Consider the following 144179-nt stretch of genomic DNA (forward strand, 5'->3'; position numbering starts at 1 on the left):
TGCTTAAATCTCAAATATATGATTAGTTATGGTAAACATTGTTTGCTGCTGTTAACCTGGAGTTCTGTGCTAGCTGGGTAGGTGTTCCCACCAAAGCAAAGGTTGTAGTAAAGGTCAGGAGACCTGCAGGTTTGCCTGAGCTTTCATTATGCCCTATACACCAGTTTTATTCTCAGCCATCTGATCCAAATATCAATATCGAGAACACTTGGTTAGCTGCAAGATGACATCCTTCTGAAAGAGCTCTTATTGGATCACTTAGAGTGGACTATTGCCAAAGTAAACCGTACATGAATGACCTCAAGTCCCTGTTCCCTCAGCACAGTGTTGCAACTGACAGCGAGGATATGACGCAGATTCCAGTAGATGAGGATGTGAAGACTCTCCCTCAGCAAACTGAGAATGCAATGTGCCTCAACTTATGTTTGCATAATCTATCCCTTAGGTAGTGAGAGCCTGAATAATGCGTGAGGTTTTACCCCCAGTACCCCATATAAAACACACTTCAGTCAAGATGTTCCAATTCCACACAATAATTTATTGAAACAGCATTAGTTTGAACACACACATATATTACTCTGTTTAAGTTATGAGCAATAAGTTATAGAGTCCATTCATAGTTTCCATGCATTCAGCGAGTCCAATAGACATGACGATGTCTTGTAATACTGGCCTCCTTCTTGCAGTCACATAAAGCAGTTGCAGTCCACAGCTGGTATTAAGTCCAAACACATGAGCGATTTGTCGCGTGCACTATTGTCACAAGAGTTCGGCCCCACGAGTCAGCGAGTGACCTACAAAGACACACAGCAGACTCGCTTCTACAGTCGTGCCACGCCGTTTCTCGGTTTTCTTTCCTCGGCGAAACCGAGCACCCCCGCGTGCGGCTCCAACACGGCGCGCGCTCGCTGCGCCACGGCTTTTCCTCCCCCTCCTTTTCCTCCTCCACCACTACCTCCCTCACGCGGAGGACGGAATCAGGGCTGCGGAGTGGAGCACACTTTTCCTCCCTCTCTCTCTCTCGTCACCCTCGTCGCCGTTGGCTGATGCAGAGCGGTGACCAAAAACACAAAGAGCCCCTTTTGCATTCTAGGGTTTGCAATGGCGGTTGATCGCTCATTTCTTTTGAAATCTTCCTTTTCCCACGCGCCGACCGGTCAGCGTTCAGCGCTCGCGCAGGGACAGGCACGGCACCCACTGGTTCCTGCAGCGGCTCTCGTCGCAGTAGTTGCCCACCTCCTGGAGCGCCTGGCACTTGAGAGGCTGACATTGGGGGTTCTGTAAGAAAAAGAACGAAATTAAGTCAACCTGTTCTTGGAACTGGTACCATCATAGCGAAAGTGTATGCAAATAGCGGCTAACAGCTAAAAGCTACCGCATAAGCTCAGGCGGGGGAGACCTGCATGATTCACCGGGCTAAGAGCTAGAACATGCGAAAGGTCACTGCTGTTCCATGTATTACGGTACGCAATTTTAAGGGGGCCAAGCACTTCTCGTCTGTTACAGTCAAGCAGTTTAGCTTCAAATATTGCCAATAAACAAAGGTGAAAGTCGATGCTTACCGTCACTAAGATGCAGTGGAAGTCTCTAGGCTCGCCGTTGTTGTTGCTATTGCTGCTGCTGCCGCCGGTGCTGCCGCTCACGTCCACGGCGCTTGGTTCGCCCAGGACCTGCGCAAGGCGCCGCAAGCCGGACACGCGCAAGATATTGATGTCGTTCTCGCAGCAGAAAGCCTGCAGAAGCGTGAAGTGGATCTGCAGCGCGATATCGTCCTCGTCCTCCTCGTCAGTGGCCAGCAAGCACAATACCACACTATCTGGATCCCTGAGAAGGAGAAATTAACAAGGCGAATTAGTTTTAGCGCCCATAGTGCACACTCTAGAAAAGGCATAGAGGAAAAATTGGTTTATTCAAATAAGGTTCTAGCTCAGTATACTTACACATTCATCAGCTTTGCAGACTCGTAAACCCCTACAGTCAGGCAGTCTTGTCTCTGCGCTGCAACCAGCAGCTCTTCTAAGGCTTGGCTCACGGTCTCCATTCTAGAAGAAAAAGGCAAACTCGATAAGCAACTTGCATCTGGCTTAATGCACTAAGCACAATGATACTCAGTCGGGATGAGCAGAGTCGCCTCGACTTCGGTGGCTGCTCCTAATGCATGCAATAGCCTACATAAGACTTTGCAAAGTCAAAGCAACTTACTTTTTGTCAGCCATATCGCATCCAACAACTTCTTCCAGAGTCATGATGTGTGGAGGTAATAATCCAAACGTCTCAAGAAGGACTCCAAAATCACAAAATCCAGTACGAACGAATGGACGAAAAGGCAAGATAGTAATCCAAACGCGTCTCCTTTGAGCTCGAATTTATCCTGTTCGTTAGTCTCGCTCCTTGTGCTCAACAAGCGTCTTCTGCCGGGTATCAGCGAAACTCGGTGCATTTATCTGTTCTGGATGAGGAGGCGTGGCCCGTTTCCACGCGCTTCTCCTATTGGCTACACGGCGTCAGCAAACCACTCCGACTCTCCGGCTATTGGCTGTTTGTAGAGACTGCTGTTTAGAGCCCACGTGGGCAAATTGTCCCCCCCCCCTCCACCATTCTCGGTGTCTGGTTGTTTGTGTCACTATAGAGTCCCGTGGAATTTCCTAAGTTTCTCTTCTACACTGGTTGCAGGCATTGCCGAAAATTTAAAACATTGCATCATGCACATTTTACTGGACTATATTTTAAGACATGATCCTATATATTCTTCTCATGCATATTATGTACTGGGTCAGAAATTCATCTGTAGGTTTATTCTGCATGTATATAGTTTTTTAGATGCCTCCATGTGGGCCATATCGAAGGAATACAATGTAAATAATAGAGTGAAACGGTACAGATCACTTTTGCACAAGATTGTAAGATTGAGATTACAATAAAAACAGAGCTTTTCCTCATGAAATAGCATGTTGAGTAAACAGCAAGTAGCTCAGATTTGACTGTTCATCTCAAAATAAAGTGTCGTTTGGGTGTCACATTCAATACGGGGTTATTGGCCGTACAGTCATATTGCACGAGTGTCTGCACGGCGCGCAGAGGCTCTGGAAGGTGGCGGAGTTTATCCGTGTTACCTGGAACTTTCATCACTCGCTGTTCTGGTTCCAGCAGCTCTAATTATAGGCGCCTGCTCCCGATGTTGATGGTGCAGATTGTTGTTGTTGTCCTCTCGGTCTGACCCCACGTAAACACACTCGGGAAGGTCAGTTTATTAATGAGGACGGCGTCTTAATTTTTACAACCTTAATTAATTATGCAGAATGAGGCTGCTTGATAAAAGTCCCCAAGTACTTTGAGTTTCATGGAATCAAATCACAGACTCCTGACGCCCCCTAGTGGATGCCACATGTTGCTTTGCGTATATCATTATGGGAAAAATCATAGAAACCATGAGAAGTGTCTGGTGTTGTCCAATAACGAGTAAAGGTATTTTGTGTCTTCCTGATGTGTTGATATTACAGTGTAGATGACTTTACCACGCATTCTGGGATTAATTCCAGATGCATTTGATGGTTTCCTATTGGGACCTAAATATGTCCTACAGGAAATTAGTAGTATCTAATTGTAAGCATTAAGCCAGTTCCCATTAGAAAGCAAAACCATCAGGGTTAAATCCTGATGGTCTTTTTTTCAACAGAGAGTACTTTTCGAAATATAAATAAATAAATAAATAAACATACAAATAAATACATGCTAAGAGTAATGCCTATCTAGGCTATGAGTAAGAGTGTTGTTTTCCAAGAATTAGTCAGCGGTTCTAATAAGGCATGGAGATTTCTGGTCAGATAGTGCCACCTGGCGGCAACAAAAACATTACACCAATACACGAATGCAATCAGATTTCTATATATTTTGCTTTGGAAAACATTCTTAATGTCTTGAAATGGAATTAAAGAGCACTGTGCTGCTTTTGCGTGCGTACGTTATGCTGAATTTGTATTGCGAACGTTTCTTGTTCGTGTGAAAGCGCAGAAAACGGGCTGTCGGAATGACCCCACACACATCTGCTGCAGACTGCCTTCTATACGCGCAGGTCAAGAGGATTACACAAGTGAGCAATGGTCATCTCACAACAAAAAGGTCAGGGAACTAAATAAAAATAGGCCAAGACTAGTCCCACTATTGTCCTCTATGAGACCCCCTGCAGTACCCATTTATCTGGAATCCACACCATTAGACCCCTCTAGAGGCTGTCTAGAGCTTCAGCGTGACACCTCAGCTCGCCCCTGAGAAACACTTTGCTCCTGAAGTGGCTCTGTTAGGTTTGATTAATGACTTAGCAAGAATGGAAACGACCGGGCTCTTCTCATAAAAGAAGCTATTTTTGAAATAACAACAACAACAATAATAATATGTAACAACAACAATAATAATAATAATTGTTATTATTATTATTTTATTATGGTTGTTGTTGTTGCGTCATGTGTTTATGGTGGTTTATGGTAATTTTTAGCAACGCCGTTTTATTCGCGAGCGTTTATGACGTAGCCCAGTAGGCGCGAGCGTTCAATTGTGGCGGGTGCACGTTTAAAATCAACGTTCGAATGAGCTTCAGCTGGGCTCGTGCGGCGACGCAGGGAGACCCGCCGGTGGGAGGCTCCAGGTTGGCAAACTTCGCAATGGCTGTTTCGACAGCACTAATATTTCGCCCTGTGTTGTAACTTGGGCCTCTTTTGTCTGTTCCTCAGCTGAAGAGCTGTATTATGTCTGAAGAAACTCTCTGTCCTCAGTATGTCTTCGCCCACTTTCACGGACATCTTCCACTGCGAGGACGGTGCTCACTCGAAAGACCCGTTCTCATACGCTGACGATGGGCTGAATGATAGTTTGGACGGGTAAGATTTAAGCTGGACCTAAACAGCATTGGTGATTTTAACGGATTCGGACTGTAATCCCTGTTGATGAAAACAGCATGAATTCCATGCTGGTCTGGTGCTGATTTAGCTGGTCACCCTGCGCCGTCATGCTGATAGACTAGCATAATTACCAACACAACATAATGCGGGTTTGTGCTGTGTTTGTCTGTTCATGTACAAATGAACATTTGGCTTTCAGAAGTTCAACAGAGTTGACTGACGTGTTTGAAGAAGAAGTTTGTGAGGTTGGGGCCTGGACTCCACCACCAAGTGAGCTGAGGCAGAAAATAGCTGCCCAGCTTGAGTGCTACCTTTCTGATGAGAACCTGGAGAATGATGCCTTCCTGCTAAAACACATCCAGAGGAACAAGATGGGTTATGTCAGTCTGAAGTTGATGACCTCGTTCAAAAAGGTTGGAATTTGTAAGATTAACAGTGAAAATTGACCTTATTTGCAGCAATGTGTTATCCATGTTTTGATATGCTGTACCCTTTCAAGGGACATAATGTTGGACGCTGTCTTTTACTAGATCAGAGAGCTCACGCGCGACTGGCGCACAACGCTGGCTGCAGCGCGTACCTCTCAGCATCTTGAAGTGAATGAGGCAGGCACCAAGGTTCGACGGAGAACCCCTATTCCTGACTGGCTGCTGTGCATCCCTACAACTAAACTGCTACTGGCATGGAACTTCCTGGACAACACCAATTCTGCAGAGGTAGAGGATGGTGGGTCATGTGGAGCAGAGCAGCAGCAGGGCTTCATGGAGACCACCATGTCTGTGTTTGGTTCATATGGCACAATCACTTCCCTTCGCATCCTTCGCCCAGGTAAGGAGATACCCTCTGGGCTCAAATGCTATGCCAAGAAGCACACTGAGCTTGGGCGCAAACTGTGTGCGGTGGTGGAGTACGAATATTTGGATGGAGCTCGCAAAGCCTATGAAGCTCTTAAAGCTGGGGAACAGCTGCATGGAGGGAAGAGCATTCGAGTGGTTCTCCTTGGTAGCCGTGGCACACGGAAGCCAGGAACCAGTCAGAGCCGCACAGAAGAGGAGTCAGAGGACGGCATTGAGGATGATGGTTCCAAAAAGGTGAATCGGAAAGCCAAGAGGAATCCTTGCACTCTGGAAGATTCAGCTCTTTGCAGCTCCTCTGAGTCAGACTTCGCCCCAGCCTCACCTCGACCTAACCGGAGAGTCTCCCGCCCACAGGCCATGTACGGCAGCCCCTTGTCCATCCCTCGGGTGTCTACTTTCCGTTGTGATCCTTACAGGAACCCTCTGGGCAGTCCAGGTATGAGCCCTCTCCTGCCACGCAAGCTGTTCCCTGGAGGCCATGCTACCTCCCCACTGGCCACACCAGTGTTGAGCAGCACTCCTACCTCAGCCATCAATTCAATTTGCAAGAGAAGCAAATCCTCAGGGGATTACTCCCAGGACAGCGCAGGGTACGCGGGGAGTCCATGGGTCCAGCGGCGTAAAAATGCTGCCCAAGCCTTCAACCCAGAGAAAAGCTGTTCCATGTCACCCAGTCAGATGAATAGGCCGCTTGGAGTGCTGGTTGTGCGCCAGCCAATGGGACCTGATGGCACCAAAGGCTTCCACAACTGCATTGGGAGAGGAAAGATGCTGCTGCCAAAGGCACTGATGCCTTGATGACTTGCTGCAGTTGGCTTGTGAATCTATAAGGTATCTAAATTGAAGCACTTTTTTTTTTTTTTTTCCTTTTTTCTTTTATTTAATGTTTCACTACCGACCCCAACATCCATTGCTTATGCTCAAGTGAAGAATATGTTCCTTTATTCGATGAACAAATATTTTGTATCTGATGAATAAATAAAGATGACCATGTAATCAATATGGTGGTGTTTGCACTATCTTTGTAGCCACCATAGTTAATGAACGTCTTTGTATTGTGCGCTACTGGAGTGTTTGTACTTCACAATACGGTTGTAAATGCAGAATGAGCGTTGAAGCATTCCCACTCTTATGTTCAAAATATCAGTCATATCAACAACCCTTAACATTGTTTACATCTTTCATGATAAAATGGGTCCAAAATTGGGTGGGAAAAAGAAAATGTCTTCTGCTATAGAGTTATTACTTTAAGGATACAATGTTGCTGGGTTTTTTTTTTCCCCATTGCTTTTGACATCAATGATCTGCAAGATGTTAGAAGTTGAAAATGCTTCCACCAGTAAGCTGCTTTACATCTAGGCATACAATGATGTGGGAATTGTGGGCCAGTGCCAGTATTTGATATTTTTCGTGTGCAGAGGCTGATCCACAAAAAAAAAAAAAAAAAAAAACATCTACCTGGATTGGTATTACAGAGAAATCCAACATATTTCTAGGAAGTCACAAGTGCAATAAAATGAATTAAAATGCAGACATTTTAGCATTGTAGCTTAGCATTGCCTGAATGTTCTGCTCTTCTAAAGAATAAATACATCAAGTATCAATCAAATGCCTTTTTTTTTTTTTTTTTTTTTTTTTTAAGCAATTCTGATATCAATGTGCATCTCTACTTGCCTCATCAAGGCTAGACTTACCGAATTGCATTCTGGAAGCTGAACAGTGTGGAAAACTATACAAAGAAACTATGTAAATTAAAGTATGGATAGTTTTCCAAAGTCTTAATAAAAAATGGAAGTAAAAAAAACAATTATCAACATTTAACTTTACTAGAGTATGTTTTATCAAATAAATTTTAATTTTTATGGTATATTGTCTAATACTTCTAATTTTACACTGAAAATTTGGATGGATGTTTTCATTAATTTCATAAACTAAAATGTTTGAATTTAACTGATTGGCTGATTTTATTTTTCAAGGTTTAACAGTAAAACATTGAGTAAAAAAATGCAGCTATTCAATTTTAACAGTACTCAAGTACAAATCTTCTGAAATAATGCTTAATTATAATAAGTACAATAACTTTTCCCCCACTGACACTGAAGGTACTTAACATTTTGAAAAATGTACTTTTCACCTCCAAACAGAAAATTGTAATACTAAACATCCATCATCACAGAATAACAAAATAGTTTATTAGATATAATCAGAATAAATAGTTCCATAGACCAACTGACCATGTTTTTGAGGCACCAATTAACTCCGTAGAAAATAAAAGGTAGCATACGTACACTCTTATACTGGGCAATAACAAGACACACATGCCCTGATAACACAAGTACTGTGCCATGATGCAGTAGCACATTTTACCTTTGCATAACTTGCAAAACCAAGAAGATATTGAACAGATATTTTTTCTAGTTGTAATGTTCAAAATAGGACGATTGAGACACTATCAGAATATGTGCAACAGTTACCAACTTGAATGAGTCTTTCTGAAGGACTAATGCAACAAAACAATTCAAAAGTCTGACCAGATGACCATAATCACTGCTTTTTCCAAATGATACCCACAGACACATAAAAAATATATTTAAACTTGCATAGACTTGATTTCAAAAGTACTAAATTAAATATGCAACTGAAAATAAAACTGATTTTGCGACTGAGAAATCACTGCCACATCCAGGCACACAGGACTTACACATCCTGTTTTGACATCAAAGGAAGAGAAATAATATCACAATTGCACAAAGCTGCAGGGACGTGATCATTATTTGCAATCAGATTTCTTTCCAGACACATTACGGTTTACCTTCATAACACCACAAACTGGCAGATAGACTGATGTGGCCTAGTAACAGTAACCTTTGATATTCATACTAAACACTGTAACCATTTATCTGACATTTACTTGACCTGATCAATGATGTACTAATGAAAAGAGTGCAAAAGGGTTTACTGAATGAAACAGCTGATGAGACACCAAAGGGATGTTCATTCAAGACCACAGAGCTGCAGCTTCAAATGCTGTTGCCCTTCCCAAGGCGACCTTGGTTGTACCTTTGAGCAAGGCACTTGGAGCCACGCTCTAGCTTATTTACAACCCAGTCTCTATCTGCTGCATCTGTAGCATGCCGCCGATTGCCATGGACAACAATTTTGACAGCAAAAGAAATGAAAAGGAGAAAAAAACCTAGACCATCGAAACCAATGCGGCAAGTGCCCCATTAGCTTCTGTTATATGGCCATTTTTGACACAAGTGATTTTTACCAGGTCTGCGGCTGTGTGCCCCTGGAGTGTGTGGAACATCTGGCGGACTGTGAAAGCTGTTTTTGCCCAGGAGCAGTCCAGAAAGCTCTGATCCCCCTGAAAATGGTAGTCTGGGGTACACTTTATGTGAGCCCTAATGCAGCCCTTTTCACATCTGAAAGCAATCTGCTCCTGGTGCTAAATGTCGAGTCTTTTGATCAGTTAACTTTGTCTTGTTACTCCCTGTTTTGAGTATTGCAATGGCGGGGAAGGAGATGTATAGTGGTGAAGCCCAACAACTAAATCTAAACATCTAATCCTTGGCTCCTTGTTTGCAGGTTCCTGCATGAGAACATTCCACACATCTAGTAGCTGCTGCTCATCATGGTTTGAGTGTTGTTAGCTGACGAATACGAGCCTATTGTTAGTTGGCATCCCTGGACAAACTTGCTAATTACCATTTTGTAAAAAACAGGCGCATAAAGGTGACATATGGAATTGAGCGATTAAGCCGTGGTTCAGAACAAATTCTCTGTTCTACTAAAACCTGTGATTATTAAACCCTTGCCCTAGAATCAGTCCCGGGGGCTGACTCAAACATTCAGAACAAGTATGAAAATACCTTATGTGTGTTAATACAACAGGTTTTGTTTGTTTTAAGTGCCTGAAAACATCAAAACTGTGGTTTGTGGTGATCGATTTCATGCTGCAGATGTGGCAGACACAGACTAAGTTGAAAACACTGAAATATTCCTTTCTGAGGAGCAAAATGGGCTCCTTGAGCTTCCTTCTTTTTTAGCAAATTATGGCAGCCTGGAAAAGAAAAGGACTTTAAAGGCCTTGCTAGGCGAACCTTATACCAAAATTTAAAAATTAGTTGACTTTTCCAGAAAAACTTTATGAAATAAAAGTAAATAGGCTGTGATGCACCCATTCAGAAAATAAAACTTTACATCACTTTGCACATAGTTCTAGGCCATCTTGGTTAATCACGTTCTCTCAGCACAGCTTTGTTAACAGCTCTGATCTTGGCTTGGGAACAGCTTGCTGAATCACACCCATGCTACTGTAATGAAGGGTAGATGTACAGTATGGATACACTGCAGTATGGAAATATACCGAATCAAATGCAGGCTAACCCTCAGCATACCCAGTCTTTCTCTTGGTCTCTTTAAATCTGCACTGTCCAAAACACAAAATTGTGAAGTCACAAAAGTTCCTTTCTCCTTTTCATACAGTAGTTCCAAAGACTACGCCATCCAACTCCTGATCATCCACGTCATCCTCACTGAGTGAAAAGTCTTTGTGATTGGAGAGGCCACTAGGGCTGCAGTTGGACTCTCCATCTGTGAGTGATGTGTCTGCTATAGGCTTGCACAAGTCAATAATGGGCCCCATTCTTTCCGCCTCTGCCATTTGGGCCAGCATGCTGTCTAATAAGGGACGGCTTTTACAGATGTTGTCCAGCAGCTGACAGCGGTGCTGCAACTGGCCAATTAGGGAATCCTTCTCCTTGACCATATGCTGGAGTTTCTGAATGGATTCCTCTGATTGACAAAGCTTTTCATGGAGGTAGGAAATCTCCCTTGAAAAAGAAGAAAACACACAATTAGATGCCTTGCTCCAATAAAGGGAAACATGAGAACACAGACGAGCAGACTAAAATTCATTGAAAAAAAAGCAAGCATGTTAACGAGGGATGCACTAATACAGAAACTGTGGGCTGATGCCGATTTCCAATATTTTTCATGCACATATATGCTGATGCAGACACACTCATAAAATAAATAAACTGGAGCTTGAGCCACCTGGATTAGCATTACAGAGAAACGTAACATGTAAGTGAATCATTAAATATCAATGTCAAATCTAAACATCTGTCTTATGCCACTTCTGTCACAAGGGAATCATCTGCTGTTACCAATAAAATTCCAATATTATTGTGAATCAGTCATTTTGACCACATATACCAAGCACAGCGGTTGTGCACTGAATTCATAAAGAGATATGCCATAACTACTGCTCTATCAAACACTGTACAACTTGCTCATGATCAAAACTCAAATCCTGGAGGGCCACAGGCCTGCTAGAATTACACCCTAAAACTGAATTCAGCTTATTAAGCCCTGATGAGTTGAATAGGGTGGAATGCTAAACTCTGCAGCGTTGTGGTCCTCAATATCCTTTCTTTTACCTGTCCTTGTTCTCTGTTATTTCTTGCGTAGCAGCCCTCAGCTGTTCGTCTTTCCGAATCAGGCTCTCCGCTTGCTCCCTCACAGTCTTCTCTGCTGCCTCCAGTTTTTGCTCAAGGTCCGCGACTCGCCTGTGCAAAGCAGCCAAATGCGCATTCGCCTCCCTGATCTGCACCGGCGATGGAGACGACATATCACAGAACCTACTGAGCAGTATTCAGAAACCCAGAAGGCAGTCGGTTAATAATTATTACTACTTTGCCCGGCAGCCGAGAGGCTGCGCGTCATTTCTGCTGCTCTTGGGACTGCACGACAGCTAGCAGGGTTAACTAAGTAACCTCTCTCTCAACATATATCCCATTACGTCGACGCAGCTTACCCTCCTGGTCCCGATTTCCAGCCCGCAGTTAACGTTAGCTGAGTCACGGGCGCAGGGAAAAGCTGAATTTACCTCAGTTTCATTGACAGGAACTTTAGCTAGCGTAGCGAGCTAGCCAGCTAGCTAGCTAACTAGCTCAATGTTTTGCCTTTGCCAGCCTCGCCTTTAAGCGCTGAGCCCAGCAACGTACCAAGGAAGGCTTCGACTGCTCTCTAGCCACACGTCTTAGGCGCGAAAAGGCGACTCTAACATGATATATGAAATTTCCCCGCTACTATCTGCGCACAAATAACAGCCCTGTTACTCTTCACTCCGCTGACGTGTTCGTGTCGCTACGGCTCCTTGGCAACAAGCGAGCAACCTGTGGCTACTGCGGCCCGGAAGTGAAGCTCCGCTGAAGAACCGAGCAAAGTCACACAGACAGAGCTGGTTCTCTGACACGGAGTCAGCACGACTTGGAAAAAAGTGTGAGAAGTAAAACGAACACAGTGATAATAAAGAAGATAGTTTATAATGAATAATCGATATCTAATAATACGTTATTTCCTATAGTTCACTCACAAGTACACCCTAAACATCCCATATGAAAATGTGGTGTAAAATGTAGGGTTAGCTGGGCAGGTTAACATTGTTCTGGGGAGAAATAATCAGTATTAGTTTCAGAGCTTTTTCTTCTTTTGAAGTGAAAACGTAAACTTAGACCATGGCGAAATGTTCCCCGCCCCCACCAGACAAGAGACCCCTGTAGCATGCTGCTCAAGTAATATTGTTTGCATTTTATTTTATTTTATTTTATTGTTCACTTATAAAATGTATTTTATGAAAATGCTGCTTTCTTCATTCTCTTCTTATTTATTCTGAATGTCATTTTTTATTTTACTTTTTTAATACCCTGTAAAGTACTTTGAACTGAATGAAAGGTGCTCTATTATTATTATTATTATTATTTATCATTATTATTATAGAGATTTCATTAGAAAGACACAAACGTTTTTACTGGAGTTAGCATTATATGCTAGCTACAACGATCGTGGACTGAGTTTTGCTGCTCTGTAGAGTTACATCCACACCTAACCTGTTTTGTAATGCGCACTATATCCAAATTTAAACCTAAGCCAGATATCATATGATCAGTCAGTTATTTTTTAAGCTCTTGTCATTCCTAATATCTTTTATATTGAAAAATATGTACTAATCTCTAGAACAATGTCCATTTATTAGAAGGTTTCCTCGCTGCCAATATCCTCACTGAGCAACAGAGTGGAAAGTAACTGGGACTTTTAAGCAAATATACAAAACGTGGTTTCTAGCATCTATGCTAATGACATGAGGACCCAGCACAAACTGATGGTTTACTTCGAAATATTTTCCTAAATTAATTTACTTTAATCTATCATTTGTAAAGAACTTAAACTTTCAAAATGATCTACAACATCAACTTTGTAATAATAGAACAGCCATGTTTGGTGCTATATAGAACCCTTTTCAAAAAGGTGTAGAACCTTACACAATACATTCTCCATCAATCTGAAGAATTTTTCACCATGCAAAGAACCCTTTAAGCATGCAAATGGTTCTATACTGAGCCATCCTCTTTACTAAAGAACCACTGGCGAATCATCTTTCTCAAGAGGGTTCAATCCGTAAAAAAGGAACATGTTTAGAATACATCTTGATAAGACAGCAGGTTTTTAATTCTTCATATTAAGACTACATTGAAAATAATTCTTAATATGTTTAATAAAATATCTGCTTATCATTGGAATGAAGTTCTGGAGTTTTTAACATTAAGAATTTATTCAGGCTTTAGCAGGAACTTCTGTGTGTGTAAAGAAGCCATTTGTTGGGTCCTTCTTTAGAGTGTAATGAATAACACCATTTGTGTTTTAAAAGATAGCAGATAAGAAGTGTAACGATGATTTTATTAGGAAGCTATTATCTCATAAATCTACTGCTTTAGTAACCTTTAAGTGGCCAGCTCAACAAAGGAAAAACAGTCGTTTAAGTTGGACTTTTCCTTGCAAATATGTTCTCAATAACAAAATAAAAGAGATGCTCTATAAAATTTTGCATAGGTGCTACCCAGTTAATGCTATTTTGAGTAAATGTTTTGATATAAGTGATGCTTGTGCTTTTTGTAAAGGAGCTACTGAATCCATGGAACACTTCTTTTTTTATTGTGTATCTTCCTGGTTCTTTTTGGATTGATCTTTTGATCTTGAAGAGAAGACTTTGTAAGGAAATTCCTCTCCAAGGCCAATATGCATTATATATTTTTAATTACCCTTTATTTAATCCTAAAGAGAAACATTTATAACTAGAAATGTGCCTTTCCTGAAGGAAGCGCGGGATAGTTGCGCAGCGGATACTATGGAAGTCAATACAAGGAAGGAGAGATGATAAAACTACACATGGTCAAATGTGGATGGCTGTTGGGTAAAGACGTAATAGAGTTTGAGTGGTGGCGAAAATGAGTGGGACTCAATAGGAAGAACAAGGGATGGAAAAACGACAAATAGAAGAGTGTGGGTCAGTATGGTTGTGGCTAAGAGAATATTTTTGGCTGCTGTTCGGAATCCGTGCATCCGATCAAAAAGCTGTGTACAAGCACGCATCACGCAATCGGGCCGGACAATCTGGAGTTCGAAATTGTGTTTTAAAATAATTGATTAATAAGCATGATTTATTTAGTGTTTCTTTTAATGTATGATGTATGTTCAGTATTCATCTAAACATATAAAAGGTGTGTTCTGAATGCTGCCTTTACAAAATGTAACTTGGACTGAATACTCCTGAATTTCTGATGATTGGTTTCTGGGCTCTGAATAGGTTTTTTACCAATGCTTGTATTCCACTCTATCCCAACCGTGACCGTTTACATCACCATGAAGGAAAACTCCGCACGAGGTCAGACTCCCAGCCGATAAGCGGCAGTATGTGCTGCTTATAAGCGACAGCGGTCAACACGCATAGATGAAGTCTCGCGAGAATTACCAGTGTCCTTGTTCTCTCCAAGATGGGTTACTGGGACCTCGAAGAGGGTAAAGACTGTGTGCAGAAAACATGGATCACCACCAAGCTGGGCACTGCCCTCGGTGAGCAAGCTGCATATTTCTGACGCTGAGTCTCTGTTTTGCTGGCGTGTGTGTGAACAGACCGGTCTCTCTCTGAGCTCTGGAGCCTGTTCAGTGTAAAGGTTTGCTGTTAGCGCCGAGCTAACTAGCCACATTAACATTAACTCTCCGCTGCACAAATGACAGAAATGACACTTGCGGGTTAAAAGGTGAACTTCGTCGTCCTCGTCGTCGTGGTCACACACTGAGGAAGAAAACCTAAGCAGTTATTTTAACGTAAGCTGACAATGACAGTATCAAACCTTGTGGTTGCACGGTTGATAACCTAAACATTTCCTCAGAGCCCTAACGTTAGTCTTTCCCACACAATTTACCTGTTCTAGAGAAACTTACTGAATTGTTCATAGTGCAAGTTTAACGCCTCTAAAAGCTTGCTTACAGAAAGTAATTACACAAAATGATTATCAATATATAAAAAGAAATTGTACAATAGCTTTTTGTAAGTTTTGCCTATAACGTCTTGTTAAGCCATTTATTTTAATACATTCATGGCAGAGAGGTACATGCTGGGCATTGTAAGGCAAAAATAGTTCCTGAAAAATTTATTTCTTTCAGATTTTGTGCCATTTTATCATCACAAACATTATATGCAAAATCTTAGAAGATATGTTTAGATTGACTGGTGGGTTTGGATAGTAAATAAAATTGCTATATTTATGTTGTAGACGTCATGTGTCCTGGTTCCTGTCACCGCCACTGTAAAGAAACTTGATTCTGTAACTTTCTCTACAACCAGACATTTTACATAAAACCACTCCAAAGGACTTTCATCGCAACAATCGCATTATGCAGAATATTTATAAATTGGTGGAATTCCCCTGTAATGTTAAATATTCTAAATGGCTTTGCAGGTTAATGTCAAGTTTTCTGTCCTGTGTCTGGTGTAAGGTAACACCAACAGCAATAAGACCGAAGATCAGTGCCTCAATTTGCATTTTTATTGTGTGACTTGATGATCATTTGTGGCCGAATGATCATCCTCCCTGAAATTCTCTACATTCACAGGTTACAACGTCCACTAGAATCAAGGGTGCATTTATGTTTTTGAGGATTAATATACAATAAGAGAAAAATCAACTTTTCCAGCACATTGTTACAGGTAGTTTTTCTTACTGGTATATGTAAATGACCCCTGTTTTGATTGAATGTACTCAGTACTATACCTAATTCAAAAAGCAGCCCAGACTTCAGCATGAATGGGTGGGGTTAAACTGCTGTAGGCTGAATAGGTGGATAAACATAAATGTGTTGGTTTTTGTTACATGATAAATAATGAATTCACAATGGCCATTTTAAAGCTTAATTTCCATATACAGATGGTATGGACTGGGGAGTGAATAGTATGTTAAGTAATGTTATGAAGTATCTCTCACAGGTTATACTTGGGTGGTGCACAAGTTCATGTTTATGCCAGCCACCTAAGTTTACTGCACAGCTAAAAGTATGTGGACACCCCTCCCCTATTGAGGTCAGGTGTTTCAGCCATGCCCATCGCTAACAAAAGGATAAAGCCAGGCAATCTCTATAGACAAACATTGGCAGTAGTTTTACTGAAGAGCTCAGTGGCCTTAAATGTGGCACTGTCATAGGATGTCACCTCTGTCTAGTCAGCGTATTAAATTTCTGTCCTGCTAGATCTGCCCCAGTCAGCTGGAAGTGTTATTATTGTGAAATGGAAGTGTCTAGGAGCAACAACAGCTCAACCACCTAGAGGTAGACCACACAGACTCACAGAGTGGGGCTGCCAAGTGCTAAAGTGTATCTCTCACCTCAGCAAGCAACATCAGCAAAAGAAATACTCATTGGGAGCTTAATAAAATGGGTTTCCACAGCTGCACACAAGCCTAAGCCCACAAGTCTTTTTCTTTTTAAATTCCAGATGATACATTTGATTTGAATAGCTGTTGGATATCTGTGTATAACTTATTTTTTTTCTGTTCAGGGCTTGTTGGCTCAGCGTACCATATTGTGGCTTTCCAGCCTGAGACAGCAGTTGAAGCTCTGGCAAGGGCAGCAAATGGCACAGTCACAATGGGTATGTAAATAATATTGATAACATTAATTTGGAGCAAAATTGCCATGCCTTCAATTCCATCTCGTATTTACTGTTTTTGCTTTGTTGTTTGTTCAAACGGTTTCTATTTGACTGCATTTCATTTAAGAGTCTGTTTCCTACCAAAGGGGAGTAGTGGGACAACATTGCTTTGTCCATTACACGATTATAGTAACCTTTGCTGGTTTAACTTTTCATATCAGCCAAGCTGTGTTACCCAACACACATACAAAGCGTATGTCAATATTGTGCTGTGTCGCAATTTATAGACTAGCTAGTATGAAAAACCACTACAGTGGTGTAGATACAAAGCAGCAATCTGTGAGTAATACAAACCTCCAAAGTACCAGTTAAAAAGATTTAGTACAAGGCTAATAAAAACAGAAAGCAGTGATTAGTACATTCTGTTAGAGCTGTATTACGTTAAAAACAATAGATATCCAATGTTTTTTTGTTGTTGTTTTTTATATTTCATGGATATTTTTTGCTCATTCCAAGTATGATGCCTGCACCACATTCCTAAAAAGTTGGGACAAGAGCATTTTTACCATTGTGTTACATCACTTTTCCTTTGATCATGACTTATTAATCATTTGGGGACTAAAGACACCAATTTATCCAGTTTTGAAAGTGAAATTATTTTGACATTCTTCAGCTGTGCAGGGCCCTTATTGTCATATTTTCAACTTCATCATGAGCTACATATTGTCAATGGGAGACAGGCCTCGACTTCAGGCTGGCCAGTCTAGTATCTGCAGTCTCTGATTATGGAGCCATGCTGCTCTGTAATACATACAGAGTGTGGCTCGGTGTCATCATGTTGAAACAAGCATGGACTTCCCTGCCAAAGACGCTGTCTAAAAGGCAGCATATGTTGCTCCAAATAGTGTATATATTTTTCAGCATAATTTGTGCTTTCACAAATGTGCAAATTACCCATGTTGTGGGCACTATGTGACACACCATGACAAATTCTGGCTTCTGCAGTTTATGCTGATAACAATCTGGATCTTTCTTTCATTCCTTGGCCCAGAGAACTAGACCACAGCGTGCTTTTCTACTGAGTATCAGTCCATTTCAGATCAGCTTAAGCCCAAAGAACTCGGAATCATTTCTGGATATTGTAGATGACATATGACTTCCACTGTACAGTCTTAATTTGCATTTGTGGATGCAGCAACAAACAGTGGTCATTGTCAGTTGTTTGTGAAAGTATCCCCAAGCCTACATGATGATATCCATCACAGAAGGATGATGGCTTTTAGTGCAGTCCAATCTGAGGGACTGAGGTTCACAGGCAGTTGTGGATTTTTTTGCACTTTACACAGATTTCTCCTTACTCCCTGAATCATCTGATGATATTATGCAGAGTAGAAGGTGAAATACCTAAAATCCTTGTAGCTGCTGAAGAATTTAAGAAAAAACATGGTCTTAACTTTTTTTTTGGCACAGCGACAAGCCTTGACCTATTCTTGCTCATGACCAGGCCTGTTGTGTTCAAAGTATGATTGTATCTATAAGTCTTAATTTGCCCTTGTCCTAACATTTTTGGTATGAGTTACAGGCAAAAAAACAAAGTTGATAAGGTAAATCTTGTCTTTGTACTGTTTTTGTTTAAACACAGGCCAAACTGGATTTACAAATCACTGCTTTCTGCTTTTTATTTGTATTTCACAAATTGTCCCAAGTTTTTTGGAACTGAGGTTTGTATGAAGAGTGCATGAAGTCCTGGTGCTGAGGGGTGTTAAAAAAAAAAAAAAAAAAAAAGGGTGTTTGACTTCAAAACGATTCAGATCAAATTCAGAATTAGTTTCTTTAGGAAATGTAATGGATCATTACATTACATAATCACAGCGCACACACACACACACACACCTTCTAAACCGCTTCTCCTCCTGGGTCGCAGGGGGTGCTGGAACCTATCCCAGCGGTCATAGTGCAGATAATCACAACAGTTCCATTCAAATAAAGTTCTTGTAGTTGTTATTCAAAATTATTTTCAACAAATGTGAATAGATTAGATGAACTACTTAATTAGTAGTAGAATACACAAACAATAAAACCAGTATATCACAATGAATCAGAAGTTTTTTTTAATTTTTTTTACACCCATTCCTGGCAGTGGTACTGCACCACTGTCAGCAGATATTGCCATAAAATTGCACTATTGAGTTTTGATTGATAATATAAAATATCAATAAAAATGTGTTATTGGATCCACATTCATGCATGTTTTAATCTTCTCTCCATTTACTGAGATATAAAAATGTTATTATTACTCCTGTCCAAAGACATGCTTCTTCATTGACTTCATCTTTTCACTGAAAAGAAAAATCTTTTTCAAGAAAATCACTGTACAAATTAAACAAAAATATATATAAGTTATGCTGAACTAGAAATAAGAGCTATTTAACTGTGCCGTTTTCAGCGTCTTTGGGGGCAATATTTGGAATGGCCACTTGTCTGAGCGCCCAGGCTAGGGATGCTCCTGATGACCCCACAAATTACTTCATTGGTGGATGCGCATCTGGTGCATTTCTTGGAGCTCGAAGTAAGTATTTAAAAGACTTTTGCAGCCCGTTGTTTTTGCCTTGCACTGCAGGCTCCTCTCTTGCCTCCTACACTGTCTTGCACAGCTCCTGAAATGGAAACATAGTCGTGTAGCACTTGCATCAAAGCTGTCATAGCTGTCGGCAAGGATTGTGCTTATACTTCGGATAAAACAGTCTGCCAAATTAATAAATCATGGGCTTAGGATTGTAAGGTTCTGTGCTCAGTGCAGTTTTGAGATACTAAGGATCCAAGATTTCACTTTGAAAATAGCAACAGCCTTATGTAGTTCAAATTACTTTCATGCCTTACCAAAGCCATTGCCTTGAACACAGACATCCTTTGACTTCTCAATGATAAACTCCTGGGATATTTTAAAATATCCTTTTTCAGGGCCAGACGCTAATAGGAAATTTTTATTCTAAGAGCTTTCATTGTGACCAGGATTATGATGTTCTATCTGCAAATAAACTCAACCCAAAATAGAAACTTCACCAGGCTGTTCAAGATTCATTCTCAGGTGTCATAAATACTTAAAATGTTGTTAAATATAAAGGCACCTGTTTCAGTTTCATTTTATTACATTCATTTCATTCTCAGGTATTTGCACAGATTTTGAGTTCTGTTGATATTGTCAATATCTTAGTTAAAAGGGGAATTTGATTGTGAGATGTAAACAAAGTCATCCAGAGTGTTTTGATGTGAAATGATTCATTGTAGTGAAGAAGTATTATCTCAGATTTCTTCACAGTGGTGGTAACTCAAATATAGCCATTTACTTTACCATCTGAAACCATGTATGTAATGTTGATGATGGTAAAACGGCGGTAAAACTGGAAATATGTTTATTTTGGGACTGTTTGGTCAGCCTACATATGACTTTAGACAATGAATACCTCTGATCTGCCCACTGGGAGACCAGATCATTTATACAGTATCAAAAGAGATGCTCCAGTATGGTTTCAAGCTTAATTATTTGACAGAAGATAGAACACCAACTTAACAAGGAATTGTCTGGAAGGCACCTTTCACTTTTAAAAAAATATAGACTCTATGATTTACTTGTTTTCTATAAGAAATGTCAGTGAATCGTTAACTGTGTGTGCATAATTCAGTTATGACAAAAAGGCCAGAAAATTCTAGTCTAGTCCAGTAATTCTAAGGTCACAGAATGTAAATATATTATTTGTACATCAGAAATCTCTAATGTGCTTTGTTCTTTTCCCTTACCCCCCCCCCCCCCCCAAATGTAGCTCATAGTGCTGTAACTGGTACAGCAGCGTGTCTTGGTCTGGGGACACTGGCCATGCTCACTAAAGTTGGGAAGATGGAAGGCTGGAGGATTACTGGGCCACCCAGGCTGTAAAAACTTGATCTCATAGTTTTGTGTTGATATTGTACATTGCTTAAATAAATCTTTTCAAAAGTGTATTCAGTTCAATTTTCTTGCTTGACCAGTTTTGCAGATTCGAAAAAAGTTCTAAATTGGAATAATTTGAAGCATTTATATACATATATTATTCCTTTCGCTGTCTATACATTGCAGTATTGCCACCATAGCAAAAAAAGTCAACTACGAAAAAAGGCTCATTACGGTGATCATTACATGTTTTAAATAGACCCATATCATGGAAAACCAAACATGCTGTCCTCATATTGTTTAGTGTTAATTTCAACACATTTTTCATTTCATTCCTCAGTGAGTCAGTCGTTCATTCTAGTCAAACCAGCCCCTTTTGAATTCAACACTAAATTCAAGAACACATTTAGACGTGATCGCACATTCAGGCTACAGCAGCTTAACCTTCTGATTCATCCTGAAGTGGCAACTGTTGTTAATGCAGACAGTGTGTAAGTGTAAGATGTGAGGGGAGGATTAAACGTTGTGCTGTTCCTGGCTGTCAGGAAGCAAATGCAACACTGCAGCTTTCCAAAGACCCAGATATCCGGAAGTAGTGGCTGAAATAGATTTTTTTTTCATTGTCCTTAAGAATTTCACTCAAGACTTAATGTCTTGTTCACTTGAACAAAACAAGAAGACAGGGCAGGGAATCCGAATGGAGGTCATGCATATCGCTGCATATCAGTGTGACCAGACTTTTTCCAATGAATTTTGGGTTGTTTATTAAAGACCATCATGATGTAAAGGAAAACAGGCATTTTCAAATTGTCAAACACTGAAAAATGCCAAAAATGGAGATGAGATTTTGGTCTGACTGTGGTAATATATTGGTCTTAAAGTCACAGTAATAACGTTTAATTCCGAAAGAGAGGTTTGAAATGGTTCTGACCTGTAAAAATTAATTATGGTTGTTTAAAAGCTCAGATCTCATACATGAATGTGTTTGAAGATTCCAAGACTGAATTTTGGAGGTTTGCAAAACATCCCTGCAGATTTCTTTGAAGTGTGGACACATTAAATAGAGAAAAAGTTGGTGTTATATTTGGTTGTTCATCTGTGTGATTTTCCGTTTTCCTTCAGTGAATGAAAACTGGTATTTAATGGCCATTTTGACGGGAAAAAACATGACTGGTGGCCTTGTTTATTTGTTTGTTTAAAATTGTTGACTTTCGCACAGTACTGTAAGTGTGATTAGCATAGGTGTGTGCACAAAGGGGAAGTTTTTACCTTTTAATGAGACATTTTAGTAGAGTTACACAGACTGTATTATTGGTGGTATGAGCGGAATTTCGCTTGCGAAACTGAGGTAATTTGAGGTAATTTCTGGTCTTTGCCACAAGATGGAGATGTTGATCAACACTGAATTACCTTCTTTTACTACACTCACCTCAGCACATAAAAGAGCAACACATGTTAAAAGCACATTTTAAAATAATTGCATTTACCTTTTTAGTAATTCCAGATATTTGTGGCTCCCTTTTGATAGAGTTTAATAGGGTAGAGTTTTCACCGCTGTCTTTGATGATGGCATTGTGTTTTAGGACTGTGTTACTTAGATTCTCTAATTGGGTTATTAAGATGAATCTAATTTTATATAGATGTTTTTACAGACACCATATTGCAAAATTAAGGAAACAAATTCCCCTATTTATTTAATTAATTCAGCTTATGGAAGAACTATGTGAGAGCAGTTCCACTCATGGAATGACCTCAGAGGTCATTCCACTCATATGCACACATGACTTTCAGGGTGGTCTGGCACACGCAGGGTCTTGAGTTTGGAGTCGTTCACAGTCTCAAAGCAGTTTCTTTAGATCTTCCATTTGTAGTTGGTTTACCTCAGCTCTATTATCAGTTGGTTAGAGAAGTTTCCAAGGTGTTAGGTTTTTATTGAAGCACCATTGAGCTCACTGGACCCTATTTATAGGCAATTACTAAAGCATTTATAGACAGGCTTTTAAAACTGAATTAATGAATTCAAGAAACAGCTGCACACATTTTATATCGTTTCATCAGGTGGAAAGGCGGGACAAATTTGTAGAGATTTTGATTTGTGTCTTTTGGCTTTCCACATAAACCGCCCAGTGATCGTTGAGTGGCGGGTGGACAAAACCTGGCAAAACCTGAAGTCAAAAGATCCATTTATCTTTAATGCTACATTTTAGTGAAAACTAAGTGCCTAGACCACAGGCTAGACGCTGATTTGTAGAACATACCTGCAAAACAACTTACAGCTTTACAGCTTAAGAACTCTGTTTTTATCAGGACAGTTTCTTTCAGTATTTTTTGTGGTTCCAGAACTCCTTTTGGAGTCACTTACAAGGAACCTATGACTTTTTCAGCATAGTCTTTGGCGTCCTCCATCATTGTTAATCCATTTCCAAGTATTTCATTTCTTGGAATGTGGGGAACGTAGCAACACTGCTGAAAGGGTGAAGTCTTGTCATCGCTCCTTTCAAGAGGTGATTTTTGAAATGTTGACATTTTCAAGGTGATTCCCACCTTTCCAAGCCAGGGATTTACATTGTTTCATTATATCATCTCTTGGTTAATTTTCCCTCATCATGACATGATTGTGCTTTCCATTTTTCACTGGACATTCAAGTCCAGGTGCACCTGGACCATGGAGAATTCCCTTCAGTGCTGTAAATTCAAACACCTTTACAAAATGAGATCTGAAGTGTTGGCATGAGTTAAAAATAAACAGCTCACTTGTGTATAATACTGCAATCCTGTAGTTTGACTCCCATCTTCTCCCATTCTAATGAGTTTGCAGGAATAAATGGGCTGATGTGAGCTTTCTCCTTGCTTTCCATTCGTTATTGATTAACTCTCTCTGGCTTGATTTTCCTTTCACAATGAAGCACAAACAGCCATGGAGCAAAACACTGCCTCATTATTTATTATTATCAATGGTGCCATTGTCATTGTTTAAATTACAAGCAGGTTGGATGGATAGCCGGTCTGTGTGGACATGGAATAGAACTCGCTGCCCATTTATGGCTGCATTATGTTGTTGGCCAGAAATGGTGGGAGATCAGCAAGCTCAGCCTGTTTGCCCAAACCGTTTAATCTAGAGAGGCCCCATTCCTCGCTGGAAGCCTAAACGCAGTTAGCATCGACCCAGAATGTGCGTCAGGATGGCTTGACGCAAGGGCATCATTCTTCTTTGTCAGAGGTCAGCCTCTGCAGTTTTTTTAGTGTTACTAGATGTTGGGAATTACAACGTGTACATCAAGGGAAAGCATGAAGCTAACTCCAAGTGCTCTTCATCACTTGAAAGTCTGTGGGCTATATTCTCTCCTAATGGAGCAAATGCTTAGACACTTCATGAATATCTTTGATACCAGTGTATGTTAAAAGGTTCCCTGCATAATGGACAGTGTGCTGATAATACACTCAGCAGCCTTCAAGACAGCAGCCTTTAGTGGAATACACATGCAGCACATGCTCAAAAAGGTCACCTTTCTCTCAAGACATCACAGTAACAAAGTATCTGTAGTCTTCTCTTATGACATCACAACAATAAAGTATCTGTAGTTTTCTCTCATGACATCAGTAATAAAGTATATGTAGCATTCTCTTGTGACCTCACAATAAGTCAGCATCTGTAGTCCTTTCTTATGACATCACAGTATTAAAGTATATGTAGCCTTCTCTTATGACATCACAGTAATAAAGTATCTGTAGTCTTCATGTTTATCATCACTGTAACTCAGCATCTTTAGCCTGCTCTTATGACATAACAATAATAAAATATTTGCAGCCTCCTCTTATTACATCACAACAACAAAGCGTGTAGCAGTACATACTTTCTTTTAGAATTGTTTACATTAGCAAACATATTGGTAAAAATACTATGATGGCCATTACTATGATGGCCATTAGCCAATGAGTGTGATTAGCTTGGTTCTTTAGGATGCATTTATAATGATCTTACAAAAATTGTAGCCAATTTGTAGAAGAATAATAATAAGACTGACAAATAATAATATCACAAATACAACTGACAAAAACAGCTAATTATAATTTTAGTGGAGCTGTGCAAATAATGAATGAGACTTATCCAGTATAGTAATGATCTAGTGTAACATCTTCCCTTCAGTGTAGCTCAGTGGAAGATTAAATACACTATATCAGGTTTGTTTATGCACATTAAACATTTACATAAGAGTTTTCATCTATTTACGATTTCAGTAGTAATCCATATAATACTCACATATGCAAGAGTGTAGCTTTTCATATGTGTCAATGTTAATAAGTTTGAAAGCTTAAGTAAAGCTTACTGGAGATATTTTTTTCCATAAGCAGTGGCAAATGAAAGGGACCGATATCCCCCCACATGCAGTGCGGCTTAAACTAATAAACTTCCAAACCAAGAAAATCCCACTGCTGAATAATTTACACAGTGCTGAGTGTAGGGAATCCAATACACTCCAGCCAAACTTCTCAAATTTGTCGGCTCGCACATACACACGAACCCACACACATCTGAGCACAGTCATACACACACACACACACACATCCTGTCACACATACACAAGCACCCTGAGATGCAAAGTCAGCAAAAAAAAGAGCTGAAAGTAGACAGCATGCAGGCCTCATGGGTGATAATATGCTTTCTGAAAGGTTCTTCGCACAGGAGATGGAATATTTTGTAGACGTGCAGGAAGACTCCCTTTATGGCGCCGCGTCCCCACGGCAGCATGTCATTTGAAGAAGGGAGATGACAGAGTTACGCACTTTCAGGCCTTCATTTTCCTTAATTGATTTATGAGTACCCTTAGAGTGAAGCCTAGGAGTTGTAGTGCAGGAATCTTTCCTATGCTAATTCTCATGTTAAAGAAAAGATATCTCAGTTCAGTATTTCAAAAACAAACAAAAAAAGGATGTTTTTCTTATCTCGAGAGCATTCAGTAGGAAAAGACTAGCAATGCATTCCCAGAACAGGCCTCAGCTTTGAATCCTAATATAATCACTGTCTGTGAATCTGGCAGCATTAGTGAGTGCTTACTTTGAAAATGCCAAATTGAGCCTTGCCGCATAGATAAATATTAGGCTACTATGAATGTAGCAACAAAACATAAATCGCACAATATTTGTCAACTAACAAGAGATTGGATATGGTAAAAAATTGTCCCTAAGCGTAGCAGATGGTCGCTTTCAGTTTATCTTCACCCTCTACAGTATTTAGATTATTTCCACATTTTTCTGTCTTATAAAGGCTCACTAAAGATTCATTAGGTTTCAGCTGATGTACGATTTTGAAAAGCATTTGTAAAGCTAACTTGGCTTCTTGTGATGACTTTATGCTCCAGCCAATTTAGGAGCATCTATTACTCGCTTTATTTTGCAGAATTCCCATCTGTTTTCCAACTTGTTTGTTCTTTAGACTGGTATGTCTTTCAATCTCAATATTTTTGAAAAAGAAGGGTTTTGTGTTTTGTTTTTGTTTGGGGCCATTCCATAAAGAATTGGAGAGAAAGTAATCCTCTCCAGCTGTGCTTCTCTCCCTTTCTTTTTTTCCATTAGGTCACATGCATGATGAAGCCCCTTCGATCATGTTTTTGGTCAACATTGTGAGCTTTATCAACAATTTATAGTTCACTGTTCTTGTGAAATTGTAAGGCTTTGATTTATTCTAGGCTTTACAGAGGCAGGCCTCACAAGCTCTAAAGACCCAATACAATATTGGGTAAATAATGCACCCAATAAAATATTTTAGAATTTAGAGGACTTTATCTTGAACATGACCTAAATATAACTAAATTCAGATTATTGTAGTATTATTAGCAGTAAACTATTTTTACATAGACTTGGCCACTATACAAACCCGGAATTCATACAAAGCTTCTTTCTTCCACAAACATTCAGTACTCTCTTGACATTTAGGGGTGTGGTCTGTAGAAAGTGCAGATTTAAGGTCTATTTTAGGCCAATCGCTGTAAAATACACCACCAGTTTAGAATGTTTTTAAATGACATAAAACCAATTTGGTTGAAAGAAAAGTGTATAAAATGATTCTAATATTCTAGTAATAAATTCATCATAGTAGAGATCAAATTTCAAGGCAGATAAATTGTATAAAATTAACAGAATGTGTTAATACAGTTAGAGATTACAAACTCTTCCAGATCTGTCGGTAGCATCCAAAGTCATGGCCAAACATGACTTGGAAAGAGAACAGTAACATCTTTATTTTGAATCCAGATTGGTTTATTTCATTGGCTGTGATTCACACACAGGCTTGTACTGGGTTTGCCCACCAATATTTTGAAACTGAAACAAAAATAGACTCATCAACAGATGCTTACAAGTTCACAATGCAACTTTGTGCTTTGGCTCTCTTGTTGACATGAAGAACAGAACATTATAGGTACCAGTCCCAGAGCTTCATCTTTGTGGTGAAGGTGATTAGAGAGGCCGAGATGAAGCTTGAGATGATATTTGACTGTTGAAGGTGACAGTCTACTTGCTAGGTTTTGTTAAGTAATTGCATGTGATGTTTATTTTTAAAGAAAAAGCTTAATTACTTCCAGTCACACACTGGGGTGGGCAACATGGTGAAATAATGACCTTCTCCTGTGGCATCAGAATAACAGTGTATCTGTAACTTTCTCTTATGACATCACAATAACTCAGTAGCAAAAAAAGTAGCCTTATGACATCACAATAAAATATCTGTAGCCTTTTATAATGACATCACAATAACAAAATATCTATAGTCTTTTCCAATGAAATCACATTTAGAAAATATCTGTAGCCTTCACTTACGACATCACAATAACAAAAAAATATATAGCCTTGCTTTATGACATCACAAAAACAAAATATATATAGCCGTCCTTTATGACATTGCATTAATATATTTTGCCTTCACTTCCCTTATAACATCACAATAACAAAATACATTTAGCCTTCCCTTATGACATCACAACAACAAATTATATATAGCCTTCCCTTATGACATCACAACAACAAATTATATATAGCCTTCCCTTACGACATCACAATAACAAAACACATGTAGCCTTTTCTAATGACATTACAAAAATATGTCTGCAGAAGTACATATCTTTTCTAATCATTTTCATTAAATATTCTAGTAAACAGATTATTTGATGTCATTTATGTATATAGCTAATATACATGAGTTTGTGTTCACAAAAATAAAAATTTAAAAATACCAACAAGAACAAGGCTAATCAGAATGGGTGAGCACCAGATGCATGCAGGTTCACAATGCAATGCTCTGCTTTGGTTCTTCTGTTGAAACTGAGAGCAGTGCATTATGATTAGATTTCCAAAACTTCGCCTTTGTGGTGAAGGTGATTACAGTGCCCAAAAAGAAGTTTGGGATTATATTTGACAGTTGAAGGTGATGATCTACATCCTAGGTTGTTGTTTTGTTAAGCAATTGCATGTTATTTTTCTGGATTTTTTGTTTTTTTAGGGGGGGGGGGAATCTGAGAGAAAAAAATGAATGCAGATCACACACAGAGATGAGTGATATGGCAAAAATATAACATCAGGATACTTCAAGACTATTTCAAAACACAATGAGAATGATATTTAGTTATTTCTGAGGCTTGATAATCAGAGCAGAGAATGTGCAGGCACATTTAACCCTTTACAAGTAGGCTCTGATTGTCTCCAACAGACGGACATGGTGAGTTCTTTTAGCACACAGGTAGCTGCAGTTCTGGACAGTGACTGTTATGTCATAGAAATATGCAAACTCAAAGAACTCTATGCATAACTAAAGGGTTCTTTGCTTCATTAAGGGGTTCTTCAGATTGAAAGTGCAGATTGTTATATATAGAACCTTATTGAAAAGTATTCTATCTAGCACCAAAAAGGGTTCTGTTGTTATAGGCTTGACATCATAACCATAGTGGATTTTTTTAGGTTTCAAAAAGGTTCTATATAAACCCATATAGCACATTTTCCATCATTCTGAAGAAGCCTTTCATGATGCAAACGGTTCTTGGAGTGTTAATGAGTTTATGAAGAACATTTTCTGTTTTAAAGAACCCTAAAATAACCATCTTTTTTAAGAATGTATCATTACTGAAAAAAAATGCATTAACTATGGTCTAAGTTGCTGGTAGTCGCCCTGTGAAGTCTAAAATCATTAAATGTTAGAGGCGTTGTGTCTGTTTTTGTGGGAGTTTTTATAACCACGAAATATATCTTTTTTTATACATTTTAGTGACACATGCAGTCTTCAACAGAACGTCCAGCTTGATGTTTAGGTCTCGAATACTAAATCAACAGTATACTGACATCATCTCAGCGAGTTTTGGCTGAGTTCTCTTTGAATATTCTTTCAACACATTTGCGGTCATTGGATTCATCTCTGAGTCTGAAACACAATCCTCATTACAAAATGCATTGTACTTTGCATGCAATTACACATTTCCACAGGGGGCAGGGGGATTGTCTCCAAATTACAACATCTTACATAGTACTGCTTTAATAATGCCTACTTAGGCAGCATTAACATAACATATAGAGTTCAAAGTTAGCCCACTGCATGCTGTATATCTGTGGCACACCACAGACCATAAAATACCAACAGGGTAAATTAGGTAAACTTAATTTAAGCCTGGAGTGTTCAGCACAGCTGATGAAGCAACATGTTTTCCCAACACTTTTATCCCACACGTTGTGTATTTAGTTCAGGCATCTGAAATATACTCGCAGCATAAATGCTTGAGTGGCTGGTGAAGATCAGTGGCAAGTTTGACTCAATATTGATTATCACAAACAAATTTTGATCACAATGTTTTGGCTGTTTTTTGGGGTATTTTCCATATGTTGTGGGACAGATTTGATAAACTGGCGGAAGTAAAGTTGGTTGCACCTTATTCTCACTACTTCTTGTCCAGAATGAGTGCTGTGTCAGTGCTGCACTGTCCTGTCTGTTTACTGTGTCTAATTTTTTATTTGCACACAATGTCTGCACATTCACACTTTGTACTTTTTGTTCCTTGTTGCACCGTGTTGTTCCTGGAGGAATGTAATTTCACTCCACTGTGTACTTCTACATAGATGGAATGACAAAAAAAGCCTCTTGACTTGACTTGTTGTGTTCACATCCCACCCGAGGGACTGTATTTGCAGAAAATATCATAAACTGTGAGAACAATGATTTTTATTCATTTTTATTCAGTGTTTTGCCAAAATCTACTTAACCAGGCATACTTCTGCTCTCTTTGTAATGAGACATGCATTACTCAGTGATTTTTAAGTACTGATGAGATCCACTATGCACTCAAAAAAACACATTGTGTTTCAAAAATTGTAAAAAGTGCATCATAATTTCTCACAATAACAATAAATATCCTTGCATCCACCTAGTAAAAAGAACCCATAGATATAATCTAATGTTAAATTTGGGGTAAATCCAGAAGAACCTAATGGGAAACTTTTCTCTTTTGATCTCTGTGTGAGCCTCTGCGTGATCATGGTTGTATGTGCCCGTGAATGACTTCACATCCTTATTTGTCCTCTCAGAATAATTCCACCAGAATTATTCAGCTGTGCTGGTGAGTGCTATCTCAGTAGCACACCAAATCCAACACCCTGCAGATGTAAAGCTTCAGTTTCCCAGCCAAGCACAGCTGCAGAGCCTTGCTCTTAGAACTGTTTATAGTCACCGTGATTTGAGGGCAACAGTTTGCTATACAACCCCTTACCTGATCCTACATTTTTTGGCTAGAACCCCATTCAGACTGTGCATAGGGAACAGTTTGTCCTCATTCAGTCTCTTGACCTTAATAATGAATGTATAAACTAAAAAGGGGCTGTTTTCATCCATCATGTTACAAAGCTTTCACATTCGCAGAAAATAAGTAAAGCCTTCAGTGTTGGACGCTGTGCCGGGAGAGATGTTTTAGCCTGGGTGCTGGGTTTATGTTTGGTGTGTGCTGAAGCAGACCACACAAAATGAGAATTTTCATAGCACCCCAGCGAGGCTAAATTAGATCCTTGTTAACACAGGCTTGCAAAGCAGCCAGAGACAACGGATTTGTTGGGCCTTACTGCTGTCTTCTTGCTTGCACGAGCATAAAATTAGCTTTTGCCAGCTTTTAAATGTAACAAAACCAGTCAGCACTACCGCCTGCTTAATTGTATTATAAGGCCTTATTTGAACATATGTTCAGGTTATAGGATCTCCCTTTAACCTATGGTACACTCTCAGAAATAAAGGTACTAAACTGTCACTGGGGCAGTACTCCTCGTCACTGGGGTGGTACCCTCAAAGGTACATGTCAGTACCCTTTAATCAAGGAACATAATTGTTCCATAATCTATTGAAATGATATTTTCTAACTGTACTGACTCCACACACCCCGTCTCGTCTCCAGGCTATTATTTCATTGCTCTGTTCTGTTTTAACACATTAGGATATGAAAAGGTACTTTTGCCTGAAAAACATTTAAGGTTTACAATCGGACTTTAAAACCACTGTTGTGCCTTTTAGGGTACATTTATATTGTTTGTGCCTTGATGAATGAAAACTGTACCTCCCCTGTACCTTTATTTGTGTAGATCACACAGACTCAGGAGCTCTCACAGCTGTCAAACAGCTGAAGCCTTGCTTTCAATGTCATTATTACAAGAAGAAAAAAATCAAACCATATACCTGGCTCAAAGCCATGCCCCCGTGTTTTGCCATCCTCTTGACTTAATCTCTATGGAAACCAAACAAATATGTTGTCCCGTTATAGAATGAGGATGGATGACAAAGATCCAGACTTGTTTGGTCAAGGTTGGCCAATAGTTAACAATTACTTCCCTTTCACATGCATTCACCTTAAAACAACCTTTGAAAAAAGAGCTGAACACATCAGTTTATATTGATTTGAATGATCTTGAACATTTCAGCTCAGGCCACAGTATGCAAATCTTCTTAGATAAAATATGTATTTTGATCGAATTCCAGATTGGCACTACAGCCCACTACTGATTCAAGAAGCTCTAAATTAACTTAAAAAGATGTTTTGTTTTTTTTCACTTTGGGATTGCCAGCATAAAGGAATGTTACTTTTTGTAGTGACGTTAGGTCATTTAACTTGCATGTCAGTTAAAAATACTGCATTCTCAGCAATAAAAAAAAGAAAATACAAGCTACTTTAGCTTTTTCAGTTCAGTGTCCTTCTGTAAATTATCATTTAACATCTGTGTACAGCTTCTGACACTCTATTTAACACATACGCAAACATGATCCTCAAGCTTTTAAAAACCACTCCACTAACTCCACCTTGAAGAGTGAACTTATATACTTTGCTAATGCTTTAATGCTTCTCACTGTTGAACCATGTTAAATGATGAACAGCACACAGAACAATAACATGTTATATCATTTGGGTCTTGAGCTTAATTTTTTAACAGCCAGGCAAACAGTTTTTGAATAGTATTACTGTTACAGATATCTGACAGATATAGAACAGAGCTCAACCATGTTTTCAGCTATCAATTTCAGTGTTAATGAGCTCTGCGTAGCTCTGTCTGAGTAGACTGATAAATCAATGTGATGATCAGTTATTAATCTCAGTGTTACTGAGCCCTACTAAAGCCTGAGTAGACTGATAAATCAATGTGATGATCAGTTATTAATATCAGTGGTACTGAGCTCTGCTAAAGCCTGAGTAGACTGATAAATCAATGTGATGATCAGTTATTAATCTCAGTGTTACTGAGTTCTACTAAAGCCTGAGTAGACTGATAAATCAATGTGATGATCAGTTATTAATCTCAGTGTTACTGAGCCCTACTAAAGCCTGAGTAGACTGATAAATCAATGTGACGATCACTTATAAATATCAGTGTTACTGAACTCTTTTAAAGGAATAAAAGTAATTATCTCCTCAGTAGTGGACATGTTTGTGAGTGGTTAGCATCTGTGTTGTAGTGGATTTTTGGGGGATTGTAGAAGCAACAGTGGACTAAAGCTTGTAAATTTTTTACTTAATGATTTTTTTATATGATAAGGAATTTTTTTGTTAAATAAAAATTACCAGAATAATTGCATAAAGAAGACCATCAACCAGGAACACCCCTTATACATGTAGGGTGATTCAAAAGTTTATTACTTTTTTTATTGAAACTGCTGGCACCAATGGCAATTTACTGTCATACTGCCAGTCAGAAACTCTATGACCCCCTCTTTCAATTGGTATGTGATTGGTTCCTAGCTGCCTCACGGTTAAAAAATATGGCACTTTGAAATTGGATTAATATTTTAAAAAATATTAAAAAAAAAAAAAAAAAAATATATATATATATATATATATATATATATATATATATATACAAAACTTTCTTGGACTTTCTGCTTAATGTTAAGCTATATTGATATACAACCTCAATTCCAAAAAAAGTTGGGCCAGTATGTGAAGTGCCTGCTTTCAATTGAAAACAGTACAAAAAAACAATATTTGATATTTTACCCTGTGAACTTCATTGTTTTTTGTAAATATATACTCATTCTAAATTTGATGTTTGCATCACATTGCAAAAAAGGAGCATGTTTACCACTATGTAACATGACCTTTCCTTTTAACAACCCCTTACCAATAAACATTGGTAGATGGATTCAGTTTTGAAAGCAAATTTCTTTTCTGTTATACAAATATTCAGCTGTGCTGCTGTACAGGGCCTTAGCTGTCATATTTTGGGCTTAATAAGACACATTTTCACTGGGAGGCAGGTCTGGACTGCAGATACCGGCACTCTCTGATTTTGCAGCTATGTTGTTGTAACACGCCAAGTGTGGTTTGGTGTTGTCATACTGAAATAACAATGAGTGTCTCTGAAAAAGACAACTTCCAAAAGCCAGTATATGTTGCAGTGTTCAGCATTAATAGTGCTTTCAGACATTAATCACTAATGTAAATTATTTGCATAATTTGAAAATTTGGCTCATCAGACTGTAAAACATGTTTCCACTGCGCATCAGTCCATTTCAGATGCTTGAGCCCAGAGAAGTTGGCAGCATTTAAGGGCATTTAAGAAGCGGTGGCTAAATAGCATTGTGTGATTGAGGGAGTCCTAACTAGTGGGTGGAATTGGAGATAACTAAATTGGGGAGGAAACTGGGTAAAAAACAAAATGTGTATAACACTTTTCAATTTTTTTATTCATTTTTTTCTTTGGAAAGGTGTTTTTATTTGAGTCTTTGAAGTAACAATAATTGAGTTACATGAGTTTAATCTACTCTAACCATTTCTGCCCTTATTGTAGTCTTTCAGTCTTTCAGAGTTTTTAGTTCTTTTAAAATTGTATCTGTAGGAGTTACACAATGTGTATATAAGTAGGGACTGATACGCACTGAATTTAAATTTTTGAAAATTTTCAACAATGTCAGTATCAAGAATTTGAAAAGTGAAGGAGCTGATTGATTTTGTTTGCTAACAGTGGCTCAGCATTTCAAAAGGGTATGTGTAAAGTAAAATTTATGCATCAAGGGTAGTTCACTGTCACATTTCCCTATGAAAGCCTATTGATTATCGAGCTTTGGGCATACAGCCCGGGTCAGTGAAGACTGCCAATGCTATATTCAGCACAATGCAGTGCAGAGTGGATGACGTACAAGCACATGAGACAAGAAGACGCTTTACTTCATTTTATTCCTGAATAGGGTCTTGATATAGTAATGATCATTATATATAAAAATATATGTAAAAATATGGGGATAAAATGCATTTTATAAATACATATTAATTATTATTTTTCCTTTGGCTAGACTACTGTCATGCAATCTTGTAATTCCATAATTAATTGCATAGTGAGTTGCACAATTAATTATCTTTGCAAATTGATTTACACAGTAATTTAAGGTTATTACTGAACCATTATGTTGTCTAAGATGCTCGAGTGAGAGACAAAAACAAATTACAGCTTAACCATGTTTCAAAAAGAATTTACACACCTGGAGCCAAGAAAAAAGAATAGAACATGAGGAGAAAAAGCTAAAAGATGAAAATCATTGATTGATTGATTGACTGATTGCAGTGTTATCATTAATGCCATTTGTTTTGGTTTGGCTTAGACAACAAATGTACTCAGCTTGGATGAAGACAGCTCAGATGTTTTAAATGTAGTTTAAATTTTTACTTGGAAGTCCAAACATGCATTCATTACCGTCCAGTCACCAGTGAAAAACAAATTAGCCAGTTATAAATTGAATGTAGACAGCTTTGGGTAGTCACTGTCATTAGTTAACCTCTAATTTTATAGTACATCAGCTTTTTTATGTTACATAATAAGAGTTGTTTAAAAAAAATCTCCACTATTCTTTTTAAACTATTTTATGATGTGTAGGTTGTGGGAAGTACCTAGGCAAATGGCGGGGGGGAGGGCTGCATTGCACTGTTTGTATACAGACAATTCACTTTTCATCAAATTCAGATCATAAAGTATCTCCTCTTCTGAAAAAAGCACTCCTGGGGTCTCCTGAAGTATAAAGACAGGTGCTCCTAGGGCACGGGCACAGCAAACTCAAAATAACGATTTCATGCTGGGAGTGGTAGCAACAAGATAATCCATCTGCATCCACAAGGCGTGTACAAAATGAATCCGAAACAAAGAATGTCCTGGCACACCGGCTTAAGAAAAGTACAAAAAAGCTTTTATTGACACTTGGCCATATGCATAAAAATGTATCGACATGTTACAGCCTCTTCAGGCCTTTGTCACAAAAAATGGCACATCAATGGGATTGCTCCTCTTCTGTTCTACACTGCAGCTTTTGCCAAATTTCTCAACAAACTACAAATGTTAATAACTAACTCATTCATGTCCAACAACTAATTTTGTATGATGCCACAGAGCTTGTTCTGATTGGTTGAAGTATCTAGTTCATTTTTTTTGATTACCTATTTTTGTACTTTTATCCACATTCAAATTTCCATTGTTCTTTTAAAAATTTGTAGTCAGGCAACCACATTTAATATGACTTTATAAGTAATAAAAACTCACTAATTAGCCATATAGTCAAGACTTATTTGAAACTGTTCTTTGGACTTGTGCCCAGGCAAGCTCAGAGAACATGCAGAGCAAAGAACATTTGTTTCAGATACAGACATTAACCCCTTGTGCTAACCCCTTAAAAGTGCGCCCAAGGTTTTATTACACACTACTATAACCTAAGAATAGCTCAAACAGTTTGTATTGAGGTCCCTGTAGTAACTGAATAATAATCCTTGGTATGTAACAAGTCTGGGATTTTAAGGGGTTTATATTGAGTCACATGTTTTGTGATCAGCTGTGTTTTCTAAGGGTTAATATAATAATGGGACAATTTTAGAATCACAGAAAATGACTTACTAGAAATCCTAGCAAGATATTAAGACATTAAGTGAAAAGCAGGTACATGCAATTAGACATTTCCAACCCTTTTCTTATCCACTTGTCTGGAGGTGGGGCTTATCAGTCCTGCATATGTGTGTGAAGGAGGAGGGAGGAAAGGAAGAGTAAAGTGCAGCGATCTCTCTCACAACACTCCCCATAGCCCCCCTCCTTCCATCTCTCCTCCTCAACCATCCCTCTGCACCAGCACTTCAGCGCTAAGCCAGCTGGAGACTCAGTTTTGCGCACCAGTTCCATTCACCCTGAGAGAAACTGGTCTGGTCTTGCTGTAGACGGAAATGACTACGAACTGTTGTGGAAAGTGTTTTGTTTGTTGGGCACCAAGTAGCAGCAGCTTAATCCACTGAGCAGACGGGATCAAAAGGAGAAGGTAACATTCGGGTCCCAGCCCATAGAAGACGCTCTGAGCTTTGCTTGTGTAATCAAGCCTGGGATCACGTACCTGATGACTTGTCTCTGAGGGACTCCTTCAGAAAGTGCTGAAGAACTCATTCCTGGTTGTATCCAAGAAGAGGAATCTTGGGGTCCAATGAGAAGGTTGCTAACTTAGGAATTCCTCGTTAGAGATCTGTGGAAGAGACACAAGTGTGCTGCCATCAGCTTTCCCTCACTTTAGTGAATCACTGCAGAGGAATTTTCGTGGAATAAACAACTTTCCCAAGCCACATTGCCATCTCTCCGCATTACATTTCAGAGGACAGAGCAGACTGGTGAGAAATGACAAGCTGTAGAGCTTTAAAACTAATTTAAATTACTTTTTCTCTAATGGCTGCCAGACATTTAGCTCGATTTGAGTACTGGGCTGTCAAAATAGTTGCTCTTATCACTTCTTAACTTTCGGGAATCCCTATTTCTGACTTCTTAAAAGCAAAACATCTATTTTTTTATTAGTATTTTTCAGAGGAAGACGCTGTTGATGTAAATGCTTGCTTGACTTATTGCACAACTCCCTAACAGCAAGATGGGGATTTGGGGAGCTTTCTTACACATCCTAAGTCCCTGGACATCTGATGGTCCTCTGAAGCTAAAAGAATGCGGCACTTTCGGGGGCTAGTCTCGCTCCATAGACTGCTGGACGCAACCGTGAAAAGATAACAGGAAGCCAAACGTGCTCTCTTTCGCCTGTCCCCGAGTGAAAGGGCTGGAGTATCGATCAATGCCATTTTTACCCAGAGGTCAACTGAAAAGATAGACACGCTGACAAGTCTGGATAAGCCGGGCAAACGGTAAGGACACATCCGCTTTTGTCATGTAAGCTGCGGCTTAAGTGCCAATATGTCGCTCCAAGATGGGCATGTGCTGAAAATCATCAGATCATGGGTACAATGGGAATATTATTAGAAAGTCTAAAAATAAAGGTGAGAAAAAAAGGTTCTTTGCACTTTTAGGTTCCTAAAGAACCTTTCTTGGTTCTTTACACTCTCAGAAAAAAGGTATAAATCTGTCACTGGGGCAGTATCCCTCATCACTGGGGTGGTACCCTCAAGGGTATATCTCAGTACCTTTGGTCAGGGAAGATATTGGTACCATAATCCATTGAAATGGTACTGTCTAAGATGTTTTGATTCCATACACCCCGCCTCGTCTCCAGGCTTTTTATTTGAATGTTCTGTTCTGAAACATTAGATTATTAAAGCTGCAAATATAACACAACTGGACCTTAAAACCACTGCTGTACATTTGAAGGAACATTTACATTGTACCTTCATCTGTGAAAAATGTAATTGCTCAGAACCTTTATTTCTAACAGTGTACAATAGCTTTTTTGTAAATTAGATGTTTTTACAGTTTAAAGGAAGAGAAATTTAAACTTTAAAATGTTCTTCACAAATCTCTTGGCACTTTAGAGAATCAAAAGTGGTCCAAAGCATCATCTGTGGGCACCTTTTTTAAGAGTATATACTAAAAATGTGTACAGTTAGAACTGATGAGAGTTGTTGGATTTGCACCGTATTTCATAACAATGCATAACAATTACCATTTTTTTAATCTGATAAAAGGAAATGCATGTGAATTTCAGGAAAAAAAAGATCTTAATCTGTTCTTTGGAAGAACTTCCTTATGACCCTTTATCGCTAACCTTGTCATCATTTCATTTAAAATGTATATTCACAAATAAACATATTAATCAGGAATCAAACTTGCTCAATATGTCGGAATAAAACATTTAACTTTCAAAACCAAGATTTCATGATTGTGGATTTCAGCAACTGACATATGGGGAAGCAATCTTATCCTATGAATTCGATCACAAACATGAAGCCTAGTGTTGTAATTTGGTATATGATTCCTAAAGACTGAAATATGCCTGATAAAGCATTATAAATATCATGCTGGATATCCATCTGTTCTCAGTTCTGGAGCAGTGCTGTTCTGTAAGTGCTGTTATCTAAATAACAGTAGATAAAGGATATCAGCAGCGCTGCCGTGCTCTCTCACACAGTCTATTTCTGTTGAAGGCGAGAGGAACATGCGGTGTATAGGAAGCATAACTGAAGTCCACCCATGCGAAACCTGCTGGGAATAGTCAAGTCTCTGTTCAGGCAATTACAAAAAATGTGTTTTGAGCATTTTAACTGCTCCAGCAAGACTATTTACAAGTATATAAACTATATAGGAGAGATCATTTTTTTTGTATTGGTACATTTTTCTGTTATAATAATGTAATAATGTAATAATGTAATAATGTAATTTTCTGGTAACAACATAGTTATGTAACATTACATACACTTTTCCCCATTCAAATGTATTGATTAGGTGTGGCATAAGAAAATATTATGTGACTATGCAGCAACTTGAGGAAATTATGATTTCTGGTACTCTGGTAATACGATTATGCCACAAGTTGCACAATAAAGGCAACTGTTGTGTTGAACATTATAACTGCCCCAGCAAGATTATTAACAAGTATATATACTATCTACATAAATAGGAGAATTAATGATTATTTATATGGTTATTGATGGATTTTGGCATTAATGGACATGTTTCTGTTGTGAAAATGTAATAATATGGTAACAACATAGTTATGTAACATTAGATACATTTTGCTCCATCAAAATGTATTGATTTGGTGCAATGTAAGAAGATATGATGTGATTATGCAGTAACTTGAGGAAATTATTGTTACTGCTACTCTAATATAGGATTAAAATACAAATTGCACAATAAAGGCAACTAAAATAAAGCACAATAAAAAGAAAAATTCAGAAAACAGTGTAAAATCAGCATGAATAGAAGTGGACAGTGCCTCACTTTATTATTATTTACATTTATAACAAACAGAATTCCTTATAATGGATGTTTAAGGACAGAGCCCTGGCCTTAAAGAACTTTAAGTGAGTGCTGGAACATTCAGCGCGGATATCCCATTAGAAAAGAGCAGCTTAAGGCCTCCTCCGCTCTTTCAGGAGGGAAGAGTTATGGTGCTATTCAGTTAAGGAGAATGAATAAAGGCTACACAGGCACTATGGCCAAGTTCTGAGCGGTTCCTCCTGGCAGAACAAAGACTTTTGATGGAGGCATTGGGAGCTGAGACCGAGTTCACTTTCTCTCCTTTGAAACCTCCCCACCTCACCGATGTCAGCATGATGAACATCTGCAGCAAGATATACATCTGCTCACCAAAAGAATATGCTCTATTGGTGCATCAACAAAAGGTTTTTAAAACAACTGGGCTGCATATGCTGCCAACTGTAAGGTTAATTACTAAAATACAATATGAGTCATAGCATGTAAGATAAAACAACATAATGTGCTGTCTAGTAGTAGCAACGTGTACTTGTTAAGACATTCTCGTGCAACTATTTATGAGGTTAGATTGTGATTGGCACTCTATAATGCTCTTATAAACAGTTAAAACCTCAACACAGTGGTCAGACACGCTATTTGGAACACTGGATCTCTTAAAAATAAAGGTGTGAGTGATTCCTTAGAAGGAAAACTTTTGGTTCCTTTAAAAATCAGAATGATTTTTTAAACGTTTCTGCGTAATTCAACTGTTGAGATGTAAACAAAGTCACTTATGAGAAATGTATTAACTTGGATTTCTCTACAGTGGTGGTTAGAGTTCACAATTCAAACATATTCATCACATATATATATATATATATATATATATATATATATATATAAGCAAATTTTTTAACAGTTTACATCAGCAGTGAGTTTGTCATAATGTACATTAGAATAAAGTCATATTCATAATTCAAATAATCATAAAAACAATAAAAAGTAACAAGAAATTATTGGGTCCATATTTTTCCTTGACACCTTCACAGCCACCACAGAGACTTGTTAATATCATCAATTACATCATGAGTACAATTTACTGAAGCACTGATTGGTCAAACCAGGAGGTGCTTTTTAACTACATATAATACTGGGCTTCCTTGAGGAGAGGTTTGAATGGTTAAACACACTAACATCCAGAAAATCACTATCTAATTATTTATACACACACACACACACACACACACACACACACACACACACACACACTCATATATATATATATATATATATATATATATATTTTTTTTTTTTTTTTTTTTTTTTTTTTAAATGTGTCTTGGGTACCTAAGACTTTTTCACAGTACTGTATATATATATATATATATATATATATATATATATATATATATACATTACCAAAAATTGCCATTATTTTTTGCACTTTGCATGTACCTTTCCACCATAAGTTGGTTTAAAAATAAACAATATGTTGTAGCCCAAAATTTTCAACCAATATCTCAGGCATCAGACATTTTATTTATAACCATTTTATGTAACAGCTTTATGTGTTGGAGCTTTCAGAGGCATTAGAGGTAACTTTCGGTCGTCTGGCTCCTATCACCACTGCTGTGAACAATTCTGTCTTGATCAGTTTCTCTTGACGAGCGCGTTTCACAACAAACCTCTCTGAATTATTGTGCTTACATCTTAACAATTAAATTTCGTAGAACATTTTTTAAAGTGGTGGAATTCCCCTTTAAAGTTTAAACACCTGCACATAAACTAAAGGTTCTATACCAATTCATTTTCCCCCTACAAGGTCTCCAAGCCAAGAACATTTAAAAACCTTTATTTTTACATGTATTTTGCCCCATGTTGTTATCAGAGCACTTAAAATTACAAACTATCCCTTTAGTACATCATTCAAGTTAACAGTAAAAAATATAGCACTTAACACGTCATTCGCGTGGAGTTGAATACATCAAATAAAGGCATATGGCGCACAGCATGCCATCTATGTGTGGCCCATAAAAATTTAATATATTTGCAGTATGTGATGAAGACACTTCCCATTTAACCTGAATGTGCAGAAGCAGATGCCCTGACAAAAAGCTAGACATAAACATATAATATAGTAATTGGAAAGGCACAAAAAAATAAACAAAGTTCTGAACAGAACCATTCATCATATGGCCCATAAACACTGGGAGTGGCGCCTTTCATTTGGAAGACATCTGTGTTTTTTCAGCCAGTTCTATACAGTCGTCGGTTAGTAATAGACACAGAACAGCATGATGAACAGCTGCCTGCTGGAACACAGCGCCAGCGCTGGCTAAGATACACTGATTACACACCTAGAAAAGATGGTTCTTCAAGGGTTCTTTAGAAAAGGGAATGGTTCTATTTAGTTCTATATGGAACTATTTTGTGCTTAAATGGTTCTCTACATGGTGAAATGGTTCTTCAGATTGATGGAGAAATTGTTATATTGGGTTTTTTGAAAATGGTTCCATATAGCACCAAAAAGGGTTCTGTTATTGTTACAATGTCAAGCTTGTAACAGTAGAGGAGCCCTTTCTGGTGCTATATGGAACCCTCATATACACTCTTAAAAAAATATGTTAGTTCAAGGGTCCTTGATTAAAGAAAATGGTACTATACAGCACCATGAACATTCAAAGAACCCTTCAAAGGATTAAAGGGTTCTTTGCATAGTGAAAATGTTCAGATTGATGGAGAACATGCTGTAGATGGTTCTGTATAGAATCTTTCTAAAAATGGTTTTATATGGCACCAAAAATGGTTCTTTTTTCATTACATGCTTGACCCTTGAACCCTTTTGGTGCCATATAGAACCATTTTCGGTTCTATGTTGAACCATCTATAGCACTGTTCAATCTGAAAAACCATTTCATGGTGCAAAGAACCCTTAAATCATGCAAAGGGTTCTTTGAGTGTGTACAACACATTCTTCATGAATCTGGAGAACAACTTCCCCAAGCAAAGAACTCTTTAAGCATGCAAAAGGTTCTATATGGAACCACTGTCATTACTAAAGAACCCTTGAAGGACCATCTTTTTTAAGAGTGCAACAACAGAAAAACTCTTTTTGTGCTATAAAGAACCCTCTAATAATGCAAAGGGTTCTTTAGTGTTCATAGTTTTAAACCATTTTCTTTAATAAAGAACACTCGAAGAACTGTCCTTTTTAAGAGTGTATATGAGGGTTCTATATAGCACCAAAAATTGTTCTTCCATTGTTACAAACTTGACATTGTAACAATAGTATGACCCTTTTTGGTGCTATAGAGAACCATTTTCAAATAGCCATTTTCCATCAATCTGGGGAACCATTTCACCATGCAAAGAATACTTTAAGCATGAAACAGTTCTATATAGAACTCATGGTTCTAAATAGAACCATTCCCTTTACTAAAGAACCCTTGAAGAACCGTCTTTTTTAAGTGTATAGGCTTTGTATAAAAGGGTCTTTTGGAGTGTCTCAATATGGATAACATTAGTTTCAGCTTGCAGAGAAATTAGCACAGAGGCTGACCGAAAGCTGCAGGAATTCTCATAAGTGTTACCTTGAGACCATAATTCCTTCCCCATTCTTGCCAAAACTGTTTGTAGAGAAATTATTATCTATTCCCACATGAGCATTTAATAGAATAACTCAGTAGTTGATCAGCCAAGACATGTTTTGCACTGGAGCTACGTGGCTAATATAGCTAACAAGCAATGGAAGCAATTAGCACTGAGGGAACTGCATTCACTTACCTCAAACCACACCAAGTTATCGAGTTAGGAGATCTTAAATAGACTTGCTTATGCAGTTATGTTATGATTTCTGACAAGGTATGACAGTGTTATCTCTAAAAATGGGCAAAAGTATGAACCAAACTCTGGTTTCAAGATGGCTGCTGCTACCAATTTTAGCTATTCCACACACTTTTGTCCATTTTTATAGGTAGCAACATGTCCTACAGTGCCAGAAACCACATAAGCAAGTCTATTTGAGATTACTTAACACGTCAATGCGGTTTGAGGCAAGCCATGCACTTTTGCACTTTCTTCAATGCTAATTGCTTTCATGGCTTGTTAGCTACATTAGCCTTGTAATTTCAGTGTAAAACTAATGAAGCAAACCTCAGACAGCAAACATGTCTGGACTAATCTACAGTTTGGGGGAAAGGAAACTGTCATCAAAATAATTTACTACATCATCAAACTATTTCATTAAGAGAACTTTTTTGAGCTTTGAAAGAAGTTTCTTCTCCAGCAGTGCCTATTGCTCAATAGTGGAGATGAGAACTGAAGATTATGAGTCTTGAGGAAGCTTTAGAAGAGTAAGCAGGATATTATTCACCTTTTACACTGATTACTTCGTATGGGGCGGACCCTGATAGCTGGCTGTCAAATGAAAGGATTATGCTGTCACTCAAGCTAAGCATTTCAACATGTTAGCCTGAGCACAGGATCTCTGAAAATGCACTGTGATGGTTTGACCCGTGGTGACGTTTATTATTCACGATTGAAGGTGAGGTAGTATCAGAGGAACGTTTTGAGTGTAATCATTTGTCTGTGAGTAATAAGACATCATCAAAGTTAAAAGCTTGACAAGCTCTGGGATAGCATAACTGCTCACGAATACTGACAGAACAATGAGATGTAGGCCTACTTCATTTTTTCTGGATATAGTGGCATGCATGAGATCATTGCTGGTCTTTATTGAGGAAAAGAGATAAGAATACACAGCATATTTAGAATTTGTTGATATTCCACCCATTTTAAAAATTTTTTTGCATAATTCATCAGTTGTTGAGATCTAAACAAAGTGAATAGAGCAAGCAAAGAGCTGCTTGATGTAAATTAGTTAACTGTAGTGAAGCTTACTGACACATTTCTTTACAGTAGGGGTGAAAGGAGCCAGGGGTTGCCATATCTATAACACAAATATAGCCATTTTATATACTACTCAACATGAACAGTAAACCTAGATGTGTTTTTTAAAGTAATGTAATGGTAAATGTGGTAATAATAATGGTAAAATATTTGTAAATCTTTAATATACATTTTCTTCAGGGACTATGTTGCCTAACATAGTCCTTCCCTGGGGCAGTTGTGGGCTGGATGTTAAGGATCCACCCTCGTGACTGGAAGGTCGCCGGTTCGATCCCCCGAGCCGACAGCACATGACTGAGGTGTCCTTGAGCAAGACACCTAACCCCCAACTGCTCCCCGGGCGCTGCGGATTGGGCTGCCCACCGCTCCGGGCAAGTGTGCTCACTGCCCCCTTGTGTGTATGTGGTGTTTCACTTCATGGATGGGTTAAATGTGGAGGTGAAATTTCCCCATTGTGGGACTAATAAGGGTCACTTAATCTTAATCTTAACAACATCCGGTACCCATACACCATGAATTAATTAAAACCATAGGCATTTAAGGCCAAATCCTTCTCTCAAAACTATTACACATTGTTTATGTTGTGGTAGCTTCTAAAGGCATTAAATGCTTCAGATGTCTGGTTCCTATCAGCACCTATGTGAACAGTTATGTTTAGTTAAGTTTCTCTACAACCACTTTGAATAATTTTGTTTATATATTGACATATATGATACATGATATATTAAGCCCTTAAATAGCCAGGACCCATTGGCAGGTCCAGCTTTGGGCTCAGCCAGTTTGCATTAAAGTCCTTGTGGTTCCTGAATCAGCCTTAGTATGTAATAAGCGTGGGATTTTAAGGAGTTAACCATATTTTATGCAAGTTTTTTAAATTGGTGGAATTCCAATGGTAAACCTGCACCATGTTTGCTCATTGTGGGTTGTGTGGTGTTTGTATATAATACAGTCATATACAAACATTTGGGCACTACGGTCAAATAATTGATTTTGTAAGTGAAAGTAAGTGAACACATCCTCTATAGAGAACAAATTCTGTACATTTTAATAGACAGTTAGTGTTTATTTGCTGAATTTAACATATTTTAAAATAAAACATTCAATGTGGTGTGCTGAAGTTATGGCACTGTTCTTTTGTGAATCAGGGGGCAGTATGTAACTGCATTGTAGTCAATCTAGACATCAAAATCAAATGCTACTGCTTTGTACCTCAAAATTGGAGTTTTTCAGAAGATGCAAAACTTGCTTAACTTTTGATTTTATTTATTATTAGAAGTCTTATTTCTATTAGCCCATTCATCATGAAAATTTCACACAATATAAAGGATAGCTAGCATTTTCAAATGATGAAAAAAAGAAAATCCACCAATAATAAAAATCTGTGGTTTTCTGAGTCTATATATATTACATATATGTACTATATATTATATATAGTACACCTCATGATATGTTTCTTTTTGACATATGTTTATATTTAAATAACAATTTTAGATCTTCAGTTTAAACAATATGTATATGAAAATATTATGTAACAGAGCAAAAAACATTGCAAATTGACTTTGCAATATTTTATTAAAAAAAACATAACTGAGATAGAGTGGCATGGACAAGTGGGCAGTAGTTTTAAATCTCCTTCTCTTGTAGATGATCTTCCAGACAGTGGAATGACTGATCTTCTTAAACCTGTTCCAGACTCACAGGCATCTACAGCCTTCTTTCTGAAGGCCTCAGAGAGCTTTACTGATCTGGGCATGATGATACCATACACTCCAAGAACAAAGCGCAAACCAGATATCTGATCAAATAAGTTCCTTCAAGATTTTCTCTAATGGTGTCCTAATCATTAGCTCCTGAGCTATATAATAATAATAACTATATATATAGTTATTAAAACTGTGCTGGACCGGTTGCACCATTTGACATATCTGGTTGCGCCACCTGACTTTTCAGACAAATTTCAACTTAAGCAGGTATCTACTTAGGATGTCCATAGAAATGTTGGCTTGTCTTGAAATTGAGTTTATACTTGCATTTTTTTTACATTATTATAATAATTACTGATTTTCATGGCTTGCCTGGGGATAGGCAACACACCTGGGGATCACCTGACATGATAAACTGAACCATTCTAACCATGGCTCAAAAATCACACTTGTGAAAGGGTTACTGAGCTTGGCATTGCACCATGAAAGTCACTTGTGGTCTTCTTTATGATGTAATATGCTTGCAAGTTTTCAGTAAAAGCATGTAAAAATAAAAGTCCTTTGTTTTTCATTGAGCTGCCTGACATTTAAGAAAGAGGATGCGAGCCTTACTTTGCAACATGGTTTTCAGACATAAAATCATGCCAAACTATTTTATTTAGAATTTTATATAATTAAGTGACCTTTTTGATACTTCACTTAATCAATATACATAGTCAGATGGTTGCACCACCTGACATTTTTGATTTTGGAGGCAGAAAGTTACTAAAATGAATTTCATATGGATGCAGTGAAAATTGTTCCACATAAAAGGGGTATTGTTAAAAATTTGAATCACTTCTAGTGGCCTCTGCCTCATAACCTTGCTGTGAGAATTTTCCAGAAACTGACAGTCTATGTGACTGACGCAGTAAATTGGATGGTCTTAACCCTAATCCCCCAAAGCTTACAACAGCATATATCCTTTTATGTTGCACCTGAATGAACATATACACTTGTATTAACATAGTAAGGACTGTAATGGAATGTAATGAGGGAAACTATTGACTTCTTACTCACTAAATTAGTGGGAGGACAGTTTCATGGTATGAACGATAGGATTTGACAAATGCCACTGTAGTGCAGTCAGACGGATAACATGCAGCAAATTTCCACTTGTGTCGCCAGGATGAGAAATGTGCATGAGGACAGGCTCTAAGGCGCCAGTATGCCCATTTTATTATTGTTAAGAAGCCACTTGACTTGACAATTTAATTTATTTTTGGTCTTGTTTTGAATGTTCCAGAAATACGAATGAAGTTCTTCAAGATTCTGTTGGGGAACGGGAAACACACATATGGATAGGATGGCAGCTGGGCAGTTTTCGAAAGCCTCCTGTGAACAATTGCATTGTTTCCTAATAAGGGGACAAGGCACTTAATGGAACAATTTATGTCGAGAATATCCTGCCTAGCCTTTTCACAGTGTCAAGTTCATAAGCCACTGAAACAAAGGCGTTACACTGAAAATGAAGAGGCAGACCTATTAGTCAGGCAATGTTTATACAAGACTGAATGTCAGTCAGTCACAATCCAATAGCTACACAAACACAGACGCCACTGTAACAGAGCATTCCCATAGCGTAGGTATGAAATGCTTCTTTTCAATGGTAGTAATAGGTAGAGATTAGCTATGAATTTTAAGGGATAAAAATGTTTTCCAACTTTTTACAATCAAATATATGATGCCAGTCATCATAGCAAAGTCAGTACATTTGAAAATATTATTTCTGGCCCATACACAGAAAAGGTCTCACATATATTTTAATGATTCAAACTGTCCTGCAAATCTGTCCAGCTTTAAATAGATCATATTCTCCATCACATATAATCTATATGAAAACATACCGTCGTACCCTGTATGTACTGACCACAGTACTGAGGAATGTCATGTTGAAAAGTGGTTTACTGGTTTCCTTGATTAGAAACCGCTGCCAGCGGCTGACCATTATGTGTTTGAAATGGGTGCTTTACCCATGTTCACACAAACACGTGTAATTAATGAGAAATATACAGTTCTGTGCAGAAGTCAATTGTTTAATATTCTGTCAAAATGACTTTTTAAATACAAGTTATTTAAAAGACCATTTAGGTTCAAGACCACTGAAACTGTCTCCATCAGATAAACAGCACTTAAAGCTTTCATCTCTGAGAGCGAGGAGAAAATCAAGCTCTGCTGTTGAATCAGATCTGAAAACTCCACAGCTGTTTCGGTCCATCTTCCACTGTGAGAAGATAACTCAACACTATGAGTCTGAAAGGATGTGTGACTGCCAAGAAGACCTCACTGAGAAATGAAAATTGACAATAAAGATGAAAATGTGTGGTCCCATGTTATTTGGGTCACCCCCAATACTTTATCTATAGATCTAGAAAAAAATGAAGGTGAACTGACCAGATATTTAATGAATCAAATGTGAGTTACATGCAAGATAAGCATCTACAGCGAACTATCCAAATATCCAAATCTCAGAATGATATGCTGACCACCTCAGAGTCCAGACCTCAACATCACTGAATGTGTTTGAGATTACTTGGATCGTGAGAAGCAGAAAATGTAACCGACTTCCAAGACTGAACTTTGGAGGTGTGGAACAATATTACATTTTTTGAAAACCAGAGATCAAGTCTGCAAAGATATGTTAAATATATGAAGTGTATTGGATTCAGTAACATGTGACTCTGCCACTACCCTGTTATGGTGCCCCAGCAGAATTAGACTTTTAGGTAAAAAAAAATCTCCTTTGCAGTAAAATAAAGCTCTGCTGATCATTCGAACACAGTCTTAATAATAAACAGACTTAAATGCTAGAGTTGTATTATGTACAACTGCTAATTCAACCTTAGGTTAGCGTGCAGACTGCTGGTCACCATAACAATGCAGATACCCTCGCCTAGCTAGTAGCTAATGTAAAGGCAAAGAGAGATTTAAGATGAACATCGATAATTTAGAGGTGAATGGATTGCGTTTATAAGCACTAAGCTGGTTTCCTGATAGGTTTAATCTGCAATGAGAAACTTTCAAACACTAAAAAGCAGCAAAGCTAAAGTCTCAAAGCTTCTCATTCGCCATCTTTTTTTTTTTAATTCTCCTGTTTCACCTTAAATGGCGCAGCAGTTACATTCTGGCAGGCAGCATTTAAGGTGTTATGGTAAAATTCTAACAGGAAGTTGGCAAATGAGAAGCTGACTTCAACCTCATACACCATTGAGAGATATCTTCAAGAAACTGTTCCACTTTTGAGGAAAAAGTATCCTGCTGGAGATGTGAGAAAAGCTGAGCTAAAGCTTAACGCAGAGTAAAGTCTGAATTTTCATTTATATTACATTTTTAGTACATTAGTACATACTGAGACATATTTGCAGCCAAGATCGTAAAACAGACATAAAATGTTGTGGCTCCCAAGGTGGCTTGGCTTTTATTGAATGGATAAAATTACCGACCCCTGAGCTAGAAGATCTCTTTTTCACAATGCTAACTCACTTTGGTTATTTGCTGCATTCTTTGGGAGATGTCCTCATGTAAGAACTGGACTGATACTTGAAAAGATTTTGAAGAGTTTGAAATTCTCTATCTGTCATCATCAGTCATTCATGCTGGAACAGCATCTGAAAAAAGTTTTATTATTGCACAATGTATGACGGTGGAAAAATTTAGAGAGGGTTTGTCAGCTCGACAATGATAAATGTCACCATAAGGGGAGATAAATATCCACCCCTAATGTGAACTAAAATGTAGATGAGTTACAATTTTAATGAGCATTAGGAAGGCATAATATAAGCATGGGGGGTTTTTGATGTCCTACTGCAGTTGCTTTATGAGCATGGGAATAAGGCTCACCTGGAACAGGACCTTTTCCTATTCAAATATGACTCTGACCCTGGTTCAGGACACTCATCCCACAGATGCCTCCTAATGACTAATTCACTTCACAGCACATGAGTGCTTCTCAGCTGTGACACTTCCTTCAAGGCATCAGGGGCACTAAGCTCCAAAGTGCACCTCCTAAAACTTTGAAAGAAACTTTTACAATTCTCCAAGGTTACATTTGAGGCAGCAACAGAGATAAAAAAGTTCCAGAGCTGTTTTAAATTAATAAAAGAAAACCCCTGCAGTATTTCAGATGTTCAAGTTCAACAGATGACAGGTTGTGTAAAACCTTCACAGAATTTCAAAAAGCACAATGATCTCGGCAGCTGTTTTAACAGTCTTCATACAGCTACTACTATAAGTCTGCGCAGGCATGAAACCGAAGCGTGAACCCAACTGGAGACACGACTCAACTAGGCCTGATTGGTACTGCTAAATTTGAGACCTGAAGCCGACCCAAACTCGATTGGATTGGCTTCATCTATAGTCAAAGTGTTGCTGATTCGATGACATGTTGTTCCTCCTGCTATCACAGTTTGAAATACTATTGCAAGCTCTGCACTGCACATGACCAGCATGCTTTTTATCTGATGTAATGATGTTTCCATAATGAAGATGTCGCTGACTCATTTGGAATTTTAAACAGTTCCTTTAGTGAACTTTCTGTGGCAAAAAGCAAAGAAAAGTGAGACTGTTTAGCGAGGCTTGGTTGTATAGCACAGCACACAAATCTGAACTCAGAACTGTCCACACCTTGGCGTCCATTTCCCATCACACAACAGAACTGTGAAAGTAGTAAGAGTTCATTTTAGCTTGTGTGGTTACACGATTCCACACGAATCTAGCAATAAACACAAACAACAGTAACAGCAAGTGAGGAGCTTCAAGTTCTGATTTAGCTTTTACTCTGCATTTGGTTTTATGTGACAGCAATTCTGGCTAGCTAGTTTGACTAATCAATGGCTTGTGACAGGTATTCAGGCTTGGTACGGCTCATTTGGCAGAGGAAATGGCAAAGTGCGTGATCACAAATTTGTAACCATGACTCCATCGCCATTCATATTTACTATACATTTACTATACACACATATTTACTAAACATACATATTTAATACCTCATATAACTTATTATCTTCCTTCTGAAATTGTAACTTTTAAATAATAAAGTAACAAAATATAGCATAATTCTTAAGAAAGTTTTTAAAAACAGATGTATTTATTAAATTTTTGTAACATTTTTGTAAATGCTGTTTTCAGAAAACTGTCACTTTTTACATTTTTAGAAGAATACTTAGCCACTAAAGTAAAAAATATATACACCATCTTTAAAAGAAACACCATTAGTGCTTGTTTATTATCTATTTTAAAAACACAGTGTGTAAAAAACGATTTTTTTATTTTACAGACACTGATGCCTGAGTAGACTGATAAACCAATGATCACTTGTTAATCTCAGTGTTACTGAGCTCTACTAAAGCCTGAGTAGACTGATAAATCAATGTGATGATCAGTTATTAATCTCAGTGCTATTGAGCTCTGCTAAAGCCTGATTAGACTGATAAATCAATGTGATGATCAGTTATTAATCTCAGTGTTACTGAGCTCTGCTAAAGCCTGAGTAGACTGATAAATCAATGTGATGATCAGTTATTAATCTCAGTGCTATTGAGCTCTACTAAAGCCTGAGTAGACTGATAAATCAATGTGATGATCAGTTATTAATCTCAGTGTTACTGAGCTCTGCTAAAGCCTGAGTAGACTGATAAATCAATGTGATGATCAGTTATTAATCTCGGTGTTACTGAGCTCTGCTAAAGCCTGAGTAGACTGATAAATCAATGTGATGATCAGTTATTAATCTCAGTGTTACTGAGCTCTACAAAAGCCTGCGTAGACTGATACACCAATGATCACTTATTAATCCCAGTGTTACTGACCTCTGCTAAAACCTGAGTAGACTGATGAATTAATGTGATGATCAGTTATTAATCTCAGTGTTACTGAGCTCTGCTAAAGCCTGAGTAGACTGTTAAATCAGTTTGATTATTAATCTCACTGTTTCTGAGGTTTTTTGAGTGATGATGAAACTGAACTCTTCAATAGTGAACATCTTGACTAGTGATAAGCTTAGCATCAGTACTGTTGGACTTGTGCATGCATTTAATCACATATGCCATTCATTGAAAACCACAGCGACCCACTTCAGTGTCACATTTGCTAGATTTTGTTATTGGGATATGGAGAATTGTTTGTCTAGATCATGAGACAGCTGACAAATTGTGGGAGCAGCAGTGGACCAAAGCAGATGATATGAGCCAAATAATACTAGGAATTTTGCAGCTCCTTTTTAAGCAGAAACTGAGAGAGAAACCATGTGAATTAAATAAATATTACATCAAACAAATAATACAGTTTTTACCATCAGCCTTATCAATATGTATTCTAAATGTATTAAAAATATGTTATTTTTAATGCCTTATAATGTAATACCTTACTGAATACAATTAGGACAGTATATTCGGTACTCAGCCATCACTACTTTTTTAAAGTATGTTTTTTTGGAACTCAGCCCACCACAAACATTGCACTTTGGCCTCCAAGACAAGACCTTTGGACACCCCTGACATAAAGTATACAATACTATATAGAGATATATAGAGGGAGGGAGAGAGATAGGTGTAGTTCTACCAATAAAAACAAGTTACTACATAAAAAAACTACCTATTCAAAAACAAATCGAGCCCAGTGTAGTACATAAGCAATTTATTACAAACTCAGCAGAAACCAGATATTTTGTCAGCTCCCATCTGACTCGATCTAGTAGCAAACCTCTAAAAGCTACAAAGCATTAACATCTAAAAAGATTTATTCTTCTTAAGCATAGCTAAGAAACTCATATCTTGGTCATCTCCCTGATCTTCGTTTTCCACTTTCCATGTTCGTCTGGTCAGCAACCAAATCCTAATTGAAGCCAGTATGTTCTCAGTCTGGCAAAGCAGTCTGAGAGACTCTATGTCTGGAGAAGCTCTTATCCACTGCCGGATTACTCTTTCCTTGTCTGCAGAACTGTTTTGCATTCTGTTGCTCTCTTGATTTGGACAAATGAAGAGATAGAGAGAGCAATTATGTGATAGGCATGCATTAAAGTCTACATAAAACATCAATACTGCAGTACTGACTCAGAAGAAACTGGTTTGTAAAAATCATGTTCAACAAAGTTATATCAAAACTTTCAAATTCATTAGCTCTTTTGGAAAACTCCCTTTGCATTGTGTCAACATTTCATTATAAATGGGCCAATAGAAATGGCCCAAAATGACAATTTCTCCTTCTCCTAGAAAATTACCATCTCAGAGATATAAAGCTTTGTTGGGTCATTTCTGGAGCGCATTTGAAAAACAGTTGTCCAACACAACAGGCCCATTTAGGAAAAGGGCCCATAAATCTACAAACATCCCATTTGAAAACAAAACAACCCCCATAAGATTGTGGAACAACAGAGAGTAACCTGACTGGGGAGACGACTCAAAAAAGAGCGCTAATACGCTTTTCATCTGTGCTGACAAGCTGCCAAAAGAGGATCCCATAACCAGCATAACCACCATAATACATTATGCAGAGCCTCTCTTAGATTTCCAGATACATCTTTGCTAAGTCAAACTAAGAAAGGAATAAATAAGAACATGCTGAGATTGACTGTGTCTGAAACCTCTGTGAACACTGAGAGGGGGACAAAGGACATGACATCCTATCCAAGAATCCACACCTGTGAGGCGACTCATGACCGGAACGAGCTCAGAAGAGGAGCAAAATATTTGCGGATGGCAAAACCACTTGTGATGACATCTGTGAATGAAATTGCTGAATGATGAACCTGTCTGCAGGAAGTCTTTCTCACAGTGGGGTTAAATTCTAGAGCGCACGTGGAACTTGTATGGTATGTGCCACAAACGAGGAATTCCATGCTGCACTATGCATGTTCATAGCAACTGTTGCAAAGCCAAGCAGAACTTTGTTAAAACATGCCGTTAAACCTAATGAGAAGTAGTAGTGCTATTCATAATTTCATTAATTTAAAAAAAAGTGTCACTTAATTAGCATCTAAGGCTGCAACTAATAAATATTTGTAAAATCATTTAGTCTCTTGAATTTTTTTCCAGATTGATCGACTAATTTAATAATTATTTTTCTGTTTCAGTGATAAATAAATTTAACCCCTTAACATTCCAGTCTTATTACATACTATGGTATATTATTCATTAATTACAGGGACTTCAATGCAAACTAAAAGAGCTTTCTTTAGGTTTATAAGTGTGTAATAAATCTTTGGGCCTGTGGCTTGGTAAAGGGTTAAATAATGGTACAAGAAACCTGAATTTAAAAATTAACCATCAAAACATTATGTTGTTTTTCTTAAGGCTATTGTTAAATGTATTTCTCATTAGAAATTGTTGCTGAACCAAAAGTATGATAGAATACAAGGAATTATAGAGTGTTGAATAAATAAAATTCCCCAAACAGGTTATAAAGTAAATTCATAAATAACTTCAATTTTGCTTTGGTTTTATAATATAACCAAAAATAATAAATAACAAAGTCATCTAATTACATAGCAGATGTTGTTTGGCAGCTACCTAATGCTGAACGTCAGGGCCAGGAAAGGAAAGTTGAGAATGGATGTTTGGTCCAGTCTGACAGGTTTGGAAGCATGTTTAGGTCTAATCCCATTTCTTATTTTTACCCCTACTGGGTCAGTTCCCATGCACATGCAGCCAAGTGTTAGGTACACACTCTTGTATTTGCTTTGCTTTAGTTTATGCTGTTTTACCTTCATAAGATATGTTGACAGCCCAGTCTCAGGAGCTTTCTGTTAGAAAGCTCTGTTATTAACTATTTATCCATGATGGATGAATTTCATCCATTCCATGCTGACATTATAGGTAGTATTGTAACATTAATAACTGTCTTATTTTACACTTCATTTAGTTAAAAGTCTATATATATATATATATATATATATATATATATATATATATATATATATATATATATACTGTACTCACTTAAAAAACATCCACAGGCCCCTAGCAGACCCACTGTGGTCCACTGTGGGGCTGTGGCCTACAGTTTGAAAGCGTAGAGTGTAGCTAATCTAAACTAGACAAGATTAAACGACAACAACCACAATACTAACATTAACTAAATTACTTGTCAAAAATGGTTAGGATTAAGTTTTAAGATGCGGGTAAGTTTAGGGTTAGGATTAGGGCCAGGGTGAGGGTTAGGCTTTGGGTAAGGTTGTGTAAGGATAGGTTTTGTGTAATGGAAGTAACATATTAACAATACATCTACTTAATGTAAGTAATATATCAACAGAACATCTACAAGATATTTACTTCAGTGTATTCAGATGCTGCACTACTGCTTCTTCACTGTATCATGTTACTGATGTGTTATTGATAATTTGTTAAGAGTTTATTAATCATCTACAAAGGACCACTCCAAATAAAATGTTACCCCAATCTGTAATAAAATGATGGGCTTCACATGCAAAAAAAAAAATTATTTTAAATGAATATGACTGTAGATATTTTGACAAAAATTTAAGTTACTGCATTAAAATGTAGCATTAGATTCAATAGGACTTTGGCCAACATTACGTAAAGCTTGCCCAACCTCGCAACAGTAGCTACATAAGAACACTTCAGTGGGCGGAGCCTGGACAGGTCAATCCTTCATCTGCCAGAAACACAAACTAAAGGGAAAATCAAAGTAAATTGCCTGTCCGTCAACAATGGGTTTAGATCATGGACAGTAATTGATATCAGATGGTAATTTACCAGTATGACGAACATGTGCATGAATAATCTGTGACCTACTGCCCTCACAAGTCTATTTTCATGGCTATTCAAAGCCAGTTTGATGCAGCCTGAAAGAATGACCAAATCAGAGATACAGGTGGTGTATATATGTGGATATTCCAGGGTACAGAGAGCTTATTGTGCAACATTACATTATGAACCCTTTATTCTCTCTTGCAGAGTGCCAATGCTCTTACTCATTTTAAGATGAAGTTATGGAAGTGTGCCGCCATCGCCTTGACGCTCTGTGGTGCTGCACTGTCCGTCTTCCTCTCTAGAATCCTGCTTCCCCTGAAAGCACCTGTTCCTCTTCACTTCGAGCGTTCATCATTTTCTTCATCATCATCATCACCACCACCGCTACCATCAACAGCATCACCTGCATCTTCTATGTCCTCAAACAGCTCCTCTTCTTGGACTGGTAGGAAGTTTCGGAGGGTCAGATCAGCGAATGGTGCCAACTCGGTCATTTCTGAATGTAAGTCGTCTTTTCTGTCAATGCCTCAGCTTGAATAATGTACTATTCTATATTTATATAAGTTTTTGTCTGTCTGTCTGTCTCTCTATCTATCTATTCTATTCTATCCTAAACCTTATAACCTATATTCCGTTTTTTGATGTTTTTACACCATTTAAAAACACCAGCCGCCCATTTTGCGAGGAATATACCAACCTAAATGGTCCAAAATTACTTGAAGAAGAAACTGCTTGCATTAACATACATCAAAGTTAAGAATGTTTTCTTTCTCTTAAATTACTATTTTGTCATTTAAAGTTATCATAGAAGAGATACGAGGTTTCGTTAAGACAGCAACACTACAGGCCCGATGTCGGTTTCGTGACAGGTTTAGGTGCAAATTAGATTCTTCTGAAACTGGTGCAGAATCCACTGTGCATGGTTTTGAAATGCAAAATGCATTATCTTCCTCATGCATTTGATGGATGGCCACCCAAACTGTGGGAAAACAGCACTAAAAGTGAGTGGAGATGTGCTGAACAGAGTCTGAAAGAACATTTACTATCAGAAAAACACTGTTTAAACTCGCAAGGCCACAAAATATACAAACTGTTGACAGTTGACAGAGAGAAACTCTGCACACTAGCAGTTGTCCAGGCTTGAACATCATTACAGCGCTGCTTGCCTCATGAGCGAGCAGTTAGTAGGCAGGGGGGCAGAGCTATTCACAGTTTGCATGAATAACTGCAGTTTCAGTAAATCAAATGTTAAATTTGGGCACACTGTAAGTGCACAATGCGGTCACATCCAGGCACATTTTGCTGTGCTAATGCCCTTGTACATATATTTTGCCCTATGCATTTATTGTACTGTATCTATGTGTTTAGAGGGTTAAAATGCTTAAAGGGGATAAATGAGATGTAAACAAAGTCATTCAGAGTGGTATGATGTGATATTATTTATTGTAGAGAAACCTACTCTTATTTCTTTCCAGTGGTGGAGCTAGGAACCAGGGGTGAGAGAGGTAGGATATTCATAACCAAATTATGTAATAACTTCCTGTGAGGGAACAAGTAGAGCCATTAAACTCTTCAGATGTCTGATTCCTATCATCACCACTGCAGGTTTCTTTGGAAGAGCCTTTCAGATTAAACCACTCTGAATGACTTTGCTTACATTTTAACCATTTCATTACGCACATACAGTTTGTTTACAAATTGGTGGAATTCCCCTTTAAGCACCATATTAGCATACATAGGCATTGTTTCCTCTTCCTTCAGTAGCGTTTTCCATATTGGATCCAGTCAATACAATAATGCAAGTGGTTCGAAGAATGCATTGTATAATTGTACAGGACGCATTGTATAATTACAGTTATGTTTCTTCTTCTGTAAGCAGAATTTGCAAGTCAATGAATATGAGATGTAAACTGATTTTCCATATGAATAGTTTCAGCGACTGAACAAATCATGCTAATGCATCTCCTGCTGACTTCCAGTAATGAGGTGATATGGAAATGAGTGCGCACACAGACTCAGGAGCCCACACACTCACGCAGCTGAGACGAATTTATGACAATCCAATTGAAAACAGTGTCCCCTGAGGTAGAGGAGGGATCAGAGAATTACTTGGGCTAAGTGGGTCAGCAGTGGCTCAGTGTGCTCTTTGGCCACCTGTCCATGGACTCTGGCACTCAGCACAACACAAACACTAAAGGCTGTGATATTAGATTCACGTTGAAAAACAATGTGTTATGTAAAGATCTGTCTTCATTTGTTCGGTTGAAAATACGATTACACTTTACTTGAACTCTGCTACATAACACTGACATAATCATGCCATAAACATGGTGTAGCTGATCATAGGATGTTATGAGTAGTCATGACAGATTATGTTCAGTAAAATAACAGGGTCATGTTACCATTATCAGTAATTGTTATGACAGATACCATAACGTTTTATGTCTGATGGCACCATCAGTTTCCAGCTATGCTGGTGTTTGTGATAATACATTTTTTGACCACTGGTTGCTAAGTAATGACTGATATGCAGCTAATCATACATTTATACTGTAACAGGAGAGCAACTAAACAAACTGGAATTATGAGAAACAGAATCAGAATACGGGTGGCGCGGTGGGTAGCGCTGTTGCCTCACAGGAAGAGGGCCTGGGTTTGATTCCCCGGCCAGGCAACCAAGGTCCTCTCTGTGTGGAGTTTGCATGTTCTCCCTGTGCCTGCATGGGTTTCCTCCCACAGGCCAATTGGACATGTTACATTGTCCCTAGCTGTGATTGTGTATGTCTGTCTCCAGGCTCCAGCACCCCCCTGCGACCCTGAGGAAGTAGCAGCTTAGAAAATGTGTGTGTGTGTAGAATCAGAATACTTTATTGATCCCAGAGGGAAATTGCAGTTATTACAGTTGCAACCATTTATGTAAAAGAATAAACACTTTAATAATGGAAAACAAAAAGAGAAATTTATAATATGTACAAAAGATTTTAATTCTTATGAATACAGTAAAGTGGCAGTGACTGTGATAATAAATATGAAACCTTGTATAAAGCAATTCAAATTATTGCTTTATACAATATTGCTATTGAGTTATTGCACACATAAAAATTATTAGCCAGATTTATAATAAGCCAGAGACAAACAGAGCACACTCCAACCAACAAGACGAAATGCTTTACAGACTGATTGGCATTCCTTGGAGTATTGGGAAAGCTGACCTGACCCTGAGATTGCAACATTTTTATAGTAAACACAGTAAAATTTCCAACATGATTTTTTTACTTCTGAGAAAATAGCAAACTACAATCACATAAAATGTTTTACTTGTAATGTTCTTTGTTCTACTCAGAACAAAGAGGCGATGGTGTATCATATGTGTGTTCATGCAAGCAAACCAAGCATATGTGTGTATATACATATATAAAATGCTTACATTGCGTTATGATTTGTGTCGTGACAACATTTTAGACACACAAACATAATATATATGGTGGTGGATGTTGGAATGACATTAGGTCCTGTTCTGATTTTTGATGATGATGATGTAATATTGCTTTATTTTAGCTAAACACATGTGAAATATTGTATGTACTGCTTAATGACTAAATGTTGGTAACCTCCCTTTCCAAAACATGTTCAGCAAGATTTAACATTTTGAAATATATATGATCTTAATTGTTCTGTGTTTCAGGAGTGAGAAAATGTGGTATTGTTTTTTTTAATGTTATATCATGAGAAATCAAGGAGAGAAAGTGAAATATCCAGTGAATGTCTTTACCATGCTGTCTGTAACAAAAAGGATGCCCTTTTTTGCAGAAGGAACTGCAGATGTTATAGCAAACTTGACATAATATCCAGGGCTTCTTTGCTTTTCTTCTTTATTTTATTTTGAATAAAAGCAGTAGGACACTCAAGGTTGTGTGTTATCACCAATAACGCCACAGCTGGAATGATCCACCTTATCAGAGCCTTGATGTTATTTGTGATTATACAGGACCTCAAGAGTTCTACTGCTTAAATGTACCATGTTAAAGCACATTTTGACATCCGAATGGTAATAGTAACACGCCACTCTTACCTCACTGGACATAAGCTTACATGACAGCATACAACATCTGCTATGGCATGTTAATAGCATGTCAATGTAGAGTCAAAGTCATGTAGTAGGCCAAGTGTCACTGTTAAAGCAAAACCTCATAAGTTGTTCCTTTTTAAATTTTGTTGACACTGTTTGAAAACACCAGCCATTCTTTACATTTTATGAACAATATAAAATAGACTATGCCCCAAATGCCCCAAAACGACTGTGAAGTCTTATCAACACATACACAACATAAAATCATTTTTCCATCTTCCATAGTCAGCATTTCAGAGATATTTTGTTATGACAGTGACAACATACTTTCAACGTCTGACAAAGCTTAAGGGGCCCATATCACGAGAAAAACGTTTGTGCCTATTCAGCCTGTGGCCATTTAGCCCCACCCACTCACACTGAAGTTATGAGGAGTGTTTCAGACCATGCTGTTTTCTGAATAAGGCATAGAGCAGCAAATCTGAGGAGATTTACATTTAATTTATATAACAGTCTTAAACAACAGATAAGAGATAAAGAGAGGTTGTGAAAAAGCACCTATAAACAACTATGACTGTTTTTTGGTGCATAAAACCATACAAACACAAAAAAGTGGACCTCGGTGGACAAAAAATAACATCAAATAAAATAATGGAATATGGGCCCATTAATGTTGCTTCTCTCACATTCCTCCCTCTGATCCACTGTAAAGACCTGTATCAGTTTGCTGATAGTGCCAATCTCCACCGCTGTTATATATAGCACAAACGCCATACCAGCACCTATCTTTACAAATGCTCTGCAATGCCAGGATGAACAGAAGTATCCGTCTTTAGCCCATGCTATTACTGGATGATCTTACAGAGGATAAGGAACAACCAAACAATGCTTAATATCAGGTCAGAAGCTTTTCTTGGTCTAGGTTAGCATTAGGTCAGTGTTATTATGCATGTAAAGGGCATGTTAAGACAAACACTAAAACACACTGCTGAAGGACCTGTGATTTATTCTGTCTGCAGATTCATTTGACGTATAGTCAAACAGCCCTCGTCAGCTAAAAACTTACAAAATTGACACCAAAGTGTAACTATGATAAATTTGTGTTCAGGTGGTCAAGGTGGGCAAATAGTCAATTTATCACATGAACAATGCATATATAAAGTTGTGAGACCGCCAGTCAAAGTGAAAATAAGATTTCATTTTGACAGTACAGGGAACAAATCTTTCTGTAAACTATAGTGTACAATTTCTTTTTATTGATGAAAGACTAGTTTAACATGTTAACATGAAAAATATACATAGAAATGCCATATTGCACTTTTCATGTTTTATGCAGGTACATTTTTCATTGATCAGGGTAAAAACTGTGTAAATGTACCCTCAAAGGCACAACAGTGGTTTGAAGGTCCCACTGTGTTCATTACACGTTTTTTTTCCCCCAATGAAAACTACATATTTGTACTTTTCCCGTAACCTAATGTTTTAAAACAGAATAATAAAATAAAAAGGCTGGAGACGACACAGGGTCTGTGGAGATAATACAACCATCACCATTTTACAGTAATATAAAAGCATGTTTAGCATGTTTGCTATCTTTTAGCTAGCTAACTAACCAGTGCTAGTTAAGAAAATATGTTGTCCCTCAGTTTAAATAATAACAGGTGCTTACATTATCAGTACAGCATGTCAAAGATTATTACATTCACAGCAAGGTTTTTTCATGATATATTTCAGAATTTGTTGTGAAGTGGTCATAGTTGTGTGTACGCTGAGTATTTTACAACAACTTTGAACATGGCTCAGCCAATCAGATTTTAGAACCGGAAAAATTTGTTTTTATAATGACCTATAATCAGCTTTTTCTTTTTTGTCCTTTTTATTTAACACTCAGTGACTGATTGAGAAGAGTGAAATGGTCTGTTTTCCTGTGAGGGTCTCTTGTTCTTCAAAATGAAATGTATAGGGTGAGCCACACCGATCCTGCCTGCTCCACGTGCCATCTTTAGTGCCATAGGCTGTTTGGTTGTTTGGTTAGAGCATCATTTATTTAAAAAGTGGATGCTTACTTAAGCTTCAGTTGTCCAGGTATCCCCCTGTATTTAGGAACATCACACACAAATAGCAGATATAATAGGGTTAGGGTTAATAGCATACACAAAAGGAAACTTAAAAGTCTGCCTAGAAAAACTTAAAACATGCTATTACTCACTCTGTAATACTTCTTTCCCTATCTGAGATTAAGATTCTGTCATAGATACTACCCTAAATTCAGGTATGTTTCTATAATATGGTTCCAGGTTCTAAAATCTGATTGCCTGAGCCACATTTGACACCATTGTAATATATTCAATGCATACACATATATCCTCCCACATGAACTAAATTCTGTATTATTGTTGCAAGTTTTAAAAACTTCACATTGTGTCTAACAACAACCCTTATCCATGGTAAAATCACTGTAGAACAGGGCCTCTCATGGCTTGTTAAGTTTATGACTTTGACAGCCATTCCGCTGTAAAGTCCTGAACTTTCAAATTAATAAGTTTATGAGTTTACAAAGATTTTAGCTAACCTTCCACTTGCTTGTGAAATGGACAACTTATACACATATACCAACACACATAAACTAAATTCTGTATTATTGTCACAAGTTTTAAAAACGGCATATTGTGTCTAACAACAACCCTTATCCATGGTAAAATCACTGTAGCCCAGAGCCTCTCACGACTTGTTACGTTTATGACTTTGTCATGAATTTGAAATGGCTGAACTTGTGGTAAACTTTGGAACTCATGAGTTTATGAGTTTACAAGGATTATTTAAAAGCACCATTAGCTACCCTTCCATTTGCTTATAAAATTAACAATTTGTCTTTGTTTGCTGTGTCCAGTCATAAACATGTTCCAGAGCTTCACAGAGGGTGAGCTGAAGCAGATCATCGCTGCACTGGTGGAGCGCAAAGCACAGAGGGACGCCAAGCAGGGCAAAAGGACTAAACGGGCCAAGAATGGCAGCAAAGTGTGCTCGCTACAGGAAGAAGAGGTAACAGTCAGCCAGCTGGGCCTAGGCTACATCAGCGACGAGACCGTTCTTTTCCGCTACTGCAGTGGAAGGTGCGAAGCCAGCCGCCGCAACTATGACATGACGCTGGCAATCTTGAAGCGCAACAGCAAACTAATCAAGGAGGACCTCAAGAAGGCCAAGCACAGACCCTGCTGCCGGCCAACCGCCTATGACAAGAACATCTCCTTCCTAGACAACCAGAGCCGATACCACACCATCCATGAGGTTTCTGCACGTAAGTGCGGCTGTGTATGATCCTTATAGAAGATGCTACAAAGGCGGGGAAGTGACACTCCATGTTGTGGAGGGGACAATTCCATGTTGTTTGATGTGATTGATGAGCTGTAAAACAGAAGTAGGTAGAAGAAGATGTAGGCCATACCTGGTATAGAATAAGTAGGGCTATAGAGGGTAAAGTTTCTGTTATGTTTCATTGCCTTTCCTGGACACTGTTCTAAAATGGAATCAGTCATTACACTGCATAAATAATGGGCTTTTCGTGAACCATCAAATTCGTCACTCAGCTAATCACGGCACACCACAACTAAGATAACATCACAAATGGAAAACATATGGAAAAAGAGATACTCCCGTATGGAATACTGCAGAGCTTTTGTCAGAAGCTGCTGTTGATCGAGCCTTTTGGACTAGCTTGAAATATTTAGTGAACGTTAGTTTCGTGGCTGCAGTACATCCCTAAATCAGTCATGCATGAGAGCTATGATCAGCCTAAAAACTCACTCTCTCTACAAGTATGGATATGCATTCTCCCACAAATTGGTTGTTTGTGTAAAGGATACCCATAAGTGCAGGCTTTACACCACATTCCCGTAACCACATGCTAACCTTAACAACACTGAGACAGTAAAAACAGCAGCACCCAGACACATCAGCACCTCAGGATGAACAGCCCTGATTGCAGATCTAGAGAAGGAGCAAAAAGAGTAGATATATATAGTTAGACCTACTGAAGATATGGATATAGAATAGCTGCAGTTCTTATGCCGTGTTTACACGTTCATAGCGCATGCAGCCATGGAAACATTGCCACGGTATCAGCATTTCCAGAGAAAATGAATGATGGTCAGAAAAGAGCTTGAGCAATGTTAATTGTTTTAGGTGGAAAAAAGTGTGAGGATGTTCTGAACTCTATATTTTGCTGTGTAATAGATGGTGCACATGGACAACAACGTTGTGTCCATGTCTCCCAAAAAAATCAAAATTATGTTAGCACATTGGTATGCCATAGTGGGTAAAATCACTGCCCTCCACAGGGTTCAATGCCCTGTGTGGGCAAGCACACCATGCTACACCAAAGAGTTTCCTTGGGCTAGACTCCTAATGCTACATTCAGCTACCTCTGAAACATGGTTAAAAATTGTCAGTCACTCTGGATAAGAGCATCTCAAAAATGCAGAGCAAATCCCAATTGTCTTCATCTGTTGCAGTTGGTATCAGAAGCAGGTAAAATTTTGCTCTGCTTTTGCTGCTGGCAGTGGCATAATTTTCTATTGCTGATCCATGGACAACAATGAAACACCTGACTTTCTGTTGACTGTCTACCATAATGTAAATACAGCCTAAGAATTACCTTTAGTAACAATACATAAAATTTCAAATACAGTTGTGTGCAAAAGTTTGGGGACCCATGGTGAAATTCAATATATCACTGTTGTTGGACGAAAACTTCGTATCTCCATTTTTGTCGTTTTTCAGTTTTTGACAATTTGAAAATACCTACTTTCCTTTATATTGTGTGTAAATGACTTGACCGTGTGAATGGACTAAAAGAAATTACTTGGAAAAAATTCTGGTTCCACTGACTTACATTTAAAGTTGCCATTTTGGAGATAAGATGTTTTGGTCCAACAATAGCAATTAAAAAAATAAAAACATAACATGGCCTGTGCAAAAAATGGCATATTTAAGTTGGCTTAACTTTTTTTTCACTTAGAAAATCAACAAAACATGTATTTAGACCAGGGTTGTTCAAACTTTTCCGTATGATTGCAGATCACATTTAAAAGACCACTTCACTTGCACAACACAGCTTTTAGAGAGAGAGTCATTTGGCATGCAAAGCTCCCATTCAAAGTGACCAAATTCATAGACAAAATGTAATGCTTTTCATCAATGGGTGAGAGAACACATAGCCAAACACATTACCTCGTCGTAAAGGCCTGGCTACCTTTTAGGAGATGGGGGAAGCCAATCCAATCAACCAAAGAGTGATCACTACAACCAAATAGTGATCATCTGAACCACTCCACGCCTACAAACAAGGCCAATATGGCAATACTGGTCTGTTACAATAGACTGATGGCTTCTTCTGCTGGAGATAAACTTACCATGTCTAGTTTAATGTAAGAATCTGTGTCCTTGCATGTCTCTTCAGGTATGCTATGCATTCTCTACAAACTCTGACACCATGCTGTCACATCTGAGCAAAGTCAGTTTAACATATATGCGCTTTAAAAGAATCGTACAGCTGTGCTCGGCCTCACCACAGCTAAACTGCTCTTCTGAGGGAACTATGAGCCATGCTTTTTCCAGCCCTAATAGAAAGCAGAATACAAAAGACATCTCCTTTTCTCATCAAAAGGACATCGAGCTGCTTTTGTGCATTGACCAAAACGGCCCTCACAGGAGATAACTGACTGACAGGGGTCTAGAAATACAGACCAGCTCTGCTGAAATGAAAAGACTGCGGGAGAGGATGGACTGTGGCTTTCACAACCTGACACTAAAAATGCTAACTCGCATAATAATCACCTCTAGCTCATCAATAAGGATGTCTAGTCTTTTCCATTGATATGCATTGATAAAAGAAGGCATAAAGCAATACTGCTGCGAGCAATAATCCAAGAATACGATTCAGTCACAGAGAATTCAACTGCATTATAACTTTGTTGTTGTATTTGACTGTGAAATCAGTGGAGGAGCAGGTGCAAGGAATGTCACCGGAGGATTGTGCCTGAGTTAGCCTCGACAAATCCATTCCATTTGTGTAAATCCTATAACAGACTACTCTAATCCACTTAACGCTTTTCTAACAGACTTGGCCAAAAACATTGAATGCTGAAGTGGACCGAACAGCAGGTCCTCTTATACGAACAGAAATGTGCTCTGTATTTAAGGGAAGTAAATGCCTTCAGTTACAGTCTTCTGTGGAACTTAATAAGATGCTTTGTATGATTTTAAGCCTCCTGAAAATCAGTTAAAGCTCCAGCCTACATGTAGAGTCTGTAACCAGTGCTCGTCTCTGGGTCTGAAACGCACTTACAGTCCAAAATTAAATCAATTTGTAAAAGCAATTCTCTAGGGTGCTATATCCTATATGTATTAAACAAATTAATGTAATTTTTCAAGATTTCTGCATAATTTTATGGATTTGGCCTAAAATATATTTTAAACAGCTTTTCATGGCAGAGAGGTGCATGCAGCACGTTGTCAGACAAAACTGTACCCAATACTTACTTTTTCAGATCATTACCATTATGTATAAAACTCAGAAGACATATGTAGGACAAGTGGTGAGTTGGGATAGTAAATAGAATGGCTATATTTGTGACATCATGACCCCTGGCTCCACTGTACATTGAATTGGTAAATTTCTCTACAATGTAGCATTTCACATAAAACCATTCTCAATGACTTTGGAAGTTTGGCTGTCAACAGGTTAAGAAGGAATGCAACACTTTTACCCCAAAATTTCTGTATAATTAAATAATATAGATAATTTCTTTGTTATAATATATAATAAAATATAAATAAAGTAATTTAGCATGGTTTGATGTCAAATGCTCCGTTCTTCAGAAACGTACAGTGTCAGAGTTGATCACATTGGTGGTGAAAGGAACCAGACATCCAAAACATTTAATGCCTCTCAAAGAAAGTTACTTCACAAAAGTAACCCTCACAGAAAGTTATTACATCAAATGGTTATGAATGCACTGACTGGTGCCAGAAACATTGTTATATAATAGATCCTAGACAACAAAACAGTCCCCAAAGAAAACTTTTTTTTTCATATTTATCAGTATTTTACCATTTACATCACACAACAATCAGAATCAGAATCCTTTATTGATCCCAGAGGGAAATTGCAGCTGTTACAGTTGCAACCATTTATATAAAAGAATAAACACTTTAATAATTTAAAACAAAGATAAAGAGAAATTTGCAATATGTACACAAGATTTAAGTACTTATGAATATAGTAAAGTGGCGGTGACTGTGATAGTAAATATCAAACTTATCAAATTTATAAATATCAAGCAGTTCAATTGATTTACATTATTGTTCCTCTGAGTTATTGCACACACAATTATTATTATTACACATACGAACAGTTTGAACACATAAAACTCACATCCCGTGTAGGTTTATTGGTTGTTTCAGACAGCAAAAATATAGCTATATTTGAGTTATAGACATTGTAATCCCTTGGTTCCTATCACCACCACTTTAAAGAGATCCCAGTCACAAAGATTTTCTACAATGTAGCATTTCATATCAAACATCTCTGAATGATCAATGTTAATTACATCTCAGTGACTGAAATGCAGAGATCTTGAAAAAGTCCAAAGACGCCCCTTTAATTAGACAGAAATTTAGAAAAATCTGTGCAGTTCCCCTTTAAGCTGGAAGGAGTTCAAAGGCACGAAAGCAACGATTAGGAATCAAACTGTGACAAAAGGGATCTTATACAGGTACATGTGTAAAATGAGCTGCTGAAAAAATTTAATGAAATGCAAAATTAATCTAATAAATAAAAGAGAATAAACAATTTAATTCTGTACATTAACAAGAATTTGCTGTCTTATTGGCTCACTGGCACGCGATGGCCCAGAAACAGATTTACAGCAGAGGAATTTTTTCAGAACTCTAATCAAGGAACGGTTGAGTGACTTCTTAAGTTAAGCCCAATCAATTAATTAGAGTAAGAGAGTGATTAAAGAGCACGGAGCGAAGGCCAAGCACACAAGACCAGGACTGGATCTTTCAGGATATAACATGGTAGTAACAGATTATACTAAAAATGAACTGAAAAAGGGCTGTGTGTTAAAAAAGGACGTCATATATGCTGTTTGTGCATGCAGTGATAAAAGCAGAACCAGATTAGCATGCTAAAATACAGAAATGGCACGGCAAAATCCTAAAATCAATAAGCTATACCTGTTAACTTCCAGGACTGACTGGAACTCTACATACGCTAATACTTTATTTTTTGAATATATAAATATATACATATATACCAAAGCCTCCCCTCCGCCCCTTTAACCCTTTCAAATACAGCCATTATTTTCTGGCATTGTTGGACCCTGTTGACCAACTGCAAAAGTTGATGCAATGCATCTGTATAAAGGATTATCTATATTTATTAAAGAGTAAGTTATGGTTTATTTATTTAGATAGCATCACTGACAAAACAGGAGCATTTATTTATTGAATGTATTGGTGCCAAAAAAGAATACCATGTATTATATTCATTATATTATTATGACTGTTTAATAAACTGTACAAGCTTTAAAACAAATGGTTGGTTTTTTTTCTGAAGCATTATGTGCAACATTGGTGTGAGAAGTAAACCTTGCATATCCAAAATGGCAAGAAGGGAAAAATGCTGTTAAATTTAAAGGACCCATAGCATAGAAACTGACTTTTTCATTCATTTCATTTTCATCAAAGTAACTATTGTTGATTTTTCAAAATGCACTATTTACTCCCGAGTACATACAGTCCATACACGGAAACTAAGCTTTCAATTCAATGTTTTTGTGATGTCATGAAAACAACACATTTACATATATTTATACTATAAACTACAGCAGTTTGGCTCCGCCCATTTATACTGAGGTTATAAGGAGTGGTTCAGACTGCTTTTTGCAGTTCAAGGCAGCCAATCGGAACAAAGATCATTTAGATACATCACTACTAAAGGCACACCTGTTTATTACTTTAAGATAAAGGAAAGGTTGGAAAATGGCTGTTAAAAATTATTTATGACTGTTTTTGGTACGTAAAGCCACAGCAAACGTCACAAATTTTACAGGTGCACTACAAGGGGAAACAAAAGAAAAGAAAATATAAGATATGGACCCTTTAAATGTATGATAAGATTTGATTCTAAGCAATATTATATATGTTTTCTTGGTGTATTTGTTAAGTACAAAAAAGGTTTTGCCCCTACAGTAACGATAATCATGCTGCCATAATGGGTAAAACTGATTATGCTACTCATTTTGAAACATATCTTAATGTAATGTTATGTAACGTTTTCAGTTTATGCTTTGGATATTGTACTATTATGGCAATATACTGGAACAAAGAGTCTCACACAGTGCTGCTTAGTCCAACAGCACCACACACATGCTCAACACTAAACACCTGCACATTTTCAAAGGAAAATTAACTTACTTAGAATAAACTGATTCACTCAACCTCCTCAGAACCAATATACAATTCTGCATGTGGCCGCATCAGTCAGTGGTTTTTGAGAGGCGCTCGTGCAGAGGTATCTGGTGGCTGGCAGGCTGAGCCTGCAGGGTGGGAGCATTTAGTGTTCTCTTTCTTCATGTGGCCCAGTTCCAGGAGACAGGCTCCCTCCATGGCGTGATGCATAAACATGTGGAGAGTAATGCTCTGTTACTGCTCCTCGTGGAGCGTGGCCGGCTCGATCCGAGCTGTCAGCAGCACAGACGGCTAAAAAAAGCCTAAAAACCAACCTGCTAGAACTCACTCGCATACGATAGATCAGTATTTTATGATATAATGCCATTTAAACTTATTTTAATTGTCTGTTACTACTAATTTCAAATTCTATTGCACATTGAGTTGCCAGAAAGAATGAATGAAAGTAAGGAATTGAGAATTAAAATACTATTTATGTGCTTTGTAGAAATGGTGCTATTTTTGCATGTTGTATTACACTGCAAACATATGCAGTACTGTAAAAAGAAGTCAGAGACCACCCTTCATTAATTGCATTTCCATTCAAAACAGTCATTATGCTTGAGTTATTCATTTTTCAGCATCAGGAAAAAAAGCAGAAAGTACACTGAAACCTCAACGACTACATATAATCATATAAAGTTTTAAAACGTACAAAGTTTTTAATGAGTTACAGCTTCCATTCTTTTCAGGAGACAATTTCTGCTTTTCAGGTGTCCAGTCTACATATTACATTCATAACATCTGACAAACACTTCATAACATGTTCATGAATGTTTACATCAATGTTCTTAGAGCATACATTTTACATGCTATTAATATGGACTACTGCATATTTTATTGAGAGATATAATAGTCCTCACTTTTTATTTTGAAAAACTGTATTATTTTCAGTGCAATGCCTCATTTCTGGTCAGCCCTAATAAAAATGACCTTGCTTTACCCCTTTGGTCATTAAGTATGAGATTCTTTTTAATGATTTGTTTTTTCATATGCATTTGTATTTTGCACTTTATAAGCCTTTCTCCTTTTTACCCTGTGTCTACTTCAAATTCTATTGTGCCAAAGGGTTAATTCAACAGTCTACACGCTACTGCGGAAAAAGTTATCTATAGTAGGTTTAACCCTCTTGGAGTTAAATGCTAGCACTGTTATTGATGTTCTTCTTTGCTTATGGCATTAGAGTAGACAGGAGTCTAGTTTTTTAGAGTAGAAGAATGTTCAAAGACTTCAAACATTTGTCAAATGTATGTAAATAAGCTACAATTATTTGTGTTACATCCGCTCACCAAATTAGTTTCTAACAGGTTTGGTATCCTCTACAAGGCATGGAAAACAGACCTGTGCAGGCCTCTTTGACTTTGAAATGAGATTCATTCAAGCGATCACTTGCCACCAGACATGATCTTACTCACTCTTAGTGCCAGCTGCACACACCTCACCTTCTGCTTTCGGGGAAATGATACAAGTCGGTTTAGCCAGTAAACCATTCCGACTTGTGTATGTATCATGCTATCTCCACTACACAAACACCATTTATCACTGTCTCCCACTATCCTTGCAGGTTTATTTTCACTGTGTTCAGTCATTACGAGGTATGAGTATTGTACTCTCAACAAGACAACACAACGCAACAGTGAACCTAGAAAGACTAAACACGTCTGCAACCTTCATTTCCTGAAAAAGAACAGCAGGATGTTGAACTCTGGTCAGCTGCTCCTGCTAATTACTAGCAACCTATTCAGGATGCGTATTCATTCCATGTTTCGTAATCATCGCACCACCTCAGACATACTCTTTAAGTGTTTGGTGTGGTTGAAAGCATCACTTATGGGATTAAGGGTGCAAGAACTGTTTGGCTAATCCGCAGTTTAAAGACTCATACAAAGATGAAAACCCTGAAAAACTAACTATGAACCATGATAACCACAAAAAAAACAATCAAAAAGAATATGTGAATTTTTGAATAAAAATGCTGAAGTGGAAAAATTGTACTGAAAAGTATATACACCGAGGAGAACACGTGTATGATGCTAAGGAATGCAGTCTAAAGGGTAAGTGCTTTGAGAAGCCACTGCTGATAGGAATTCAAAGGGGTGATGGATTTACTGAAGAGGATAAATGTAAACCACAATGGATTCAAAGTAAGCTTGGTTCTGATGCTCTTTATCAGAAGTGAGTGGTAACTCCATTAAATCAGTTCTATTTAAAACTGCATATTTCTAACAGGATACCAGTTCTTTTTACGTAATTTGGAAAAACCTTTCACCCTCTACAATTTTCTCTCTAAATTTCAAGATAGATGGACCAAAAGAAACAGCCCAAAATTACTTTGTCTGCTTCCATTGACTTCAATTGAAAGTAAAGTATGCTTTTTCCTGACAACAACAAGATATATTATATATCTTGCTGTTGTCAGAAAAACATACTTGTATGTACTTAATACTCCATATGGTATATATATATATATATATATATATATATATATATATATATATATATACATACATATATACATACATACATAGAGAGAAACCAAATGCTTTAGAATTTTGTTTCACACCAAAAGCATCACAAACAAAAATTGCTTCCCTGACTGATGAATTAAGTTGTTTCAGTACTTGAACTTAATTGTTACCAATACCAATACAATTAAAACTTAATTGGTATAAAATTGATGGTTATGGTTATTTAAGTAAAAAAACTTAAAGTTATTTAAGAAAAAAAAACTTTTATCTTACTACATATTTTATAATACTGCATTTTATGACCATCAAATTGTGCTCAACAACATCCCTAAAGTGAGGTGTAATCACTGTAAAGCACAGCGTTCCTGGACTAATTGCTTCATTATAGCTGAGTAGTTGTTATTTCTGGAAAGTAACAATACTTTTACTTGACTATGCATAAAAGCTACTCTACCCACCTGCTCTTTACTGCAGAGGGACATGGGAAACCATCAGTACAGTCTTCCAACACTAGAGCCAAATCTCTGATCATGCTCTTAAAACATCAATGAGAGCACAATGTCAAAGGACTTTCTCTGTCACGTATGGTGAGTTACATATGCACGATTCTGGCAGACCATGAACAGATTAAAAGATTTTATTGCATATAGCTGGCGAGCACACAAAATTCCATATGTTACCCAACACGATAACTTTCTCTAATGAGTCACAGTTTGGTCTGAACGGCTCCAAAATGTAAAAGGCTGCTGCAGGAATTGAACCACTGCCATGGTTACACTGCAAACATAATGATGGAGGTTGGTAATTAGAGTTACCACTTTGGACACTTAGGTGACTCATGCACAACACTGTTTTCGCTGCTCACCACATTTGCTTACATAGAGGTGGAGTGGAAACCCAAAGTGTGGTTGGGCTGTGGCCACCACTCGCAAATGTATTTATTATCCTTTTAAGTCATGGTTATCTTCGCATACACAAGGTTCATTTTAGCTATCAGAATTCATAAACATTTGGAAAGAACAAAAATACAAGAGTGTGTTTTCTGACATCCTCATTGTGCTGGGAATAGCCCGTGCGGGCGTGTTTGGAAATCTCTGAAATGCATAGTTATGATATGTACCATAAACTCTGGTTTTCTAATTCAATGAAGGTTATAATGAAGCAATGACCCTACAGCTTTAATCAGTGGCTTCTATTAACCTTTGCCTCTTTGGTGGGAGCTCAACTATTTTCCAAATGTCCACCTGATGCACCACACACACTAAAATGCTTCATATTTGCGGTTGGACTATTCGCTTTGAGTCAGCCTCAGCTTACAGCAGGTATGTGTTCTCTAAACATATCCACAGCAACCTCAACCGAATCAAAAATACAGGAGGAATACTGATATTTTTCTTTCTATTTTTGTTTTTTTTTTTTTAATGGAAAGGCGCACTTTAGCCAAAAATGTGGACGTGTGGTGTGGTAACAAATTGGTACAAAATGTTCCTGGTCTTAAGCAAAAGAGATAAATGCTAAAACCAAAGTCAATACCAAGATCTTGTGCCAAGAATATGGAGCCCAAAGGCAGCTTTCTTATAGTGCAGCAGTGTTCCTAAAACATCAGAGCTCAAATTAATGAAGGACCCATTTAATGGAAACCTCAATCTCTTTGATTTGAAGAGGTTGATGTACTTTGTAAACATTGTTAGTTTCAAAATGTACCATTCACTCCAAAGTCCATATAGTCCCTATAGGAAAGCTAAGTTGCCAAAACAGCCTGTCATCATGGTTGTGATGTCACATTTATTACTGCATAGCCTTCAAAACAATCCAGACATCAGGAATAAATGGCTAAAGTCTCACACACACCTTCTAAAACACTTCTCCTTCTGGATTGCTGGAGCCTATCCCAGCTGTCATCGGGCAGAAGGCAGGATACATCCTGGACAGGTCACCAGTCCATCGTAGGGCAGACAGACATACACATTCACTCACACCTAGGGGCAATTTAGCATGTCTAACTGGCATGACTGCATGTCATCAGACTGTAAAGAGGAAACCCATGCAGACATGGGGAGAACATGCAAACTCCACAAAGAAATGACCCTGGTTGTCCAGCTGGGGAATCAAACCCAGGCCCTTCTTGCTGTGAGCAGACAGTGCTACCCACCGCGCCACCATGCCACCCTGGCTGAAGTATCCCAGAGTATTTCTTTGCCTCATTCATTTTGGCCTTTTTGAATTGCCACCAATCAGAGCAGAGATTATTTCCATATATCTCTCTTAAAGGTGCACTAACAAAAACAGCCTGTTTCTAACACTGATTGACATCAGATGTGACACGTCAGCACAGTGTATGTGAAATGTGAGCAACTGTGCATCCAATGCACACTGCCTCCGACTCAGCTCTGTCGCGTAAACACTTCGGGCTGGAATATCAGCTCTCTTTCCTCTATTCACATCCAATTACAGTTAACAGCACAACCTGCACATGTGGTTATTTCCAATGAAATCACAATTACAGGTTTTTACCACTGTTCATGTCAGATAAAAGCTTCTTAACAGTTAAGACAGCGCAAGAGCTGCTCTGCATCCTCTAGGCCAACAAAATCCCATCATCCCATTTTGGTAAATTATTATCCAAAAGATAGTTTAGACTGTTGTAGGAAGTTGGCATGTGTGATCTGACTGGATGACCACAAAGTCTAAGCTTTGAAAAAAGAAATATGCCATGTGCATAAAAATATGTTCAAGGCTGGAAGACTCTGAACACTGGGTGCAACAGAATGTCATATATATATGCACACTTCTGTTGGAAAACCTTGTATCTCCATTTTTGTAATTTTTTCAGTTTTTGACATAAGTTGAATGCCTGTTGTTCTTTACAGTGTGTGAAAGATGTCTGGTTCCATTGACTTACATTAAAAGTAAAGTAGGTTTTTGTCCTTCTCCTGTAAAGTTAGTATTTTGGAGATTCGAGGTTTTCATTTGACAGGAGCGATATATATAGTGTGTGTGTGCATGTGTGTGTATGTGTGTGTGTGTGTGTGTGTGTGTGTATACACTGCTCAAAAAAATAAAGGGAACACTTAACCAACACAATATAACTCAAAGTAAATCAAACTTCTGTGAAATCAAACTGTCCACTTAGGAAGCAACACTGATTGACAAATCAATTTCACATGCTGTTGTGTAAATGGAACAGAGAACAGGTGGAAATTATTGCCAATTAGCAAGACACACTCAATAAAGGAGTGGTTCTGCAGGTGGGGACCACAGACCACTTCTCAGTACCTTTCTGCTTTCTGGCTGATGTTTTGATCACTTTTGAATGTTGGTGGTGCTTTCACACTCGTGGTAGCATGAGACGGACTCTACAACCCACACAAGTCGCTCAGGTAGTGCAGCTCATCCAGGATGGCACATCAATGCGAGCTGTGGCAAGAAGGTTTGCTGTGTCTGTCAGCGTAGTGTCCAGAGCCTGGAGGCGCTACCAGGAGACAGGCCTGTACACCAGGAGACGTGGAGGAGGCCGTAGGAGGGCAACAACCCAGCAGCAGGGCCGCTACCTCTGCCTTTGTGCAAGGAGGAACAGGAGGAGCACTGCCAGAGCCCTGCAAAATGACCTCTAGCAGGCCGCAAATGTGCATGTTTCTGCACAAACGGTTAGCAACCGACTCCATGAGGATGGTATGAGGGCCCGACGTCCACAGATGGGGGTTCTGCTCACAGCCCAACACCGTGCAGGATGCTTGGCATTTGCCAGAGAACACCAGGATTGGCAAATTCACCACTGGCGCCCTGTCCTCTTCACAGATGAAAGCAGGTTCACACTGAGCACGTGACAGACGTGAGAGAGTCTGGAGATGCCGTGGAGAGCGATCTGCTGCCTGCAACATCCTTCAGCATGACCGGTTTGTGGGTCAGTAATGGTGTGTGGTGGCATTTCTTTGGAGGGCTGCACAGCCCTCCATGTGCTCGCCAGAGGTAGCCTGACTGCCATTAGGTACCGAGATGAGATCCTCAGACCCCTTGTGAGACCATATGCTGGTGCGGTTGGCCCTTGGTTCCTCCTATTGCAGGACAATACTAGACCTCATGTGGCTGGAGTGTGTCAGCAGTTCCTGCAAGATGAAAGCATTGAAGCTATGGACTGGCCCGCCTGTTCCCCAGACCTGAATCCAATTGAGCACATCTGGGACATCATGTCCTAACTAAACCTGGAACTAAACTGGTTGACTGGACAGATATATGTAAAATGAGTTGTTGGGGACATCATGAAAGCAGACAATTTAAAGCGGCCTGTTTTTGCAGCATTATTTGAACAGCGTGAACTGAGGCATGAGCGGTATGTTTTGAAGCTTACATAAGTCATTAGATATACAACAACATGCTTACTTTAACTTCAGGTGTTCTTTTTCTCCTAATTTTACTTTTGAAATTGCATGGATTCCACAGAGAAGAGTCAGTGAGAGGCTTCAGTCAATGATCAATGATTCAAAATACTCAAGCAAAGTCAGGATCAATGATTCAAAGTACTCAAGCAAATCAGCAGCAGAGCAGCCTGAGCTCTCAGAACGACTATTTCAAAGCACAGGCCTAAATCCAACTGAAAGTCTGCACAGGCACTTGATTCCTGAGGCTGTTCATGGAGAAAAGCCCTCAAAGACCACACAGCCAAAGCTCTTAAGCATGGACGATTGACTGAGAAGTGCCAACATGATACCCAGTCAGTGAAACCTTGATGCTTATGTTAAAACAAATGCTTTTATTCCATCTCTTCCAAACGGGAGCAGCACAAGGTGATGAAGCAAGAGCTGCACTGCTGTCTCAGTCAACCAGATCCAGCATTTTAAAAGCTGCTCAAATTGTAGTTGAGAATTCAAGCTGAGAGACAGTTCCACAAAGACAAATCGTACTTGCTTATACGGTGCTATAGGGCAAGTGTAAGTCATTTCTTAGATTGTTTTCTGGCTGGAACAGAGCTGCCACGTTAACTTTTTAAAGTACCCGTGAACTGCTTGGAATTGTCAAAATCCATCTGCAACTGAAGCACGATCATAATGTCTCTCACTGGAAATTCCATGTTGATCTTGGATGGGCTAAAATAACACTGCTGCCTGTGCCACACACATGAAAGTGCTTTTCAACGCTCACGAAGGTCCACAGAGCTGAGAATCTAGTTGGATTGTTTGCACCTCCGGCTGCCATCGTCTGTTTTGCTCAACGTGGAAGTAGTTATGTTGGTTGTGCAGTTTAAAACAAGAACACAGTGAGGTTTTTCAGTATGTCCTCTTGTTACTCTTCTCAGTACAATGGATAGGTTGACTAGGTGAACTGCGAGGAGTATCTATTAAATAGAGAGTCTATGGCATTTTTGTACATATTTTTTTAGCTACTGTTTTTGTAAAGTGCTTTTAAACAATACCATTCAAAAGTTTGGAATTACTGGCCATGTTATTATTTTTGAACTATAGATTATACAATGTGGATTTAAATATTACAAACTACTTGCCAAAAGGTATTTTTAAAAGTTCTTAAGAATTCTGTGAATAGGGAGTTAAATGGTGCATAATACACTGTACTTTTGTGTTTACTTCAATTTGTTTGCAAAATCATATACTTTCAGCTTTGATTTCCACTTCTAAAATAGGATGGAATCTAGACTCTAACTGAATTATAGCTTAATTCTTTCTCAGTCACCTTAGAATCTTGTAGTGTTCCTTTATTCTGGACACATCTAACAATTTCATAATTTCATAGTTTTTATTGGTAACTGCATTTTATTTGCAGCGGTTCTTTGATAATAAACTCTTAACACATTATCAGTAACACATCAAATATCTTGTAGATGTTCTGTTGACACATTACTTACAGTAAATAGATGTATTTTTAATATGTTACTTCCATTATGCAAAACCTAACCCTCACCCTGGCCTTAATCCTAGCCTTGACCTTAACCTCAACCCAAAACTTAATCCTAACCTTCATATGTTTTTGACATGTTACTGCAAGTCTGTTGAGTGTTTTATATAAAAAGGACCACTCAAAATAAAGTGTCAGCTTTTTATTTACAGTTTCCAAGTGTCCTGCTAATCATCTGAAACTTAAATATGACATTGCATCAATTGCATGACTAACAAGGCTGGATGTTGGTTGCATCAGCAACCAAACTGGATATCATTGAAAACACTGATTACAAACTTTTGAACAGTTAATACAAACTGTTGAATGCCAGTGAAATTAAAAGGTATTATTATTATTATTACAATAATAATAATTAGTACTATTATTACAGAGACCACACTTCAATTTATTTAATTTGCAGGTTATTCATTTTCAGTGTCAGAAAGCAAGAAACACAGTTAACAGAAAACTACAGAGAATCATTTGAAAACTAAATATAATGTCAAATCTAACAGTATTTACTTTGTCCACTCTTTACTTCTATCACTTTAACTTTTGAGTGTGTATGGCTGTAAATAGAATCATTTTCTTTATTAAAGAACACTTGAGGAACCATCTTTTATTAAGAGTGTAGAACACAAACTGGAAATCTGAGACATATAATATTTGAGGCTTCAGTGTAATTTTCAGTATATATACACACATTTAAATTCCTAATGCTGTACATGAATGAACTGGAAGTTAAACAAATGAAAGGGTGGTCTCTTTTACACAGTACTGTAGACCCACACTGATCTGCCATAACAGACAGGCATCAATCTGATATTTCATATTTCACTCAACAGATAATTTCTTATTTGTGCAGTTTTATTTTGCATGAGAACAGAAATATGTGATTCAAGTGCCCTTTAAAACCACATTAATCTGTACTTTGGAAGACTGAATCGAAAGAAAAGGTTACAAGCATATTTCAGTTTGGCCACTCTGCCAAGCGTTAGAAACTTTACAAATCACTTGGCGCACTGTATAAAAAGTTTATTGTTCACTGCTGGTAAATGTCTATGATTTGTCAATGTGGAATTGTCATGTAATAATAAACAAATGCCTGCGATTGTATTTTCACAGCCAATAAGGTCCTGCGGTTTCTAGACTCACTGATGCAGCACAATGAACCTAATAGTAAGATATGTTCTAAGACATTAATATTACAGACACAATGTTTTAATCAATGTAAAGAAGCACAGAACAAGTCACAATTTCATATATTTTTTAATAGATCTCAAATAGCCTACATTTCAGGCAATTCAGCACCCCCCCCCCTTTTCTTTATCACTAAAGTTAAAAGCAAAAAATAATGGGACAAGATGCTGTAAATGAACAGTTACAATAAAAATAAGGAGGCCACAATTACTCTCCAGAATCATTCTGCACCCTGACGATTTACACAGCGGAAAGTAAGTGAGGTAAAAGTCGATGCAAGATTTTCTCCTGAAACCTTAATCTTAACCAGACGTTATTGTTGACGCTGCCTTGTCTTGACTAAAGTGGATTAAGTGTAACCTTCCTGGGGAAAAAAAATATCGCAAAGACAACCACTGATGAACAAAAACAGAAACCCAATGGCTCAAAGAACAAATCTAATTGTTAAAACAGTATAGTTTATCAAAAACAAAAAAAAATTTGATATCAATAAAATCAATAAATAAAACAGAAAGAAAAATGATATTTCAATTTCACACATAGCCTGAGACACAGTGGCTTTTGACAAATGTATCAAGCTCAAATGCCTGGTTCAAAATTCTTGCACTTCTGAGCTGACACTACACACACTGCCCTCAAATGACAAGCTCCATCATTTCGACAGCAAACTACCGGAGAAATTCACATTGTGCACAAAAATGTGCAAGCAATATGCAAAGTGAGAGATGAATCTGAATGTCTGATAAATCAGTCAAATCAAATACCCAAGTTCACTCTAGAAAAGCAAAATCACAGCATTACTGTCATACAAATATAAATTGGTCTTTTTGCAGTTGGAGTTTTGAAATAAATTCATAAAAATGTAAAATGCAAAGTGCCAAATGTTTTAATTGGTCTACCAAAAGACTGAAATGGGATTTAAAGACAAACCATTAAAACCCCAAATTAAGCCTCACAAATGCAACTATTGCTTTGACCATAATCCCAAATATACGCATTACTTCAAAAAAATTTATAAAAAAATACAAATATTTTGCATATTGTAGACTCTATTTTACAATGCCTCCATGTTTCCTAGAAACCATGTTTGTCCTGTCTATTATCCAGCAGACTGATAACTTTTACTTCAAAGAACATTTCAAAGCCATGATGAGAAGTAAAAAAAAAAAAGGAAAAAAGTTGAGTTATTTCAGTAAAAGAAGTGAAAGATGTTCAACAGATGGCAATGGCATTGTACTTTAGCAGCTTGCGCTTTGCAAATACTAACCTAAATGTGTTCCACCAAGCAATACAGATAATCTGCTGTAAACAAATCCAGTCCAATACGCCACCCAGCTCTCACTGACCAAACATTCGTACCTGAACGTTTAGCCCTCGATCCTTTACACTCATTCATATTGATGGGAAAATAACTTATACAGATGAGAAAGTGCTGAAGAACCTTGGCCCTTTAAATACAGAAAAGCTATACATTCATATCTGTGCCTTGTGAGAGGCATTTTGAGTTTATGAGTACATGGCAGAATGTTGTGGGGGGGATTATAATAAAATTAAAACAAACAAACAAAAAAAAAAAAAATGCACACACCACAAAATGCTACTGAACTACAGTTGGTCATCTTTCAACTTCAAGGCTACTTCCTACAATCAACGCTTTTACATCTTTTTTGTGTCTTTTCTTGCTCCTTTTTTTGTTAAAATACATATTTTCACATCAAAGATTTTTGACAGTACAGGAGTGGTAGTGCACAACGACAATACAATAAATTTCAGGTGTCTTATTCTCTTGGTTTGAACATACATGGGTTAAAAACAGGGGCTCTACTCTTCACAGAAGGATATTAGACTTTAGCATCTTCTTAAACGTCCTGATCACAAACATCAAAGCACTGGTGGGAACATTACATATCCTACATCATTTCTCACAGCATCTAGAGTCCTTTAAATAAATGGCAGTGTTATTTCGTTAGAGATTTCAATGCTGTCTGCTGGGGTGGATGCAATAATACAACAGACCCATCAGTATGCCTTTGAATATATGTGCTTGCTTTGGGTATAGATAAAAAAAAACAAAAACAGAAATGTCAATGACCCAATTCAGCCAAAATAAAAAGAAAAAAGAAAAAGAAAAAACCAACAACAACAACAACAACAACAACAACAACAACAAAAAGAAACTAATTCATATACCAAAGTCCAATGCTTTTTTTGAAGGGCCAAAAAAAAAAAAAATCACAAATAACATCACCAAAGTGCAAAGCATAAGTCAAAACTAATGAAATTCATTGCTATTCATTGGATGACTAACCACCCTCTGGTACTGAGAATTCGGTGGGACATACTGCAGCCTACACCTTGTAATAACTTTAGCAAGTCTAGTTTTATGTTTGTATATTTGTCCTGTTGGTGGCAGATTTCATCATTTGTATTTTTTTCATTACTTTGTAGATTTTTTTTACATTAATTCAAACTCTTTTATTTTCAGTATAGTTTATTTCAACTCAGTGCGTCCTCAATTTCATGTCACTGCATTCAATGCAAACATCAAAATAAACCATAGAATCAAAATAATAATCTGACTGCAGTGATTTGTGACAATTATTTGGGACAAGTAAATGGACCCTTACCACATAAAAAGATTTAATTATCAGAAAACTTAAGTCAGAAATTTGTTGTATATTCAGAACATATTTGACCACTCTGTTATTTATTTTGTTTTCTCCTTAAATCTCCTTGAATTCCCCTCCACTCAGAACAGGATTGTGTATTTACTCCTTGAGAATAAGCTGTTATAATTAATATCAAAATCTGTGAACAAGAAGGTTTTCTGTAGAAATCCTGTAGTAAAACTGGTCACTTATCAAAAAGAGGGAAAAGAGTGTAATAAGTCATTGGATATACAGACTGTATACAATAGAAACAATTAGAAAATATGCACTTAGTTCATCATTTTTATTCTATATTTTTATCCTCTACAGAGCGGCTGCAAAATTCAATTAAAACAGCTCCAATTTGGACAATTTGGGATAACAGATTTAAACTTGGTTTCTGGTCATTTCAAATTTGAAAATTTGCATAATTCATAGTCACAAGCTGGTAAACTATAGAAACTTTAAAACTCAGTCTACAATTAGACTTCAGCGTATTTGAAATAAATATAATATTTTAACAGTGCACAGTGGAGTAATCAAAAAAGAGACGTCAGTATACTTATAACCTACTTAAGCTATAATGACCATCCACTTTCTGCTTTGTCTGGCACAGGGGACATTTTAGTATTTCATCATAAATGTCAGCCCTCTTACAAAATGACTACACTAGTCCAAAACTAAATTAAGCACCTTTACTAACATCTAAAATTAAGTATTCTTATGGCGGGGAAAAGGAAACAAAACCTATTCAAAACCCCAGACACTCTATTACGCATCAATGTGATGAGCTTGAGAATTTTACTCCCCTTCCTAGAAAATGCTTTTTTACTCAGAAAAGAAAAAGTGCTATCCACCCCATGACTGTGAATGTGAGTTTAGGGAGAAACACCTGCATATTAATCTCACTGGAACTAGCCTTCAGGCCAGAGTGATGGATGTCTGGGATGTTTCCATCAATGCTGGCTGCATGGCTGTGTGCAATGCTGAGAGTAGACTCTGAGTAGTTGCTGCTACGTGCTCTCTGCGGACCTGGTCTCCCCTCCCTCTGTGACACCTGCAGGTAAAATGGTACTACATCAACAGAAGATTCTGGAGTGACAAGAAGTCCAGTAGTCCTATGAGACCAGCTGCTGGAAGAAATTTCATGTTGTTTTAAGGCACTGAGGCTTCTTAATTCTTACAATAAGAGAGTTTTTCCCAATGTAACTAAAGATATTAAGACAACTACCCTAGCAAGCCCCAGTTTCACAATGTGGACCCATTACCTTGCCTCATCAAACTACTCTTTTAAACCAGGGCCAGTTTGTCCATCACATGTATACATTTTTAGAGGGGAATTTTCAATTGGTGATGTATAGAGTAACACTTTAAATACATCTTTTTGCTTAGCTAGGTTGCTAATGGTTCAATCCTCCTAATGTAGTGTAGAGATTGGTTTTGAAATTCAGTATTTTTATGTTACCAAGCAAATCATTTCAATATGACAGTGTTGAATGATTCCCTATGATTCAATACTAAACTGTAATACAAAAATACTCATTTTTGAGCATCTGTGAGCCATTAAGCATGCTTGTTCCAAAACTTAGACTGGCGATTAGCTGTCTGAATTATATTCTCCTTGCATGTTATTTTAGTGCTTCTTGATTATCCTCTTGATCTTTGCAGAGAGTAAATATGCCCACTACCAGCACTTTACATAAAAATGTGAAACATTTAAAATCTCAGAAGATAGTAGGTTTCTAGGTGTAGGTTTACCAGTGCTTTTGGATAGTAAACAAAATTGCTATATTTGTGTTCCAGGTATCATAATCCCTGGTTCCTATCATCACCAATGTAAAGATATCAGAGTTGCTCTACAGTGAACTCTCTCACATCAAACCACTCTGAATGACTTTGTTTTTATATCAAAGATATACCAATATAGAGATGTTTAAAATCAGTGGAATTCTTCTTTAAACTGCTCCCAGACATATTTACTCTTTTACCTTCAACTGCTACATAGAAAGCAGTGCAGTTTCTTGAATTGAGGCAAGTTGACAAGAATGCACAACATGAATTCATGAATTATTATGTATTCCAGCTAGAATGTTTTAATATTTTGAATTGATAATGTAAAAGTGGTCTTCTTAAATCCATTTTATTCCAATACACTAAATAAAGAAACGAACAAAACACCAAAGTAACAAACAAATATTCAAGTATCCAAATTATTTGGGACAGTCCTACCACACATTTGTTTCAGATTTAAGCCACAGACACTATTTTTTATAGTTCAGAATCAATATATTACTGCTGGTAGTGGTACTGAAATTGTGACCAATATCCAGCTCTTCACAGGAGTGTTTATATTTCATTAGCTGAGGTTGTGCTGATCAAGCTGTCAACATGATCATGCAAATTACAAAGGTATGCAAAAGCCGAAAGGCCTTTTTTTAGTTTAGTTCTGAAAGGGTTAATGCCAAATGATTGCCTGGGGACAGCCTACGCAGTAAAAAGCTGTTTGGCATGCAACAAAGAGCCAGACTGTTTTGGTTAAAAAGCACCTGCGAGATTACCAGTCTATATGCACAGTACAATTACATGCATGGGTAGTATTTCTTCCACATTGGAGTGAAAGTGATATGACAAAGTACAATGTCAGCAGTTTGCAGTATTAGAATATATTACTTCAGACGCTAGTGGGCAGACTTCCTACAAAATAGTGTCCACATAAGTAGTCTGAAAGACTGCTAGTTTTATGTTACAGGCATTACCTGAAACAGGGGCAGAAGCAGCAGTTATAGGGGCAGCATGAGAGTCGTCCTCATCACTGGACCGGCTGGCTTCACCCTCTGGGAGTGTCGGCTGAGGCTCCAGCTCCTGCTCAGCATGACTCCGCAGGGCCAGAATGCGGTGATGCAGAGCTGCAAACAGTTGCCCTGAGTCCTTAGAGCTCGCCTGAGAAAGAAGCACAGGCAAAGCAATGGCACAGCTGACAACCTCTCAACTTCTTTCTAGGGCTATCCACTCACTATCAATGAGATAACCCACCAATAACAGTGGTCCAGCATGACTAAGATTCTGCAAGTTGACAAATTGCATACAGTATATTTCTTTTTTATATTACAACTTAATTTTTGGGAACAGAAGTTTGGAATCAGGCTTTTTGGTAAACCAAGAAAATCTTAAGTCGGGAACAACCCTAATTTTCCCCTTTTCCTATGAACAGCAAAGACTGAAGTCTGTCTTACTGATATAAGGAAGACTTTAATTCCCAGGTCCTCTGTGTCCATGGCAGTAATGCGAATGCTCTTTTCACTGGCTTTGTCCACCTGCATCTGGGCCCAGAGTTTTGTGTTCAGAATCAGACGTAGACTTCCTTGAGTTCGCATCACTGAAGTACAGAAAGACGCATGCAAACACAAATCATTATCAAGCTAAACTATGATGGGAAAAAGAGTCTTATTCAGCCTCTGCATATGGAAACGTCATAAATGAAAAATGCTTGAGTAAGGTGAAATTTATACTGGGTGACTAGGAATCTTAAATTGTACATGAGAGGTAATGCTCTACCAATTACTCCTGGAAAGCTCAAATTACGTCTCAAATTATACAGCATTTTCAAAAGCCTTTTCTAAAAGGTCAGACATGATTCCGTCTGCGCTCAGTATGCAGTTCACACGGATTACCTAGTCTGGACTGCAGCGTTCCATTATGAATGTCAGTGGACGACATGTCATTAAGTCTCAGGAGTCCGCATCCCCTCTCAACCCACGACTGTGAGCTCTTCTCAAAAACAAACAGCTTGCACTGGATCTGCAGGAAAAAAATGTTTAGATAAATGTTTAATGTTTTCCATCAACCCATGTCAGAACATCTGAAGCAAAGTGGATTTACTGCAACAAAAGATATTAAGGGATATAAACTGCACTACTTGAGCTTTTTTGTGAACTTTTTTTTATTTGACACAAATTTTATTAAATCTGATAATTAAAAATTTGGCTTTTTTGGTGTTTATTTTCAGCAGAGGAAGTGGGAGAAACTAAATGAAATTCTGCTTTTATGTTTAACAGGACAGTAAAATGTTCTGGTTGGTGAGCCTTGTGTTTGTATGTATATTACACTATGTTACTGGAAAACACTGAACATGACCACATAACCAAGGATGTGTTGTTAAGGATGCAGCTGAGAAGGCAGGTGTCAAAGATGTGCTTTATTGCTAACTAGGCTAAGTCGTCCGGCTGACGCCAGCCAAGTCATGAAATACCAGAAATCAGTGACAATTCATTACCTTTGCGGGGCTCAGACCCCAAAAAGAATTTTAAATGGCTGCATAAGATTCACGTCCTTAAAAAAATATAAACAGTGAAACAGCGGAAATAAACGGATAAAAAAAATCTGCATTTTCTTTGGAGAAAAATTATATTTTTAGGGGCTTAACATTTCCCATTTGGGGGGGCGATGCCCACCTAAAAAGGGTTTAGAATCAGCATGGTGGAAACCGTCGTGATCAGCATCCAGTTGTACCAGTTAATGGTAGTTTTAGCTCACATCTCAAGAGGAAGCATCCGTTATTCATCCAACACGAAAACTACCCTTTTTATGGCTGATTGTGTTTTTGGAGGAGAAGAGGTGGGGCCGAAGTACTTTTTTGGTCATTTTTCCTGTTTTTTCCTTACCACAGCTAAAAGGAAATTTACTGTGAAATGATTCATAGTAATGTGCAATGCACTGTTCTAGAGAAACTTCTAACTGCTGAAACTATGAAACTGTTCATAGTGGTCATGACAGGAACCAGATGTCTGAAGTGATCAACTCCGTTGACTCCATTCGCTCTGTTGATCCATTCTGAGAATTTGAAGTTCCCTTGAACTCACTTAAATGTCACTCATTTTGAAGCTCAAGCTCATTCAGAGAACAGTTTGCATGAGTAAGCACTTATTATTCTTTTGCTTAATATAATAAACATAATAAACATAATAAAACTTGACTGAACTGTAACTATTCAGGTGTTTTCTTGTTTAAAAAGGTAGAACTGATCTACAGTTGTCAGCTTTGTTAGGTATTGCAACAACAGCATTCAAAGAGAAGAGTATATTAAACGACGGAAACAGTCACATTTCACAAGAAGCTTATACATGCAATGGTTGTAAATATGCTGCTTGATACTGTTTGAGCTATGTGTACCGTTTTGGCCCAAAACATATATTTTTTATACAATTCATGGTGTAGAGTTACATGCAGGATGTTGTAGGGCAAAATAGTACCCAAAGTAAACATACTTTTTAGTAATTACTACTATTTTATCCTTATCAACATCATAAAAGCTCAAAATATGTGTAGATTCAGAGGTCACTTTGAATAGTAAATAAATGGCTATACTGCATTGTAGACATCACGACTGCTGGTCCCAATCACCCTCATTCTAAGAATTCTCGCGAATTGTGTGTCATATCAAACCAATCATTACATGATATCCAGTAGTGTCTTTAATATCTAACCAAGTTGAATGACTTTGTTTACATGTCAAATGATTTAATAATATGGAAATTCCTTTAAAAAAGGTATTTAAAAAGGGCATTCACCTCTGGCATAAACAAGTGTTCAAAAGTGCTTCTGACATCACTTCTAGTAAACTGTCTTGTAATGATTCCAACATCTGTCATGGTTAAGGTCAAGCCCAAGCAATCTGAATTGAAATGGCCTAATGGTGCTTGAAAAAAGGACTTGTTCTTACCTGTAAAACATTGCTTTCCGACTCTTCTCCAGTCCTCACCTCCACCTTCTCCAGCAAGCATTTCTTGGCAGTAGCTTTTGTGTATGCAGCTGCTGACTCCTCCAAAGACTCTGTTGTGTTAGCATCTACAACACATACATGCACGCGCACATGCCATTCCTTAGCACTTCATTTTAGCTTAAGAATGTGAGACTGTTCAGTTCTATGAGAATAGAGTTCATCAGAAATTAATGGTTTGGAATTATTATGTTCTGGAATTTTGGTTTTCCAAGACTGTCAAATTGTCATGGTATGAATGAAAGCTGTATGTTTCACCAAGTTTACTGAGAGGTTAAAAAAGCTCTGGAAAGTGCAACTGGCACCTGATCGGGAAAATTTTAACTGACAAAATTGCAGTGGATGAATTTCCCTTTTGTGAACATTTAGGATAATGAGAGCACTTTTCCCCTCTCCGATTACGCTTACATTTGAACAGCATACCTTTTTCTGAATTGACATCTTGTGATGAGCAGGGTTCACTGGCCAGACTCTCCGCTTCAGACCCCACGCTGCCCTCTGCTGCCACTTTGCTGCATTTCAGTGGGCTCTAAAAGGAACAACAGACTGCTCAACACGATGCTTCAACAAGACTCTGTTAAGGCTAGCTGAGGCAAGGCCACAGAGCTGGAGAATAATTTGTCAGCCATCTTACCAAAACACGATCTGACATGTTCTGCCCAAAAACAAACTTTGTACTGGTGTCGCTGCAATCATCAGCTTTCTGTGTGCTGAAAAAGACAAACATGTTAGGAACTTACTGCTTGAGGACAAATACATAAAAAGTTTAAAGAGCTAGCAGGACAGGATTGTTTTTTAGGAATTAGGTGAGATTTGGTAACGTAATTATTAAGGGGGTTCTTCGTTGATTTTAGTCCTGTCCAAATCCGCCATGTCAGTCATTTTTACAACTGCATGCTCCCGCGCCAGTAAATATTCCAGAAGCTTTTATCTACTATAAAAACCAGCTGCAGAAATAATGCCAGTTTATATGAATCCTGTTCAAATGGCCAGGTCTGTAAATATTCTATTACATTTAGTGGAAAAGCTGAAAGTTAAAGGAAACATTTCTGAGGCTTGAAGTGTTTGAAGACACTTAAAGAAGTTGTTCCTCACTGTCAGGGGAAAAAAGAAATTTTGCGTCTTCAAACCAGTAACTTTTCAGGAGGAAAACGTATTCTGAACTCACAATGGAAATTAAAAGGTAAGGTAAAAAGATTGTTGTTCTATTATTTTGGATCATTTCTATCGGTCCATTTCATGGTGAAAATTTCATGGTGAGGGCAGCTAGTAGCAAACCATGACTATTAGAGCTAGTCATTTAATTTGGGCCATAAATGTCAAAACATGAGAAAAAGCCCATCTCTACATAGTCCTTATATCCGCTTATGTCCTTGTATGAAGTTGTTTGTTAGCACTAAGCTAACAACAATTCACAGTAATTTTTTTGGCCATTCTAGATTAAACAGACATTCCTTAAAGCTTGTCAGACATATTAGCATAAATTTTACATTGTATCCATTTCACATAGACTCTTTCACTGAAGAGGCCTGGTTTATAGAGCGGCCACTGTTTTCCATTTCTAACGACATACTGATTACATACACTGTCACTCTTATTCACAGTAAGTGATGTATCTAGGACTTCCAAAGGCCTACACCAGAGGTCACTAATAGGCAGACCACGGTCCGGATCCAGACCCAGACACTGTTCTATGCGGACCTAAATCTATAACCGATAAACTATGGAGAATCATTTAACTTTGACAGGATGGTCGTATTTTAATTGGTGTAACTTTCCTAGTCATTACGGTACCAATTTAGTGGTCCAGGAAACTCACAGACCAGTTGCATGTGTTTTAAATATCACGTAATGCAACACAGCCAATCAAATCTGTGTACAAGTGAGTGTTGCACACCCAGGGGATGAAGTAAGAAACAATAGTTGAATTACAAAGTGAGTCAGAGGGAAATTATTATTGTTACTAACAAAATCTTAGAGTATAAACACAAGACTCTACTGAATAGAAAGGAATTTTAAATTACATACATGTACGCTGATATGCCAAAACATAGGCCAATCACAGATAATTGTGATTTTCTCATGACAATGGTGCATGTCAAGTTCTGGGATATATTCGACAGTGAACGAATGGTTATCGTTACTGACATGTTGGGTGTGTGAGAAATGGGCATGGGTGAAGACTTGAACGACTTTGAAAAGGGATAAATCATTATGGCCAGACAAGCATCTCCAAAACAGCAAGGCTTGTGGGATGCTCCTGGTCAGCAGAGGTTGAAGGAGGGACAAACCACAAACCAGTGACAGGATGTTGGGAGCCACAGGCTCATCACTGCACGAGGGTAATGAAGTCTAACCCTTCTGGTCTGAACTGAAGGGCCACCATCATCGCACAAGTCAGAGAAAATTTTAATGATGGTTACGTGAGGAATGTGTCACAATACACAGTAAGGATGCTGCTGCATAGCCATAGACCTGTCAGAGTGCTCATGCTAACCCCTGTCCACTGTGGAAAGTGCCTACAATGGGCACATGAGCAACCCATTGTCACATCATGTGGAGTGGCAATATTCTACTGGAAAACCCTGGGCCTGGGCATTCATGTGGACATCAATTTGATACGTACCACCCACTTAAACATGGTTGCAAACCTGGTACACCACTTCAAGGCAATGGTATCGCCCGATGGTGAGGCCTCTTTCAGCAGGACCATGTGCTCTGCCACATGGCACACCATGTTCAGAAGTATTTAGATGAACATGATGAAGAGATCAAAGTGTTGACCTCACCTCCAAACCACTGCAGATACCACAGCAGATACCACAGGGCACTTTCAGAGGTTTTGTAGCCTACAAGCCTCAGTGAGTTAGAGCTGTTTCAAAGGCACACTGAGGACCAACATCATATTAAACATATGTCATAATGTCATTGACATTAAGGTCATAATGTTTTGACTCATCTGAGTACTTTTTAGTCCCTAGAAGACTTTAAAGAACCCCCCCCCCCTTTGATGTTTATAAATAAAAAAACAAATCAAAACCTTTACTTGTATTCTCTCCGGCTCAAATCAAACCAATATGTATTGTCCTACTTCAAAGTGTACAATTCTGGACATTAAAATATGACAGAAAAAACTTGCTTTTTATAATTTTGTGCAGTGATGCTGATTGTTAGGTGTAAAGTCAGAAATTATTGACGCACTGCAATTACTTAAGATAGCCAGGCACTCCTAACACTGTGAGATTTCTTATTCCATCTGAATCTGTCAGAAATATTACAGATATTACATTAGCCCAACTCCTCCTGTTGAAACAAGATGGTAAAACGTTTCAGATGCGTTACCTTGAGTTATTGATGTACTGCAAGAAATAATTTGTCTCTTCTGACTGAGATACTTCAGGTCTGGAATCACTTTCTTTGGTATCTCCTGCTTCAGAACCTTCATCCACCTGCACAGATTTAAAAGGAATAAGTGCTTAATTACACTTCTATCTTCTATCAAGGTTTCCAAATGAATAAAAACAAACAAGCACGTTTTACAATTCAATTGCAATTCCATTTCAGAAAGAGTCTGCAAACCTTAATTCTGTCTTTAAAATTTTGTCCAAATACAAATGATGACTCCAGGGGCAGGACTTGTTCTTTAGTTTTGTCTCCATTTTTTTGGAATTCATCTCCAATGTGTTTTGTCACATGATGTGTGCTTCCATCAGAGTTCCTCTCTGGTTCAGGCTGTGCTTCTGATGGCTTCTTCACTCCATTCGTACTGCTACTATTACCTATATTTTGGCGTAAACAGAATATTAAACAGACGCTCCAAACTCTTTTGACATCATCCTACTCATACTTCTATTAACAATGACTAAACTGACAGATGTACAAGGCCATTAAAAAAAAAGTCCTTGCCCCTGCTTCAGATTTCCTGTTTTTGCATGTGTCACACTAAACAGTATCAAATGTTCATAGACAATATACCCACACACACACACACACACACACACACACACACACACACACACACACACACACACACACACACATTTTCTAAGCCGCTTCTCCCTCAGGGTCGCAGGGGGGTGCTAGAGCCTATCCCAGTAGTCATCAGGCGGAAGGTAGGATACATCCTGGACAGGTCGCCAGTCCATTGCAGACAGACATACACAATCATACACACACTCACACCAAGGGGGAATTTAGCATGTCTTTGGACGGTCATAGGAAACTGGAGTACCCAGAGGAAACCCACGCAGACACGGGGAGAACATGCAAACTCCACACAGAGTGGACCGAGGTCGCCCAGCCTCATAGACAATATAGACAATTCCTCTTGCGCTTTGGACTGTTGTCTTGCTACATAACTGTGCTTGAGCTTCAGTGCTTCAGCACTTAAGGATTGATGACCAGACAATTTTAACAGAACTTTGGACAGGATTGGTAAAGAGCAGAATTTATGATTCCATTGATTATGTCAAGTCACCCAAGCCCTAAAGCAGCAAAGCGCTCCCCACATCATCACACTACCACCACCATGTTTGACTGTTGGTATTATTTTCGTATTCTGCAATGCTGTGCTAGCTTTACGCCATGTGTAATGTACCTTAACTGAGGCGAGTGAGGCCTGCAGTTCTTTGGAAGTTTGTGTGGTTTCTTTTGTGACTTCCCGGATGAGTTTTCACTCTGCTCCTGGAGCAATTTTGGTAGGCCGACCACCAGGGCTGCATGATAATTTGTACTTTTATCATCATCAGGATAGGAGCTTCCAGGATAAACCCATCAGTAAGAGCTGCGTTAACAGCACAGATCATACTACCTCATGCACACGATTGCATGCACAAAACATTTAAAAGCCTAAACAAATGCTTATCTGAACTGGGACTGAACCCTGCTCTCTCTGTCTTTCCTTTTGATCATGTCATAGTATGCTGCTTGTTGAGACCTTTTACCGTACTTCAAATTGCTGATAAGGTTCTATTTAAGTGATGTGTACATTCAACAAGGCTGACAGTAAGCAAGCCTGGGTGTGTCTAGCTTAATTGATCCCAATTATGAACTAAATTAGGTGACTTGGTTGATTGAATATCTAAGGGGTTATTTCTTTTTTAGACAGTTGGTGTTGGATAGTGTTTTCCTTAAATAAATTAAATGAGCATTTAAAAACTATATTTTGTATTTACAAATCGGTGTCCTTGTCTTATATTCAATTTTATTTTAGGATCTTAAACTTGTGTCAAATAGGCTAACAATAGCAGAAATAAGGGGCAAAACACTTTTTCATGGCACTGCATTATTTTAATACACTCACTGCATGGACTGAAAGGTCTGGAGGGAGGTGCCTGAAGCACAGCTGGACGAAGGACGCTGCGCTGCCGCTCCTTAGGTTTCTGGCTTGGGACTCCTGAATCAAACACCATACATAGTTATGGTCTGATTACACTAGGTTTGCTATGTCGTTGTGGTACTACACATTTTAATTCCAAGAGACATTTCATGACATTTCACATAATATGGACTTTTTCAAAGGGTTCTACTATTGACGTATGTATGGTGTACAAAACCATAAAGAGATGATCTTTTACTTCAACCACCATAAGTGAAGGTCACTTAGGAAAATGGCATGTAAAGTCATTTAACTAGGCAGTAAGCATTTACTTGTTCAAAAAGACAAACATTACATTGATTATAGATAAACAATATATTGGATTTTAATGTGCGTTAACCATTCCCAACACTCTCCTTGATGAAGTTACCAGTTACCATCAAAAACCTGCTTAAGCTAATCTATCTTATGTTACAATAACTCAGGTGTGCTGGAAATAGCTAATCCATGCAATGGCTTGAGTAAAGTAAGAAGTCAGGAGACAAATTTGTGTTTTTCTAAATGTATTTTTCTAACCAAGATACTATTAATACTTACTGTCAGATAAATAGTTTAAACCAATTTTCTTGGAAGACCTGTTGCACAACATTGTGGTAGCAGTACTGATTAGTACCAATCACATTACTGATTAAAGTTAAGGATTAAGGGTCAGTGTATAGAATTAGTGTTTAGGTACCGCTTACCAGCACTTGGTGCCTGTCCATGTATTAACGTTGGTGGCCTCAGACGAAAACCCACAACCTTCTCCTCTGTCCAAAAGAAAACATACATTCTAGTCAAAAAACATATAAACTACATTCATACAATCACTGAAAGACAGACTTAAATGCCATCTTAAATGGTGCAGTAGTTACATTCTGGCACCTAAGGCATTGTTATAAAAACTGATGCATAATTTAAGGTGGAAGAGAAAAATTCAAACAAGAAGCTGATGAATAGGATGCTGACTTCAGCTATATGTGACTTAGGCTATCAAAATGTCCTACCTGGTTTTATGTACAGAGCTGCCATATTTACACCCTATGGAAGGACATTTCGACAAGGCAGCACAATGTGTCAGAGCAAGGCTTCCGTAATATGGCGAATACAATGGAGCCTTGTCGCACCATATCCTCCTGACAAAACATCACTGATATCGCTGTGCCCAAGTTGTACAAGGAGGTAAAAACGAATTTTAATTTTTTTTAACTGATGTAAGCAAATATTAATTCCATTGTTCAGACTACACAAAAAGTAGTGCTGTGATGTTGGATGTAACAGAAACTGTGATAAATGGAAATGCAGATTCCACTGTACTGATTGCATAAAAGTAATTTTTTTCCATTAACTCACATTTTATGCATATGGTGGAGTGTTTTTATACTATGACAGTTTTCCTAAAATTAGATTTTTTAAAAATCGCAATATATTTAATCATAATCCCTGTATCATGATACGTATTGTACCGCCAGGTTCTTGCCAATACACAGCCCTAAAATAAAGTACAAGTGTACAAATTTTGTGTCTCACCAGGCTCTGAATCAGAATTTCCAGTTGGGGACTGAGAGAAATTGGATGGCATGAAAACATTATTCTTAGAAACTGGAAAAGAGAAAAAACAAACAGCAATAAAAACTCAGGTAAATGTGAAATGACCAGATGATCAGTAACATCATCAACAGAGAAATAAAACTGCTCCATTACCAGAGTTAGAGGGTGGGAAGTGTGTGAAAGATTTAGAAAAGTTTTCTCTCTTAGCAGGAGGACAATAACTGCTATCATCTTGATCAGAATCTGGAAAACATGGGAATCACACATGAATGTCAATACTAATCACATTCACACACATTCCATTTTGCTCACCATCCACCTTCCATTTTTTCCCCAAGAATTATTTCCTTCATGTTACTCAAGGCCAATCCACACCATCTATCTGAATCTCAAACTACTGCTCAAACAACAACATAGACTCCCACTATGGTCTGGTACCACTTTAAATCAACATGGAATCCAGCCTCTATTTTTTTTTTCCAAATGAGAAGACAACAAATGAGAAACATCTCCATATGCCTTAGTATGTATATAGGTGAGCAGTAAATGCAGCAAAAGCATCAGTGACCACAATACGCAAGTCAGAAACACTTTTATGATCCCAGGACTGCGTTAATAAACAAATAAAAATACATTTTATGCTGATTTTCAGAGTAATTTCCCTTTCATTACTGTGACTCAACCCTCACCTTCTCCATCCTCTGCACCAGATCCATCTGCTGACCTCTGAGGACAGAGTGAGTGTGAAGATTACAGTCCAGTATTGTGCATGATCTATTTTTAAAATAATGCTATACTGTTGCATAAACTGATGAACATATAAAAACATACCTTCTGTGCTCTGTCTTTCTGAAGAACAAGCACTGGTGCTGCTATATCAGGTTTATCTGCAAAAATAAAAGGAGAATAAATCATTGGGGTAGGATACATGTCAAAGCGGAATTCCACAGATTTTTTTTAAAAATCAGCTTGTGAGATGTAAACAAAGTAATTCAAGGTGATCTGATGTGAACTGGTTGATCATAGAGAAATTTACAGATTCTGATTTCTTTCCAGTGGTGGAGACAGCAACCAGGGGATGATGTTTACAACATCATTGGATTTACAATGCAAAACCACTAGTGAACCTACTTGTAGTTTTGTATGTGATGTTGATAATGGTAAGATAGTAGTTCATTTGAAAAAAAATGGTTTCCTTTGCAGGCTATTTTGTCTTTCACTAGTGCATAACTACAATTATTGGCCTAATGTAACTTCTGTCATTCACTACTGAGGTCAGTAATTTAATTTACAAGCCAACCATCTTAAAAAAAATCATCTTTGAGCACAAAGGTTTTGGTTTCATACCATTTACAGACAACTTTCATTTCAGTGTAAACATACTTTTCAAAAAGGTACAAGAAAAAAATCTATAGCCCCTAAACATTACAGGGCCCAGAATCTATATTTTTCAATTTTTTAAGTCTATTCATTGCATTTGTGTGGTTTTATGTACCAATAACATATCCCAGTTAATTTTTGTATGATCATTTTCCAAACTGTCTTTGTTCCAGAATTAAATTTTTTGTTATCATGCATGTAAAACTAATATATGTAAATGAACTCTGCTCTTATTGCCTAGACCTTTTTCAAAAAGCAGTTTGGGCTGCAACATGCAGAAGTTGCACATCATTTTAACGTGAATAAGAGGACTTAATTGCTGGATTCATGTTTGTACTTTCACAACAATGATAAATTCAAAATGGGCTGTTTTTAAAACTTTTTTCTACAGCACAAAGTGACTGGAGGCATCAGAAAACTTGAACTTTGGTCATCGGTCTAGTGCCAAAGGTCAGTACCAACAAGAGCAAATGTTTTTGGTATTCAAGAGTGTTCTCCTCTGTCTCAAGAAACACAACAATTTGGCTAATTCTTTACTCAAAATAAAATAAACGAAAATAAAGACATCAAGCACTGTTATGTGACCACTAAGTGCACCAGAATAGAACCTAGAATAGTTTGTTGATGCACTGATTGCTATTTTTAGACTTTCTAAAGAGCTGGACGTAACCTACTTATTCCTCATTCTAATTTATACAACCCACACAAGCATGTAGCCATTTTTAGCCTTTCAAGCTTTATGCAACCATGAAGGGCTTCCCTTTTTTACAATACTTCCCTTGTTTGGTGTGAACCTACAAAATTTTTACTTCTGCCTTGATGGGTGAACGGTCCACCTGTACTTGGTTGCACACCAAAAAAAAAATGAACCATGGTCCAACAAAAATAGGTCCCAATTTGCTTCCAAATGAAGCCTGATTCAGTTCACTGCAGGTAGGAATGCATATTTATGACCGTCCGCACCAAACGAGGGACTTCACCAATGAGCTGCGTCTGACTAATAACGCAGGCAAGTAATAAAATAACAGCAAAGCAATGTTTAATTTTGCCACATTGATCGTGAAACATATTATATCAGTGACCTGAATGGTTATATTAAAACTGACAAACCATTCAGACAGAAGCAGATATCAAATATGCCTTATTATTATTATTGTTAATAATAATAATAATAATAATAATAATATTGTTGGCAGTTTTAGCTCAAATGGCAGGAAATGTAAGAATAACAGAACACATGTACTACTACAAAATTTCTGACCAGTAAATAAGCACTTAAATATATAATTTGGTGCACTTCAGCCGTTGCAGTGTAAAACCAAGCGAACCAAATAAAAAAAGTCTCTTTTGGACTTTGGCAAACAAACTAGGTGTGAAAACAGACTAAGCTACTACCATGCAAGCAAGGTAGCTATTAGGCAAATTAGATGCTTCAGGGTGGCATAAAATGACCAAAAATATCAATAGTTATGATTGTTATAATCCAGCTGCAGATGGAAAATTAATCTGAGCTAGAACCATAATTTCAGTCCAGTCCCATGTGGCTCAGTTTTTGACTGTACAATCAATTTTGAAACTTTAACAGTGTTCACACAGCGCATCAAAATCTAGTTTCAAAAAACATGACATAAGCCCTTTAACGAAGTGAAAAGTGAAAAGCAATGCCTACTACCATTCCACCACACATCTGACAACGGGGAATATAAGAATAATAAAATCCCAATACCAGTGATGCTTCTGATATGATGATGGCAGAAATGATGATGGTGCCATCATTTGCTCATGTCTATTTTTAACTTACTGTAAGGAGAGGGCAACAAGCAGAATGGCTTTCTGTAATTTCACAGTCCACTGATCAGCACATTATCTCCTCATATGTCTGGCGACCACATGATGCATCAAAAGTGACCCATTTATGATGAGCTCTCAATGTTAAAGGGCTCTTTTTTCGTTCTATTTTATTTTTCCCCTGAGATTCGCTTATTATACTTGTGTGGTTTCATGTATCAAAAATCATTCCAAACCTGTATTAATCCCTTAGAATTAAACAGGCTATTTTTGTTACTGTGCCTTTTAAGACTCGTATGTAAATGAGGTCCTGATTAGCTACTGGGTGCTGTTTCTTATTCAAAATGCAGTCCAGGATGAAACACTCTTTATAACTTCAGTGTGAATCTGTGGAGCTAAACTGCTGTAGGCGATTATATGTAAAGGATTTGGTTCTCATAACATCATAAAAATAGTACATTTAAAATTTGCTGTTACTGCAGCTTAGTTTCTATATATGGACTGTATGGACAGCGGGTTGTGGTATGTGTTAAAACTGTAACAGTGTTTACATACATCAAACGGTTTTATTTTTTTTATAGGACATTTAGCTCAGAAAGCAGAACATCTGCTTTTTCCTCCTTCCATGATTGATATGAGGAAGCTTAAAACTGCATGTCATGGAAAACAACATCACTCTTTTCCTTTTTAATCAGAAAATCTATTTAGATGGGAATTTCAATTTCCAACAAGCTCAGTCCCAGATGAACACTGATTACATGTGCAGTCAAACAGCAGACTGAACGAAAACATGTATGCCTATGAATAAAATACAGCTTATGTAATGCCTCATCTTTGTAATCTAACCATCATGGCGTACGTATGTATGTCATCCATAATCAAAATCAAAAATGGATAACACATAGCAGGCTTGGACCAGTCATTTATATTAACCCAATACCACCCAACTACAAGATGCTTCAGCTATCAGGAAGACGGTAGGAGTTTTGTAGAATGTAAAACACTCCTACAGATGATATCATATATAATATCTTGGAATATTCAGGCAGCATGACATTGATCTCCCTTTTCATGTTTCAAATTCATTGCTGTTGTGAAGTCACAAAAACAGTGAATTTACATATACCCAGCTATTTGGATTACAGGAGTTCAGCTCCGCCCACTCCTGCTAATCAGAAGAGTGATCTTTTGAAAAGTGAGCAAAAAAAAAAAAAAGTGTCTTAGAAAAAGCACCACAAGCCAACACAGCTTCAGTGCGGCCTGGCATAGAGCTACACATCTCTGTAACAGTACAGTACTGGAGAGACAGAACATTATCTTCCAAAACATTTTGCCTCAACCGATGTTCTGATGATAAAGGTGGCACATGCTGCATGATTCGTAGCATAACAGAGTAAACCGGACCTCCTCAACAAAGGGACTGAAGATTCAGGCCTGTATGGTTCTCTTGGTGTACACCACACATGCACTTGTCTACAAGTGTAGAATATGGTGAAGGATGACTCTATCTGACCATATCAGTTTTTCCACATGTGGTCTTTGCACCACTGAACTGTCAAATGTGCACCTGTCTTTGTAATGAGGCGTTTATTCACTGGAACCCTACTGCAATATCTCTCTCTGTTTGGTTGTGGATGGACTGTTCTTGCTGACAGTCTGATCACCTCCTGCATCATCTGAGGAACAAATGCTCTTCAGTTTTTTTTTCTTCTTACATATCACACTAATGCTGGAGCGTCACGCATGTGCATTTTCAACCACAAATCCCAACACTGTTCGCTGATGTCTTTCCCACAGATCTAAATGCACGTCACTTTAGCCACTGTTCACACTGAAACAGTAGCCAGTTCAGCCGTCCTTGTGACTGAAGATCCTGCCATTTGTGGCCCAGTAATGAGCCATCTAACAAAGTCACTCAGCTCTTTTGCTATCTTAATCCAATAGTGAGGTCCACTGGGCCTGCCGAGCATTTTTATATATTCCACAGAGCACAGAGCTTGTTAACTGAATCTGTCACTATGGGCATATATGACATATATCCTACATTCCTCATATTTCACTGACGTGTATGTTGCTTTATGTAAACACAAAAACAAAAAATTTTACACGACCATCTTCCAACTCCTATCACTCAGAACTGAACAGGCCGTTTAAGTGTCTGTCCCTTTAAGACTGATATATGTAAATACATCACAGCTGATTGGCTGCCCCAGTAATTTACTTCATTCAAAAAGCAGTCTGCACTCTTTATAACTTAAGCGTGAATGACGGGTACAGGCTATATACAATTATTTTGTTTAAAAAGTGAGGTTAATTCGTTTTTCTGTGATATGGGCCCTTAACTACACCTCTGCCATGAAAGCTCCTTTACTTGGGAGTGGTACTTCAATGTCAACAAATGTCTTGACATTTTAGCACGAAATCCCTTGTCAACACCATGTCATTTACTTAATATCTTGTGAATACTGATAAACTTAACATAAATACTCAGTTATGTTATTAAATGTACCTGCATTCGTTACTACGTCCCTAACAGTGTTGTGTCTGCAGCCTTAAAATAAAGTGCTACCAAACAAACGTTGACATTAATTATAATTTATTTTAGCCAAACGATTCATAATTAACTACGTTAACCTACCGTCTGTCTAGTTAGCAGCTAGCTGTGTTACACCACCTCAACTAATCACTTTCTACAGCTCTAAGACGAACAAGCACTACCCCCCAAAAAAGTCCACACAAATGCTCCGGCAAAAGTGCATGCATGGAAATGTAGTTTATATTAGCTAGCTTGTATTCCTTTCCTCCCTAGACTTACACTTGCATAAAGAAAGAGTAGCTAACTTAAGCAAAGAAAGCGAGTTAATATCTCCGTAGTCTGATTAACGTTCGCTGTAGCTGCACAGCGGCTGTTCAGCCACTCCTCCTTCTGTTCCTCCTCATTTACCAACATTCACAGTGCGCTAGCTTTAGCTACCCGCTAACTTCTGGAACTACCGTTATTCGGATTGCCCGTTCCACCTTAAATAGTAAGCAGTTCCATTCTGGTGCCTGTACGCGCCAGAATGTGGATGCTGCACCATTTAAGGTGGAACGGGAAATTAATATAAGAAGCTCGCGAATAAGAAGCCGACTAAAGCCAGCTAACGTTAGCCCGCTAGCGATTTGGCGCAACAGGGTTGTTTAAATGAAAACACTACTAACTCAGTTTAAAGCATTCAAGGTTACAGTTGTTCAGCTTTCAGAAACAGAAGCTCGGAAACACCGGTCTGTGTCCCCCGCAGCAAATTACCACTCTCCGGTTCCTTACCTTCATTTGACAAGTCCGCCATTTCAGTCCTTGGCTGTACCCATGAGCCAATGCGATAAGGGCTTTTTGTTTTTGTTTGGAAAACCACATGATAACCACAGATTTTAGGACTTTAGGCAACAGATCTAATTATCCAGCTTTTTCCTGCTAGTAATTAACATCATGAACACGTTTAACATCAAAAACATTAAAAAGGGGGAAAAAATCCATTTATTGATACCAAAACAACTAAAAAGGCACAGTACAACTACAGTATTCAAAAGATTATAAAAAGCAGTCTGCGGGTGCAATCACATTTTGCAGAGATACAATTAGCATAAAGAATAAACCTATTTAGTCCCTTTAATTGCCAGCAAAATTCAAATTTGTATCAGTTCACTTCATACAGAAAAAAACTATTTCCATAAAATGTATCACAAGTTGCTTGCGAAAAACATAGACCTATAAGCATTATTCCATGGTGTTACAAACATGTTCTCGGTGTTATTCTGAGAACAGTAGGAGAGGTAGCTATAAGGTTATGTTACTGTAAGGCACTTCCCACTAAACAGGAACTAGTCTCCCGTAGGGCTGCCGCTCACCCAGGATATTCCTGAACTGACCTGGATTTTGGTTGCCCGTCCAGGAAAAATGAAATTCATTCCCAGACACAAAATATCCCAGAATCCCAACATTTTTATATGTTAGCTTTTCTTATTAAGCTTTCACTGCTTCTTTTTACGCAATCAAAGAAGCGGAATGCAAAAATACATTTAGGGCTAGCATCAGAAAGGTGCACTGCTGGTGACGTGTTTAGGCACTAGGCAACACTGCAATGCAGTAACTGAGAATATCCAGAAAATACCCCCCCCCACCACCAACGCTGAGGGAGAAAATGTGTGTGTGTGTGTGGAGAGCTGAAGTCACAATCTCATGTGAACATTAGTGTACTTGCCTATTCATCACTACCTAATATCCGATATTCTGGAGCTTTACTGCGGTAAAGGCAATAATGCTGAATTATGAATATAACATCAAAAAATATTGAGAACACGCCTAATCCAAACTTTGTCGGGTCTCCAAATATAAGCCTCCATTGATCTGCAAGAGAAATATAATTAGAGATACAAAGAATAGTTTGAGAATATATTTTTTCTAACAAAACGGTAACTAGAAGAATGTAACGTGTGTCCTTACCGTTATTATATGACTGCAGGAACATCTGAAGGAGGCTAAAACTGCCTCCTGTGAAATCCAGTAGCACATTTCCAATGCTCCATCCCTCTGTGCTTTGTCTCTGGTAGTTCATGTAAGCCTTAAAAACAGTTAGTCACAGTAGTCAGATCTACTTGGTCATTGTCTTCTACAGTATGCTTCTACCTTTGAACTTTACTTTGACTGTTCAAGATATTCTGACAGAGAAAACACTGTTATAAGACAATCTTTTAAAGTCTATTGTCTCAAATATCTTAATTTCAATTATATAACAAGTAACACTTTCATACAAATGCACCATTAAAAATCCCATTTAGTCGGGCTTAGGCTTAAAATGGACCCAAAGTCTGTTATGTAATACAAGTAAATGAGAGCCATACCTGAGGGATGTACTTAACCAGTGTGACCCCTAATTTAATGTAGGAGAAATAGTACAGGTACTGCAGCCATGTGATCTTCTGAGCAACCGCAACAAAGAGTGTGACAAAGGCAAAGGTCCAAGCAATTCCAAGTAAAATCATGGCCACTTTGGACACCTTTTGTCCTCCGCTCTAAAAAATTACAGCATTAAGTTTTCAGATGTATAATGCTACAGTTAGATGTTTGTTAAATAAACAAGTTTCACGTATGAGGTCTGCACCTGATGCTGTTCTATCACTTTTCCCCAAAACAAAACAAATTTTCCTCTCCATACAGGCCATATATGGAACATAAGTAACAAATACAGTCTGTTTTGAAGACCGTAAGCAAGAAGAAGCTGTCAGGAAAGCTAACTCACGTACAGTTAGTCGTGAACAAATGTTTTAAATTAAAAAGCTACTTAAATGGCTAATACTTGGCTTGGTTAACCTCTCTCTCTCTCTCTCTCTCTCTCTCTCAAAATGTATTTTGCATCTGTTCCAACTTGTTTTTACAAGCAAAAACACACTTTTTGCCAAGATAAATGGTTTAAACAAGTTGCCTAACACTTCTGTAACATAACGTATATCTGTTTATTAATCCAGTAGATTAGCCCCATACCCTCCTGCTGAAGGTATTGAGAGTGTATCAGCCCAGACTGTGTTCTGAATGAGGCACAGTGCAGGGCAGCCAATCATGGACATACAGTATATTGCCAAAAGTATTTGCTCATCTGCCTTAACACACATATGAACTTGAGTGTCATCTCCCTCTAAATCCATAGGTTTTAATATGATGTTGGCCCACCCATGAAGCTCTATACACTCTTCTTAAGCTGATCTGAAGGCCACATGAAGTTTGGAGGTCTTTAATGATTGACTCTGCAGAAAGCTGGTGATCTTTGAGCACTATGTGCCTCTACATCCATTAACCCCACTCTGCCATTTTACGTGGCCAACCTTTTTGTGGTCGAGTTGCTGTCGTTCCCAATCACTTCCGTTTTGTCATAATACCACTGACCGTTGACTGTGGAATATTTAGTAGTGAGGAAATTTCACGACTGGACCAGGTTGCACAGGTGGCATCCTATCACGGTACCATGCTGGATTTCACTGAGCTCCTGAGAGCGACCCATTCTTTCACTAATGTTTGTAGAAGCAGTCTGCAGGCCTAGGTGCTTGGTTTTAAACACATGTGGCCATGGAAGTGATTGAAACATCTGAATTCAATAATTTAGATGGGTGAGTGAATACTTTTGGCACTGTAGTGTATATCAGTGTTAAAGGCACAGCCTGTTTAATTCTAAGGGCTAAAGAGAAGTGGTCATAAAAAAGTGAATAATGACAGCATTTGGTACATAAAACCACACAAATATTATTAGTAGAAAAACCTAAAATGCAAAAATATATATTAATTGAGCCCTTTGTGAAGTTCATATTGTATTATCCAATACTTTAAGTTAATAATTATTACTGACCTCATATATTGTACACTGGCAGACATAAACGAGAGTTAGGGCCAACGCATGCAAACTGAAAAACACATCATTGGCATCCACAGGATTGACTCCATTTGGATCTTTCTTCAAGAATTCCTCCTGTTAATGCATATACATATATACAACACACACAGTTTAATTTAAATTATTCAAACACACTGAAAAGTGTATTGTACAAATAAAAAAAAACATTGAAAATATCATTATTAATTAATTATAATGGATTTTCCCCCTTGGTTTCCTTTTAAAATGGTCACATTCACCTTTATGTAAGGTATCCAAAAAAGGCCAACATTGAAGACGCTGTAGGAAATAAATCCGGTGAGGTTCAGAGCGAGGAAGTCGAAGTTCAGGCCCACCACACTGTAAAATAATCACAGTTGGCACTACAGTGTTACTTCAACTGAAGTGGGCAATTTCAGCAATTGCCAGTAGTTATATGAAGGAGCATTTACCTCTTTCTTTTCCAGTTCTCATATGCCTGAGGATAGAAGGAAATAGACCAGGCTATGAAGTAGATCCAGCCAATAATTTGGTTGATGACAGCAAGAGCATAGCTTCTCACAACCAAGAATCTTATTCGGGTTTTTATGCTGGGGAGAAAAGAAAACTATGAATGAATATTAAAAAATATTTGCCATCAATTAAAGGACAAAACTTTAGAATAAAGAAGAGGACTGCATTAAGTTAAAGCATCACTTCGAAACAAATGCCAGTTTATGTTTTTATATAAACTTAACATAAAAGTAAAGTGCGTGAGGTTTAATTGAAAGTTCTTACTAAAAAAAAAAAAAAAACAACTTTTATCTAAGACATAGTGCAAAAATCTGTTGTCCTCCCTGTTGAGCAGAACTGCACTCAGTTTATACCTCAAAATGGTGTTTCACAGCCGCAATCTTAAAAACAGTCTAACAACATTACAGTCTCCATTTATTACGTGAATTGTGAATGACAAGTGTCAAGGGGAATTACACTGATTTTTCAAAATGTATGCATAATTTAATCATTAAGATGTAAAGAAAGTTGTTCAGAGTGATTTGATGTGAAATGATCCATTTGAGAGAACGTTTTCATTGTTTTACCCTAGTTTTCAGATTTTTCACTATTTTAACATATTAAAACTCAGAAGATACATATGGGTTCAGTGATGATTTTGGATAGAAAATAAAATGGCTGTACAGCTGTGTGCAAAAGTTTAGGCACCCATGGTCCACGTTTAAATTACGTTTGCTTTGCACACCGCCAAGTGAAAATAAGTGAACACAGTTGTAGTAGTTTCTCTATAGAGAACACAGTTCAGCACATTTTAAAACACAATTAGTTTATTTGCTAATTTAAAATGTGGCCTGTTAGTTATGGCACATTCAAAGTTTTATGTTTATTTTTTCCCCCAATATGTTAAACAAGAAACTAAGGGGAACCTCTTAGAAACTGTGCATAACAAATGCTATATTTTCCTGCGTTTCCTGTTGAGGATGTGACTAATTTTCACTTAGAAAATCAACATGACGTAATTAGATCAGGTGTTCAAACATTTATATATAGCTGCATTTGCACTGTAGATATCGCAACCCCTGGTTCCCTCGACCAACACTTTAAAAAAACATTCTGCAACATAGTGCTTCGAAAACCTTCTCCTGTGCTTCACCAAGTTTCTGAAACCTGTTCCAAATAGTACCTTAAATTTAGCTTCAATCTACCAAATCCATATCTGCACTTATAGATTGATATGACATGTATAACTGATATGATACATATATATATATATATATATATATATATATATATATATATATATATATATATCAGTTATATACTGGTGTATATTAACGTGTATATGTGTATCTATGTATGTTTAGAGTCTAGTGTGTGTGTGTGTATATATATATATATATATATATATATATAAATATATATATATATATATATATATATATATATAATATCAGTTATACATGTCATATCAATCTATAAGTGCAGATATGGACACACACATATACACTCAGCAGCCACTTTATTAGGTACACCTTGCTAGTAAAAGGTTGGACCCCCTTTTGCCTTCAGAACTTCCTTAATTCTTTGTGGCATACTTTCAATAAGGTGTTAGTCCTCAGAGATTTTGGTTGTTATTTGAGTTCCTGTTGCCTTTCTATCATCTCGAACCAGTCTGCCCATTCTCCTCTGACCTCTCACATCAACAAGGCATTTTTGTCCACACAACTGCCGCTCACTGGACATTTTCTCTTTTTCAGACCGTTCTCTGTAAACCCTAGAGATGGTTGTGCGTGAAAATCCCAGTAGATCAGCAGTTTCTGAAACTCAGACCAGCCCATCTGGCACCAACAACCATGCCACATTCAAAGTCGCATAAATTACCTTTCTTCCCCATTCTGATGCTCGGTTTGCACTTCAGCAAGCTGACTTGACCACCTCTACATGCCTAAATGCATTGAGCTGTGGCCATGTGGGATATATATGGAGCAAATATGTGATTGCAGTACAAAGCTAAGCACATTCATACCCCTCATACCTTTCTATGTCAGTGTTGTTGCTGTACAGATATACAGTCACTTGACCAACATTCTCTCCTTGAACTTCAAACGTAGCTGATGTGCTTCCTGCTGACATAACAACCTGGAAGAAAGAAGCTCAGCTCAATCAATCAGACTTTAAAATGTGGTACTCAACATAACGAAAATTATTCAAATCTTTATGAAAATGTTTACACTTTAAAAGAACCAGTGAAACTTAAAACGTACTTCCTTTGGAAGATGAATTATTGATGAAGAGTCATTTTTTGAGGAGTATGTAATATTAAAGTAGATGTTTGCAGTAGTGTTCAGGTAAAAACTATAAAATAAAGCAAATGAATTAAAACAGTTTTAACATTAAACCAAGAATATCCCATCACTTTCAATATCAAATGGAATATTAGACACACCTTGCTGTAATGGTGATGTTTTTAGAGAATTTCTCCTCCAAATCAACAGTATGCAGAGCACTCAGGGACACTTTTGCATCTGTGAATGTCAAAGTACTCAATTAGCTATAATGATGTTACCAAATATGGTGCTGTGGCGAACTTTTACGTGAAACGATGGGAACAAGTTCCTTATATTGTGAGTCTGATAAGAGGACGGTACTCACCACAACGTATCAACAGTGCACAAAGTGCCAGAAAAACAGCGGCTGAATGACCAGTGTTCATCATCTTGAGCTTGGACACAACAGCCTGCGAATAAGACAGAATGAAGTGGTCATTAAATCTGGACATGTTATTTTTGCAGGAATGTTATTAAACATTGCCCAGCTTGCTTTTCCTTTCCTCTCTCCTTCTCTCAATCGTGCCGATTACTAGGCTGTATATGGAAACAAACCTAAATATAAGATTTAAGAGATGAAGCGAAAGCAAGATATGAAGACTTTACCCGCACCGCATATGTTTACGGGAGTCGAGACGCCAGTCCTTCCTGGTCACATGAGCAGAGTCAGCTGACTCAGATGACGCTACAGCTGTGAGGAGGGGAGGTTTCCATGGAGACCGGACCGGGCGAGGAGATTTTGAATTCAAGCTGAAAGTCAAAAACTGAATTTACAAAATCCAGATATTATCAGAAATCCGTATTCTACACTATATAGCTAAAGCAAAATAAATCCAGGCTTTATTCCCGTTCGTTCATGTTTCGGCGGGAAACTAGACGAGCGCGCGCTGCGTTGCTCCGGGTTTTCTTGGCTCCTGGCGCTGGAGTCGACTCGACTTCCCAGCTCCGTAAACGGTTACAGCAAACATTAAGTCATCCTACAGAAAATCATTAATGCAGTCAGAATTCTTTGAACGGGAACTGTTTTCGGAATATTTTTCACTTCTTTGAAAAGGACCCAGTTTATTTTGTTCCTCTTTTCACGAGGCCGAAGTTGGGCTTCCTGTTCAACGGCTTCTTTCGCCAGAATGCAACTCCGGCGCTACCGTTTAAGGTGGAACCATTTAAGGTGCCAGCATCTTGAATAAGAAGGAGCAACGTTTAGCTTCATCCTCTTTTTCACAATGTTCTGGAAACGTTCTAGCCATTGCCCAATCCCATTTCTTATTTTTACCCCTACTTCTTGTATTGAGTGCTTCGTTACCCCTTGGGAATTACAAGAGGCAGTGGTTGAAATTTTCCGCTACAAAATAGGACAAATAAAAGAGAACATTCGCTGCTGGGTTTTAGTTAAATTTTAAAAAGTTAAGTGGATCAGATAAAATGGACAAAAGTGTATAAACAGCGAGATGTACTTAATAAAGTGGCCCGTATAACTTATATGACAGAAGCAAGCGTTTAGCAGGTGATCAGTGTGGGCTTTGGTTTGTGGAGACTGCACTGCAGATTTCCACCGCTAGAGGGAGACGTACAATCACAAGTGCATCAGTCGATTCTTCTGTTAATTAGTTGGGTTTGAAACAATGTTTTTATAATAATATTTTTACATTTACGGCATTTGGCAGACGCTCTTATCCAGAGCGACTTACAGTTTGATCATTTTACACAGGTAGGCGAAGGTGATGTTAGGAGTCTTCCTCAAGGACTCTTACTGGTTTAGTGTAGGGTGCTTACCCAAGGGGGGATTGAACCCCAGTCTACAGTGTAGAAGGCAGAGGTGTTACCCACTACACTATCCCACCACGCGGTTTTATCGCAGAAGAGCTGAATTCATCAAACACGTGAGACCATCTTTAAGCTGAACTTCTTCTGGTGTGTAGCCTGCGTTGTTTACATTGGTCCACACGGTGGAGCCCCCCATTTATGTTGGGTTTGTCTCTGAACTGACATCGCACAGCTGCGTGTGTAATACTAGTGTGAACTTGTTCATTTTTTACATGAAAGACTGCATGAAGCGTGTTTTGATATCCAGTCTTTGTAGCGGATGGAGCTGTTTATTCATTACTGATGTGGTGTACTTTTTCACTTGATCCGTACAACAATTCCATGCGATTGTAGTAAAAAAGAGGGATGAAAGCAGTTTTCCATCTTAACTGCTGTTCAGTCTACAGGTCACAATGGAGATTTTTATCGAACATTATATTCACTCTCGGCAGGGTATGTCATGTGTGATGTGTAGATGTTTACTTATTGCAGAAGATTTGGAGGCTAACACTTGGTATCTTAACCAAAGAACTGAGATAAAACAGTTTTAAATGCATTTTCTTAAAAAAAAAAAAAAAGGTAAAGTATTCCAAGTGGTTGCTAAGGTGTTGCTAAACCATTGCTATCGTAATACAAGTGGTTGCTGATATGTTGCTAAGTGGTGGTTACTAAGGTGTTTCTGGGCAGGTGCTATGGTATCTCAAGTGGTTGCTATGGTGTTGCTAGGTGATTGCTATTGTGTCCAAAGTGGTTGCTACCATGTTACTAGGTGGTTGTTATAGTAGCAGGTGGTTACTAAGGTGTTCAAGGTGGTCACTATGGTATATCAGGCAGTTGCTAAGCTGTTGCTAGGTGGTTGCTAAGTTAACAGAGGTGGTTATTAAGGGGTTGGTAGGTGCTGGCTGTGGTATACTAGGTGGTATGGTGTCCTAAATGGTTGGTAGGTTATTGCTAGGCGGTTGCTAAGGTGTTACTAGGTGGTCGTTATGGTAACAAGTGGTTACTAAGGTGTTCAAGGTGGTGGCTATGGTATATAAGGCTAAGATGTTGTTAGGCAGTCGCCAGGGAAACAGGTGGTTACTAAGGTCTTGCTAAGTGGCTATGGTATACCAGGTGGTTGGTAAAGTGTTGTTAGACAGTTACTATGGTAACACCAGTAAGTGGTTACTAAGGTGTTGTTAAGTGGAGCCTATAGTCTACCAGGCTATGGTGGTTGGTGCTGCTAGCCAGTTGCTATGGTGTCCTCGATGGTTGCTAAGTTGTTACAAGGCGGTTGCTATGATGTTGTAGATGGTGGTTGCTAGGTGGTTGCTAAGGTATCCCAGGTGGTTGCTAAGGTGTTTCTATGTGCAAGGCATTTGTGAACTGTGTGGAGGACGAGTGTGTGGTGTAAAGTGCTGGTTGTAGAGTGAGTGGTGTGTGTCATATGTGTAGTGTATGTGGTGTTTAGTATGTGTATTGTGTGTGTGTGTGTGTGTGTTTGTATGTGTGTGTGTGTGTGTGTGTGTGTGTGTGTGTGTGTGTGTGTGTTGTGTAAGTTGTATGATATCAACATGGATTGTCTAAAAACGTTTGGCCACATAGTGTATTTTGACTATAGTGTGTGGTGTATGTGATATAAAAGCAGTGTCCAAAAACCTTTGGCTACTGAGTGTTTACAGCCTGTGGTATTTGATCATTATGTAAGAGCAGTGCCCAAAAACCTTTGGCTACAGAGTGTTTACTGACTGTGGTTTTTGATCATTACATAAGAGCAGTGCCCCAAAACCTTTGGCTACTGAGTGTTTACTGACTGTGGTTTTTGATCATTACATCAGAGCAGTGCCCCAAAACCTTTGGCTACCAAGTGTTGACTGACTGTGGTGAAATAAAAGTTAGAGACGTTAAGCTCATTTAGTGTATAGTGAGAGAACATTTCAGTCCCCTGAGCTTTTGTCTATGGGAAAAAAATTGGATGAACCTGTATGAAAAGTGTACGTCTAATCGGTTCTAAAAGGCACAATATTCAGGTATAGGTTCTATGATCTAGCCAAGATTGATGGGTCTTGGTCAAAAACCGTATGTGGAGTAATGCTGACAAATGTTAGCACTGAATGATAATAAAAAATGAAGAACAGTGAGTCGACTCGAGCAACTTCATTACAATTGAAATACTGGCCACATTTATTTATTTAGTCATTTTTTTATTTCTGTTTGTCACTGTTGTTTTTTTTTGTTGTTGGCTCAAATTGTCACCGTCCACTGTCACTGTTTTTTTTTTAACATAATTCAAAACCAGCATCTGTCCAACATTGCTTGACTGTTTTAGGATGAATGGATGAATACTACAAATTAACAACATTTTTGCTTTCTACTGCAAAGGTATTATTTTAGATTTTATATGTAAATATCACGTCGCAGGTCCTGATCGATGTCCATGGAGGAAGTAACTCAGTAAACAGTTAATTATGGATTCTATTAAGTTATCATAACATATCTAACACATTTATATTCCGTGTGTAAGACAGATTTAGTTCAGATCTAGTTGCCATTACAACTTCACTGCCCTTCTATAAAGTGTGATAAGTAATCAGATATTGCGTTCAGTGATGTTGAGGTCTGGACTCTGGGCCGGTAAGTCCATTGTTCTGAGAACAGCAGCAGCTTCTTCATTTGGTTTGTAAATTTTCTTCTTTTTTTATCTATTTCCTTTTCTCAGTGAGGGCTTTTTGACAGCTACACATCCTTTCAGACTCATAGTGCTGGGATGTCTTCTCACAGTGGGAGGATGGACAGAAACAGCTGTGGATTTTTCAGATCTGAAGCAGCTTGATTTTCTCCTCAAAGACAAGAACTTTAAGTGCTGTTTATCTGATTGGGGTAGTTTTGGTGGTCTTCCAAGTCTTGCACAGTTGGTTAGAGCCCCATTCTGTCTGTATCTTTTAATTTTTCATACTACCCTTCATTATGTAGATCAATTAGAGTTAAAAACTGGGAAAATCATGTCTAGAAATGTTTGTGAAATTCTTTCCATGATCCATGATTTCACCTGTCATAAAATCATGGTGCTTCAAGGGTTCTTTAGTAAAGAAAATGGTTCTACATAGAACCATGAACACTCAACGATTATTTGCATGATTAAAGGGTTCTTCAGACTGAGTGTGAATGTGCTGTAGATGGTTCTTTATAGAAGCTTTTAGAAAATTGTTCTATGTAGCTCCCAAAAGCTTGCCATTTTTCAGAAAGGACCATCTATAGGACATGCATGCACATTTTCCATTCATTTAAAAAACACTTTCATGATGCAAAAAAAACTTTAATCATGCAAAGGGTTCTTTGAGTGCTTATGGTTCTATGCAGAACTATTTTCTTTACCAAAGACCCTTTAAAGCACCATTTTTTGTGTACAGCAGCCAAAAAAAGTTCCTCTACTGTTACAATGCCAAGCTTTTGGGTGCTATATAGAACCATTTTCTAAAAGGCTCTATATACAACCATCCACAGCACATTCTCAATCAGTATAAAGAACCGTTTCAGGATAAAAGAACACTATAATTATGCAAAGGTTCTTTTGAGTGTTCATGATTCTATGGCTAGAGATGTGTCACATCACACACGAGATGACGAAGATGTGTCACATCACACACTATTAAAACAGATAGTTCTTCAAGGGTTCTTTAGTAAAGAAAATGGTTCTGGATAGAACCATTAACACTCAAAGAACAATTTGCATGATTAAAGGGATATTTGCATCATGAAAGTGTTTTTTTAAATTAAAGGAAAATGTGCATGAATGTGTGATAGATGGTTCTATATAGAACCTTTCTGAAAAGGGGTCAACATAAGCACCCAATGTTCTTCTACTGTGATGATGTCAAGCTTTTGGGTGCTATATAGAACCATCTGCAATGCATTCACCATCAGTCTAAATAACCATTTGATGATGAAAGAACCCTTTAATAGTGCAAAGGTTTGTTGAGTGTTTATGGTTCTATGTAGAACCTTTTTTTACTAAAGAACCCTTGAAGAACCCTCTTTTTGAAGAGTGTGTGATGTGACACATGTTCCTCATTACTCTCAATGTGGAGGAGGTCATTTAAAATAGCATATCTGAGAAGCTGGGAAATCCCATTTCCAGCAGAAAAGCAATAAATAAGAATTGTAAAAATAACTGCTGATGGGATGAAGCTGTCCGATACTGTGCTGTTTTTTGCCCCCCACACAGCAAGGAAGAGGGTTCAAAAGGCAAAGTCCTGTCTTCACAGTTCACAGTTGGAGAACCACAGATGTTCGCTGCATTCACTGTGATGTCCTCTAACAAATACCAACCTCATGCCAGCAGACTACATGAGCCGTCCATCCATCACTTTATGAAAAGTGAGTTCATTTAGTGTCATTGAATCTTTGACTGGTGGCGGTTTCTGTTGTAAGATGAGAAATAGTGCTTTTTGGCCACAAACACCACAGGCGGGTTTGGCACGAAGAAGAGACAGTAATCCAGAAAAGAGCCTTCTGTGCTGTGATGCATGCCAGTGTGTGTTTATGTGAGATGGCTGTTTATGCTTGCAAAAAGTCATGGGAACCTTGTTAGAACGCATTCTGCTGGGACCTTTACATGTTCCAGGAAGTTCTGGATCAAAATCCGACAGCTTCTGCCAAAGTGCAATATAAAAAAGGTGCGTGGAAAATGATCTTCAGGCATTTCTCCTGATATTTACATAAAGAGCTCACAGACTATTAGTTTCTCAGTAGTTTTTCCAAATGCGAGAGCCGTTTTTTATTGTATTTCAACCATCTGGTGCCCACCAGAGGAGGACAGGAAAAGTAGGAATTCTACCAACTTTTCAGCACTTCTGCAACAACACACCTTTAAGATGTGAACAAAGTCATCTGAAAGAGTTGGCTGATGGTTTGATGTGAAACACTTCATCCAAAGAAACTTACAGAGTCAGGATTGTTCACAGTGGTGGTGATAGGAACCGGACGTCTAAATGTAATGCTTTTAAAAGCACCCTTTTGAGAAAGTTGTCAGCACATTATCTGATGCCTGATATACACTCTTGAAGAAGATGGTTCTTCAAGGTTGCTGTAGTAAAGACAGTGGTTCTATATAGAGCCATGAACACCTAAGGAACTGTTTGCATCTTTGCATCATGAAATGGTTCTTCAGATCTATTGTAACAAGTTTGACACCGCAGCAGTAGCAGAACCCCTTTTTTGGTGCTATATGGAACTATATTCAAAATGTTTTTATATAGGACGATATACAACACATGCTCCATCAATTTGAAGAACCATTTAATGATGCAAAGAACCCTTTAATTATACAGATGGTTCTTTGAGAGTTCATGGTTCTTTATAGAACCTCCGTCTTTATCAAAGAACCCTTGAAGAACCACCTTTTTAAAGAGTGTAGTTCTGAGGTAAGCTTTTTGACCAAAAATACTTTTTTTCAAAGTCCATTTATGGCAGAGGTTGTGGGGTAAAATAGTCCCCAAATAAAACTGTTTTTGCACTTAAAACATTACATATAAAGACCACACAGGTAGGATCCAGTAAGTTTCTCTACAAAGAAGCATTTCACATCAAACGACTCTGAATGACTTTATTTGCATCTCAGTTATTTAAATTATGCAGAAAATTCCCTTTAAGGAGCTTTTTTGACTTCAGCTTGCTGGTTAGAGGTCTAAACCTGCATTCCCAAGCAGTTGTGTGAGAACAGGAAAGACCTCTGCTTTAACTTGACATCAACACAGTTTCATCATTCAGCCTGTTTATTTGTTGCAGTAACTGTGTCAAGATAATATTGCATTCATGTGGAAATTATGAGGACATTTGTGAATTTGCTGCAATGCTTTTGTCAGTGAGTTGTAGAAAGTACTGTACAAACAAACTCAGCTGAATTGAAGTGGATTGAATTGCTGAAAAGCCAAACCCCAAGTAAAAATATTTTTAAAAAATGAATAAACCTGAAGTATAATCAGAGAAGAATTTGGAAACATCTGGAAAGATTTTCCATAAAGAAATTGTTTACTGCCACTATTGTCAAATAGTTTACTGCATGTTCTCTTATTAATCAGGGGAAGAAACTGCACAAAAATGCGCTATGTCAAGCAGAAAAGGGACCCGGTGAACCGTTTTGAACTTTCAAATGGGAGATAAGAAGATTATGAAGAACAATAAGTTGGCTTTTCTAAGCCATTTAATTATGGAATTATATCTAGGCTTATTGAAGGTACAGTGAACAATGAAAAATGTTCCCACAAAGAGCCTAAAACTTCGATGTCAAAGCAATATTTGTTTCAGTAGAAGTGAGTTGAGGAAGGACATTTAAATGGGCATGTATAAGCATGCATACAATTGTATGCAAAAGTTTGGGCACCCCAGGACAAATCCCATGTTTTGTTGATTTCCTAAGTGAAAGTAAGTTAACACATCACTTCTGCACATTTTAATGCATAATTACTGTTTATTTGCTGAATTTCACCAAAAAAAAGCCTTTGCAAAAGTTATGGCACATCTTATATTTTATTTTATTCTTTTCCAGTATGCTAAACTCAGCAACAAAAAAAGAAATAAAGAAATTAAAATATGGAGAAAAGAGGCTATGTTAACTTAGAAAGTCATGTCATTTGACCAGAGGGACCCAAACTTTTTCAAATGACTGTATCTAATCTATGCTACACATTCTATGCATTTCAGATTGTTCCGAACAGATAAACACAGTTGGACTGTTCACCTCTGTTTACCACACTCCTTACTCTTTTTATTTTTTAAAACATTTGGCTCTTATGTAAAGGAATTGGTTATGGGTATCAGCATCAGCCATAATAAGAAGAGTTTAATTGGCAGTTATTGTTTTTGGCGGTATATCCCTAACATTAACATATCCCTAACGAATTGTTTAAAAAAAATGGACAGCATTATAAATTTTTCTTATCAATAGAAAGTTCAGGATGCACTGATATGATTACTTAATAAAGTAAACAGTTCTGTCAGACGATACTGTTCTGTGTTAAATACTGAAAGAGAAGATGCTTCTTGTCTGTTCTTCTATTTCTCTTGGCTGTGGATGCATTATGGCTCAGTGTTAGTGAACTGGAGCTTTAATTGATGGAAATAATATTATACACGCAAAAACGTAATGCATGCTGTTGTTTGAATGATCACCAAGCAAATCTCAAAGGACTCGATGTGAGGACTTTAATTTAGGTGTCTGTGAAATGCGTCCCATGTGACAGGTGCTTTATCCTGACAATTTCTGGTTTTCTTATTAAAATCCAGCAATGCTAGAGCTATGAAAAACACGCAGTGCACATATTTTTTAATATGTTCTTTATTATTATTTGCTTCAGATGATTGCATGGAATGCTATGCATATGTGGGGTAAACTGAGGGGAAAAAGCCCACCAGCGTAGAATATAACTGTTCCCTTTATCATATTACCCCACATTTATAATTTAGCTTGATTTTTAGCATAAAGACACAAAACTGCACACTGCCAGGCTAGCATTAGCATTGCATGCTAGTTACAGGGATTGCTAAATAAAGGTAGAAATACATTTTATAATAATAATCAAATAATAATAATAATAATGATAAGAAGAAGAAGAATTTCATGTACCATCATAATGCCATTAAGTGAATTTACATAATTTCATTATGTAATTAATTAACTTTATTTGAACAAACTATATTTATTTAAACAAAATTCACATTTCTGTCTTGCTATTTGTCCTTTTGCTCTAGTTTATTAAAACGTGTTTTAAATTTTAAATTTATTTTTAAATTTAAAACACACTCTTTGATTAATAACACACTGTTTGAAAAAATGTGATCCAAAGTTTATCTCCATGCATATCGTTCACAAAAAATCATGTAGCCTGTCCGGGAAAGAGTCACCGGGACCTACCCCTGGAGCCAGGCCTGGGGGTAGTGTTCCACGGCGAGCGCCTGGTGGCCGGGCAGCCCACGTAATCCGGCCGGGCTCAGCCCGAAGAGGCAACATGGGGAGGCCATGTGGGCCCACCACCTGCAAGGTCCAGCATGGGGGAGCGGTGCAGTGCCATATTGGCAGTGGGAGATTGCGGGGAGGCCCTAGGTGGCCTAGGCCCCTGCAGCAGAAACTAGCTCTTGGTACATGGAATGTAACCTCACTGGGGGGAAGGAGCCGGAACTTGTGCAGGAGGTTGAGAGGTACCAACTAGATATAGTTGGGCTCACCTCCACCCACAGTGTTGGCTCTGGAACCAAACTCCTGGATAGGGGTTGGTCTCTCTCCTACTCAGGGGTTGCACAGGGTGAGAGGCGCCAGGTGGGTGTGGGGATACTCACAAGTCCCCGGCTGGTGACCAGGCAGTTGGAGTTTGTCCCGGTGGACGAGAGGGTCGCCTCAATGCGAATTAAAATCACAGAGAGGAAAACTTTGACTGTTGTCTGTGCGTATGCACCAAATAACAGGTCAGAGTATTCGGCCTTCCTGGAGCAAGTGGGCGGGGTTCTGGAATTGTCCCGCCTACAGACTCCATAGTCCTACTGGGAGACTTCAATGCTCACTTTGGCAGTGACTGGGAGACCTGGAGAGGCGTGATTGGGAAGAACGGCCTGCCCGATCTAAACCCGAATGGTGAATTGTTATTGGACTTCTGTGCCAGGCATGGATTGTCCATAATAAACACCAAGTTCGAACACAAGGATGTTCATAAGTGTACATGGTACCAGAGCTCCTTGGGTCAAAGGTCAATGATCGACTTTGTTGTCGTTTCATCTGACTTGGGACCATATGTTCTGGACACTAGGGTGAAGAGAGGTGCTGAGCTGTCAACTGATCACCATCTGGTGGTGAGTTGGATCAGATGGCAGGGAAGACTGATGGTCAGATCCGGTAGGCCCAAGCGAATAGTGAGGGTGTGCTGGGAACGACTTTCAGAGGCCCCTGTTCGGAATGATTTCAACTCCCACTTCTGGGAGAGTTTTTCTCACGTCCCGGAGTAGGTAGGGGACATGCAGGGTGGGTGCCCTGGTTAGAGGACATGGAGTGTGGGTGCCTGTAGGGGCGGTAACCCAAGAACCTCCTGGTGGACACTGGTGGTGAGGGAGGCCGTCAAGCTGAAGAAAGAGGCCTTTAGGGACTGGTTGGCCCAAAGGACTCCCGATTCAGCAGATAGGTACCGACAGGCAAAAAAGGTGGCAGCTGCAATGGTGGCAAAATCCATGGGAGGAGTTTGGTGAGGCGTTGGAAAAAGACTTTCGTTCGACCTCAAAGAGGTTTTGACCAACTGTCCGTCGACTCAGGAGGGGTCGGGGTGTTTGCACCCAAGCTGTATTCGGCAAGGGTGGAGAAACTCTGACTTCGAATGAGGATATTGTCGGTCGGTGGAAGGAACACTTTGAGGAACTTCTTAATCCAGGAGACGTGCCCCCCTCACGAGAGTCAGGGCCAGAGACTTCTGGGGTGTCAAGTTCCATTTCCCTGGTAGTTGGTAAGCTCCTCAGTGGTAAGGCACCGGGGAGGATGAGATTCATCCAGAAATGCTTAAGGCTCTGGATATTGTGGGGCTGTCATGGCTAACACACCTCTGCAATATTGCATGGACCTCGGGAACAGTACCCTTGGACTGGCAGACTGGGGTGGTGGTCCCTATTTTTAAAAAGGGGGACCGGAGGATGTGTGCCAATTATCGGGGTATCACACTGCTCAGCCTCCCTGGGAAAGTCTATGCAAAGGTGCTGGAAAGGAGACTCCGACCGATAGTTGAACCTCAGATTGAGGAGGAACAATGTGGATTCCGTCCCAGCCGTGGAACAATGGATCAGCTTTTCACCCTCTCACAGATTGTTGAGGGGGCATGGGAGTTTGCCAACCCAGTCTACATGTGTTTTGTGGATTTGGAGAAGGCTTATGACCGTGTTCCTCAAGATATCTTGTGGGAGGTCCTCCGGGAATATTGGGTGCCGGGGCTACTACTCCGGGCTATCCAATCTCTTTACTCCCGGAGTGAGAGCTGTGTCCGTATACTCGGCATTAAGTCAGACTCTTTCAGTGTTAGCGTTGGACTCCGCCAGGGTTGTGCTCTGTCTCCACTCTTGTTCGTGATATTCATGGACAGAGTGTCAGGGCGTAGCTGGGGTCAGGAGGGCATTATGTGTGGAGGCCAGAGGGTGGCGTCTCTGCTATTTGCAGATGATGTTGTTCTTTTGGCGGAATCACATGGATGCCTCCAACGCTCGCTGGGGCAGTTTGCAGCTGAGTGTGAAGCGGTTGATATGCGGATCAGCACCTCCAAGTCTGAGTCCATGGTCTTGGCCCGGAAAAGGATGGCATGCCCACTCCAGGTAAGGGGAAAGAACCTGCCCCAGGTGGAGGAGTTTAAGTATCTTGGGGTCTTGTTCACGAGTGACGGGAAGAGGGATCGTGAGATCGGCCGTAGGCTGGGACAGGTGGCAGCAGTAATGCGGTCACTGTACCGGACTGTAGTGGTGAAGAGGGAGTTGAGCCAAAAGGCGAAGCTCTCTGTTTACCGGTCGATCTACATCCCAACCCTCACCTATGGGCATGAACTGACCTACTCCTCCGCATTGAGAGGAGCCGGCTGAGGTGGTTCGGGCATCTCCCGGTGGGGGTGTTCCAGGCAAGGCCTACCGGGACAAGACCGGGGTCGCCCTAGGACCCGCTGGAGGGATTATGTCTCCAAGTTGGCCTAGGAGCAGCTTGGGGTCCCCGGGAAAGAGCTGGAGGAAGTTGCGGGGGACAGGGTCATCTGGGATTCTCTGCTCTCGACCCTGTCTGGACTAGCAGTCAACGATGATGGATGTTTGAAAAATGCAAAGAGTATGATTAGACATAAAAAGGTATGTATTCTGTAAAATGTACATGACTAATTGATGCAAGATTGTCAAGGGGTCTTCTTAGAGTAGTAGGCCAAGAAGCTCCTTTTTGAGATTTTCTATTTTTCCCTTTAAAAAAACCAAACTGTCTGCTGTTCCATTTTATTTCTCTCAACTGTACTCCTATTCTAGTCATTTAAGCCAGTCAAACCAAACTAATTTTCTTGATGTACTTGCAAATAAATGCTGATGTGAAACTCAGAGCCACTTTAAAGATGCCATAGAATAGAAAACTGTATTCACATTGGAGAATTTGGTACATGGAACTGCTGTAACATGAACTTCAAGCACTTTTTATATAAACCTACAAAGAACTGCAGGTCGAGAAAAATAGGAAGCCAACTTCATCTTTAACAGGATCCCAGACAACTTTAATTCAGTGTTGTTATTTCACTCCAGACAGTTTCTCAAACCTTGGATGATATGGAGCAGCTTCATTCAGCGTTTTACCCTGAAGAGAAGCAGGCCCAGTTCCAACTATATTAACATCGCAATCCAACTACAACCTGTACATAGCAGCCATGCTCTTTGCTTTCATCCACTTTTGACGGTTGAAGCTAGATCATCTTAAATAGAACATTTCATAGTGAGCTAACAACTTTCATTTGTGTCATTGCTGTGATCAAAAGCAAGTAGCTTATATAGGTAACATTATCTACTTCCAAGCTCCAAGTAACTAATATAGCTAGCTAAATAGTATGATGACATCATACATAGCTTATTTAGATGGAGATTCATTTTACTTTCCTGCTTGTGTTTCTTTTGAGCTCTTCACATTATTTATAAGCACCAAAAAAGGGCAAGCAGCTTGTTTCATTCTAGGGCTAAATCACAGGGTTGTATATGGGCATGTAAAACCACATCTGGGCATTTTTTGCCTTGACCAAAGTGGCATATCTTCTATGTAGACACAAGAGAACTATTGACCATGCTGATTTCTGCATTCTGTGGCACTTTTAAAGCGCTATTAAGATTTAGTGCCTGCTGTTGTATAATTAGTGTTACTTTGTGCTTTGGTTGAGCTCTACAATGAAACTTTCTCACCAGAGAAGGTACTTACGACTTGTACGTTTCTTGTATTCCACCCAATATTTTAAAAAGGAACACATGGGCATGTTTGTAGCTGTATGTGGCCCTAAGTGAGTCTGTGTGTTTCGTTGCACAATCTTTGTTCTTGTAGATTTTTTTTTGTATTGGCACAGTGAGAGCTTCATACACTCGAGCAAAAGCTGGAGGTGGAGGGGGTTTTTGGGGGGGTGGTGGGGGTGTCGAGGGGGGATGTGTGGCGAGAAGTATTGCACAATTCCGACACGGATAGCTTAGAAGACTAGGGACAGTAAAAGCTGCTTCATCTCACTTTAACCAAGAACTGACCTTATCACACTTATCGGGTCATTTTCCGTAAACTACTGAAAGTAAGCCAGCAAGCATGTAGCATGACCAGATTTTATATAGTGGTAGCTTATAATTTAGTCATAGTGTCTTCAAACAGTTTTTGTTTTTTTGCTCCATTGAGAACTGGTTCCAGATCAGTGTCATCTTCATCATTTGCACAATCTGAAATGTGAGAAGGGTGGACAGATTTCCTTGCCAGAAGCCATATATGGGCACAAACCTCCCCCCAAAAGGACCAGAAGTGCAGTAGATTCTCAGACCTCTGAAGAGCTGAGCAACAGCACTCACGCTGACATTATCACGGTATGTATTCCCATCTGACTTAATCTTATCACATTTGGTCTTTCAGGCTTATTTTTTCCCACCTGCAGACTCTGTTTGCACTCGAAAAGGATCAGATCCATCTTCTTCTGGCTTGTGAAGAGAAGTCACCTGTGCATTTTGTCTTCTTCCTCAGATAAAATCACACAACAGAGCGAAGCCATGAAGATCTATGTTCTCTTTTTTCTCCTGCTTCTGGCTTGCATGTATCCAAGTTTGGCACAAGGCAAGTGCATATTTTACTGTAATTTGCTCGACCGGTGACTCAAATGTTTTTATTACTGACAGTAGTTCACTGCTGATCACCTGTATGTTACTGTCCAAGGAGTTGTGCAGTGTCATTTCTAAACATATTTGATTATACAGTTTAGCCAGAGTTTCTAACCAAAATGTTATATAATAAAATTTTATCAGTTTATGTAGAGTTGCATGCAAAAGTTTGAACAAATGAACAAAAACATTTTCCTGATGAAGTGAAAATCACGCAGTTTTATGTGTATGCTGAGTTTAACATATTGGGGAAAAGCAATATATAATATATCGCTGTTGTCAGAACAAAACTACACATCTCCAAAATAGTAACTTTATAGGAGAAGGAAAAGATATATTTAACTTGTAATGTAAGTCAGTGGAACCAAACTTTTTCCAGATATTTTTGAGCCATTTATTTTGGTCCATTTATTATGTAATTTTGACATGATGTGAAGGGCAACAGGCAATTTTGAATTATAGATTTTGGAAGTGAGGCTTTGTTCTGACAACAGCGATATATATATATATATATATATATATATATATATATATATATATATATATATATATTAGTAGTAGATTAAGTGCTGAGGCATTTACACTTTATCTTTTAGATAATGTAGATCCATTTTTTTGCAACAGGAACTTATGAAAATTGCTGCTTGAAGTACGGCAGTGGGATGAGAGCTTCCATCAAAAAAAAAATTGTGAGCTACAGGTTTCAGCAGACTGATGGAGGATGCAACATCCCGGCTATTGTGTAAGTTCTGGCTATTTTCCCAAGCTGTTCTGGGAAAGTCAATAATTTTCTAAAATACTGCTTGGACTTCCACAGGGAGTCTCTGATTGAATTCAATCACTATGTAATTACAGCCATGTTGCAGTTAATGCACGAAGTGATAACATCTGCTATTTTAAACTTTGTATATAATTATGCTTTTGCAAGGCCATGTATAGCTCATTGCTTTGTTTGAATGTAAACCCCAGTAGAACTATATCTACAGTACTTTCTCTCTGTGTCTCCAATAAAGATTGAAGACGAAGAAAGCAAAGACATTCTGTGCTGACCCCAGCCAGCAATGGGTGCAAGAAATGTTGAAGAATTTAAAGCAGGAAAAGTGAACTGAGGAGACCATTCTGGGGCCAAAATGAGAAAAATAGATTTCTTGAGACCACTCCTGTGGTCTTCATGTTGTAGCACGGTCATCAAGATAGACCGTTCTTACGTATGATTAGGTGCCTAAAGCTCATAACCTTAATGTATTACTCACTGTGAGGCATTTGTAGCCAGGTAAAGAGCTGAGCATGGTTGGTTGTAAGTGCACAAGACAGTTTCTTTGAGCTTCACTCTGAGCCACGTATTCACACGAGAATAAATAGATCCTCATATGAATGTGATTTAATTATGCCACACTTTTCCATTCAAGTGAATAGAATAGAGTAAGTATACATATATATATATATATATATATATGGACTTCGGCATAATGTATTCCCTGCTGACGTATTTTCAGCCTGAGTGTCTGAGTATTTTTTTTTTTGCTGTTCATCCACAAATGTGTATACTGCAATTCACTGCACACAATGTGTTAGAACGATCACGTGCCTTCTGTATGCTGCGTTTATCTGAATGTTACTCTGTGAAACACACTTGGGAGTGTTTAGTAGACTTTTCCCAAACAGATGTTGCTTTTTTATTTCATGCAGATCAATGTATTTTTTCATATGCATTAATGAATTTTAAGAATGAGATACTGTGTAAGTGTAAGAATGTGCATCTACGTGAATGAGAAGAAGAAGGGAAACCTGTGGAGAAATCTGTGATGTGTTTATTGTTCATAATAAATCATTTACTCCATTGAAATATATTGTCATCTAAAATTTTAATTAAAAAATGTATAAATATTAATAGCAGGAGTCTCTAACTCAAATTACTGGTGGGTTGCAAGGCAAGTGGTCTTCTCTAAGGTGAGGGCATTGAAAAAATGCAAGGAAAAAGGGTCTCAAACATCTGAAATTTTATAACATGACATATATAGTCATATGCAAAAGTTTGTCTGGCCCTGGCCAAAAAAAAAAAGTATAAAATGTGGTCTGTGCCAAAATAATAACTATATAGTTAATAATAATTATTATTATTAGAAGCAGTAAAAGTAATAAAAGTAGTAGTAGAGGTAGGAAAAGTAGTACTTGCACTAGTAGGAGTAACAAATACATAATATTTAATACATATTTTTATGCTTAAATAAAAAATTAAATCTTCATTTACCTGTAAAATTATATGGGACTTTTATTGTGATAGCATTTGCATTCCTACTGAATATGAGTATTAAAATTTACTGCGAGTGACGTAATCTTTATGCAAAAGTGATTTGTCATCAATTTTAAGTTTCTTTCATAATGTAGCCAAAAGTACACTATATTGCCAAAAGTATTTGCTCGTCTGCCTACACGCATATGAAATTGAGTGACATCCCATTCTTAATCCATACAATTTAATATGATGTCAGCCCAACCTTTGCAGCTGTAACAGCTTCAACTCTTCTGGGAATGCTTTCCATAAGGTTTAGGAGTGTGTTTATGGGAAACATTTACCATTCTTCCAGAAGCACTTCTGTAAGACACTGATGTTGGACGAGAATGCCTGCCTTGGAGTCTCCAGTCTAATTCATCCCAAAGGTGTTTTATCGGGTTGAGGTCAGGACTCTGTGCAGGCCAGTTAAGTTCTTCTACACCAAACTCACTCATCCATGACTTTATGGACCTTGCTTTATGCACTGGTGCGCAGTCACGTTGGAACAGGAAAGGACTGTCCCCATACTGTTCCCACAAAGTTAGGAGCATGAAATTGTCCGAAATCTCTTGGTGCTGAGCCCAACTCCTGAAAAACAAGCCCAAACCATAATTCCCCCTCCACCAAACTTTACATTGTACAATGCAGTCAGACAAGTACCGTTCTCCTGGCGACCGCCAAAACCCAGACTCATCCATCGGATTGCCAGGTGGAGATGCATGATTCATCACTTCAGAGAATGCATCTCCACTGCTCTAGAATCCAGTGGCGGTGCTTTACACCACTGCATTCGACGCTTTGCATTGCATTTGGTGATGTAAGGCTTGGATGCAGCTGCTCGGCCATGGAAATCCATTCCATGAAGCTCTCTATGCTGTCCTTGAGCTAATCTGAAGGCCACGTGAAGTTTGGAGGTCTGTAGTCATTGACTCTGCAGAAAGTTGGCAACCTCTGTGCACTATGCCCCTCAGCATCCACTGACACCACTCTGTTATTTTACATGGCCTACCACTTTGTTGCTGAGTAGCTGTTGTTCCCAATCACTTCCACTTTGATATAATACCACTGACAGTTGACTGTGGAATATTTAGTAGTGAGGAAATTTCACAACTGAACTTGTTGCACAGGTGGCATCCTATCATGGTACCAAGCTGGAATTCACTGAGCTCCTGAGAGCGACCCATTCTTTCACAAATGTTTGTAGAAGCAGTATGCATGCCTAGGTGTTCGGTTTTAAACTCCTGAATTCCTTTAAAGTGATTGGAACACCTGAATTCAATGATTTGGATGGGTGAGTGAATATGTTTGGCAATATAGTGTATATTGCCACAGTAGGCAGAACAAATGTTTAGGGTCCATTCATGTCTTATCTTTGATTCATCAAAGTAATGTTAGATGTTTACCTTGACATTTTTACACTGCCCATTTCAGCTTTTGCAGTCTTTTTAGTAAAACTGACAACAAGGTTTTTTAGGCTCTAGAGAGGTATGTGATGTAATGAATATATCCTCCAGGACTGAATCTCCACTCAATCTGTTAAGAGAAATTAAAGCTTCAAATTCAAACACTGGCATGTTGATAATGATTTAAAGGCTTGGAGCAATGATTGTATGCAGCCAAATGAAAAAATTTATCCTGGGAGATCATCTCCTCTAACAAGCTGAAACGATGAGGGCATCACCAACAAGTTTTGTTTGGCCATGTAAAAACTCTAAATAATTAAAGGTAGGAAACTAAGAGAAAAGCATTAGCAAAGAAGCACATTAAACATCAGCATTGTTTTTTTCTAGCTGGACACAAAAGTTTAAAGATTAAAAACACTCTGGCAGTTTAGTTGATAGCAAGTGAAGGAGTGCACACTGGCTAGTCAGTCTGCTCTGTTTAGATCAGTGAGAGCGGGACCGTTATCTGTAGCAAGAGGATACCAATGAGAGACAACTGTGAAGCATTTCTTGGTATGCAAACTGAGCACTCGTGTTTGGTTTGTATCCGAGTTTCACAAAACATGGTAAATGAAATGGTAAATAACAAGACAAAGACTGGTAAACTAAATATTATCAATAACAAACGTTTTTTTTATGACTAGCAAGAATGACACCAATGTTCATGACAATATGCAACAACAATTTTTTTGCTGCAAAATGAACACAATTCTGATGTATATTCTATATTTTCTATAACTGGTCTGTATTCGGCCCTTAGTAGTAGGTTGACCTGTTCAGTGGAGAGCTAACAACAAATTGTCAATGCTGAGCAAAAACAGAACTTACTAGCTTTTGAAGGAGCAAAATATTGTCACTATTCAACACCTGCTTAACCTGACAGAATATTATTTAATGAGTAAGTATGATAAGTAAATGAGCTATGTATATAAAATATATGTAAGATGCAAACAAAGTCATTCTAGAGAAACTTTTGGCAAGAAACAGGCAGAATTTTGCCAGAAACAAAAGTCAGAGCTGACAACCTAGAGAGAAAGATACAGCGTCAAAAGTAGCATAAGTGCAATACAATGCATTTCAATAAGTACTTAAATTAATGCTTTCATAAATGCTTTACAAGTAGATGAGTCTTTAGTTTGTGTTTGAAGAGCATAAGGAACTGACAAAGAGTGGAAGTTTGTTCTACTGCCTGGGTGCCAAGACAGGGAAGAGTCTTGATGCATCTTGAAGATGCTGTCAAGCTGTACTTAAACCTCAAAGGGCTCGAGGTACAGATCAAGTTTTGACAATCGTCATTAGGTAGGGAGGGGTTTGTAGGCAAGCATCAGGTTTTTAAACCTGGTGTGGGCAACTACAGAAAGCCAGTGAAGGGAACACTACTGTGGAGTGACATGAGTGAAGATTGAAGCAAGCCTTGTTGCTGCATTCTGGATCAGAATTCCTGATAGAATTAATTTCCATGCAGAACCCATGCAAGGTTGGAGAGGTCAGACAGGAGGTTCTTGTGGTTGACCATGCTGAAGGCTGCAGAGAGGTCAAAAAGAATCAGAACTGATAATAGTTTAGTTAATCTCTCTGCCTGGAAGTTTTCAGTCACTGCTATGAGGGCAGTTTCTATTGAGTGTGCTGGTTTGAAGCCAGACTGGTTAGGGTCCTGGAGCTAGTTCTGAGTGAGAAAGAGAGACAATTGATTATAGACTGCACACTCAAGAATTTTTAAATGGAATAAAAGAAGTAAAATCAGTCAGTAGCTGCTGACAATGGAGCTGAACCACTCTGGAATTGTTAAGCGCTGGTGGAACATGACCTGATAACAAGAAGCTGTTTATGATGAAAGTGATAAAGGGCAGTAAGAGCTTGACTGGAGAAATGAAGATGGAATGGGATCCAGCAGACAGGTGGTTGGATTGCTGGATATGAGTAGATGGAGGATGTCATCTGTGGTGAGAGAAGAAAAACAGGTTAAGAAATTAAGAGCAAGAGGATGAGGACTGATGGGGAGTGGAGGACAAAGATTGGCAGATTCCTCCTCAAAGAAGCTGAGAGAATCCTCCAGGGTTGAGGGTGTAAGGGAGAAGGAGGGTTACGAAGAGATGAGAATATGCTAAAGACCTTGTGTGGAACAGATGCTGATGCTTCCAGTTTCCCTTTGTAGAAAGAGGATTTTGCAAGAGTTACTTCGAATGAGAACTTGGAAAGGACAGATCGGTGGGAGCAAAGATCTGAGTCAACCTGGGATTTCCTCCACCTGCTCTCAGCCATTCCTGGTTCCCTCACATTGCACAGGACACCTGTCAGCCAGGTGGCAGGTGGGGAAGATCTTGCTGGCCTGGAGGAGAGCGGACACAGAAGGTTAATTGCAGATGAGAATTAAGAAAGAAAAGTATCTGTAGTTGTATCTGGTGTGAGAGAAGAAAATGAGTCAGGATTGGAGAAGGGTAGTTAGGATAGTTAAAGCAATAGGCGAAGGAGGGATGGAGTGCAGGTTGCCTCGAATAGGTGGAAAATATGAAAGGGTGACATGGACAGGAAAAGCAGGGAGGGAGAGTGTCAAAGATGCAAAGTGATGATCTGAGCAGTTAAGGGAGGGAGTCTGATAAAGATCAGGCTCTGTGTGACTGGTTGAAGGTGAAGCCAAAGGATGATAACAGCAATAGGTGGCAGGATGACTGCAGCTTGTCTAATGAAAGCTTGACATCCCCAGGAGAACAACAACACATAGTGAGCATGTCAAAAAGGAAACACAGTATTTTTGTTTTTCAGAGTGAAAAGGGAAGGTTACTGTGATATCCATTGCTAGGGTAGGTCTGCTGAACATCAGGTCCAGAACGTTGCCTGCTCTGTGTGTTAGAAAAGACTGGTTGAAGGTGAGGCAATATGAAGAATGACATGTACAAGTGCATATTAATTTCCACACAAAATGTTTTACATGCTGAATGTGAGCACTGTAAAGTCCTCTATAGTCTGACAGATTTATCAAACTAACTTTCAGCAGCTAAGTTTAGAAAAACTCGTTAGCTGACTGATCTTAACAATTGTAATGTTATTGATTGGTAGACATCATTTTAAATTATTTTAGCAAACACAGTAACTCAGATAACATTTAGTTTACCTTGGAACAAGCTTAAGTCTGCTTGTTAAAAGTTTTTACATTGAACTGTGAGTTTGGTTTAAGCCCCTAAAATCTCATTACTTACTATGCTTACTATGTATTAAGCCTTAACATTCAGTAACTACAGGGACTTTAATGCAAGCTAGCTCAGTTATTCTTAGGTTATAGAAGTGTGTAATACTAATAGTGGGCCCTGGCAATTTAAGGGGTCAATCACGTTTTCAGCTTCAGGAATGAAATTAAAACAATACCACCCAGATGATCAGGATAGCATGTGTCAGGTATTCTGTGTTCCTCTGTGACACCATTCCACCATTTCTTAGTCTAATAATTCTGATTTACTTTCACTGCCGTTCTCACTGCAGGTTTGTTCTGAGGAGTTTTTGTCAGTTTTTCCTTTCTTGATAGAAAACTAGCATTTAGAGATGATTGTGATTGGCTAAGCAGTGTGTTAATCATAATTTTGCAAGCAGTTAATTGCTTGTTTGAGAACCCTTCTAATATTTATTATTGAGGGGGGACTCAAAAGCCAAAGGGTGTAGTTTAAATGAAGGTCAACACTATAAATACATGCTAGTATTCGCAAACAAATAAGGCACTGGTTGGCAAGTGATGGGCTACAGATTGATTTATGTTTCATATCAGATTCATTCTATTACTACCATATGCCAAAAAGTTGCAAAATCCCAAAAGAATAAATACTTTTGGTACCCAATAGAGCCTTTCCCTGGATGGTTCTATAGATAAAGATATGAGAGTGTAAAGAATCTTTTAAGGATCTTCACATAATACAAAAGGCCCTAAGATTGATATAGGAACTTTATATTATGCAAAGGTTCTTCATGTTCACAAACCTCTTTTTCAGACACAGTTCTTTATGGAACCAGAAGTGGTTCTTCTACGGCATCGCTTTGGGAGGCTTAATATGTATGACAGGAAGCTATGAATCATGTCAGCTGCCGTGCACTGTCCAAAAGCTTATCATAAACATTTTAATGCCAAATTCTGCTTTGTTGTGCAATCTGGGAATATATGTTTCATTGCCAAGTTTCTTGCCATTGAGCAGACCCCTGATTGTGAAATTGTGTTCTTTTAATGTTCTTCTGTGTAAACTTCTCTATCCCCCATTGACATTCGTCACTGCCTGCAGTCAAAACGGACTGAAACACAAATTGCGGTGGTGTTCCATCGCCATGTGAGACTCATTGATTTGAAGCCGCTCTGCATGTTAGTTCATGCTCAGAGGTTTCATAGGAGAGAGTGGCCCCACCAGTTTATCTCTCTCTGTCAGTCATATATGCCATTTTTTCTTGAGAAGGGTGACAAAGAAAGTTGAGCTTGCTTGAGGGAATTGGATTACAGTAAGATTTGGATTTGTTTTTTATTCTCCTCTGACTTTAATGCTATGCTTTAAATTCCCAGTATCCAAATCCATCAACCCCATCTGGTCTTACTTAGGAGGGATAACACTAGTATTTGGTCCAAAAACTAATAAGCAATATTCTGTTGAAGTTTACTTTGTATTTCTAGACAACTGCATTCGAAGAGTCATGATTTCGCCATAGACAGACTAAAAGTCTGCAGCATTCGGATAAAAAAAGTCCTGCTATGGTTCCATATCATGTTACAGTCACCCACATCATGGTGGTGCGTAATGAGTAATCCTGAGATTAGAGGTTGATGTTAGTAATAACATTCTGTGGCTGTTAAGATACATCACTTTCACTTCTATGGAGTTATCAGCATCATCTCCAGACTTGTCTCTGACATCAGGGATGACTCAAGACGTGAGAAAATGACCTCTAAAATATTTAGAATTGGGTCAATGTCAAACAAGATGTATATGATTTCTGGAGCAGTCGAAATCCTGAAAGATGGACAGTGCTTTGCAAGTGTTCAATGCCTTTAAATATTTTTGTTTTTCTGGATTACAAATGAAACACACATTTTTCCAATATATTTTCATTGTGAACTCATATGCTCTAAATTTCCAAAGTCAAAATAAGTTAACGGTCTGCAGATTTTTAAAGAAAATGAAAAAATGAAAAACTGGAATATGCTGTTGATTAAGTATTAAAACCACTGTGGTCTGGAGGTTTCAAGCTGTGACCAAGGACACAATGCCTTTCAACAGAAAGTAGGAAAAGTGTGCAATCAATAATCAGTAAGTGGAAGCTGTATCACATCCTGGTCACTAAAATCCCTATAAAAAAAAAAGCATCTGAGCAAGACATACTGTAGGCTTGGGAAGAAAGTCGTAGAGGCCAATAGTCACTTTATTTTATATTTTTTATTTAATGAGACAGTCAAAAAGAGTTCACAGTGGACACAATGTAAGCAGGATCAATAACAACGAGAATTGTTCTTACTGTCTGAACAGACTCCTAGCGTTGTCTCTTTTCATTTCACTTTAAGCAATTATCAAATTCTAACAGCTATATACATTTTGACAAGGAATGATTAGATAGAAAAGTATGCAGCATAAAAGGGAGGAAACAAAAGCAAATTGGGTAGCAGGTTAAAAGCCATGAGGTTTACTAAATTACAATTACAACAATACATCACCACAAAACAGATGGTTGGGATTAAACTGGGATAAAATGTGTTTGGGAGGATTTTACAAAAGCAATCAATTTTGACCCGGACTTAACAAATTTGTTCATTTGTAGACGGAGTGAAAATGTCATTTTTTAATTTACTAAATCTATCTAATATTCTAAGGAAGGAGAGTCAGGAAGGTACCAGGGCCTTGTTATGTTTTTTTATAGGCAGTTATCAAAACCCCAAATAGGTAGTTATCACATGCTTCAAAATTTAAATAATAATTTCCCAAGTATAATACCTAAAATTGGAAAGGTATTTCAGCATTAAATTTGTGCATCAATGAAAGACTTCCCTCACTGATGGAAGTACGTATTACAATCCAGAATTGCTTTATTATCCCAGAATATATGCCAGTGGTAGACTGCCTGACTCCCAAACAGTCTCCAGCATTCAGCTACATGCCCCGTCAATTCTTTCTGTTTAGAAGCAATAAAAAAAATGAATAAGATACTTCCATCCAAACTCCCACCATACATGTGAATTGATGTACTTCCATTGTAAGTGACATAATTTTGACCACGTTTTGAGATTGAACGTATCCCTGGCCTGTATGTGGAGGATCTACCATACGGTTGACTGCCCAGGGGCACCAAAAGGTTGCTCAAAAATTTTCACTTTTAAATGATTTGGATCTGTTAACACTTTAGGAAACATTCCGTTTAAGTAAAATCTATTTACATGCCACGACAGTCAGTCTGATAATCCAGCCATAAATATCCAAAAAGCATTATTGCTGTGTAAATTTGGAATACAGTGGTGTCTGTGTGGGTAAAACATAGATGGTATTGTTTTGGCATCTTACAGTGGTCTTCATTGGTCTCACTGACGGATCTTGACCATGTTCAGTTTAGGTAATTTGTGAAGAATCGATTGAAAGAGTTTTCAGCAAAACCAAGTGCTTTTTAGCAAATGGTCTTAGGCTGTTGTCGGTCGATTTGTGGGGATAGACCACTTTAGCTTTAATGCCAAGGGGCACCACAGGATCTAAATCTAGCCCTCCCAGTATGAGAGAATGGAAATAAGAACCTGTTACTCAAGAAATGAAAGTATGTCTGGAGTTTTCCCAAAAGTATGACACTGAGCCAAGATGTGGGAAAAATATTTTGTGGTCAGATAATACAGAAATAGAGCATTTTGGCCAAAATTCAAGTGCTACACTCTTAAAAATAAAGACTCACAGATCAGGAGTTAACTGCTTTCAGAGTGTACCTGTTTTTTTAAGGTTAAAATGATTTCGCAACACCCTCCACCCCCTCCTTCCTTCCCCCCTTTGTTCTTTTTCTCCAAAACATGTTTTTGCTTTGTTTTGCCTTTGCCTTGTTTTTGGTTTATCAGACCGACATTAGATTCTAAAATGTCTCTGGTTTGTCTAACCATTGTGTTGCATATCAAACACTGACTTTTGGGATGAGATCACATATAGCTTCTTATGATCCTTCCATGTAGATGATGCAGTGGGCAGTTCCCATGCCAGCCTAATCTTCCTGTAGATCCGTGGCAGTTATGTGAGGGTTTTACTTAGCATTCCTGAACAGTCAATGGACAGTGTTTTCTGAAGTTCTTCTTGGTCCTCCAGATCTTGTCTTGACTTCAACAGTGCTCCTTAAATTCCATTTTTTTATGACGTTTTGGACAGTGTTATAACCTCTTTCTTTGTAAGAGTCATTTATTTAGTATCAGATCCTCACTCAGCTGCTTAGATGAGCCTGTAGCTCATAAATGAATGAAAGCACAACACTGTGAGGCCCGAAGGGTTACATACATTTATACTCTGGAATTCGCTACATCTGTTGTGGATTAAGGTCTAATGAGTCCAGTAAGCTTAAAAAATAAAGTGAATGGACTGAAAAGGTGCACAAATTTTGGCACACAACACATTTTACTTTTTATTTTCAATATCGCTGTTGTCAGAAGAAAACCTTGTGAAAACCTGAAAACCTCTCCAAAATGGCAACTTTACAGGAGATGAAAAAAACCTACTTTACTTTTAATGTAAGTCAATGGAACCAGAATTTTTGGCAAGTCATTTTGGGCTGTTTATTTTGGTCCATTGTTCATGAAATTTACACACAATGTAAAGGACAAAGGGTACTTTATAATTATGTCAAAAACTGAAAAACAACAAAAATGGAGATACAAGATTTTCTTCTGACAGCAGTGATATGTTAAATTCAGGAAAATGAATGTTAATTATGCTTTCAGATTGGTCAATTCCATGCAGATATGGCATTAATTTCTTCTCACTTAAAGTGAAGTGAAAGTTAAGAAAGTGTAATTTGACCTGGAGCTCCTAAACTTTTACATGCTGTACTTTGCCAAGAGGCTTACGGTAAAATGATCATTGGAAGAATATGCATAAACATCATTTGCAATCCCGACAGTGTTGATAACAGTTTTCTTGCCTTCTCTCTTGTCTTGCTTTGTCAGCTGTCTTCTTCTGCATCTTGTTAGTGAGTTTGTGTGTGTAGTTTCTGTCTGTCTCTGTGTCTTTGTCGGGTCTTGTGTTTATTCATAGTTCCTAGTCTGATTCCCATAGCCTTTTCTCTGACCTAGATTTTGTGCATTTATGTTCTTTGGTTTGCCTTAGCTCTTCTGCTTAGTCTGTTTTTCAAGTAGTTCATGTTTTTCTCCCTGGTTTTATTATTTTGGTGAATGCTTGGATGAAGATTCATACACCTTCAAGTAAACACTGCTGGCAAAGAGATTCATTTCATATGACCTCACTTTTATGTTCGTCTCATGCACTCATGTAATCTCATCTCATGTTTATGTTATCTCATGTACTCATGACTCAATTACTTTCAAGGGGCTTGAATATTTCTGAAAGGTAAAGTGTGACATCCGTGGATCTATGAACATTGGAATATTCAATTCTTTGCCTATAGTGCTAAATGAAAGCAGGCCTGGCAAATTCCCCACTCACCCATCCTCATGACCCACTAAAACACCAGTTTTTACACTTCTATAACAGTAGGAAGCAAAAAACAAAGTTAAACCAAACTTCATGTAAGGGAGAACAGGGCACAACCTAAAACATTTTGGTTTTTGCTGAATAACTGAAAAAATACTTAAGAGGGCTTAGTTATACTTTCATGCAAGCCACATACACATATCTGCTAAAAACGCTTGAACTTTGTTTCTTGCACCTACCATTTATGTACAATTCTACTGAAAATGACAGGAAGCATTGTAATACAAATTACCCAATGAGTGGGGTAACTGTAAAAGACAGAGTATGAGATGTAACTTTTGCTAGAAATTATTATTGCATACAAAGTTAATTCAATATAATTATACATTGCAAGAAACAAATATGCTACATTACAAGTCAAGGCAAGTCAAGAGTCTTGGCTTGGCTGTGGGCAAAGAGTTCCATTTATTATCATTTCTATAAGACTTACAGGCAGATCAATCAATAGACACAGTCAAATTATGTATATATTGCTGCTGTCAGAACAAAACATTGTATCTCTATAATGATAACTTTACAGTAAAAAGGAAAAACATATTTTACTTTTAATGTACATCAATGGAACCCAACTTTTTTTCCCAAGTCATTATGGGTAATTTCTTTTAGTCCATTAATTGTGAGACTTACACACAATGTAAAGGGAAACAGGTGTTTTCAAAATATGTCCAAAACTGAAAAACTGAAAACCAAAGAAAATAGAGATCCAGGGTTTACACATATATATACATATACTTTATTTGTCTTTACTTAGTAGAGGTGTCTTAGTTGTAATGCCATCTAACAACTAAGTCCACAGGATGTACTTAAGCCTAGCTAGCACTTGCTGTGAGCTTTTTGGCTGCTTGAAAATGGTGCTACATTGTAGGAAACAAGATGGTGATTAAAGTCGTGTGAGACTAGGTGTTCTAAATTACACAAAAGGTTCAGTCACAGAAAAACACTTGAAAAAATTACTAACATGCCATGTAAACACTCTTTGGCACAGATCTCTTTAAAATGTTGATGAATTGCTCTGAATTTTGGTGGGAGGCTGTGGCTAGAAAATGTGGTGATGTGGTGAAGCTCACGGTGTTTGATTTCCTTTAACAATGTAAAACTGCCATGTTAATATGTGCTCTGTGTTCGGTTGCTCTCTGTGCTCCCATATGCTGCTACTGCTTGATATCAAAGGCTACACTGATCAACATGGTAGGGTTTGAGTGCATTACTCTCTATTGGCTGCATTTTAGGGTTGCACTTTATACTGTGGGAAGATAAATCAGCACTTTTCCTATTTGGCTCATTTGGACACATCTACTGAGCATGTGGCAACTGTTGTTTAACAAAATCTGAGATGTTTTTCAAAAAATGTAAACTCCTATTTAAGGTCCTTATTAAATGATCATGACTTTTAGACTCCAGGCTGTATTGCTTGGCAAGTCTAGATGCCCGGCCTGTAGAACCATACCCACTTGACTGACTCAATTTCAGTACTCAATTTATTTGTATTACCAGCATTATGAAGGGTTGATCTGATCAGTGATTATTCATGTGCTGCATGTGTGCACAGGTACTGCATGATGTTCCAGCAATGGAAAATAATGTTCTTATCATAAATATGTGACAGATAAGCATTTTTTTACAACAGCCCTACACAATGTCAAGAATGTTTTCACAAATACAGTGAAAAAGTCTGAGACCACACATTTATTCAGTTTCCAGTCCAAATGGTTAATAAGTTCAAGTTATTAATTTTATCTGAGGTGATGACACATCAGAAAGTGCACTTTTATAAAAAGAAAGAAAGTCAAAGGAAGGTAAGTGAAAATGATTAGTTCAAAAATGGGACTCTTAACAACCATGCAGGACCTGGTAGACCACCAAAACAGTCACCATCAGGTAAACAGTAGTTAAAGCTTTTATATTTGAGACAGAGGAGAAAACCAAGCCCATCTCTTGCTTGAGATAAAATCAACAGGTGTTTCTGTCCGTCCTTCCAATGTGAGAAGACAACTCAACACAATGAGTCTGAAGGATGTGTAGGTGTCATGAAGCTGTTAGTCTAAAAGAAAATAGAAGAAAAGTTAACTAAAGCAAACTAAAGAAGCTGCTGTTGTTCCCAGAGCAATGGACTGGCCATCCCAGAGTCCAGACATCAACATCACTGAGTGTGTTTGGGAGAAGCACAAAATGTAACCAACTTTTAAGACTGAACTTTGGAGGTGTGGAAAACTTCTTGCTGATTTCAATGAAAATCTGAAGCAAGACTCCCAACACCAGAAGTGTATACACACTAAATACTGAAAAAAATGTTTTCATGTTTTCTTTATGACTTTTGCAACGTATTGTGGTTAAAGTTTGTAAACCTGAATGTAAAACCATTTTAAATGACTCAAAATGACCGAATTGCATGCACAACTGATTTCCACAAGCCCCTATGAAGCCATAATGTTTACACTCAGCCACGTCATCTGGGAGCTAACGAGGCATGGCTTGGCCTAACAAACCGTATTGCATTCAGAGGTACAGGCTGTGCCTATCTGCTGACATCAGTGCTCCCCTTCACGTATTGTGTTGTTTCTTTGTACAACTTTATATAAGCTCAGTGTTTTGTGCATTCACCATGTTAGCAGCTTCTCTTTCTGGTCCTCCTCAGCTCTGATGGGGCCTCAGCTCATTCCTTTAGAAGAACTCAATGTCCAGCAGTGTAATACTGAATTAGGAGTAATGTGTTCAAGATGGCCATGTTACATCATGTGACTATCGTTTGCCACAAAATGACCCCCAAACAAACTATTCTCAGACCTTTCATTCTGAGTGCTGTTTGTCCATGAATCGTTTTAGAGGGGTCTGAGTTTGTTTGCATTGGCATAAATATGCATAGTAATAAGTAAAAGGAATATCTTGTTTTTACTGTTTTGTTACTGTTTTGTCAAACACATAAATACTTACGCCCAGACGAATGATTTAAGATGTTATTTTATCAGAAGATCTTTGCATAGTATTATAGTGTTGAATGGTACACATATTATTCAATATCATAATATCTAAATATATCACAGTCTTGAATTAGATTTGAGTTTGCGTGAATTAAATGAATGAACCTCTTATGCCGAAGTACTGCTGTTTCTTACAAATCTGTCAATGCTATCAGTTAATACGTTAATTAAACTATGCTTTCTCTATGATGGTAAAACTCTGTAAAATAACAGTAATTTCTTTTTTAAGAAATACTGCCTTTTACTATTTCAGCTAGTTATTCTCAGAGTCATTTACCATCATAATAACAGCAACAATCATTAAAATAAACCCAAATATCTCTTTCTTTTTACATTTATATTCTGTTTCAGTAAATTAACAAAAGTTAATAAGTCTGATTGACAGACTCAGATTATTGACAGTTTGAACTGCCAGGTCCTGGATATCATGAGTACTGTGCATAAAATAGATTTAACAAACTAAATCCAAATCCCTTAGCAACCAGGACACTGTTATTTATAGAAATAACAGCATGCATATAATGCCTATGATTGATCATAGTGGAAAACTACTTTGAAAAAGTAGTTATGACTGAATGCTGAATGCACTGTCCTAAATGTACTTAGTTACTTATTCTATTACATTGAATAAAAGTAACATTTTCAGAATATATTTACAATACATCTTGATAAGGCACAATTTTTTCACACTGTTGCTCGCTGTTACTGGTTGGCACTTGTCTTCATGTAATCACTCTCTTAATAAATTTCTTGAAAAAGTCTCTTATCTTTTAAAAGAAGATAAGAATTTTTTTTCTCTCACACCCCCTGTTTCAGTCCGCTGATGCTCCCCTAATACCCTGAGCAAGAGTCCAGTGCAACACTGATGCTAAACTAGTCATAAACATGTCCAATTTCTGAGAAAATTATTCTCCAAAATTAATTAATAAGAGCTTAATAACTGAACATCACATTGATTTATCAGTCTACTCAGGCTTTAGCAGAGCTTGTTAACAGTGAGATTAACAACTGATCATCACATTGATTTATCATTCTATCATTCATTCTACTAGCCACTGACTCATGTTTTTAGAATTCATGTAACAAACATGTTTGCTATGTGCTGTGCCCTAATTATAAAATAGTTAATAAACAAACATTGGTAGTGTTTCATTTAAAGATGGTATATAATATTTATTTAGTGGGTAAGTATCCTAAAAGTGTTCTCCTGAAAATTAATTGCATTCTGCATACTGCTTTTCAAAAAGTATCTTGTATTCAGAATACATATTCAATATGTGTAAGACATTGCATCCTAACCCTTTTATCAGTCAAATATATAATTCAAAATGTATAAAAGCATTGTTACATCATTACCACTGTGCAGCAGGTTCCCCAAACATTTTGCCTCAGGAAGGCCTAAGTAAAATGCTTGTAGTAGACTAAAAAACAAAGAAATACCCAAATAAAGAAGGTAAGCAGATTTCATATTGAGTTTCTGAAGGTGTATTTTATACACTATAAAAGTGTATTTTGGCCTGCTGGGTAGCCCTGCTATAGACAGTGTATCACCTAGCACTACTGCAACTGAATGCACAAAAACTCTGAGTAATCAGTTTGAGATCAAAGGAAATGCTGAAATGGCCCAAAAGTGAAAACGCCCAGAAAATTGTGTCATGTGTCATCATCAGCTAGGCATCTTCAAGAATACAGTTAACCTTGTCCAGTCTTTAAGAACACAGGTGCGGCCTTCTCTCTGACTTCACCCCCATGTGTAAGTGGACTACTATTTAGGACATACATGTTCATGACATGTTCAGGTCACATGTTTACATTTGTGTGACTTGAAGATATAGTGGCAGGCTTCAAACACATCTGAGGAAATGTGCGCAAGCCTTTATCTTTCTAGAGTGGTGACTTATGTGTGACAGGCGGGCAACAATCTGCTACTACAGGATCTCAAAGATAAAACTCAGAAAGAAAGTGAGACAGATTGATTACATAGGTCTTTTGTGAAAACTGAATTAGTTAGATAATCTTGAATAGGATGTGAACTTCTCTTTAGGTCAGATAAGACAAGCAAAGACAAGCAGCAGGGCGTAATGTTCTTTCTTCCAAAAAAACATTCAACAGTCATTGAGAGAATACACTAGAGTGTGCTTGTCTGTGCAGGCAAGGAATGACGAGTGAATAATAACAGTATTGCAAAAGCAATTTCTTGCTGACAAACTGACAATCTAACATAGGAATCATAAAAGCTACAAGCACAAACTGGCAGAATAGAGTAAAAGCAAGCTTGCTAAGAAATTATGGGGAGTATTAGGGAAGTCAAATGGAAAGTGAAAGAAATAACTCTTTAGAGCCTAACAGACCTCTGTGTTGTAATCCATATACTGACAACATGACAAAAGTGGTTTTCTTTTACAAGTGCTGGTTAAGTTAAGCTGACTTTACATTGCAGTGTGGTTAGAAAATTACTCATTTTGACTAATTTCTCTCACCTGCACTATTGCAGTTCACCGTACAGTGGGTTACTATATAAAAGAATAGACAATGTAGGTGGTAAAATGCAGCTAGTGGAGTGATTACACAAGAGGATATTGCACCTGTTCTACCAGATTTTCAAAAGCAACCTGTTTCTTCTAAGATAAACTTTAAAGTCATATGCGCATTGTCGCTGTATAAATTATGAAACATAGTAGAGGTAAAAAATAAAATAGAGAAATAACTTTAGAGGAGCTATTTTACATTTTGTTGCCATACGGCAACAGCATATGACTAATGTAATTTGAAGTGCTCAATGCTAGTAAACCATTACACTACCATAGGACACAAAACATAAAAAGACTGTGAAAAACAATATTTTCAAAAAGATAGCAACTTTCAGTGTCAAGAAATATGATGTGAAACTACCAGTGTTCACTGTGTCCAGTGGAAACATATTCATTCTCTTCCACTGTATGCACTGCAGATTGCAGTTCCATTGTTGTAAGCTGTTACCATATGGCAACAATTATATTTTATATTTTTATATGAAATGTATATAACTCAACTGAACAAAACTGAACTTAACTGCAAAGGGAAGGCATGTGACTGGATGCAAATATGCCATGTTACTCAAAAAAAACTTTCCTAAAATAAAGCCAATAAACAAATAACTTTTGATGTCAGACAACAAAGTTGTTTTTGCCATAAGACAACACAGGCAGTACAGGGTTATTGCAAAGCACGCTTGTACAGGACAGACTGCATAAATGATTTTATCCCAAAGCACTGCTTAATATCTACTGCTTTTTTTACCAAGAGCCAACACTACAAAAGCAGTGAGCTTGTCTTTAGTGTTAAAGTATGAAGTTCTCCAACAAGACCCAAGACCCATTCATCGGGCATTTAACAACATGTTTAAAAGGCAGCATAAAATTAGCTGATTATTGATGATCTTTTTGATTTTATTCTTGCATCTTTTATATACATTTAATTAATCTGTTTGATATTTTTTACTTAGTAGTTTCATCTTCCTCTGTGTCTTGAATATACAAATTTTTATATGCTTCATTTTTTATTCTTATCTTTTAATGTTGAAGCTCTAAGAATATGTAGTGTATGTGCATAAAAAGTTTGAAGACCCAAAAGTTTTATTTTTCTGCTAATTGTAGCAAACAGTTTCCATTTATTTTCCATTTATTTGCTATTTAGTTGAACTTAAAATAAACTACAATGAATACATTAAATGTATTAAACATCACAAAATCAACAAAACATGTAAGTCTACCAGAGGTGAACAAATATTTGCATAGGATTGTATGTGGAAGACATTATTTCTACTTCTCAGAATTGAGACATACAGCTGCCAACAGGGAAGGAAATTGTAAAATCACAGGCATTGTTTTCTTCTCCACTTTCCGGGCAGGGGCTTGTATGGGCTTACAGTTACAAGATGATGTGACGATGAAAAGCTTTTGGCGTCCCTAATAAAATCCTGCTCTAGTCAGGTTAAAAGTGAGGCAGCAAAGTTACTGTTCAATATCAGTGTCCATCTAAGCCTAGATCCTTACATTTAGCTTCTACATTCTTTTAAACCCCTTCATTTACCATTTTAATGCTAATAACATTTACACACTGGAACGTGTTGGGAAAACTTTTAAATGTATGGGTGTTACAAGCTTTTTAACTACAGTAGACAATTTCCTGATCAAGAGAGCAAATTAAATCTCTTGATTGCAAACTGTTAAAGAACAGAGTGTGTGTAAGTGAAAATCTACCCACAACCCATTTCAATACCAGTTTTAACAAGCGCTCGTCCAGGGCCTTTTCCAGAGGCGCTTTGTGCTAGTAGGCCCTGAGGCTTTAGGTTGTTGTGGGCCTTATGGGTCTATTTAAGATTCATAAAAGCAGTATAACTCGACTGATGTCGACAAATTTCACCAGATTCACCAGCCTGACATTAAGGCTGACTGAATGACACACAGAGTCTGAAAACTCAAAACCTCTGCTTTTAGTGAAGGTGCTCACATTGCCACCAGCAGTCAGCAACTTACACTTCACTGCATTGACTTATACCCAGAATCAGAACAGTCAAAGCCGTAGTCGATTGTTCGAAATTTACACCGAGAAGGCAGTCAATTTAAAGTGCTAATTAATATCTTCACCTCAGCTCACCTCAACATTACTAGCCAGGTCACATTTCACGTTGCATCTTATGACACTGTCATGCTTCTCCACCAGTGTGCAGTAGAGTTTACTCTGTAAAACTATTTACATCACCAAAAAGATTGAGATTTACGACAAACCATGATCTATTGTTTGGCCATCTTAACACATAACTCATTAAAACACTGTAGAACTTTCTTTTAATACATAAACATTGCTTCATTTTGCTTTAATCAAATCAAGTCAAATGTATTTTTATAGCGCTTTTTAAAACGGATGTTGTCGCAGAGCAGCTTCACAGAATTCCAGAAAAGACCGTTTTAACGAGAAGTGTAAAAAACCCCCCGGTGAGCAAGCCAGGGGTGACAGTGGCAAGGAAAAACTCCCTCACAACTGAGGAAGAAACCTTGGGAGGAACCAGGCTCACCACTGGGGGGGGGGGGGGGGGGGGGGGCATCCTCCTCTGGTCAAACTACCGATAAATGATTACACTACTAATATTAATAGCAGTAGTATTAGTAGTAGTAACAGCTAGGAGTCTATGAAAACATCAGTGTAGGGTGGGCGGTTGGTCCAAGGAAGGTGGTGGTAGCTGGGGCATAGGCAGCTGGTCTGAAGCGGGTAGCAGGAGGGCTCGACAGTCAGTCGTCCATCAGTGTCCAGCCGGATATGTGGGGGATTGTATACTCGGAAAAAAGGCAGGGAGAGGGAATTAATTTTATTCTGTCTGTTGTATGTAAAACAGGAAATGTGAGCATTTCCAGAGTGTGGCTAACGACTCCGGCAGATCTGACTATGACAGCTTAACTAAAAGGAGAGAACCAGAAGGACACACAGACATTTAATAATGTCGCATTTCTTAACATGTCACTTTCAGTCCACACCAATGCTGAAAAATATAGCATTCAGTCTAATGTTAAGTGTCACTCTGGCTATAGTAACCTTATTACTAATGATTGTGCTAGCTAAAGTTGATGGCACAGAGAAGCAGCTTCCCAATTCTTTCTTTTCCATAGCAATGGGCGGATCCTTCACCACCCATAAGGTAAGCCTGTGCATTAAAGGGGGCTTATTACGTTCATTTTTAGTATTCATAATTTTATGTTAGGGGTCTATTAGAAACGATTTACATGCTTCAGTGTAAATCAAAAGCACAATATTTTTCTCATACTATACATCTCTATTCATCCTCTGTCTGAAACCATTCTGTTAGAGCTCCTGTGCCTTTAAGCCCCACCTCCCGATTAGCACAGTGTGATTTGATTGATCAGCTCACCCCCTCAGTCCTGATCAGATTGGCATCCTGCTGCAAGTTCCAACCCCATAGGCAGCCAATAAAAGTTATGTTACGAGATTGTGTCATCTTGTAACAAAGGAAAATCGCTGGAATACCAACAAGGCATTTTAGGCAGCTGACAAAAGTGGTCTCTGTGGGAGAGAGTCGGGTGTACTTTCAGCTTTGTAACTTTGCAGACCATTTACATATACAAAGAGTGATATAACATGCTAAAGGAATAGAAAAAAACATGCTAAAGGAATGGAAAAAAAAAACAAAAAAGCAAAATGAAACTTGATCCCAGTCATTCCTGAAGGGCTCCTCAAGCTCAAGCTCAAGGGCTCTTATCAGATCTTCATGCAGGATAGTTTTTCTAGAACATTCCTCCAGAGCCCCCAAAATGACTCCCTCAGTCAAGCAGAGCTGTTGCAGAACCTTGCCATAAATTAACCCCAGCGAGAATCTACAGAGAGCTGAAGAGGAGTGTCTGAACTTGAGGAACTCTCGAGAGGCCTGCACACGTGCTGTACAAGAAACAGCATCAGAATTTTCCCACCACAGTCAGCTCTTTCAGAAGACATGCAGTGATCAAATACAAATTCAATACCCTGTAAATATGTAGAAACTGTGGTGATGTATTTTATACATGTATTTAAATTATGTACATATTTAACCCCTTAACATTCCAGGCTTATTACTACAAGGATGGCCTCCTAACCTCTGTATCACCTCTTTATTACTTCATCACCCTCTAGCCAATGCTTGGTATTGGGAAAAGTGACCTTAGGCTGATGTGTGGTTTCTCCAGAGCATCCCATTCTATCAGCAGTGCTTTTTTGTGTAGATTATATAAGCAATGGATGTACCTGAAAGTAACTGAATTCACTCATTAGAATTCACTCATTAGAATTCACTCATCTGGATACTTTTAGACATGTACTGTACCAATTCGTAGTACATGCAAGCAAATAAAGTGATTCTGATTTAGAGGTTTTTTGTGCTTCCACCACTTTAAACTGAATATGATAATATCTCAGTGCTGCTGTGAGACTCATGCTGCCACTGTGTCGTGTTTTTTTCAGTCTCTACACGATCATAACACAGTCATTGTTTTCTCATGAAACTGAGCATCAGGGCATTTCATAAACTACAATAATACTCGAAATACTGATAAAACACATAATACATAAAACATTCTCATAATAATCATACTCACTATAATCAAGGGAAATCAAGGGAAATGCAACATACAGCACCACATCGCTGTGGAGGAATTCTGGCCCACTCTTCTGTGCTTCTCTGAATCTCTTAATTGCTTTAATTGAGCCATATTGGAGGGCATAAACTGCCTGTTTAAGGTCCTCACCAAGCATCTCAGTGAGGTTCAAGGCAGAATTTTGACTAGGTCACTCCAAAAACCTTATTTTGGTATCTTTTGAGCCATTCAGCAGCAGACTTGCTCTTATGCTTCATATTTTCGTGTTGTTGCACAACACAATTGCAGATTTATGACCTGATTTTCTGGTAGAGCCCACAATTTATGGTTCCATCAGTTCTACCAAGCCCCCTGCAGCAGCAAAGCATTCCCACATCGTCACACTACCACCATCATTTTTGACAGTTGGTATGATGTTCATATTCTGAAATGTTGTGTTAGCTTCACGCCAACAAGACTATTAAACCCTATGGATTAAGAAT

The 144179-nt window shown here is 38.2% G+C and overlaps 8 protein-coding genes across 12 annotated transcripts; 4 read left to right on the plus strand and 4 right to left on the minus strand.

The window, feature by feature from the left end:
• Positions 1–517: 517 nt before the first annotated feature.
• Positions 518–2427, minus strand: gadd45ba (growth arrest and DNA-damage-inducible, beta a). The gene is made up of 4 exons (XM_017714246.2): positions 2203–2427; positions 1941–2042; positions 1563–1824; positions 518–1278 (listed from the first exon to the last, which is right to left on the minus strand). Exons 1-4 carry the CDS (start codon positions 2244–2246, stop codon positions 1165–1167), a joined length of 522 nt encoding a protein of 173 aa, XP_017569735.1. The 5' UTR covers positions 2247–2427; the 3' UTR covers positions 518–1164.
• A 2131-nt stretch (positions 2428–4558) lies between these two features.
• Positions 4559–6752, plus strand: larp6b (La ribonucleoprotein 6, translational regulator b). Of its 2 annotated transcripts, XM_017714247.2 has the most exons (4): positions 4559–4642; positions 4728–4874; positions 5095–5308; positions 5426–6752. In XM_017714247.2, exons 2-4 carry the CDS (start codon positions 4771–4773, stop codon positions 6548–6550), a joined length of 1443 nt encoding a protein of 480 aa, XP_017569736.1. In that variant the 5' UTR covers positions 4559–4642; positions 4728–4770; the 3' UTR covers positions 6551–6752. The 2 variants fall into 2 exon arrangements, with proteins under 2 accessions (XP_017569736.1, XP_017569737.1); XM_017714248.2 differs by lacking the exon at positions 4559–4642 and having other exon boundaries at positions 4665–4874.
• A 1163-nt stretch (positions 6753–7915) lies between these two features.
• LOC108437291 (vimentin type intermediate filament associated coiled-coil protein) lies at positions 7916–11955 on the minus strand. Of its 2 annotated transcripts, XM_017714297.2 has the most exons (3): positions 11574–11955; positions 11197–11400; positions 7916–10587 (listed from the first exon to the last, which is right to left on the minus strand). In XM_017714297.2, exons 2-3 carry the CDS (start codon positions 11385–11387, stop codon positions 10233–10235), a joined length of 546 nt encoding a protein of 181 aa, XP_017569786.1. In that variant the 5' UTR covers positions 11388–11400; positions 11574–11955; the 3' UTR covers positions 7916–10232. The 2 variants fall into 2 exon arrangements, with proteins under 2 accessions (XP_017569786.1, XP_017569784.1); XM_017714295.2 differs by having other exon boundaries at positions 11197–11954.
• A 2556-nt stretch (positions 11956–14511) lies between these two features.
• On the plus strand, positions 14512–20741 carry ndufa11 (NADH:ubiquinone oxidoreductase subunit A11). The gene is made up of 4 exons (XM_017714249.2): positions 14512–14668; positions 16650–16742; positions 19189–19311; positions 20564–20741. Exons 1-4 carry the CDS (start codon positions 14590–14592, stop codon positions 20674–20676), a joined length of 408 nt encoding a protein of 135 aa, XP_017569738.1. The 5' UTR covers positions 14512–14589; the 3' UTR covers positions 20677–20741.
• A 15556-nt stretch (positions 20742–36297) lies between these two features.
• On the plus strand, positions 36298–64448 carry nrtn (neurturin). Its single transcript, XM_017714250.2, has 3 exons — positions 36298–37316; positions 55883–56180; positions 62638–64448. Exons 2-3 carry the CDS (start codon positions 55910–55912, stop codon positions 63063–63065), a joined length of 699 nt encoding a protein of 232 aa, XP_017569739.1. The 5' UTR covers positions 36298–37316; positions 55883–55909; the 3' UTR covers positions 63066–64448.
• Positions 64449–78870: 14422 nt separating this feature from the next.
• Positions 78871–100674, minus strand: ranbp3a (RAN binding protein 3a). Its single transcript, XM_017714301.1, has 16 exons — positions 100627–100674; positions 94983–95038; positions 94841–94877; positions 94305–94394; positions 94131–94202; positions 93305–93370; positions 92547–92639; positions 90824–91023; positions 90587–90693; positions 87879–87954; positions 87668–87773; positions 87188–87312; positions 85140–85266; positions 84702–84844; positions 84225–84408; positions 78871–82525 (listed from the first exon to the last, which is right to left on the minus strand). Exons 1-16 carry the CDS (start codon positions 100646–100648, stop codon positions 82482–82484), a joined length of 1548 nt encoding a protein of 515 aa, XP_017569790.1. The 5' UTR covers positions 100649–100674; the 3' UTR covers positions 78871–82481.
• A 135-nt stretch (positions 100675–100809) lies between these two features.
• Positions 100810–107214, minus strand: ctns (cystinosin, lysosomal cystine transporter). 3 transcript variants are annotated; one of them, XM_017714303.1, is made up of 11 exons: positions 107152–107214; positions 106865–106949; positions 106659–106737; positions 106477–106567; positions 106248–106351; positions 104173–104310; positions 103981–104080; positions 103697–103816; positions 102201–102371; positions 101803–101920; positions 100810–101706 (listed from the first exon to the last, which is right to left on the minus strand). In XM_017714303.1, exons 2-11 carry the CDS (start codon positions 106926–106928, stop codon positions 101561–101563), a joined length of 1131 nt encoding a protein of 376 aa, XP_017569792.1. In that variant the 5' UTR covers positions 106929–106949; positions 107152–107214; the 3' UTR covers positions 100810–101560. The 3 variants fall into 3 exon arrangements, with proteins under 3 accessions (XP_017569792.1, XP_017569791.1, XP_017569793.1); XM_017714302.1 differs by having other exon boundaries at positions 107146–107208; XM_017714304.2 differs by lacking the exon at positions 107152–107214 and adding an exon at positions 107095–107113.
• A 13454-nt stretch (positions 107215–120668) lies between these two features.
• ccl25b (chemokine (C-C motif) ligand 25b) lies at positions 120669–123040 on the plus strand. Its single transcript, XM_017714305.2, has 4 exons — positions 120669–120906; positions 121061–121150; positions 121819–121936; positions 122208–123040. The coding sequence occupies exons 2-4, from the start codon at positions 121087–121089 to the stop codon at positions 122296–122298; spliced, it is 273 nt and encodes a 90-aa protein (XP_017569794.1). The 5' UTR covers positions 120669–120906; positions 121061–121086; the 3' UTR covers positions 122299–123040.
• The last annotated feature ends 21139 nt before the right edge of the window (positions 123041–144179 follow it).

The sequence above is a fragment of the Pygocentrus nattereri genome, chromosome 15 (genome assembly GCF_015220715.1).
Source record: "Pygocentrus nattereri isolate fPygNat1 chromosome 15, fPygNat1.pri, whole genome shotgun sequence".
In the NCBI taxonomy this organism is placed as follows: Eukaryota; Metazoa; Chordata; class Actinopteri; order Characiformes; family Serrasalmidae; genus Pygocentrus; species Pygocentrus nattereri.

Coding starts and splice junctions, on each gene's coding strand:
- gadd45ba (XM_017714246.2), bottom strand. CDS start 2,246: ATGACTCTGGAAGAAGTTGTTGGATGCGATATGGCTGACAAAAA. Junction 2,043..2,202: donor TGCGATATGGCTGACAAAAA/GTAAGTTGCTTT, acceptor TTTTTCTTCTAG/AATGGAGACCGTGAGCCAAG. Junction 1,825..1,940: donor TCTGCAAAGCTGATGAATGT/GTAAGTATACTG, acceptor TCTCCTTCTCAG/GGATCCAGATAGTGTGGTAT.
- ccl25b (XM_017714305.2), top strand. CDS start 121,087: ATGAAGATCTATGTTCTCTTTTTTCTCCTGCTTCTGGCTTGCATGTAT. Junction 121,151..121,818: donor GTATCCAAGTTTGGCACAAG/GCAAGTGCATAT, acceptor TTTTTGCAACAG/GAACTTATGAAAATTGCTGC. Junction 121,937..122,207: donor TGCAACATCCCGGCTATTGT/GTAAGTTCTGGC, acceptor TCTCCAATAAAG/ATTGAAGACGAAGAAAGCAA.
- ranbp3a (XM_017714301.1), bottom strand. CDS start 100,648: ATGGCGGACTTGTCAAATGAAG. Junction 87,955..90,586: donor CAGTACATCAATAACTCAAG/GTAACGCATCTG, acceptor TGTCTTTTTCAG/CACACAGAAAGCTGATGATT. Junction 87,774..87,878: donor ACATGTCAGATCGTGTTTTG/GTAAGATGGCTG, acceptor TGTTCCTTTTAG/AGCCCACTGAAATGCAGCAA.
- nrtn (XM_017714250.2), top strand. CDS start 55,910: ATGAAGTTATGGAAGTGTGCCGCCATCGCCTTGACGCTCTGTGGTGCT. Junction 56,181..62,637: donor CAACTCGGTCATTTCTGAAT/GTAAGTCGTCTT, acceptor TGCTGTGTCCAG/TCATAAACATGTTCCAGAGC.
- larp6b (XM_017714247.2), top strand. CDS start 4,771: ATGTCTTCGCCCACTTTCACGGACATCTTCCACTGCGAGGACGGTGCT. Junction 4,875..5,094: donor CTGAATGATAGTTTGGACGG/GTAAGATTTAAG, acceptor TTTGGCTTTCAG/AAGTTCAACAGAGTTGACTG. Junction 5,309..5,425: donor TGATGACCTCGTTCAAAAAG/GTTGGAATTTGT, acceptor GTCTTTTACTAG/ATCAGAGAGCTCACGCGCGA.
- LOC108437291 (XM_017714297.2), bottom strand. CDS start 11,387: ATGTCGTCTCCATCGCCGGTGCAGATCAGGGAGGCGAATGCGCATTTG. Junction 10,588..11,196: donor ATAACAGAGAACAAGGACAG/GTAAAAGAAAGG, acceptor TTCTTTTTCAAG/GGAGATTTCCTACCTCCATG.
- ctns (XM_017714303.1), bottom strand. CDS start 106,928: ATGATGAACACTGGTCATTCAGCCGCTGTTTTTCTGGCACTTTGTGCA. Junction 106,738..106,864: donor TGCACTGTTGATACGTTGTG/GTGAGTACCGTC, acceptor TGACATTCACAG/ATGCAAAAGTGTCCCTGAGT. Junction 101,707..101,802: donor CCTGCAGTCATATAATAACG/GTAAGGACACAC, acceptor TTTCTCTTGCAG/ATCAATGGAGGCTTATATTT.
- ndufa11 (XM_017714249.2), top strand. CDS start 14,590: ATGGGTTACTGGGACCTCGAAGAGGGTAAAGACTGTGTGCAGAAAACA. Junction 14,669..16,649: donor CAAGCTGGGCACTGCCCTCG/GTGAGCAAGCTG, acceptor TTTTCTGTTCAG/GGCTTGTTGGCTCAGCGTAC. Junction 16,743..19,188: donor AAATGGCACAGTCACAATGG/GTATGTAAATAA, acceptor TGCCGTTTTCAG/CGTCTTTGGGGGCAATATTT.